The sequence below is a fragment of the Struthio camelus genome, chromosome 6 (assembly GCF_040807025.1).
Source record: "Struthio camelus isolate bStrCam1 chromosome 6, bStrCam1.hap1, whole genome shotgun sequence".
NCBI classification, from domain to species: domain Eukaryota; kingdom Metazoa; phylum Chordata; class Aves; order Struthioniformes; family Struthionidae; genus Struthio; species Struthio camelus.
Genome location: NC_090947.1, coordinates 47,918,656 through 48,058,684, shown reverse-complemented (window position 1 = coordinate 48,058,684; position 140,029 = coordinate 47,918,656).

The window sequence follows — 140,029 nt, the reverse complement described above, 5'->3', positions numbered from 1 at the left end:
CCCTCCCCAAACACTTTTTTACACCGTTTCTCCCCCTCGGGCGCCTTTTCCCGCCTCCCCCGCTCCTCTCCCCCTCACTTCCGGTTTCCGCCTCCCACTTCCGGGTTTCCGACTCCCACTTCCGGGTTCCAACAAATCCCCTCCCCGCCCTCCCCAAACACTTTTTTACACCCTTTCACCCCCTCGGGCGCCTTTTCCCGCCTCCCCCGCTCCTCTCCCCCTCACTTCCGGTTTCCGCCTCCCACTTCCGGGTTTCCGACTCCCACTTCCGGGTTCCAACAAATCCCCTCCCCGCCCTCCCCAAACACTTTTTTACGCCGTTTCACCCCCTCGCGCGCCTTTTCCCGCCTCCCCCGCTCCTCTCCCCCTCACTTCCGGTTTCCGCCTCCCACTTCCGGGTTTCCGACTCCCACTTCCGGGTTCCAACAAATCCCCTCCCCGCCCTCCCCAAACACTTTTTTACACCGTTTCTCCCCCTCGCACGCCTTTTCCCGCCTCCCCCGCTCCTCTCCCCCTCACTTCCGGTTTCCGCCTCCCACTTCCGGGTTTACGACTCCCACTTCCGGGTTCCAACAAATCCCCTCCCCGCCCTCCCCAAACACTTTTTTACACCGTTTCACCCCCTCGGGCGCCTTTTCCCGCCTCCCCCGCTCCTCTCCCCCTCACTTCCGGTTTCCGCCTCCCACTTCCGGGTTTCCGACTCCCACTTCCGGGTTCCAACAAATCCCCTCCCCGCCCTCCCCAAACACTTTTTTACACCCTTTCACCCCCTCGCGCGCCTTTTCCCGCCTCCCCCGCTCCTCTCCCCCTCACTTCCGGTTTCCGCCTCCCACTTCCGGGTTTCCGACTCCCACTTCCGGGTTCCAACAAATCCCCTCCCCGCCCTCCCCAAACACTTTTTTACACCCTTTCACCCCCTCGCACGCCTTTTCCCGCCTCCCCCGCTCCTCTCCCCCTCACTTCCGGTTTCCGCCTCCCACTTCCGGGTTTACGACTCCCACTTCCGGGTTCCAACAAATCCCCTCCCCGCCCTCCCCAAACACTTTTTTACACCCTTTCACCCCCTCGCACGCCTTTTCCCGCCTCCCCCGCTCCTCTCCCCCTCACTTCCGGTTTCCGCCTCCCACTTCCGGGTTTCCGCCTCCCACTTCCGGGTTCCAACAAATCCCCTCCCCGCCCTCCCCAAACACTTTTTTACACCGTTTCTCCCCCTCGGGCGCCTTTTCCCGCCTCCCCCGCTCCTCTCCCCCTCACTTCCGGTTTCCGCCTCCCACTTCCGGGTTTCCGACTCCCACTTCCGGGTTCCAACAAATCCCCTCCCCGCCCTCCCCAAACACTTTTTGACACCGTTTCTCCCCCTCGGACGCCTTTTCCCGCCTCCCCCGCTCCTCTCCCCCTCACTTCCGGTTTCCGCCTCCCACTTCCGGGTTTACGACTCCCACTTCCGGGTTCCAACAAATCCCCTCCCCGCCCTCCCCAAACACTTTTTTACACCCTTTCACCCCCTCGGACGCCTTTTCCCGCCTCCCCCGCTCCTCTCCCCCTCACTTCCGGTTTCCGCCTCCCACTTCCGGGTTTACGACTCCCACTTCCGGCTTCCAACAAATCCCCTCCCCGCCCTCCCCAAACACTTTTTTACACCGTTTCTCCCCCTCGGGCGCCTTTTCCCGCCTCCCCCGCTCCTCTCCCCCTCACTTCCGGTTTCCGCCTCCCACTTCCGGGTTTCCGACTCCCACTTCCGGGTTCCAACAAATCCCCTCCCCGCCCTCCCCAAACACTTTTTGACACCGTTTCTCCCCCTCGGACGCCTTTTCCCGCCTCCCCCGCTCCTCTCCCCCTCACTTCCGGTTTCCGCCTCCCACTTCCGGGTTTCCGACTCCCACTTCCGGGTTCCAACAAATCCCCTCCCCGCCCTCCCCAAACACTTTTTTACACCCTTTCACCCCCTCGGGCGCCTTTTCCCGCCTCCCCCGCTCCTCTCCCCCTCACTTCCGGTTTCCGCCTCCCACTTCCGGGTTTACGACTCCCACTTCCGGGTTCCAACAAATCCCCTCCCCGCCCTCCCCAAACACTTTTTTACACCCTTTCACCCCCTCGCGCGCCTTTTCCCGCCTCCCCCGCTCCTCTCCCCCTCACTTCCGGTTTCCGCCTCCCACTTCCGGGTTTCCGACTCCCACTTCCGGGTTCCAACAAATCCCCTCCCCGCCCTCCCCAAACACTTTTTTACGCCGTTTCACCCCCTCGCGCGCCTTTTCCCGCCTCCCCCGCTCCTCTCCCCCTCACTTCCGGTTTCCGCCTCCCACTTCCGGGTTTCCGACTCCCACTTCCGGGTTCCAACAAATCCCCTCCCCGCCCTCCCCAAACACTTTTTTACACCCTTTCACCCCCTCGCACGCCTTTTCCCGCCTCCCCCGCTCCTCTCCCCCTCACTTCCGGTTTCCGCCTCCCACTTCCGGGTTTCCGCCTCCCACTTCCGGGTTCCAACAAATCCCCTCCCCGCCCTCCCCAAACACTTTTTTACACCGTTTCACCCCCTCGCACGCCTTTTCCCGCCTCCCCCGCTCCTCTCCCCCTCACTTCCGGTTTCCGCCTCCCACTTCCGGGTTTCCGACTCCCACTTCCGGGTTCCAACAAATCCCCTCCCCCGCCCTCCCCAAACACTTTTTTACACCCTTTCACCCCCTCGCACGCCTTTTCCCGCCTCCCCCGCTCCTCTCCCCCTCACTTCCGGTTTCCGCCTCCCACTTCCGGGTTTACGACTCCCACTTCCGGGTTCCAACAAATCCCCTCCCCGCCCTCCCCAAACACTTTTTTACACCCTTTCACCCCCTCGCACGCCTTTTCCCGCCTCCCCCGCTCCTCTCCCCCTCACTTCCGGTTTCCGCCTCCCACTTCCGGGTTTACGACTCCCACTTCCGGGTTCCAACAAATCCCCTCCCCGCCCTCCCCAAACACTTTTTTACACCCTTTCACCCCCTCGCGCGCCTTTTCCCGCCTCCCCCGCTCCTCTCCCCCTCACTTCCGGTTTCCGCCTCCCACTTCCGGGTTTACGACTCCCACTTCCGGGTTCCAACAAATCCCCTCCCCGCCCTCCCAAAACACTTTTTTACACCCTTTCACCCCCTCGCGCGCCTTTTCCCGCCTCCCCCGCTCCTCTCCCCCTCACTTCCGGTTTCCGCCTCCCACTTCCGGGTTTCCGCCTCCCACTTCCGGGTTCCAACAAATCCCCTCCCCGCCCTCCCCAAACACTTTTTTACACCCTTTCACCCCCTCGGGCGCCTTTTCCCGCCTCCCCCGCTCCTCTCCCCCTCACTTCCGGTTTCCGCCTCCCACTTCCGGGTTTCCGACTCCCACTTCCGGGTTCCAACAAATCCCCTCCCCGCCCTCCCCAAACACTTTTTTACACCCTTTCACCCCCTCGGACGCCTTTTCCCGCCTCCCCCGCTCCTCTCCCCCTCACTTCCGGTTTCCGCCTCCCACTTCCGGGTTTCCGACTCCCACTTCCGGGTTCCAACAAATCCCCTCCCCGCCCTCCCCAAACACTTTTTTACACCCTTTCACCCCCTCGGGCGCCTTTTCCCGCCTCCCCCGCTCCTCTCCCCCTCACTTCCGGTTTCCGCCTCCCACTTCCGGGTTTACGACTCCCACTTCCGGGTTCCAACAAATCCCCTCCCCCGCCCTCCCCAAACACTTTTTTACACCGTTTCACCCCCTCGCACGCCTTTTCCCGCCTCCCTCGCTCCTCTCCCCCTCACTTCCGGTTTCCGCCTCCCACTTCCGGGTTTCCGACTCCCACTTCCGGGTTCCAACAAATCCCCTCCCCGCCCTCCCCAAACACTTTTTTACGCCGTTTCACCCCCTCGCGCGCCTTTTCCCGCCTCCCCCGCTCCTCTCCCCCTCACTTCCGGTTTCCGCCTCCCACTTCCGGGTTTCCGACTCCCACTTCCGGGTTCCAACAAATCCCCTCCCCGCCCTCCCCAAACACTTTTTTACGCCGTTTCACCCCCTCGCGCGCCTTTTCCCGCCTCCCCCGCTCCTCTCCCCCTCACTTCCGGTTTCCGCCTCCCACTTCCGGGTTTCCGACTCCCACTTCCGGGTTCCAACAAATCCCCTCCCCGCCCTCCCCAAACACTTTTTTACACCGTTTCACCCCCTCGCACGCCTTTTCCCGCCTCCCCCGCTCCTCTCCCCCTCACTTCCGGTTTCCGCCTCCCACTTCCGGGTTTCCGACTCCCACTTCCGGGTTCCAACAAATCCCCTCACTGCCCTCCCCAAACACTTTTTTACACCCTTTCACCCCCTCGGGCGCCTTTTCCCGCCTCCCCCGCTCCTCTCCCCCTCACTTCCGGTTTCCGCCTCCCACTTCCGGGTTTACGACTCCCACTTCCGGGTTCCAACAAATCCCCTCCCCGCCCTCCCCAAACACTTTTTTACACCCTTTCACCCCCTCGCACGCCTTTTCCCGCCTCCCCCGCTCCTCTCCCCCTCACTTCCGGTTTCCGCCTCCCACTTCCGGGTTTACGACTCCCACTTCCGGGTTCCAACAAATCCCCTCCCCGCCCTCCCCAAACACTTTTTTACACCGTTTCACCCCCTCGGGCGCCTTTTCCCGCCTCCCCCGCTCCTCTCCCCCTCACTTCCGGTTTCCGCCTCCCACTTCCGGGTTTACGACTCCCACTTCCGGGTTCCAACAAATCCCCTCCCCGCCCTCCCCAAACACTTTTTTACGCCGTTTCACCCCCTCGGGCGCCTTTTCCCGCCTCCCCCGCTCCTCTCCCCCTCACTTCCGGTTTCCGCCTCCCACTTCCGGGTTTACGACTCCCACTTCCGGGTTCCAACAAATCCCCTCCCCGCCCTCCCCAAACACTTTTTTACACCGTTTCTCCCCCTCGCACGCCTTTTCCCGCCTCCCCCGCTCCTCTCCCCCTCACTTCCGGTTTCCGCCTCCCACTTCCGGGTTTCCGACTCCCACTTCCGGGTTCCAACAAATCCCCTCCCCGCCCTCCCCAAACACTTTTTTACACCCTTTCACCCCCTCGCACGCCTTTTCCCGCCTCCCCCGCTCCTCTCCCCCTCACTTCCGGTTTCCGCCTCCCACTTCCGGGTTTCCGACTCCCACTTCCGGGTTCCAACAAATCCCCTCCCCGCCCTCCCCAAACACTTTTTTTCGCCGTTTCACCCCCTCGCGCGCCTTTTCCCGCCTCCCCCGCTCCTCTCCCCCTCACTTCCGGTTTCCGCCTCCCATTTCCGGGTTTCCGACTCCCACTTCCGGGTTCCAACAAATCCCCTCCCCGCCCTCCCCAAACACTTTTTTACACCCTTTCACCCCCTCGCGCGCCTTTTCCCGCCTCCCCCGCTCCTCTCCCCCTCACTTCCGGTTTCCGCCTCCCACTTCCGGGTTTCCGACTCCCACTTCCGGGTTCCAACAAATCCCCTCCCCGCCCTCCCCAAACACTTTTTTACACCGTTTCTCCCCCTCGCACGCCTTTTCCCGCCTCCCCCGCTCCTCTCCCCCTCACTTCCGGTTTCCGCCTCCCACTTCCGGGTTTCCGACTCCCACTTCCGGGTTCCAACAAATCCCCTCCCCCGCCCTCCCCAAACACTTTTTTACACCCTTTCACCCCCTCGCACGCCTTTTCCCGCCTCCCCCGCTCCTCTCCCCCTCACTTCCGGTTTCCGCCTCCCACTTCCGGGTTTCCGACTCCCACTTCCGGGTTCCAACAAATCCCCTCCCCCGCCCTCCCCAAACACTTTTTTACACCCTTTCACCCCCTCGCACGCCTTTTCCCGCCTCCCCCGCTCCTCTCCCCCTCACTTCCGGTTTCCGCCTCCCACTTCCGGGTTTACGACTCCCACTTCCGGGTTCCAACAAATCCCCTCCCCGCCCTCCCCAAACACTTTTTTACACCCTTTCACCCCCTCGCGCGCCTTTTCCCGCCTCCCCCGCTCCTCTCCCCCTCACTTCCGGTTTCCGCCTCCCACTTCCGGGTTTCCGCCTCCCACTTCCGGGTTCCAACAAATCCCCTCCCCGCCCTCCCCAAACACTTTTTTACACCCTTTCACCCCCTCGCACGCCTTTTCCCGCCTCCCCCGCTCCTCTCCCCCTCACTTCCGGTTTCCGCCTCCCACTTCCGGGTTTACGACTCCCACTTCCGGGTTCCAACAAATCCCCTCCCCGCCCTCCCCAAACACTTTTTTACACCGTTTCTCCCCCTCGGGCGCCTTTTCCCGCCTCCCCCGCTCCTCTCCCCCTCACTTCCGGTTTCCGCCTCCCACTTCCGGGTTTCCGACTCCCACTTCCGGGTTCCAACAAATCCCCTCCCCGCCCTCCCCAAACACTTTTTTACACCCTTTCACCCCCTCGCGCGCCTTTTCCCGCCTCCCCCGCTCCTCTCCCCCTCACTTCCGGTTTCCGCCTCCCACTTCCGGGTTTACGACTCCCACTTCCGGGTTCCAACAAATCCCCTCCCCGCCCTCCCCAAACACTTTTTTACACCCTTTCTCCCCCTCGGGCGCCTTTTCCCGCCTCCCCCGCTCCTCTCCCCCTCACTTCCGGTTTCCGCCTCCCACTTCCGGGTTTCCGCCTCCCACTTCCGGGTTCCAACAAATCCCCTCCCCGCCCTCCCCAAACACTTTTTTACACCCTTTCACCCCCTCGGACGCCTTTTCCCGCCTCCCCCGCTCCTCTCCCCCTCACTTCCGGTTTCCGCCTCCCACTTCCGGGTTTCCGACTCCCACTTCCGGGTTCCAACAAATCCCCTCCCCGCCCTCCCCAAACACTTTTTTACACCGTTTCTCCCCCTCGGGCGCCTTTTCCCGCCTCCCCCGCTCCTCTCCCCCTCACTTCCGGTTTCCGCCTCCCACTTCCGGGTTTCCGCCTCCCACTTCCGGGTTCCAACAAATCCCCTCCCCGCCCTCCCCAAACACTTTTTTACACCCTTTCACCCCCTCGCGCGCCTTTTCCCGCCTCCCCCGCTCCTCTCCCCCTCACTTCCGGTTTCCGACTCCCACTTCCGGGTTTACGACTCCCACTTCCGGGTTCCAACAAATCCCCTCCCCCGCCCTCCCCAAACACTTTTTTACACCCTTTCACCCCCTCGCACGCCTTTTCCCGCCTCCCCCGCTCCTCTCCCCCTCACTTCCGGTTTCCGCCTCCCACTTCCGGGTTCCAACAAATCCCCTCCCCGCCCTCCCCAAACACTTTTTTACACCCTTTCACCCCCTCGCGCGCCTTTTCCCGCCTCCCCCGCTCCTCTCCCCCTCACTTCCGGTTTCCGCCTCCCACTTCCGGGTTTCCGACTCCCACTTCCGGGTTCCAACAAATCCCCTCCCCGCCCTCCCCAAACACTTTTTTACACCCTTTCACCCCCTCGCACGCCTTTTCCCGCCTCCCCCGCTCCTCTCCCCCTCACTTCCGGTTTCCGCCTCCCACTTCCGGGTTTCCGACTCCCACTTCCGGGTTCCAACAAATCCCCTCCCCGCCCTCCCCAAACACTTTTTTACACCCTTTCACCCCCTCGCGCGCCTTTTCCCGCCTCCCCCGCTCCTCTCCCCCTCACTTCCGGTTTCCGCCTCCCACTTCCGGGTTTCCGACTCCCACTTCCGGGTTCCAACAAATCCCCTCCCCCGCCCTCCCCAAACACTTTTTTACACCCTTTCACCCCCTCGCACGCCTTTTCCCGCCTCCCCCGCTCCTCTCCCCCTCACTTCCGGTTTCCGCCTCCCACTTCCGGGTTTACGACTCCCACTTCCGGGTTCCAACAAATCCCCTCCCCCGCCCTCCCCAAACACTTTTTTACACCCTTTCACCCCCTCGCACGCCTTTTCCCGCCTCCCCCGCTCCTCTCCCCCTCACTTCCGGTTTCCGCCTCCCACTTCCGGGTTTACGACTCCCACTTCCGGGTTCCAACAAATCCCCTCCCCGCCCTCCCCAAACACTTTTTTACACCCTTTCACCCCCTCGCGCGCCTTTTCCCGCCTCCCCCGCTCCTCTCCCCCTCACTTCCGGTTTCCGCCTCCCACTTCCGGGTTTCCGCCTCCCACTTCCGGGTTCCAACAAATCCCCTCCCCGCCCTCCCCAAACACTTTTTTACACCCTTTCACCCCCTCGCACGCCTTTTCCCGCCTCCCCCGCTCCTCTCCCCCTCACTTCCGGTTTCCGCCTCCCACTTCCGGGTTTCCGACTCCCACTTCCGGGTTCCAACAAATCCCCTCCCCGCCCTCCCCAAACACTTTTTTACACCGTTTCTCCCCCTCGGGCGCCTTTTCCCGCCTCCCCCGCTCCTCTCCCCCTCACTTCCGGTTTCCGCCTCCCACTTCCGGGTTTCCGACTCCCACTTCCGGGTTCCAACAAATCCCCTCCCCGCCCTCCCCAAACACTTTTTTACGCCGTTTCACCCCCTCGCACGCCTTTTCCCGCCTCCCCCGCTCCTCTCCCCCTCACTTCCGGTTTCCGCCTCCCACTTCCGGGTTTACGACTCCCACTTCCGGGTTCCAACAAATCCCCTCCCCGCCCTCCCCAAACACTTTTTTACACCCTTTCACCCCCTCGGGCGCCTTTTCCCGCCTCCCCCGCTCCTCTCCCCCTCACTTCCGGTTTCCGCCTCCCACTTCCGGGTTTCCGACTCCCACTTCCGGGTTCCAACAAATCCCCTCCCCGCCCTCCCCAAACACTTTTTTACACCCTTTCACCCCCTCGCGCGCCTTTTCCCGCCTCCCCCGCTCCTCTCCCCCTCACTTCCGGTTTCCGCCTCCCACTTCCGGGTTTCCGACTCCCACTTCCGGGTTCCAACAAATCCCCTCCCCCGCCCTCCCCAAACACTTTTTTACACCCTTTCACCCCCTCGCACGCCTTTTCCCGCCTCCCCCGCTCCTCTCCCCCTCACTTCCGGTTTCCGCCTCCCACTTCCGGGTTTACGACTCCCACTTCCGGGTTCCAACAAATCCCCTCCCCGCCCTCCCCAAACACTTTTTTACACCCTTTCACCCCCTCGCACGCCTTTTCCCGCCTCCCCCGCTCCTCTCCCCCTCACTTCCGGTTTCCGCCTCCCACTTCCGGGTTTACGACTCCCACTTCCGGGTTCCAACAAATCCCCTCCCCGCCCTCCCCAAACACTTTTTTACACCCTTTCACCCCCTCGCGCGCCTTTTCCCGCCTCCCCCGCTCCTCTCCCCCTCACTTCCGGTTTCCGCCTCCCACTTCCGGGTTTACGACTCCCACTTCCGGGTTCCAACAAATCCCCTCCCCGCCCTCCCCAAACACTTTTTTACACCCTTTCACCCCCTCGCGCGCCTTTTCCCGCCTCCCCCGCTCCTCTCCCCCTCACTTCCGGTTTCCGCCTCCCACTTCCGGGTTTCCGCCTCCCACTTCCGGGTTCCAACAAATCCCCTCCCCGCCCTCCCCAAACACTTTTTTACACCCTTTCACCCCCTCGCACGCCTTTTCCCGCCTCCCCCGCTCCTCTCCCCCTCACTTCCGGTTTCCGCCTCCCACTTCCGGGTTTCCGACTCCCACTTCCGGGTTCCAACAAATCCCCTCCCCGCCCTCCCCAAACACTTTTTTACACCCTTTCACCCCCTCGCGCGCCTTTTCCCGCCTCCCCCGCTCCTCTCCCCCTCACTTCCGGTTTCCGACTCCCACTTCCGGGTTTACGACTCCCACTTCCGGGTTCCAACAAATCCCCTCCCCCGCCCTCCCCAAACACTTTTTTACACCCTTTCACCCCCTCGCACGCCTTTTCCCGCCTCCCCCGCTCCTCTCCCCCTCACTTCCGGTTTCCGCCTCCCACTTCCGGGTTCCAACAAATCCCCTCCCCGCCCTCCCCAAACACTTTTTTACACCCTTTCACCCCCTCGCGCGCCTTTTCCCGCCTCCCCCGCTCCTCTCCCCCTCACTTCCGGTTTCCGCCTCCCACTTCCGGGTTTCCGACTCCCACTTCCGGGTTCCAACAAATCCCCTCCCCGCCCTCCCCAAACACTTTTTTACACCGTTTCTCCCCCTCGGGCGCCTTTTCCCGCCTCCCCCGCTCCTCTCCCCCTCACTTCCGGTTTCCGCCTCCCACTTCCGGGTTTCCGACTCCCACTTCCGGGTTCCAACAAATCCCCTCCCCGCCCTCCCCAAACACTTTTTTACACCCTTTCACCCCCTCGCGCGCCTTTTCCCGCCTCCCCCGCTCCTCTCCCCCTCACTTCCGGTTTCCGCCTCCCACTTCCGGGTTTCCGCCTCCCACTTCCGGGTTCCAACAAATCCCCTCCCCCGCCCTCCCCAAACACTTTTTTACACCCTTTCACCCCCTCGCACGCCTTTTCCCGCCTCCCCCGCTCCTCTCCCCCTCACTTCCGGTTTCCGCCTCCCACTTCCGGGTTTACGACTCCCACTTCCGGGTTCCAACAAATCCCCTCCCCGCCCTCCCCAAACACTTTTTTACACCCTTTCACCCCCTCGCACGCCTTTTCCCGCCTCCCCCGCTCCTCTCCCCCTCACTTCCGGTTTCCGCCTCCCACTTCCGGGTTTACGACTCCCACTTCCGGGTTCCAACAAATCCCCTCCCCGCCCTCCCCAAACACTTTTTTACACCCTTTCACCCCCTCGCGCGCCTTTTCCCGCCTCCCCCGCTCCTCTCCCCCTCACTTCCGGTTTCCGCCTCCCACTTCCGGGTTTCCGCCTCCCACTTCCGGGTTCCAACAAATCCCCTCCCCGCCCTCCCCAAACACTTTTTTACACCCTTTCACCCCCTCGCACGCCTTTTCCCGCCTCCCCCGCTCCTCTCCCCCTCACTTCCGGTTTCCGCCTCCCACTTCCGGGTTTACGACTCCCACTTCCGGGTTCCAACAAATCCCCTCCCCGCCCTCCCCAAACACTTTTTTACACCGTTTCTCCCCCTCGGGCGCCTTTTCCCGCCTCCCCCGCTCCTCTCCCCCTCACTTCCGGTTTCCGCCTCCCACTTCCGGGTTTCCGACTCCCACTTCCGGGTTCCAACAAATCCCCTCCCCGCCCTCCCCAAACACTTTTTTACGCCGTTTCACCCCCTCGCACGCCTTTTCCCGCCTCCCCCGCTCCTCTCCCCCTCACTTCCGGTTTCCGCCTCCCACTTCCGGGTTTACGACTCCCACTTCCGGGTTCCAACAAATCCCCTCCCCGCCCTCCCCAAACACTTTTTTACACCCTTTCACCCCCTCGCGCGCCTTTTCCCGCCTCCCCCGCTCCTCTCCCCCTCACTTCCGGTTTCCGCCTCCCACTTCCGGGTTTACGACTCCCACTTCCGGGTTCCAACAAATCCCCTCCCCGCCCTCCCCAAACACTTTTTTACACCCTTTCACCCCCTCGCACGCCTTTTCCCGCCTCCCCCGCTCCTCTCCCCCTCACTTCCGGTTTCCGCCTCCCACTTCCGGGTTTACGACTCCCACTTCCGGGTTCCAACAAATCCCCTCCCCCGCCCTCCCCAAACACTTTTTTACACCCTTTCACCCCCTCGCACGCCTTTTCCCGCCTCCCCCGCTCCTCTCCCCCTCACTTCCGGTTTCCGCCTCCCACTTCCGGGTTTACGACTCCCACTTCCGGGTTCCAACAAATCCCCTCCCCGCCCTCCCCAAACACTTTTTTACACCCTTTCACCCCCTCGCACGCCTTTTCCCGCCTCCCCCGCTCCTCTCCCCCTCACTTCCGGTTTCCGCCTCCCACTTCCGGGTTTACGACTCCCACTTCCGGGTTCCAACAAATCCCCTCCCCGCCCTCCCCAAACACTTTTTTACACCCTTTCACCCCCTCGCGCGCCTTTTCCCGCCTCCCCCGCTCCTCTCCCCCTCACTTCCGGTTTCCGCCTCCCACTTCCGGGTTTCCGACTCCCACTTCCGGGTTCCAACAAATCCCCTCCCCGCCCTCCCCAAACACTTTTTTACACCCTTTCACCCCCTCGCGCGCCTTTTCCCGCCTCCCCCGCTCCTCTCCCCCTCACTTCCGGTTTCCGCCTCCCACTTCCGGGTTTCCGCCTCCCACTTCCGGGTTCCAACAAATCCCCTCCCCGCCCTCCCCAAACACTTTTTTACACCCTTTCACCCCCTCGCACGCCTTTTCCCGCCTCCCCCGCTCCTCTCCCCCTCACTTCCGGTTTCCGCCTCCCACTTCCGGGTTTCCGACTCCCACTTCCGGGTTCCAACAAATCCCCTCCCCGCCCTCCCCAAACACTTTTTTACACCCTTTCACCCCCTCGGACGCCTTTTCCCGCCTCCCCCGCTCCTCTCCCCCTCACTTCCGGTTTCCGCCTCCCACTTCCGGGTTTCCGACTCCCACTTCCGGGTTCCAACAAATCCCCTCCCCGCCCTCCCCAAACACTTTTTTACACCCTTTCACCCCCTCGGGCGCCTTTTCCCGCCTCCCCCGCTCCTCTCCCCCTCACTTCCGGTTTCCGCCTCCCACTTCCGGGTTTACGACTCCCACTTCCGGGTTCCAACAAATCCCCTCCCCCGCCCTCCCCAAACACTTTTTTACACCGTTTCACCCCCTCGCACGCCTTTTCCCGCCTCCCTCGCTCCTCTCCCCCTCACTTCCGGTTTCCGCCTCCCACTTCCGGGTTTCCGACTCCCACTTCCGGGTTCCAACAAATCCCCTCCCCGCCCTCCCCAAACACTTTTTTACGCCGTTTCACCCCCTCGCGCGCCTTTTCCCGCCTCCCCCGCTCCTCTCCCCCTCACTTCCGGTTTCCGCCTCCCACTTCCGGGTTTCCGACTCCCACTTCCGGGTTCCAACAAATCCCCTCCCCGCCCTCCCCAAACACTTTTTTACGCCGTTTCACCCCCTCGCGCGCCTTTTCCCGCCTCCCCCGCTCCTCTCCCCCTCACTTCCGGTTTCCGCCTCCCACTTCCGGGTTTCCGACTCCCACTTCCGGGTTCCAACAAATCCCCTCCCCGCCCTCCCCAAACACTTTTTTACACCCTTTCACCCCCTCGCACGCCTTTTCCCGCCTCCCCCGCTCCTCTCCCCCTCACTTCCGGTTTCCGCCTCCCACTTCCGGGTTTCCGCCTCCCACTTCCGGGTTCCAACAAATCCCCTCACTGCCCTCCCCAAACACTTTTTTACACCCTTTCACCCCCTCGGGCGCCTTTTCCCGCCTCCCCCGCTCCTCTCCCCCTCACTTCCGGTTTCCGCCTCCCACTTCCGGGTTTACGACTCCCACTTCCGGGTTCCAACAAATCCCCTCCCCGCCCTCCCCAAACACTTTTTTACACCGTTTCACCCCCTCGGGCGCCTTTTCCCGCCTCCCCCGCTCCTCTCCCCCTCACTTCCGGTTTCCGCCTCCCACTTCCGGGTTTCCGACTCCCACTTCCGGGTTCCAACAAATCCCCTCCCCGCCCTCCCCAAACACTTTTTTACACCGTTTCTCCCCCTCGCACGCCTTTTCCCGCCTCCCCCGCTCCTCTCCCCCTCACTTCCGGTTTCCGCCTCCCACTTCCGGGTTTCCGACTCCCACTTCCGGGTTCCAACAAATCCCCTCCCCGCCCTCCCCAAACACTTTTTTACGCCGTTTCACCCCCTCGCGCGCCTTTTCCCGCCTCCCCCGCTCCTCTCCCCCTCACTTCCGGTTTCCGCCTCCCACTTCCGGGTTTACGACTCCCACTTCCGGGTTCCAACAAATCCCCTCCCCGCCCTCCCCAAACACTTTTTTACACCGTTTCTCCCCCTCGCACGCCTTTTCCCGCCTCCCCCGCTCCTCTCCCCCTCACTTCCGGTTTCCGCCTCCCACTTCCGGGTTTCCGACTCCCACTTCCGGGTTCCAACAAATCCCCTCCCCGCCCTCCCCAAACACTTTTTTACACCCTTTCACCCCCTCGCACGCCTTTTCCCGCCTCCCCCGCTCCTCTCCCCCTCACTTCCGGTTTCCGCCTCCCACTTCCGGGTTTCCGACTCCCACTTCCGGGTTCCAACAAATCCCCTCCCCGCCCTCCCCAAACACTTTTTTTCGCCGTTTCACCCCCTCGCGCGCCTTTTCCCGCCTCCCCCGCTCCTCTCCCCCTCACTTCCGGTTTCCGCCTCCCATTTCCGGGTTTCCGACTCCCACTTCCGGGTTCCAACAAATCCCCTCCCCGCCCTCCCCAAACACTTTTTTACGCCGTTTCACCCCCTCGCGTGCCTTTTCCCGCCTACCCCGCTCCTCTCCCCCTCACTTCCGGTTTCCGCCTCCCACTTCCGGGTTTCCGACTCCCACTTCCGGGTTCCAACAAATCCCCTCCCCGCCCTCCCCAAACACTTTTTTACACCGTTTCTCCCCCTCGCACGCCTTTTCCCGCCTCCCCCGCTCCTCTCCCCCTCACTTCCGGTTTCCGCCTCCCACTTCCGGGTTTCCACCTCCCACTTCCGGGTTCCAACAAATCCCCTCCCCGCCCTCCCCAAACACTTTTTTACACCGTTTCTCCCCCTCGCACGCCTTTTCCCGCCTCCCCCGCTCCTCTCCCCCTCACTTCCGGTTTCCGCCTCCCACTTCCGGGTTTCCGCCTCCCACTTCCGGGTTCCAACAAATCCCCTCCCCCGCCCTCCCCAAACACTTTTTTACACCCTTTCACCCCCTCGGACGCCTTTTCCCGCCTCCCCCGCTCCTCTCCCCCTCACTTCCGGTTTCCGCCTCCCACTTCCGGGTTTACGACTCCCACTTCCGGCTTCCAACAAATCCCCTCCCCGCCCTCCCCAAACACTTTTTTACACCCTTTCACCCCCTCGGGCGCCTTTTCCCGCCTCCCCCGCTCCTCTCCCCCTCACTTCCGGTTTCCGCCTCCCACTTCCGGGTTTACGACTCCCACTTCCGGGTTCCAACAAATCCCCTCCCCGCCCTCCCCAAACACTTTTTTACACCCTTTCACCCCCTCGGGCGCCTTTTCCCGCCTCCCCCGCTCCTCTCCCCCTCACTTCCGGTTTCCGCCTCCCACTTCCGGGTTTACGACTCCCACTTCCGGGTTCCAACAAATCCCCTCCCCGCCCTCCCCAAACACTTTTTTACACCCTTTCTCCCCCTCGGACGCCTTTTCCCGCCTCCCCCGCTCCTCTCCCCCTCACTTCCGGTTTCCGCCTCCCACTTCCGGGTTTCCGACTCCCACTTCCGGGTTCCAACAAATCCCCTCCCCGCCCTCCCCAAACACTTTTTGACACCGTTTCTCCCCCTCGGACGCCTTTTCCCGCCTCCCCCGCTCCTCTCCCCCTCACTTCCGGTTTCCGCCTCCCACTTCCGGGTTTACGACTCCCACTTCCTGGTTCCAACAAATCCCCTCCCCGCCCTCCCCAAACACTTTTTTACACCCTTTCACCCCCTCGGACGCCTTTTCCCGCCTCCCCCGCTCCTCTCCCCCTCACTTCCGGTTTCCGCCTCCCACTTCCGGGTTTCCGACTCCCACTTCCGGGTTCCAACAAATCCCCTCCCCCGCCCTCCCCAAACACTTTTTTACACCGTTTCACCCCCTCGCGCGCCTTTTCCCGCCTCCCCCGCTCCTCTCCCCCTCACTTCCGGTTTCCGCCTCCCACTTCCGGGTTTACGACTCCCACTTCCGGGTTCCAACAAATCCCCTCCCCGCCCTCCCCAAACACTTTTTTACGCCGTTTCACCCCCTCGCGCGCCTTTTCCCGCCTCCCCCGCTCCTCTCCCCCTCACTTCCGGTTTCCGCCTCCCACTTCCGGGTTTCCGCCTCCCACTTCCGGGTTCCAACAAATCCCCTCCCCGCCCTCCCCAAACACTTTTTTACACCGTTTCACCCCCTCGCACGCCTTTTCCCGCCTCCCCCGCTCCTCTCCCCCTCACTTCCGGTTTCCGCCTCCCACTTCCGGGTTTCCGCCTCCCACTTCCGGGTTCCAACAAATCCCCTCCCCGCCCTCCCCAAACACTTTTTTACACCCTTTCACCCCCTCGGGCGCCTTTTCCCGCCTCCCCCGCTCCTCTCCCCCTCACTTCCGGTTTCCGCCTCCCACTTCCGGGTTTACGACTCCCACTTCCGGGTTCCAACAAATCCCCTCCCCGCCCTCCCCAAACACTTTTTGACACCGTTTCTCCCCCTCGGACGCCTTTTCCCGCCTCCCCCGCTCCTCTCCCCCTCACTTCCGGTTTCCGCCTCCCACTTCCGGGTTTCCGACTCCCACTTCCGGGTTCCAACAAATCCCCTCCCCGCCCTCCCCAAACACTTTTTTACACCGTTTCTCCCCCTCGGACGCCTTTTCCCGCCTCCCCCGCTCCTCTCCCCCTCACTTCCGGTTTCCGCCTCCCACTTCCGGGTTTCCGACTCCCACTTCCGGGTTCCAACAAATCCCCTCCCCGCCCTCCCCAAACACTTTTTTACACCCTTTCACCCCCTCGCACGCCTTTTCCCGCCTCCCCCGCTCCTCTCCCCCTCACTTCCGGTTTCCGCCTCCCACTTCCGGGTTTACGACTCCCACTTCCGGGTTCCAACAAATCCCCTCCCCGCCCTCCCCAAACACTTTTTTACACCCTTTCACCCCCTCGGACGCCTTTTCCCGCCTCCCCCGCTCCTCTCCCCCTCACTTCCGGTTTCCGCCTCCCACTTCCGGGTTTACGACTCCCACTTCCGGGTTCCAACAAATCCCCTCCCCGCCCTCCCCAAACACTTTTTGACACCGTTTCTCCCCCTCGGACGCCTTTTCCCGCCTCCCCCGCTCCTCTCCCCCTCACTTCCGGTTTCCGCCTCCCACTTCCGGGTTTCCGACTCCCACTTCCGGGTTCCAACAAATCCCCTCCCCGCCCTCCCCAAACACTTTTTTACACCCTTTCACCCCCTCGCGCGCCTTTTCCCGCCTCCCCCGCTCCTCTCCCCCTCACTTCCGGTTTCCGCCTCCCACTTCCGGGTTTACGACTCCCACTTCCGGGTTCCAACAAATCCCCTCCCCGCCCTCCCCAAACACTTTTTTACGCCGTTTCACCCCCTCGCGCGCCTTTTCCCGCCTCCCCCGCTCCTCTCCCCCTCACTTCCGGTTTCCGCCTCCCACTTCCGGGTTTCCGACTCCCACTTCCGGGTTCCAACAAATCCCCTCCCCGCCCTCCCCAAACACTTTTTTACACCGTTTCACCCCCTCGCACGCCTTTTCCCGCCTCCCCCGCTCCTCTCCCCCTCACTTCCGGTTTCCGCCTCCCACTTCCGGGTTTCCGACTCCCACTTCCGGGTTCCAACAAATCCCCTCCCCGCCCTCCCCAAACACTTTTTTACACCCTTTCACCCCCTCGGGCGCCTTTTCCCGCCTCCCCCGCTCCTCTCCCCCTCACTTCCGGTTTCCGCCTCCCACTTCCGGGTTTCCGACTCCCACTTCCGGGTTCCAACAAATCCCCTCCCCGCCCTCCCCAAACACTTTTTGACACCGTTTCTCCCCCTCGGACGCCTTTTCCCGCCTCCCCCGCTCCTCTCCCCCTCACTTCCGGTTTCCGCCTCCCACTTCCGGGTTTACGACTCCCACTTCCGGGTTCCAACAAATCCCCTCCCCGCCCTCCCCAAACACTTTTTTACACCCTTTCACCCCCTCGGACGCCTTTTCCCGCCTCCCCCGCTCCTCTCCCCCTCACTTCCGGTTTCCGCCTCCCACTTCCGGGTTTACGACTCCCACTTCCGGCTTCCAACAAATCCCCTCCCCGCCCTCCCCAAACACTTTTTTACACCCTTTCACCCCCTCGGGCGCCTTTTCCCGCCTCCCCCGCTCCTCTCCCCCTCACTTCCGGTTTCCGCCTCCCACTTCCGGGTTTCCGACTCCCACTTCCGGGTTCCAACAAATCCCCTCCCCGCCCTCCCCAAACACTTTTTTACACCCTTTCACCCCCTCGGGCGCCTTTTCCCGCCTCCCCCGCTCCTCTCCCCCTCACTTCCGGTTTCCGCCTCCCACTTCCGGGTTTACGACTCCCACTTCCGGGTTCCAACAAATCCCCTCCCCGCCCTCCCCAAACACTTTTTTACACCCTTTCTCCCCCTCGGACGCCTTTTCCCGCCTCCCCCGCTCCTCTCCCCCTCACTTCCGGTTTCCGCCTCCCACTTCCGGGTTTCCGACTCCCACTTCCGGGTTCCAACAAATCCCCTCCCCGCCCTCCCCAAACACTTTTTGACACCGTTTCTCCCCCTCGGACGCCTTTTCCCGCCTCCCCCGCTCCTCTCCCCCTCACTTCCGGTTTCCGCCTCCCACTTCCGGGTTTACGACTCCCACTTCCGGGTTCCAACAAATCCCCTCCCCGCCCTCCCCAAACACTTTTTTACACCCTTTCACCCCCTCGGACGCCTTTTCCCGCCTCCCCCGCTCCTCTCCCCCTCACTTCCGGTTTCCGCCTCCCACTTCCGGGTTTCCGACTCCCACTTCCGGGTTCCAACAAATCCCCTCCCCCGCCCTCCCCAAACACTTTTTTACACCGTTTCACCCCCTCGCGCGCCTTTTCCCGCCTCCCCCGCTCCTCTCCCCCTCACTTCCGGTTTCCGCCTCCCACTTCCGGGTTTACGACTCCCACTTCCGGGTTCCAACAAATCCCCTCCCCGCCCTCCCCAAACACTTTTTTACGCCGTTTCACCCCCTCGCGCGCCTTTTCCCGCCTCCCCCGCTCCTCTCCCCCTCACTTCCGGTTTCCGCCTCCCACTTCCGGGTTTCCGCCTCCCACTTCCGGGTTCCAACAAATCCCCTCCCCGCCCTCCCCAAACACTTTTTTACACCGTTTCACCCCCTCGCACGCCTTTTCCCGCCTCCCCCGCTCCTCTCCCCCTCACTTCCGGTTTCCGCCTCCCACTTCCGGGTTTCCGCCTCCCACTTCCGGGTTCCAACAAATCCCCTCCCCGCCCTCCCCAAACACTTTTTTACACCCTTTCACCCCCTCGGGCGCCTTTTCCCGCCTCCCCCGCTCCTCTCCCCCTCACTTCCGGTTTCCGCCTCCCACTTCCGGGTTTACGACTCCCACTTCCGGGTTCCAACAAATCCCCTCCCCGCCCTCCCCAAACACTTTTTGACACCGTTTCTCCCCCTCGCACGCCTTTTCCCGCCTCCCCCGCTCCTCTCCCCCTCACTTCCGGTTTCCGCCTCCCACTTCCGGGTTTCCGACTCCCACTTCCGGGTTCCAACAAATCCCCTCCCCGCCCTCCCCAAACACTTTTTTACACCGTTTCTCCCCCTCGGACGCCTTTTCCCGCCTCCCCCGCTCCTCTCCCCCTCACTTCCGGTTTCCGCCTCCCACTTCCGGGTTTCCGACTCCCACTTCCGGGTTCCAACAAATCCCCTCCCCGCCCTCCCCAAACACTTTTTTACACCCTTTCACCCCCTCGCACGCCTTTTCCCGCCTCCCCCGCTCCTCTCCCCCTCACTTCCGGTTTCCGCCTCCCACTTCCGGGTTTACGACTCCCACTTCCGGGTTCCAACAAATCCCCTCCCCGCCCTCCCCAAACACTTTTTTACACCCTTTCACCCCCTCGGACGCCTTTTCCCGCCTCCCCCGCTCCTCTCCCCCTCACTTCCGGTTTCCGCCTCCCACTTCCGGGTTTACGACTCCCACTTCCGGGTTCCAACAAATCCCCTCCCCGCCCTCCCCAAACACTTTTTGACACCGTTTCTCCCCCTCGGACGCCTTTTCCCGCCTCCCCCGCTCCTCTCCCCCTCACTTCCGGTTTCCGCCTCCCACTTCCGGGTTTCCGACTCCCACTTCCGGGTTCCAACAAATCCCCTCCCCGCCCTCCCCAAACACTTTTTTACACCCTTTCACCCCCTCGCGCGCCTTTTCCCGCCTCCCCCGCTCCTCTCCCCCTCACTTCCGGTTTCCGCCTCCCACTTCCGGGTTTACGACTCCCACTTCCGGGTTCCAACAAATCCCCTCCCCGCCCTCCCCAAACACTTTTTTACGCCGTTTCACCCCCTCGCGCGCCTTTTCCCGCCTCCCCCGCTCCTCTCCCCCTCACTTCCGGTTTCCGCCTCCCACTTCCGGGTTTCCGACTCCCACTTCCGGGTTCCAACAAATCCCCTCCCCGCCCTCCCCAAACACTTTTTTACACCGTTTCACCCCCTCGCACGCCTTTTCCCGCCTCCCCCGCTCCTCTCCCCCTCACTTCCGGTTTCCGCCTCCCACTTCCGGGTTTCCGACTCCCACTTCCGGGTTCCAACAAATCCCCTCCCCGCCCTCCCCAAACACTTTTTTACACCCTTTCACCCCCTCGGGCGCCTTTTCCCGCCTCCCCCGCTCCTCTCCCCCTCACTTCCGGTTTCCGCCTCCCACTTCCGGGTTTACGACTCCCACTTCCGGGTTCCAACAAATCCCCTCCCCGCCCTCCCCAAACACTTTTTGACACCGTTTCTCCCCCTCGGACGCCTTTTCCCGCCTCCCCCGCTCCTCTCCCCCTCACTTCCGGTTTCCGCCTCCCACTTCCGGGTTTACGACTCCCACTTCCGGGTTCCAACAAATCCCCTCCCCGCCCTCCCCAAACACTTTTTTACACCCTTTCACCCCCTCGGACGCCTTTTCCCGCCTCCCCCGCTCCTCTCCCCCTCACTTCCGGTTTCCGCCTCCCACTTCCGGGTTTACGACTCCCACTTCCGGCTTCCAACAAATCCCCTCCCCGCCCTCCCCAAACACTTTTTTACACCCTTTCACCCCCTCGGGCGCCTTTTCCCGCCTCCCCCGCTCCTCTCCCCCTCACTTCCGGTTTCCGCCTCCCACTTCCGGGTTTACGACTCCCACTTCCGGGTTCCAACAAATCCCCTCCCCGCCCTCCCCAAACACTTTTTTACACCCTTTCACCCCCTCGGGCGCCTTTTCCCGCCTCCCCCGCTCCTCTCCCCCTCACTTCCGGTTTCCGCCTCCCACTTCCGGGTTTACGACTCCCACTTCCGGGTTCCAACAAATCCCCTCCCCGCCCTCCCCAAACACTTTTTTACACCCTTTCACCCCCTCGGACGCCTTTTCCCGCCTCCCCCGCTCCTCTCCCCCTCACTTCCGGTTTCCGCCTCCCACTTCCGGGTTTCCGACTCCCACTTCCGGGTTCCAACAAATCCCCTCCCCGCCCTCCCCAAACACTTTTTGACACCGTTTCTCCCCCTCGGACGCCTTTTCCCGCCTCCCCCGCTCCTCTCCCCCTCACTTCCGGTTTCCGCCTCCCACTTCCGGGTTTACGACTCCCACTTCCGGGTTCCAACAAATCCCCTCCCCGCCCTCCCCAAACACTTTTTTACACCCTTTCACCCCCTCGGACGCCTTTTCCCGCCTCCCCCGCTCCTCTCCCCCTCACTTCCGGTTTCCGCCTCCCACTTCCGGGTTTCCGACTCCCACTTCCGGGTTCCAACAAATCCCCTCCCCCGCCCTCCCCAAACACTTTTTTACACCGTTTCACCCCCTCGCGCGCCTTTTCCCGCCTCCCCCGCTCCTCTCCCCCTCACTTCCGGTTTCCGCCTCCCACTTCCGGGTTTACGACTCCCACTTCCGGGTTCCAACAAATCCCCTCCCCGCCCTCCCCAAACACTTTTTTACGCCGTTTCACCCCCTCGCGCGCCTTTTCCCGCCTCCCCCGCTCCTCTCCCCCTCACTTCCGGTTTCCGCCTCCCACTTCCGGGTTTCCGCCTCCCACTTCCGGGTTCCAACAAATCCCCTCCCCGCCCTCCCCAAACACTTTTTTACACCGTTTCACCCCCTCGCACGCCTTTTCCCGCCTCCCCCGCTCCTCTCCCCCTCACTTCCGGTTTCCGCCTCCCACTTCCGGGTTTCCGCCTCCCACTTCCGGGTTCCAACAAATCCCCTCCCCGCCCTCCCCAAACACTTTTTTACACCCTTTCACCCCCTCGGGCGCCTTTTCCCGCCTCCCCCGCTCCTCTCCCCCTCACTTCCGGTTTCCGCCTCCCACTTCCGGGTTTACGACTCCCACTTCCGGGTTCCAACAAATCCCCTCCCCGCCCTCCCCAAACACTTTTTGACACCGTTTCTCCCCCTCGGACGCCTTTTCCCGCCTCCCCCGCTCCTCTCCCCCTCACTTCCGGTTTCCGCCTCCCACTTCCGGGTTTCCGACTCCCACTTCCGGGTTCCAACAAATCCCCTCCCCGCCCTCCCCAAACACTTTTTTACACCGTTTCTCCCCCTCGGACGCCTTTTCCCGCCTCCCCCGCTCCTCTCCCCCTCACTTCCGGTTTCCGCCTCCCACTTCCGGGTTTCCGACTCCCACTTCCGGGTTCCAACAAATCCCCTCCCCGCCCTCCCCAAACACTTTTTTACACCCTTTCACCCCCTCGCACGCCTTTTCCCGCCTCCCCCGCTCCTCTCCCCCTCACTTCCGGTTTCCGCCTCCCACTTCCGGGTTTACGACTCCCACTTCCGGGTTCCAACAAATCCCCTCCCCGCCCTCCCCAAACACTTTTTTACACCCTTTCACCCCCTCGGACGCCTTTTCCCGCCTCCCCCGCTCCTCTCCCCCTCACTTCCGGTTTCCGCCTCCCACTTCCGGGTTTACGACTCCCACTTCCGGGTTCCAACAAATCCCCTCCCCGCCCTCCCCAAACACTTTTTGACACCGTTTCTCCCCCTCGCACGCCTTTTCCCGCCTCCCCCGCTCCTCTCCCCCTCACTTCCGGTTTCCGCCTCCCACTTCCGGGTTTCCGACTCCCACTTCCGGGTTCCAACAAATCCCCTCCCCGCCCTCCCCAAACACTTTTTTACACCCTTTCACCCCCTCGCGCGCCTTTTCCCGCCTCCCCCGCTCCTCTCCCCCTCACTTCCGGTTTCCGCCTCCCACTTCCGGGTTTACGACTCCCACTTCCGGGTTCCAACAAATCCCCTCCCCGCCCTCCCCAAACACTTTTTTACGCCGTTTCACCCCCTCGCGCGCCTTTTCCCGCCTCCCCCGCTCCTCTCCCCCTCACTTCCGGTTTCCGCCTCCCACTTCCGGGTTTCCGACTCCCACTTCCGGGTTCCAACAAATCCCCTCCCCGCCCTCCCCAAACACTTTTTTACACCGTTTCACCCCCTCGCACGCCTTTTCCCGCCTCCCCCGCTCCTCTCCCCCTCACTTCCGGTTTCCGCCTCCCACTTCCGGGTTTCCGACTCCCACTTCCGGGTTCCAACAAATCCCCTCCCCGCCCTCCCCAAACACTTTTTTACACCCTTTCACCCCCTCGGGCGCCTTTTCCCGCCTCCCCCGCTCCTCTCCCCCTCACTTCCGGTTTCCGCCTCCCACTTCCGGGTTTCCGACTCCCACTTCCGGGTTCCAACAAATCCCCTCCCCGCCCTCCCCAAACACTTTTTGACACCGTTTCTCCCCCTCGGACGCCTTTTCCCGCCTCCCCCGCTCCTCTCCCCCTCACTTCCGGTTTCCGCCTCCCACTTCCGGGTTTACGACTCCCACTTCCGGGTTCCAACAAATCCCCTCCCCGCCCTCCCCAAACACTTTTTTACACCCTTTCACCCCCTCGGACGCCTTTTCCCGCCTCCCCCGCTCCTCTCCCCCTCACTTCCGGTTTCCGCCTCCCACTTCCGGGTTTACGACTCCCACTTCCGGCTTCCAACAAATCCCCTCCCCGCCCTCCCCAAACACTTTTTTACACCCTTTCACCCCCTCGGGCGCCTTTTCCCGCCTCCCCCGCTCCTCTCCCCCTCACTTCCGGTTTCCGCCTCCCACTTCCGGGTTTCCGACTCCCACTTCCGGGTTCCAACAAATCCCCTCCCCGCCCTCCCCAAACACTTTTTTACACCCTTTCACCCCCTCGCGCGCCTTTTCCCGCCTCCCCCGCTCCTCTCCCCCTCACTTCCGGTTTCCGCCTCCCACTTCCGGGTTTACGACTCCCACTTCCGGGTTCCAACAAATCCCCTCCCCGCCCTCCCCAAACACTTTTTTACGCCGTTTCACCCCCTCGCGCACCTTTTCCCGCCTCCCCCGCTCCTCTCCCCCTCACTTCCGGTTTCCGCCTCCCACTTCCGGGTTTCCGACTCCCACTTCCGGGTTCCAACAAATCCCCTCCCCGCCCTCCCCAAACACTTTTTTACGCCGTTTCACCCCCTCGCGCGCCTTTTCCCGCCTCCCCCGCTCCTCTCCCCCTCACTTCCGGTTTCCGCCTCCCACTTCCGGGTTTACGACTCCCACTTCCGGGTTCCAACAAATCCCCTCCCCGCCCTCCCCAAACACTTTTTTACACCCTTTCTCCCCCTCGGACGCCTTTTCCCGCCTCCCCCGCTCCTCTCCCCCTCACTTCCGGTTTCCGCCTCCCACTTCCGGGTTTCCGACTCCCACTTCCGGGTTCCAACAAATCCCCTCCCCGCCCTCCCCAAACACTTTTTGACACCGTTTCTCCCCCTCGGACGCCTTTTCCCGCCTCCCCCGCTCCTCTCCCCCTCACTTCCGGTTTCCGCCTCCCACTTCCGGGTTTACGACTCCCACTTCCGGGTTCCAACAAATCCCCTCCCCGCCCTCCCCAAACACTTTTTTACACCCTTTCACCCCCTCGGACGCCTTTTCCCGCCTCCCCCGCTCCTCTCCCCCTCACTTCCGGTTTCCGCCTCCCACTTCCGGGTTTCCGACTCCCACTTCCGGGTTCCAACAAATCCCCTCCCCCGCCCTCCCCAAACACTTTTTTACACCGTTTCACCCCCTCGCGCGCCTTTTCCCGCCTCCCCCGCTCCTCTCCCCCTCACTTCCGGTTTCCGCCTCCCACTTCCGGGTTTACGACTCCCACTTCCGGGTTCCAACAAATCCCCTCCCCGCCCTCCCCAAACACTTTTTTACGCCGTTTCACCCCCTCGCGCGCCTTTTCCCGCCTCCCCCGCTCCTCTCCCCCTCACTTCCGGTTTCCGCCTCCCACTTCCGGGTTTCCGCCTCCCACTTCCGGGTTCCAACAAATCCCCTCCCCGCCCTCCCCAAACACTTTTTTACACCGTTTCACCCCCTCGCACGCCTTTTCCCGCCTCCCCCGCTCCTCTCCCCCTCACTTCCGGTTTCCGCCTCCCACTTCCGGGTTTCCGCCTCCCACTTCCGGGTTCCAACAAATCCCCTCCCCGCCCTCCCCAAACACTTTTTTACACCCTTTCACCCCCTCGGGCGCCTTTTCCCGCCTCCCCCGCTCCTCTCCCCCTCACTTCCGGTTTCCGCCTCCCACTTCCGGGTTTACGACTCCCACTTCCGGGTTCCAACAAATCCCCTCCCCGCCCTCCCCAAACACTTTTTGACACCGTTTCTCCCCCTCGGACGCCTTTTCCCGCCTCCCCCGCTCCTCTCCCCCTCACTTCCGGTTTCCGCCTCCCACTTCCGGGTTTCCGACTCCCACTTCCGGGTTCCAACAAATCCCCTCCCCGCCCTCCCCAAACACTTTTTTACACCGTTTCTCCCCCTCGGACGCCTTTTCCCGCCTCCCCCGCTCCTCTCCCCCTCACTTCCGGTTTCCGCCTCCCACTTCCGGGTTTCCGACTCCCACTTCCGGGTTCCAACAAATCCCCTCCCCGCCCTCCCCAAACACTTTTTTACACCCTTTCACCCCCTCGCACGCCTTTTCCCGCCTCCCCCGCTCCTCTCCCCCTCACTTCCGGTTTCCGCCTCCCACTTCCGGGTTTACGACTCCCACTTCCGGCTTCCAACAAATCCCCTCCCCGCCCTCCCCAAACACTTTTTTACACCCTTTCACCCCCTCGGACGCCTTTTCCCGCCTCCCCCGCTCCTCTCCCCCTCACTTCCGGTTTCCGCCTCCCACTTCCGGGTTTACGACTCCCACTTCCGGGTTCCAACAAATCCCCTCCCCGCCCTCCCCAAACACTTTTTGACACCGTTTCTCCCCCTCGGGCGCCTTTTCCCGCCTCCCCCGCTCCTCTCCCCCTCACTTCCGGTTTCCGCCTCCCACTTCCGGGTTTCCGACTCCCACTTCCGGGTTCCAACAAATCCCCTCCCCGCCCTCCCCAAACACTTTTTTACACCCTTTCACCCCCTCGCGCGCCTTTTCCCGCCTCCCCCGCTCCTCTCCCCCTCACTTCCGGTTTCCGCCTCCCACTTCCGGGTTTACGACTCCCACTTCCGGGTTCCAACAAATCCCCTCCCCGCCCTCCCCAAACACTTTTTTACGCCGTTTCACCCCCTCGCGCGCCTTTTCCCGCCTCCCCCGCTCCTCTCCCCCTCACTTCCGGTTTCCGCCTCCCACTTCCGGGTTTCCGACTCCCACTTCCGGGTTCCAACAAATCCCCTCCCCGCCCTCCCCAAACACTTTTTTACACCCTTTCACCCCCTCGCGCGCCTTTTCCCGCCTCCCCCGCTCCTCTCCCCCTCACTTCCGGTTTCCGCCTCCCACTTCCGGGTTTCCGACTCCCACTTCCGGGTTCCAACAAATCCCCTCCCCGCCCTCCCCAAACACTTTTTTACACCCTTTCACCCCCTCGGGCGCCTTTTCCCGCCTCCCCCGCTCCTCTCCCCCTCACTTCCGGTTTCCGCCTCCCACTTCCGGGTTTCCGACTCCCACTTCCGGGTTCCAACAAATCCCCTCCCCGCCCTCCCCAAACACTTTTTGACACCGTTTCTCCCCCTCGGACGCCTTTTCCCGCCTCCCCCGCTCCTCTCCCCCTCACTTCCGGTTTCCGCCTCCCACTTCCGGGTTTACGACTCCCACTTCCGGGTTCCAACAAATCCCCTCCCCGCCCTCCCCAAACACTTTTTTACACCCTTTCACCCCCTCGGACGCCTTTTCCCGCCTCCCCCGCTCCTCTCCCCCTCACTTCCGGTTTCCGCCTCCCACTTCCGGGTTTACGACTCCCACTTCCGGCTTCCAACAAATCCCCTCCCCGCCCTCCCCAAACACTTTTTTACACCCTTTCACCCCCTCGGGCGCCTTTTCCCGCCTCCCCCGCTCCTCTCCCCCTCACTTCCGGTTTCCGCCTCCCACTTCCGGGTTTCCGACTCCCACTTCCGGGTTCCAACAAATCCCCTCCCCGCCCTCCCCAAACACTTTTTTACACCCTTTCACCCCCTCGGGCGCCTTTTCCCGCCTCCCCCGCTCCTCTCCCCCTCACTTCCGGTTTCCGCCTCCCACTTCCGGGTTTACGACTCCCACTTCCGGGTTCCAACAAATCCCCTCCCCGCCCTCCCCAAACACTTTTTTACACCCTTTCTCCCCCTCGGACGCCTTTTCCCGCCTCCCCCGCTCCTCTCCCCCTCACTTCCGGTTTCCGCCTCCCACTTCCGGGTTTCCGACTCCCACTTCCGGGTTCCAACAAATCCCCTCCCCGCCCTCCCCAAACACTTTTTGACACCGTTTCTCCCCCTCGGACGCCTTTTCCCGCCTCCCCCGCTCCTCTCCCCCTCACTTCCGGTTTCCGCCTCCCACTTCCGGGTTTACGACTCCCACTTCCGGGTTCCAACAAATCCCCTCCCCGCCCTCCCCAAACACTTTTTTACACCCTTTCACCCCCTCGGACGCCTTTTCCCGCCTCCCCCGCTCCTCTCCCCCTCACTTCCGGTTTCCGCCTCCCACTTCCGGGTTTCCGACTCCCACTTCCGGGTTCCAACAAATCCCCTCCCCCGCCCTCCCCAAACACTTTTTTACACCGTTTCACCCCCTCGCGCGCCTTTTCCCGCCTCCCCCGCTCCTCTCCCCCTCACTTCCGGTTTCCGCCTCCCACTTCCGGGTTTACGACTCCCACTTCCGGGTTCCAACAAATCCCCTCCCCGCCCTCCCCAAACACTTTTTTACGCCGTTTCACCCCCTCGCGCGCCTTTTCCCGCCTCCCCCGCTCCTCTCCCCCTCACTTCCGGTTTCCGCCTCCCACTTCCGGGTTTCCGCCTCCCACTTCCGGGTTCCAACAAATCCCCTCCCCGCCCTCCCCAAACACTTTTTTACACCGTTTCACCCCCTCGCACGCCTTTTCCCGCCTCCCCCGCTCCTCTCCCCCTCACTTCCGGTTTCCGCCTCCCACTTCCGGGTTTCCGCCTCCCACTTCCGGGTTCCAACAAATCCCCTCCCCGCCCTCCCCAAACACTTTTTTACACCCTTTCACCCCCTCGGGCGCCTTTTCCCGCCTCCCCCGCTCCTCTCCCCCTCACTTCCGGTTTCCGCCTCCCACTTCCGGGTTTACGACTCCCACTTCCGGGTTCCAACAAATCCCCTCCCCGCCCTCCCCAAACACTTTTTGACACCGTTTCTCCCCCTCGGACGCCTTTTCCCGCCTCCCCCGCTCCTCTCCCCCTCACTTCCGGTTTCCGCCTCCCACTTCCGGGTTTCCGACTCCCACTTCCGGGTTCCAACAAATCCCCTCCCCGCCCTCCCCAAACACTTTTTTACACCGTTTCTCCCCCTCGGACGCCTTTTCCCGCCTCCCCCGCTCCTCTCCCCCTCACTTCCGGTTTCCGCCTCCCACTTCCGGGTTTCCGACTCCCACTTCCGGGTTCCAACAAATCCCCTCCCCGCCCTCCCCAAACACTTTTTTACACCCTTTCACCCCCTCGCACGCCTTTTCCCGCCTCCCCCGCTCCTCTCCCCCTCACTTCCGGTTTCCGCCTCCCACTTCCGGGTTTACGACTCCCACTTCCGGGTTCCAACAAATCCCCTCCCCGCCCTCCCCAAACACTTTTTTACACCCTTTCACCCCCTCGGACGCCTTTTCCCGCCTCCCCCGCTCCTCTCCCCCTCACTTCCGGTTTCCGCCTCCCACTTCCGGGTTTACGACTCCCACTTCCGGGTTCCAACAAATCCCCTCCCCGCCCTCCCCAAACACTTTTTGACACCGTTTCTCCCCCTCGGACGCCTTTTCCCGCCTCCCCCGCTCCTCTCCCCCTCACTTCCGGTTTCCGCCTCCCACTTCCGGGTTTACGACTCCCACTTCCGGGTTCCAACAAATCCCCTCCCCGCCCTCCCCAAACACTTTTTTACACCCTTTCACCCCCTCGCGCGCCTTTTCCCGCCTCCCCCGCTCCTCTCCCCCTCACTTCCGGTTTCCGCCTCCCACTTCCGGGTTTACGACTCCCACTTCCGGGTTCCAACAAATCCCCTCCCCGCCCTCCCCAAACACTTTTTTACGCCGTTTCACCCCCTCGCGCGCCTTTTCCCGCCTCCCCCGCTCCTCTCCCCCTCACTTCCGGTTTCCGCCTCCCACTTCCGGGTTTCCGACTCCCACTTCCGGGTTCCAACAAATCCCCTCCCCGCCCTCCCCAAACACTTTTTTACACCGTTTCACCCCCTCGCACGCCTTTTCCCGCCTCCCCCGCTCCTCTCCCCCTCACTTCCGGTTTCCGCCTCCCACTTCCGGGTTTCCGACTCCCACTTCCGGGTTCCAACAAATCCCCTCCCCGCCCTCCCCAAACACTTTTTTACACCCTTTCACCCCCTCGGGCGCCTTTTCCCGCCTCCCCCGCTCCTCTCCCCCTCACTTCCGGTTTCCGCCTCCCACTTCCGGGTTTCCGACTCCCACTTCCGGGTTCCAACAAATCCCCTCCCCGCCCTCCCCAAACACTTTTTGACACCGTTTCTCCCCCTCGGACGCCTTTTCCCGCCTCCCCCGCTCCTCTCCCCCTCACTTCCGGTTTCCGCCTCCCACTTCCGGGTTTACGACTCCCACTTCCGGGTTCCAACAAATCCCCTCCCCGCCCTCCCCAAACACTTTTTTACACCCTTTCACCCCCTCGGACGCCTTTTCCCGCCTCCCCCGCTCCTCTCCCCCTCACTTCCGGTTTCCGCCTCCCACTTCCGGGTTTACGACTCCCACTTCCGGCTTCCAACAAATCCCCTCCCCGCCCTCCCCAAACACTTTTTTACACCCTTTCACCCCCTCGGGCGCCTTTTCCCGCCTCCCCCGCTCCTCTCCCCCTCACTTCCGGTTTCCGCCTCCCACTTCCGGGTTTCCGACTCCCACTTCCGGGTTCCAACAAATCCCCTCCCCGCCCTCCCCAAACACTTTTTTACACCCTTTCACCCCCTCGGGCGCCTTTTCCCGCCTCCCCCGCTCCTCTCCCCCTCACTTCCGGTTTCCGCCTCCCACTTCCGGGTTTACGACTCCCACTTCCGGGTTCCAACAAATCCCCTCCCCGCCCTCCCCAAACACTTTTTTACACCCTTTCTCCCCCTCGGACGCCTTTTCCCGCCTCCCCCGCTCCTCTCCCCCTCACTTCCGGTTTCCGCCTCCCACTTCCGGGTTTCCGACTCCCACTTCCGGGTTCCAACAAATCCCCTCCCCGCCCTCCCCAAACACTTTTTGACACCGTTTCTCCCCCTCGGACGCCTTTTCCCGCCTCCCCCGCTCCTCTCCCCCTCACTTCCGGTTTCCGCCTCCCACTTCCGGGTTTACGACTCCCACTTCCGGGTTCCAACAAATCCCCTCCCCGCCCTCCCCAAACACTTTTTTACACCCTTTCACCCCCTCGGACGCCTTTTCCCGCCTCCCCCGCTCCTCTCCCCCTCACTTCCGGTTTCCGCCTCCCACTTCCGGGTTTCCGACTCCCACTTCCGGGTTCCAACAAATCCCCTCCCCCGCCCTCCCCAAACACTTTTTTACACCGTTTCACCCCCTCGCGCGCCTTTTCCCGCCTCCCCCGCTCCTCTCCCCCTCACTTCCGGTTTCCGCCTCCCACTTCCGGGTTTACGACTCCCACTTCCGGGTTCCAACAAATCCCCTCCCCGCCCTCCCCAAACACTTTTTTACGCCGTTTCACCCCCTCGCGCGCCTTTTCCCGCCTCCCCCGCTCCTCTCCCCCTCACTTCCGGTTTCCGCCTCCCACTTCCGGGTTTCCGCCTCCCACTTCCGGGTTCCAACAAATCCCCTCCCCGCCCTCCCCAAACACTTTTTTACACCGTTTCACCCCCTCGCACGCCTTTTCCCGCCTCCCCCGCTCCTCTCCCCCTCACTTCCGGTTTCCGCCTCCCACTTCCGGGTTTCCGCCTCCCACTTCCGGGTTCCAACAAATCCCCTCCCCGCCCTCCCCAAACACTTTTTTACACCCTTTCACCCCCTCGGGCGCCTTTTCCCGCCTCCCCCGCTCCTCTCCCCCTCACTTCCGGTTTCCGCCTCCCACTTCCGGGTTTACGACTCCCACTTCCGGGTTCCAACAAATCCCCTCCCCGCCCTCCCCAAACACTTTTTGACACCGTTTCTCCCCCTCGGACGCCTTTTCCCGCCTCCCCCGCTCCTCTCCCCCTCACTTCCGGTTTCCGCCTCCCACTTCCGGGTTTCCGACTCCCACTTCCGGGTTCCAACAAATCCCCTCCCCGCCCTCCCCAAACACTTTTTTACACCGTTTCTCCCCCTCGGACGCCTTTTCCCGCCTCCCCCGCTCCTCTCCCCCTCACTTCCGGTTTCCGCCTCCCACTTCCGGGTTTCCGACTCCCACTTCCGGGTTCCAACAAATCCCCTCCCCGCCCTCCCCAAACACTTTTTTACACCCTTTCACCCCCTCGCACGCCTTTTCCCGCCTCCCCCGCTCCTCTCCCCCTCACTTCCGGTTTCCGCCTCCCACTTCCGGGTTTACGACTCCCACTTCCGGGTTCCAACAAATCCCCTCCCCGCCCTCCCCAAACACTTTTTTACACCCTTTCACCCCCTCGGACGCCTTTTCCCGCCTCCCCCGCTCCTCTCCCCCTCACTTCCGGTTTCCGCCTCCCACTTCCGGGTTTACGACTCCCACTTCCGGGTTCCAACAAATCCCCTCCCCGCCCTCCCCAAACACTTTTTGACACCGTTTCTCCCCCTCGGACGCCTTTTCCCGCCTCCCCCGCTCCTCTCCCCCTCACTTCCGGTTTCCGCCTCCCACTTCCGGGTTTCCGACTCCCACTTCCGGGTTCCAACAAATCCCCTCCCCGCCCTCCCCAAACACTTTTTTACACCCTTTCACCCCCTCGCGCGCCTTTTCCCGCCTCCCCCGCTCCTCTCCCCCTCACTTCCGGTTTCCGCCTCCCACTTCCGGGTTTACGACTCCCACTTCCGGGTTCCAACAAATCCCCTCCCCGCCCTCCCCAAACACTTTTTTACGCCGTTTCACCCCCTCGCGCGCCTTTTCCCGCCTCCCCCGCTCCTCTCCCCCTCACTTCCGGTTTCCGCCTCCCACTTCCGGGTTTCCGACTCCCACTTCCGGGTTCCAACAAATCCCCTCCCCGCCCTCCCCAAACACTTTTTTACACCGTTTCACCCCCTCGCACGCCTTTTCCCGCCTCCCCCGCTCCTCTCCCCCTCACTTCCGGTTTCCGCCTCCCACTTCCGGGTTTCCGACTCCCACTTCCGGGTTCCAACAAATCCCCTCCCCGCCCTCCCCAAACACTTTTTTACACCCTTTCACCCCCTCGGGCGCCTTTTCCCGCCTCCCCCGCTCCTCTCCCCCTCACTTCCGGTTTCCGCCTCCCACTTCCGGGTTTCCGACTCCCACTTCCGGGTTCCAACAAATCCCCTCCCCGCCCTCCCCAAACACTTTTTGACACCGTTTCTCCCCCTCGGACGCCTTTTCCCGCCTCCCCCGCTCCTCTCCCCCTCACTTCCGGTTTCCGCCTCCCACTTCCGGGTTTACGACTCCCACTTCCGGGTTCCAACAAATCCCCTCCCCGCCCTCCCCAAACACTTTTTTACACCCTTTCACCCCCTCGGACGCCTTTTCCCGCCTCCCCCGCTCCTCTCCCCCTCACTTCCGGTTTCCGCCTCCCACTTCCGGGTTTACGACTCCCACTTCCGGCTTCCAACAAATCCCCTCCCCGCCCTCCCCAAACACTTTTTTACACCCTTTCACCCCCTCGGGCGCCTTTTCCCGCCTCCCCCGCTCCTCTCCCCCTCACTTCCGGTTTCCGCCTCCCACTTCCGGGTTTCCGACTCCCACTTCCGGGTTCCAACAAATCCCCTCCCCGCCCTCCCCAAACACTTTTTTACACCCTTTCACCCCCTCGCGCGCCTTTTCCCGCCTCCCCCGCTCCTCTCCCCCTCACTTCCGGTTTCCGCCTCCCACTTCCGGGTTTACGACTCCCACTTCCGGGTTCCAACAAATCCCCTCCCCGCCCTCCCCAAACACTTTTTTACGCCGTTTCACCCCCTCGCGCACCTTTTCCCGCCTCCCCCGCTCCTCTCCCCCTCACTTCCGGTTTCCGCCTCCCACTTCCGGGTTTCCGACTCCCACTTCCGGGTTCCAACAAATCCCCTCCCCGCCCTCCCCAAACACTTTTTTACGCCGTTTCACCCCCTCGCGCGCCTTTTCCCGCCTCCCCCGCTCCTCTCCCCCTCACTTCCGGTTTCCGCCTCCCACTTCCGGGTTTCCGACTCCCACTTCCGGGTTCCAACAAATCCCCTCCCCGCCCTCCCCAAACACTTTTTTACACCGTTTCTCCCCCTCGCACGCCTTTTCCCGCCTCCCCCGCTCCTCTCCCCCTCACTTCCGGTTTCCGCCTCCCACTTCCGGGTTTACGCCTCCCACTTCCGGGTTCCAACAAATCCCCTCCCCGCCCTCCCCAAACACTTTTTTACACCCTTTCACCCCCTCGCACGCCTTTTCCCGCCTCCCCCGCTCCTCTCCCCCTCACTTCCGGTTTCCGCCTCCCACTTCCGGGTTTCCGCCTCCCACTTCCGGGTTCCAACAAATCCCCTCCCCGCCCTCCCCAAACACTTTTTTACACCCTTTCACCCCCTCGGGCGCCTTTTCCCGCCTCCCCCGCTCCTCTCCCCCTCACTTCCGGTTTCCGCCTCCCACTTCCGGGTTTACGACTCCCACTTCCGGGTTCCAACAAATCCCCTCCCCCGCCCTCCCCAAACACTTTTTTACACCCTTTCACCCCCTCGGACGCCTTTTCCCGCCTCCCCCGCTCCTCTCCCCCTCACTTCCGGTTTCCGCCTCCCACTTCCGGGTTTACGACTCCCACTTCCGGGTTCCAACAAATCCCCTCCCCGCCCTCCCCAAACACTTTTTTACACCGTTTCACCCCCTCGGACGCCTTTTCCCGCCTCCCCCGCTCCTCTCCCCCTCACTTCCGGTTTCCGCCTCCCACTTCCGGGTTTCCGACTCCCACTTCCGGGTTCCAACAAATCCCCTCCCCGCCCTCCCCAAACACTTTTTTACACCCTTTCACCCCCTCGCGCGCCTTTTCCCGCCTCCCCCGCTCCTCTCCCCCTCACTTCCGGTTTCCGCCTCCCACTTCCGGGTTTCCGACTCCCACTTCCGGGTTCCAACAAATCCCCTCCCCGCCCTCCCCAAACACTTTTTTACACCCTTTCACCCCCTCGGGCGCCTTTTCCCGCCTCCCCCGCTCCTCTCCCCCTCACTTCCGGTTTCCGCCTCCCACTTCCGGGTTTCCGACTCCCACTTCCGGGTTCCAACAAATCCCCTCCCCGCCCTCCCCAAACACTTTTTTACACCCTTTCACCCCCTCGCGCGCCTTTTCCCGCCTCCCCCGCTCCTCTCCCCCTCACTTCCGGTTTCCGCCTCCCACTTCCGGGTTTACGACTCCCACTTCCGGGTTCCAACAAATCCCCTCCCCGCCCTCCCCAAACACTTTTTTACGCCGTTTCACCCCCTCGCGCACCTTTTCCCGCCTCCCCCGCTCCTCTCCCCCTCACTTCCGGTTTCCGCCTCCCACTTCCGGGTTTCCGACTCCCACTTCCGGGTTCCAACAAATCCCCTCCCCGCCCTCCCCAAACACTTTTTTACGCCGTTTCACCCCCTCGCGCGCCTTTTCCCGCCTCCCCCGCTCCTCTCCCCCTCACTTCCGGTTTCCGCCTCCCACTTCCGGGTTTCCGACTCCCACTTCCGGGTTCCAACAAATCCCCTCCCCGCCCTCCCCAAACACTTTTTTACACCGTTTCTCCCCCTCGCACGCCTTTTCCCGCCTCCCCCGCTCCTCTCCCCCTCACTTCCGGTTTCCGCCTCCCACTTCCGGGTTTACGCCTCCCACTTCCGGGTTCCAACAAATCCCCTCCCCGCCCTCCCCAAACACTTTTTTACACCCTTTCACCCCCTCGCACGCCTTTTCCCGCCTCCCCCGCTCCTCTCCCCCTCACTTCCGGTTTCCGCCTCCCACTTCCGGGTTTCCGCCTCCCACTTCCGGGTTCCAACAAATCCCCTCCCCGCCCTCCCCAAACACTTTTTTACACCCTTTCACCCCCTCGGGCGCCTTTTCCCGCCTCCCCCGCTCCTCTCCCCCTCACTTCCGGTTTCCGCCTCCCACTTCCGGGTTTACGACTCCCACTTCCGGGTTCCAACAAATCCCCTCCCCCGCCCTCCCCAAACACTTTTTTACACCCTTTCACCCCCTCGGACGCCTTTTCCCGCCTCCCCCGCTCCTCTCCCCCTCACTTCCGGTTTCCGCCTCCCACTTCCGGGTTTACGACTCCCACTTCCGGGTTCCAACAAATCCCCTCCCCGCCCTCCCCAAACACTTTTTTACACCGTTTCACCCCCTCGGACGCCTTTTCCCGCCTCCCCCGCTCCTCTCCCCCTCACTTCCGGTTTCCGCCTCCCACTTCCGGGTTTCCGACTCCCACTTCCGGGTTCCAACAAATCCCCTCCCCGCCCTCCCCAAACACTTTTTTACACCCTTTCACCCCCTCGCGCGCCTTTTCCCGCCTCCCCCGCTCCTCTCCCCCTCACTTCCGGTTTCCGCCTCCCACTTCCGGGTTTCCGACTCCCACTTCCGGGTTCCAACAAATCCCCTCCCCGCCCTCCCCAAACACTTTTTTACACCCTTTCACCCCCTCGCACGCCTTTTCCCGCCTCCCCCGCTCCTCTCCCCCTCACTTCCGGTTTCCGCCTCCCACTTCCGGGTTTCCGCCTCCCACTTCCGGGTTCCAACAAATCCCCTCCCCGCCCTCCCCAAACACTTTTTTACACCCTTTCACCCCCTCGCACGCCTTTTCCCGCCTCCCCCGCTCCTCTCCCCCTCACTTCCGGTTTCCGCCTCCCACTTCCGGGTTTCCGCCTCCCACTTCCGGGTTCCAACAAATCCCCTCCCCGCCCTCCCCAAACACTTTTTTACACCGTTTCTCCCCCTCGGGCGCCTTTTCCCGCCTCCCCCGCTCCTCTCCCCCTCACTTCCGGTTTCCGCCTCCCACTTCCGGGTTTCCGACTCCCACTTCCGGGTTCCAACAAATCCCCTCCCCGCCCTCCCCAAACACTTTTTGACACCGTTTCTCCCCCTCGGACGCCTTTTCCCGCCTCCCCCGCTCCTCTCCCCCTCACTTCCGGTTTCCGCCTCCCACTTCCGGGTTTACGACTCCCACTTCCGGGTTCCAACAAATCCCCTCCCCGCCCTCCCCAAACACTTTTTTACACCCTTTCACCCCCTCGGACGCCTTTTCCCGCCTCCCCCGCTCCTCTCCCCCTCACTTCCGGTTTCCGCCTCCCACTTCCGGGTTTACGACTCCCACTTCCGGCTTCCAACAAATCCCCTCCCCGCCCTCCCCAAACACTTTTTTACACCGTTTCTCCCCCTCGGGCGCCTTTTCCCGCCTCCCCCGCTCCTCTCCCCCTCACTTCCGGTTTCCGCCTCCCACTTCCGGGTTTCCGACTCCCACTTCCGGGTTCCAACAAATCCCCTCCCCGCCCTCCCCAAACACTTTTTTACACCCTTTCACCCCCTCGGGCGCCTTTTCCCGCCTCCCCCGCTCCTCTCCCCCTCACTTCCGGTTTCCGCCTCCCACTTCCGGGTTTACGACTCCCACTTCCGGGTTCCAACAAATCCCCTCCCCGCCCTCCCCAAACACTTTTTTACACCCTTTCTCCCCCTCGGACGCCTTTTCCCGCCTCCCCCGCTCCTCTCCCCCTCACTTCCGGTTTCCGCCTCCCACTTCCGGGTTTCCGACTCCCACTTCCGGGTTCCAACAAATCCCCTCCCCGCCCTCCCCAAACACTTTTTGACACCGTTTCTCCCCCTCGGACGCCTTTTCCCGCCTCCCCCGCTCCTCTCCCCCTCACTTCCGGTTTCCGCCTCCCACTTCCTGGTTTACGACTCCCACTTCCGGGTTCCAACAAATCCCCTCCCCGCCCTCCCCAAACACTTTTTTACACCCTTTCACCCCCTCGCGCGCCTTTTCCCGCCTCCCCCGCTCCTCTCCCCCTCACTTCCGGTTTCCGCCTCCCACTTCCGGGTTTCCGACTCCCACTTCCGGGTTCCAACAAATCCCCTCCCCGCCCTCCCCAAACACTTTTTTACACCCTTTCACCCCCTCGCGCGCCTTTTCCCGCCTCCCCCGCTCCTCTCCCCCTCACTTCCGGTTTCCGCCTCCCACTTCCGGGTTTACGACTCCCACTTCCGGGTTCCAACAAATCCCCTCCCCGCCCTCCCCAAACACTTTTTTACGCCGTTTCACCCCCTCGCGCGCCTTTTCCCGCCTCCCCCGCTCCTCTCCCCCTCACTTCCGGTTTCCGCCTCCCACTTCCGGGTTTCCGACTCCCACTTCCGGGTTCCAACAAATCCCCTCCCCGCCCTCCCCAAACACTTTTTTACACCCTTTCACCCCCTCGCACGCCTTTTCCCGCCTCCCCCGCTCCTCTCCCCCTCACTTCCGGTTTCCGCCTCCCACTTCCGGGTTTACGACTCCCACTTCCGGGTTCCAACAAATCCCCTCCCCGCCCTCCCCAAACACTTTTTTACACCGTTTCACCCCCTCGGACGCCTTTTCCCGCCTCCCCCGCTCCTCTCCCCCTCACTTCCGGTTTCCGCCTCCCACTTCCGGGTTTCCGACTCCCACTTCCGGGTTCCAACAAATCCCCTCCCCGCCCTCCCCAAACACTTTTTGACACCCTTTCACCCCCTCGCGCGCCTTTTCCCGCCTCCCCCGCTCCTCTCCCCCTCACTTCCGGTTTCCGCCTCCCACTTCCGGGTTTACGACTCCCACTTCCGGGTTCCAACAAATCCCCTCCCCGCCCTCCCCAAACACTTTTTTACACCGTTTCACCCCCTCGGACGCCTTTTCCCGCCTCCCCCGCTCCTCTCCCCCTCACTTCCGGTTTCCGCCTCCCACTTCCGGGTTTCCGACTCCCACTTCCGGGTTCCAACAAATCCCCTCCCCGCCCTCCCCAAACACTTTTTTACACCGTTTCTCCCCCTCGGGCGCCTTTTCCCGCCTCCCCCGCTCCTCTCCCCCTCACTTCCGGTTTCCGCCTCCCACTTCCGGGTTTACGACTCCCACTTCCGGGTTCCAACAAATCCCCTCCCCGCCCTCCCCAAACACTTTTTGACACCGTTTCTCCCCCTCGGACGCCTTTTCCCGCCTCCCCCGCTCCTCTCCCCCTCACTTCCGGTTTCCGCCTCCCACTTCCGGGTTTCCGACTCCCACTTCCGGGTTCCAACAAATCCCCTCCCCGCCCTCCCCAAACACTTTTTTACACCCTTTCACCCCCTCGCGCGCCTTTTCCCGCCTCCCCCGCTCCTCTCCCCCTCACTTCCGGTTTCCGCCTCCCACTTCCGGGTTTACGACTCCCACTTCCGGGTTCCAACAAATCCCCTCCCCGCCCTCCCCAAACACTTTTTTACACCCTTTCACCCCCTCGCGCGCCTTTTCCCGCCTCCCCCGCTCCTCTCCCCCTCACTTCCGGTTTCCGCCTCCCACTTCCGGGTTTACGACTCCCACTTCCGGGTTCCAACAAATCCCCTCCCCGCCCTCCCCAAACACTTTTTTACACCGTTTCTCCCCCTCGCGCGCCTTTTCCCGCCTCCCCCGCTCCTCTCCCCCTCACTTCCGGTTTCCGCCTCCCACTTCCGGGTTTCCGACTCCCACTTCCGGGTTCCAACAAATCCCCTCCCCGCCCTCCCCAAACACTTTTTTACACCCTTTCACCCCCTCGCGCGCCTTTTCCCGCCTCCCCCGCTCCTCTCCCCCTCACTTCCGGTTTCCGCCTCCCACTTCCGGGTTTACGACTCCCACTTCCGGCTTCCAACAAATCCCCTCCCCGCCCTCCCCAAACACTTTTTTACACCGTTTCACCCCCTCGCACGCCTTTTCCCGCCTCCCCCGCTCCTCTCCCCCTCACTTCCGGTTTCCGCCTCCCACTTCCGGGTTTCCGCCTCCCACTTCCGGGTTCCAACAAATCCCCTCCCCCGCCCTCCCCAAACACTTTTTTACACCCTTTCACCCCCTCGGGCGCCTTTTCCCGCCTCCCCCGCTCCTCTCCCCCTCACTTCCGGTTTCCGCCTCCCACTTCCGGGTTTACGACTCCCACTTCCGGGTTCCACCCAATCCCCTCCCCCGCCCTCCCCAAACACTTTTTGACACCGTTCCACCCCCTCGGACGCCTTTTCCCGCCTCCCCCGCTCCTCTCCCCCTCACTTCCGGTTTCCGCCTCCCACTTCCGGGTTTACGACTCCCACTTCCGGGTTCCAACAAATCCCCTCCCCGCCCTCCCCAAACACTTTTTTACACCCTTTCACCCCCTCGCACGCCTTTTCCCGCCTCCCCCGCTCCTCTCCCCCTCACTTCCGGTTTCGGCCTCCCACTTCCGGGTTTCCGACTCCCACTTCCGGGTTCCAACAAATCCCCTCCCCGCCCTCCCCAAACACTTTTTTACACCCTTTCACCCCCTCGCACGCCTTTTTCCGCCTCCCCCGCTCCTCTCCCCCTCACTTCCGGTTTCCGCCTCCCACTTCCGGGTTTACGACTCCCACTTCCGGGTTCCAACAAATCCCCTCCCCGCCCTCCCCAAACACTTTTTTACACCGTTTCTCCCCCTCGCGCGCCTTTTCCCGCCTCCCCCGCTCCTCTCCCCCTCACTTCCGGTTTCCGCCTCCCACTTCCGGGTTTACGACTCCCACTTCCGGGTTCCAACAAATCCCCTCCCCGCCCTCCCCAAACACTTTTTTACACCGTTTCACCCCCTCGCACGCCTTTTCCCGCCTCCCCCGCTCCTCTCCCCCTCACTTCCGGTTTCCGCCTCCCACTTCCGGGTTTCCGCCTCCCACTTCCGGGTTCCAACAAATCCCCTCCCCCGCCCTCCCCAAACACTTTTTTACACCCTTTCACCCCCTCGGGCGCCTTTTCCCGCCTCCCCCGCTCCTCTCCCCCTCACTTCCGGTTTCCGCCTCCCACTTCCGGGTTTACGACTCCCACTTCCGGGTTCCACCCAATCCCCTCCCCCGCCCTCCCCAAACACTTTTTGACACCGTTCCACCCCCTCGGACGCCTTTTCCCGCCTCCCCCGCTCCTCTCCCCCTCACTTCCGGTTTCCGCCTCCCACTTCCGGGTTTACGACTCCCACTTCCGGGTTCCAACAAATCCCCTCCCCGCCCTCCCCAAACACTTTTTTACACCCTTTCACCCCCTCGCACGCCTTTTCCCGCCTCCCCCGCTCCTCTCCCCCTCACTTCCGGTTTCCGCCTCCCACTTCCGGGTTTCCGACTCCCACTTCCGGGTTCCAACAAATCCCCTCCCCGCCCTCCCCAAACACTTTTTTACACCCTTTCACCCCCTCGCACGCCTTTTTCCGCCTCCCCCGCTCCTCTCCCCCTCACTTCCGGTTTCCGCCTCCCACTTCCGGGTTTACGACTCCCACTTCCGGGTTCCAACAAATCCCCTCCCCGCCCTCCCCAAACACTTTTTTACACCGTTTCTCCCCCTCGCGCGCCTTTTCCCGCCTCCCCCGCTCCTCTCCCCCTCACTTCCGGTTTCCGCCTCCCACTTCCGGGTTTACGACTCCCACTTCCGGGTTCCAACAAATCCCCTCCCCGCCCTCCCCAAACACTTTTTTACACCGTTTCACCCCCTCGGACGCCTTTTCCCGCCTCCCCCGCTCCTCTCCCCCTCACTTCCGGTTTCCGCCTCCCACTTCCGGGTTTACGACTCCCACTTCCGGGTTCCAACAAATCCCCTCCCCGCCCTCCCCAAACACTTTTTTACACCGTTTCTCCCCCTCGCGCGCCTTTTCCCGCCTCCCTCGCTCCTCTCCCCCTCACTTCCGGTTTCCGCCTCCCACTTCCGGGTTTCCGACTCCCACTTCCGGGTTCCAACAAATCCCCTCCCCGCCCTCCCCAAACACTTTTTTACGCCGTTTCACCCCCTCGCGCGCCTTTTCCCGCCTCCCCCGCTCCTCTCCCCCTCACTTCCGGTTTCCGCCTCCCACTTCCGGGTTTCCGACTCCCACTTCCGGGTTCCAACAAATCCCCTCACTGCCCTCCCCAAACACTTTTTTATACCGTTTCCGCCCCTCGCACGCCTTTTCCCGCCTCCCCCGCTCCTCTCCCCCTCACTTCCGGTTTCCGCCTCCCACTTCCGGGTTTCCGACTCCCACTTCCGGGTTCCAACAAATCCCCTCCCCGCCCTCCCCAAACACTTTTTGACACCCTTTCTCCCCCTCGCACGCCTTTTCCCGCCTCCCCCGCTCCTCTCCCCCTCACTTCCGGTTTCCGCCTCCCACTTCCGGGTTTACGACTCCCACTTCCGGGTTCCAACAAATCCCCTCCCCGCCCTCCCCAAACACTTTTTTACGCCGTTTCACCCCCTCGGACGCCTTTTCCCGCCTCCCCCGCTCCTCTCCCCCTCACTTCCGGTTTCCGCCTCCCACTTCCGGGTTTCCGACTCCCACTTCCGGGTTCCAACAAATCCCCTCCCCGCCCTCCCCAAACACTTTTTTACGCCGTTTCACCCCCTCGCACGCCTTTTCCCGCCTCCCCCGCTCCTCTCCCCCTCACTTCCGGTTTCCGCCTCCCACTTCCGGGTTTCCGCCTCCCACTTCCGGGTTCCAACAAATCCCCTCCCCGCCCTCCCCAAACACTTTTTTACACCGTTTCACCCCCTCGCACGCCTTTTCCCGCCTCCCCCGCTCCTCTCCCCCTCACTTCCGGTTTCCGCCTCCCACTTCCGGGTTTACGACTCCCACTTCCGGGTTCCAACAAATCCCCTCCCCCGCCCTCCCCAAACACTTTTTTACACCGTTTCTCCCCCTCGCGCGCCTTTTCCCGCCTCCCCCGCTCCTCTCCCCCTCACTTCCGGTTTCCGCCTCCCACTTCCGGGTTTCCGACTCCCACTTCCGGGTTCCAACAAATCCCCTCCCCGCCCTCCCCAAACACTTTTTTACGCCGTTTCACCCCCTCGGGCGCCTTTTCCCGCCTCCCCCGCTCCTCTCCCCCTCACTTCCGGTTTCCGCCTCCCACTTCCGGGTTTCCGACTCCCACTTCCGGGTTCCAACAAATCCCCTCCCCGCCCTCCCCAAACACTTTTTTACACCGTTTCACCCCCTCGGGCGCCTTTTCCCGCCTCCCCCGCTCCTCTCCCCCTCACTTCCGGTTTCCGCCTCCCACTTCCGGGTTTACGACTCCCACTTCCGGGTTCCAACAAATCCCCTCCCCGCCCTCCCCAAACACTTTTTGACACCGTTTCTCCCCCTCGGACGCCTTTTCCCGCCTCCCCCGCTCCTCTCCCCCTCACTTCCGGTTTCCGCCTCCCACTTCCGGGTTTCCGCCTCCCACTTCCGGGTTCCAACAAATCCCCTCCCCGCCCTCCCCAAACACTTTTTTACACCCTTTCACCCCCTCGGGCGCCTTTTCCCGCCTCCCCCGCTCCTCTCCCCCTCACTTCCGGTTTCCGCCTCCCACTTCCGGGTTTACGACTCCCACTTCCGGGTTCCAACAAATCCCCTCCCCCGCCCTCCCCAAACACTTTTTTACACCCTTTCACCCCCTCGGACGCCTTTTCCCGCCTCCCCCGCTCCTCTCCCCCTCACTTCCGGTTTCCGCCTCCCACTTCCGGGTTTACGACTCCCACTTCCGGGTTCCAACAAATCCCCTCCCCGCCCTCCCCAAACACTTTTTTACACCGTTTCACCCCCTCGGACGCCTTTTCCCGCCTCCCCCGCTCCTCTCCCCCTCACTTCCGGTTTCCGCCTCCCACTTCCGGGTTTCCGACTCCCACTTCCGGGTTCCAACAAATCCCCTCCCCGCCCTCCCCAAACACTTTTTTACACCCTTTCACCCCCTCGCACGCCTTTTCCCGCCTCCCCCGCTCCTCTCCCCCTCACTTCCGGTTTCCGCCTCCCACTTCCGGGTTTACGACTCCCACTTCCGGGTTCCAACAAATCCCCTCCCCGCCCTCCCCAAACACTTTTTTACACCCTTTCACCCCCTCGGACGCCTTTTCCCGCCTCCCCCGCTCCTCTCCCCCTCACTTCCGGTTTCCGCCTCCCACTTCCGGGTTTACGACTCCCACTTCCGGGTTCCAACAAATCCCCTCCCCGCCCTCCCCAAACACTTTTTGACACCGTTTCTCCCCCTCGGACGCCTTTTCCCGCCTCCCCCGCTCCTCTCCCCCTCACTTCCGGTTTCCGCCTCCCACTTCCGGGTTTACGACTCCCACTTCCGGGTTCCAACAAATCCCCTCCCCCGCCCTCCCCAAACACTTTTTTACACCGTTTCACCCCCTCGGACGCCTTTTCCCGCCTCCCCCGCTCCTCTCCCCCTCACTTCCGGTTTCCGCCTCCCACTTCCGGGTTTCCGCCTCCCACTTCCGGGTTCCAACAAATCCCCTCCCCGCCCTCCCCAAACACTTTTTGACACCCTTTCACCCCCTCGCACGCCTTTTCCCGCCTCCCCCGCTCCTCTCCCCCTCACTTCCGGTTTCCGCCTCCCACTTCCGGGTTTCCGCCTCCCACTTCCGGGTTCCAACAAATCCCCTCCCCGCCCTCCCCAAACACTTTTTTACACCGTTTCACCCCCTCGGACGCCTTTTCCCGCCTCCCCCGCTCCTCTCCCCCTCACTTCCGGTTTCCGCCTCCCACTTCCGGGTTTCCGACTCCCACTTCCGGGTTCCAACAAATCCCCTCCCCGCCCTCCCCAAACACTTTTTTACACCGTTTCTCCCCCTCGGGCGCCTTTTCCCGCCTCCCCCGCTCCTCTCCCCCTCACTTCCGGTTTCCGCCTCCCACTTCCGGGTTTCCGCCTCCCACTTCCGGGTTCCAACAAATCCCCTCCCCGCCCTCCCCAAACACTTTTTGACACCGTTTCTCCCCCTCGCACGCCTTTTCCCGCCTCCCCCGCTCCTCTCCCCCTCACTTCCGGTTTCCGCCTCCCACTTCCGGGTTTCCGACTCCCACTTCCGGGTTCCAACAAATCCCCTCCCCGCCCTCCCCAAACACTTTTTTACACCCTTTCACCCCCTCGGGCGCCTTTTCCCGCCTCCCCCGCTCCTCTCCCCCTCACTTCCGGTTTCCGCCTCCCACTTCCGGGTTTACGACTCCCACTTCCGGGTTCCAACAAATCCCCTCCCCGCCCTCCCCAAACACTTTTTTACACCCTTTCTCCCCCTCGGACGCCTTTTCCCGCCTCCCCCGCTCCTCTCCCCCTCACTTCCGGTTTCCGCCTCCCACTTCCGGGTTTCCGACTCCCACTTCCGGGTTCCAACAAATCCCCTCCCCGCCCTCCCCAAACACTTTTTGACACCGTTTCTCCCCCTCGGACGCCTTTTCCCGCCTCCCCCGCTCCTCTCCCCCTCACTTCCGGTTTCCGCCTCCCACTTCCGGGTTTACGACTCCCACTTCCGGGTTCCAACAAATCCCCTCCCCGCCCTCCCCAAACACTTTTTTACACCCTTTCACCCCCTCGGACGCCTTTTCCCGCCTCCCCCGCTCCTCTCCCCCTCACTTCCGGTTTCCGCCTCCCACTTCCGGGTTTCCGACTCCCACTTCCGGGTTCCAACAAATCCCCTCCCCCGCCCTCCCCAAACACTTTTTTACACCGTTTCACCCCCTCGCGCGCCTTTTCCCGCCTCCCCCGCTCCTCTCCCCCTCACTTCCGGTTTCCGCCTCCCACTTCCGGGTTTACGACTCCCACTTCCGGGTTCCAACAAATCCCCTCCCCGCCCTCCCCAAACACTTTTTTACACCCTTTCACCCCCTCGCACGCCTTTTCCCGCCTCCCCCGCTCCTCTCCCCCTCACTTCCGGTTTCCGCCTCCCACTTCCGGGTTTACGACTCCCACTTCCGGGTTCCAACAAATCCCCTCCCCGCCCTCCCCAAACACTTTTTTACACCCTTTCACCCCCTCGGGCGCCTTTTCCCGCCTCCCCCGCTCCTCTCCCCCTCACTTCCGGTTTCCGCCTCCCACTTCCGGGTTTACGACTCCCACTTCCGGGTTCCAACAAATCCCCTCCCCGCCCTCCCCAAACACTTTTTGACACCCTTTCTCCCCCTCGGACGCCTTTTCCCGCCTCCCCCGCTCCTCTCCCCCTCACTTCCGGTTTCCGCCTCCCACTTCCGGGTTTCCGACTCCCACTTCCGGGTTCCAACAAATCCCCTCCCCGCCCTCCCCAAACACTTTTTGACACCGTTTCTCCCCCTCGGACGCCTTTTCCCGCCTCCCCCGCTCCTCTCCCCCTCACTTCCGGTTTCCGCCTCCCACTTCCGGGTTTACGACTCCCACTTCCGGGTTCCAACAAATCCCCTCCCCGCCCTCCCCAAACACTTTTTTACACCCTTTCACCCCCTCGGACGCCTTTTCCCGCCTCCCCCGCTCCTCTCCCCCTCACTTCCGGTTTCCGCCTCCCACTTCCGGGTTTCCGACTCCCACTTCCGGGTTCCAACAAATCCCCTCCCCCGCCCTCCCCAAACACTTTTTTACACCGTTTCACCCCCTCGCGCGCCTTTTCCCGCCTCCCCCGCTCCTCTCCCCCTCACTTCCGGTTTCCGCCTCCCACTTCCGGGTTTACGACTCCCACTTCCGGGTTCCAACAAATCCCCTCCCCGCCCTCCCCAAACACTTTTTTACGCCGTTTCACCCCCTCACGCGCCTTTTCCCGCCTCCCCCGCTCCTCTCCCCCTCACTTCCGGTTTCCGCCTCCCACTTCCGGGTTTCCGACTCCCACTTCCGGGTTCCAACAAATCCCCTCCCCGCCCTCCCCAAACACTTTTTTACGCCGTTTCACCCCCTCGCACGCCTTTTCCCGCCTCCCCCGCTCCTCTCCCCCTCACTTCCGGTTTCCGCCTCCCACTTCCGGGTTTCCGCCTCCCACTTCCGGGTTCCAACAAATCCCCTCCCCGCCCTCCCCAAACACTTTTTTACACCGTTTCACCCCCTCGCACGCCTTTTCCCGCCTCCCCCGCTCCTCTCCCCCTCACTTCCGGTTTCCGCCTCCCACTTCCGGGTTTCCGCCTCCCACTTCCGGGTTCCAACAAATCCCCTCCCCGCCCTCCCCAAACACTTTTTTACACCCTTTCACCCCCTCGGGCGCCTTTTCCCGCCTCCCCCGCTCCTCTCCCCCTCACTTCCGGTTTCCGCCTCCCACTTCCGGGTTTCCGACTCCCACTTCCGGGTTCCAACAAATCCCCTCCCCGCCCTCCCCAAACACTTTTTTACACCCTTTCACCCCCTCGCACGCCTTTTCCCGCCTCCCCCGCTCCTCTCCCCCTCACTTCCGGTTTCCGCCTCCCACTTCCGGGTTTCCGACTCCCACTTCCGGGTTCCAACAAATCCCCTCCCCGCCCTCCCCAAACACTTTTTTACACCGTTTCTCCCCCTCGCACGCCTTTTCCCGCCTCCCCCGCTCCTCTCCCCCTCACTTCCGGTTTCCGCCTCCCACTTCCGGGTTTACGACTCCCACTTCCGGGTTCCAACAAATCCCCTCCCCGCCCTCCCCAAACACTTTTTTACACCCTTTCACCCCCTCGCGCGCCTTTTCCCGCCTCCCCCGCTCCTCTCCCCCTCACTTCCGGTTTCCGCCTCCCACTTCCGGGTTTACGACTCCCACTTCCGGGTTCCAACAAATCCCCTCCCCGCCCTCCCCAAACACTTTTTGACACCGTTTCACCCCCTCGCGCACCTTTTCCCGCCTCCCCCGCTCCTCTCCCCCTCACTTCCGGTTTCCGCCTCCCACTTCCGGGTTTCCGACTCCCACTTCCGGGTTCCAACAAATCCCCTCCCCGCCCTCCCCAAACACTTTTTTACGCCGTTTCACCCCCTCGCGCGCCTTTTCCCGCCTCCCCCGCTCCTCTCCCCCTCACTTCCGGTTTCCGCCTCCCACTTCCGGGTTTCCGACTCCCACTTCCGGGTTCCAACAAATCCCCTCCCCGCCCTCCCCAAACACTTTTTTACACCCTTTCACCCCCTCGCGCGCCTTTTCCCGCCTCCCCCGCTCCTCTCCCCCTCACTTCCGGTTTCCGCCTCCCACTTCCGGGTTTCCGCCTCCCACTTCCGGGTTCCAACAAATCCCCTCCCCGCCCTCCCCAAACACTTTTTTACACCCTTTCACCCCCTCGCACGCCTTTTCCCGCCTCCCCCGCTCCTCTCCCCCTCACTTCCGGTTTCCGCCTCCCACTTCCGGGTTTCCGCCTCCCACTTCCGGGTTCCAACAAATCCCCTCCCCGCCCTCCCCAAACACTTTTTTACACCCTTTCACCCCCTCGGGCGCCTTTTCCCGCCTCCCCCGCTCCTCTCCCCCTCACTTCCGGTTTCCGCCTCCCACTTCCGGGTTTACGACTCCCACTTCCGGGTTCCAACAAATCCCCTCCCCCGCCCTCCCCAAACACTTTTTTACACCCTTTCACCCCCTCGCACGCCTTTTCCCGCCTCCCCCGCTCCTCTCCCCCTCACTTCCGGTTTCCGCCTCCCACTTCCGGGTTTACGACTCCCACTTCCGGGTTCCAACAAATCCCCTCCCCGCCCTCCCCAAACACTTTTTTACACCGTTTCACCCCCTCGGACGCCTTTTCCCGCCTCCCCCGCTCCTCTCCCCCTCACTTCCGGTTTCCGCCTCCCACTTCCGGGTTTCCGACTCCCACTTCCGGGTTCCAACAAATCCCCTCCCCGCCCTCCCCAAACACTTTTTTACACCCTTTCACCCCCTCGCGCGCCTTTTCCCGCCTCCCCCGCTCCTCTCCCCCTCACTTCCGGTTTCCGCCTCCCACTTCCGGGTTTCCGACTCCCACTTCCGGGTTCCAACAAATCCCCTCCCCGCCCTCCCCAAACACTTTTTTACACCCTTTCACCCCCTCGCACGCCTTTTCCCGCCTCCCCCGCTCCTCTCCCCCTCACTTCCGGTTTCCGCCTCCCACTTCCGGGTTTACGACTCCCACTTCCGGGTTCCAACAAATCCCCTCCCCGCCCTCCCCAAACACTTTTTTACACCCTTTCACCCCCTCGGGCGCCTTTTCCCGCCTCCCCCGCTCCTCTCCCCCTCACTTCCGGTTTCCGCCTCCCACTTCCGGGTTTCCGCCTCCCACTTCCGGGTTCCAACAAATCCCCTCCCCGCCCTCCCCAAACACTTTTTTACACCCTTTCTCCCCCTCGGGCGCCTTTTCCCGCCTCCCCCGCTCCTCTCCCCCTCACTTCCGGTTTCCGCCTCCCACTTCCGGGTTTCCGACTCCCACTTCCGGGTTCCAACAAATCCCCTCCCCGCCCTCCCCAAACACTTTTTGACACCGTTTCTCCCCCTCGGACGCCTTTTCCCGCCTCCCCCGCTCCTCTCCCCCTCACTTCCGGTTTCCGCCTCCCACTTCCGGGTTTACGACTCCCACTTCCGGGTTCCAACAAATCCCCTCCCCGCCCTCCCCAAACACTTTTTTACACCCTTTCACCCCCTCGGACGCCTTTTCCCGCCTCCCCCGCTCCTCTCCCCCTCACTTCCGGTTTCCGCCTCCCACTTCCGGGTTTACGACTCCCACTTCCGGCTTCCAACAAATCCCCTCCCCGCCCTCCCCAAACACTTTTTTACACCGTTTCTCCCCCTCGGGCGCCTTTTCCCGCCTCCCCCGCTCCTCTCCCCCTCACTTCCGGTTTCCGCCTCCCACTTCCGGGTTTCCGACTCCCACTTCCGGGTTCCAACAAATCCCCTCCCCGCCCTCCCCAAACACTTTTTTACACCCTTTCACCCCCTCGGGCGCCTTTTCCCGCCTCCCCCGCTCCTCTCCCCCTCACTTCCGGTTTCCGCCTCCCACTTCCGGGTTTACGACTCCCACTTCCGGGTTCCAACAAATCCCCTCCCCGCCCTCCCCAAACACTTTTTTACACCCTTTCTCCCCCTCGGACGCCTTTTCCCGCCTCCCCCGCTCCTCTCCCCCTCACTTCCGGTTTCCGCCTCCCACTTCCGGGTTTACGACTCCCACTTCCGGGTTCCAACAAATCCCCTCCCCGCCCTCCCCAAACACTTTTTTACACCGTTTCACCCCCTCGGACGCCTTTTCCCGCCTCCCCCGCTCCTCTCCCCCTCACTTCCGGTTTCCGCCTCCCACTTCCGGGTTTACGACTCCCACTTCCGGGTTCCAACAAATCCCCTCCCCGCCCTCCCCAAACACTTTTTTACACCCTTTCACCCCCTCGGACGCCTTTTCCCGCCTCCCCCGCTCCTCTCCCCCTCACTTCCGGTTTCCGCCTCCCACTTCCGGGTTTCCGACTCCCACTTCCGGGTTCCAACAAATCCCCTCCCCCGCCCTCCCCAAACACTTTTTTACACCGTTTCACCCCCTCGGGCGCCTTTTCCCGCCTCCCTCGCTCCTCTCCCCCTCACTTCCGGTTTCCGCCTCCCACTTCCGGGTTTCCGCCTCCCACTTCCGGGTTCCAACAAATCCCCTCCCCGCCCTCCCCAAACACTTTTTTACGCCGTTTCACCCCCTCGGACGCCTTTTCCCGCCTCCCCCGCTCCTCTCCCCCTCACTTCCGGTTTCCGCCTCCCACTTCCGGGTTTCCGACTCCCACTTCCGGGTTCCAACAAATCCCCTCCCCGCCCTCCCCAAACACTTTTTTACGCCGTTTCACCCCCTCGCGCGCCTTTTCCCGCCTCCCCCGCTCCTCTCCCCCTCACTTCCGGTTTCCGCCTCCCACTTCCGGGTTTCCGCCTCCCACTTCCGGGTTCCAACAAATCCCCTCCCCGCCCTCCCCAAACACTTTTTTACACCGTTTCACCCCCTCGCACGCCTTTTCCCGCCTCCCCCGCTCCTCTCCCCCTCACTTCCGGTTTCCGCCTCCCACTTCCGGGTTTCCGCCTCCCACTTCCGGGTTCCAACAAATCCCCTCCCCGCCCTCCCCAAACACTTTTTTACACCCTTTCACCCCCTCGGGCGCCTTTTCCCGCCTCCCCCGCTCCTCTCCCCCTCACTTCCGGTTTCCGCCTCCCACTTCCGGGTTTCCGACTCCCACTTCCGGGTTCCAACAAATCCCCTCCCCGCCCTCCCCAAACACTTTTTTACACCCTTTCACCCCCTCGCGCGCCTTTTCCCGCCTCCCCCGCTCCTCTCCCCCTCACTTCCGGTTTCCGCCTCCCACTTCCGGGTTTACGACTCCCACTTCCGGGTTCCAACAAATCCCCTCCCCGCCCTCCCCAAACACTTTTTGACACCGTTTCACCCCCTCGCGCACCTTTTCCCGCCTCCCCCGCTCCTCTCCCCCTCACTTCCGGTTTCCGCCTCCCACTTCCGGGTTTCCGACTCCCACTTCCGGGTTCCAACAAATCCCCTCCCCGCCCTCCCCAAACACTTTTTTACGCCGTTTCACCCCCTCGCGCGCCTTTTCCCGCCTCCCCCGCTCCTCTCCCCCTCACTTCCGGTTTCCGCCTCCCACTTCCGGGTTTCCGACTCCCACTTCCGGGTTCCAACAAATCCCCTCCCCGCCCTCCCCAAACACTTTTTTACACCCTTTCACCCCCTCGCGCGCCTTTTCCCGCCTCCCCCGCTCCTCTCCCCCTCACTTCCGGTTTCCGCCTCCCACTTCCGGGTTTCCGCCTCCCACTTCCGGGTTCCAACAAATCCCCTCCCCGCCCTCCCCAAACACTTTTTTACACCCTTTCACCCCCTCGCACGCCTTTTCCCGCCTCCCCCGCTCCTCTCCCCCTCACTTCCGGTTTCCGCCTCCCACTTCCGGGTTTCCGCCTCCCACTTCCGGGTTCCAACAAATCCCCTCCCCGCCCTCCCCAAACACTTTTTTACACCCTTTCACCCCCTCGGGCGCCTTTTCCCGCCTCCCCCGCTCCTCTCCCCCTCACTTCCGGTTTCCGCCTCCCACTTCCGGGTTTACGACTCCCACTTCCGGGTTCCAACAAATCCCCTCCCCCGCCCTCCCCAAACACTTTTTTACACCCTTTCACCCCCTCGCACGCCTTTTCCCGCCTCCCCCGCTCCTCTCCCCCTCACTTCCGGTTTCCGCCTCCCACTTCCGGGTTTACGACTCCCACTTCCGGGTTCCAACAAATCCCCTCCCCGCCCTCCCCAAACACTTTTTTACACCGTTTCACCCCCTCGGACGCCTTTTCCCGCCTCCCCCGCTCCTCTCCCCCTCACTTCCGGTTTCCGCCTCCCACTTCCGGGTTTCCGACTCCCACTTCCGGGTTCCAACAAATCCCCTCCCCGCCCTCCCCAAACACTTTTTTACACCCTTTCACCCCCTCGCGCGCCTTTTCCCGCCTCCCCCGCTCCTCTCCCCCTCACTTCCGGTTTCCGCCTCCCACTTCCGGGTTTCCGACTCCCACTTCCGGGTTCCAACAAATCCCCTCCCCGCCCTCCCCAAACACTTTTTTACACCCTTTCACCCCCTCGGGCGCCTTTTCCCGCCTCCCCCGCTCCTCTCCCCCTCACTTCCGGTTTCCGCCTCCCACTTCCGGGTTTCCGCCTCCCACTTCCGGGTTCCAACAAATCCCCTCCCCGCCCTCCCCAAACACTTTTTTACACCCTTTCTCCCCCTCGGGCGCCTTTTCCCGCCTCCCCCGCTCCTCTCCCCCTCACTTCCGGTTTCCGCCTCCCACTTCCGGGTTTCCGACTCCCACTTCCGGGTTCCAACAAATCCCCTCCCCGCCCTCCCCAAACACTTTTTGACACCGTTTCTCCCCCTCGGACGCCTTTTCCCGCCTCCCCCGCTCCTCTCCCCCTCACTTCCGGTTTCCGCCTCCCACTTCCGGGTTTACGACTCCCACTTCCGGGTTCCAACAAATCCCCTCCCCGCCCTCCCCAAACACTTTTTTACACCCTTTCACCCCCTCGGACGCCTTTTCCCGCCTCCCCCGCTCCTCTCCCCCTCACTTCCGGTTTCCGCCTCCCACTTCCGGGTTTACGACTCCCACTTCCGGCTTCCAACAAATCCCCTCCCCGCCCTCCCCAAACACTTTTTTACACCGTTTCTCCCCCTCGGGCGCCTTTTCCCGCCTCCCCCGCTCCTCTCCCCCTCACTTCCGGTTTCCGCCTCCCACTTCCGGGTTTCCGACTCCCACTTCCGGGTTCCAACAAATCCCCTCCCCGCCCTCCCCAAACACTTTTTTACACCCTTTCACCCCCTCGGGCGCCTTTTCCCGCCTCCCCCGCTCCTCTCCCCCTCACTTCCGGTTTCCGCCTCCCACTTCCGGGTTTACGACTCCCACTTCCGGGTTCCAACAAATCCCCTCCCCGCCCTCCCCAAACACTTTTTTACACCCTTTCTCCCCCTCGGACGCCTTTTCCCGCCTCCCCCGCTCCTCTCCCCCTCACTTCCGGTTTCCGCCTCCCACTTCCGGGTTTACGACTCCCACTTCCGGGTTCCAACAAATCCCCTCCCCGCCCTCCCCAAACACTTTTTTACACCGTTTCACCCCCTCGGACGCCTTTTCCCGCCTCCCCCGCTCCTCTCCCCCTCACTTCCGGTTTCCGCCTCCCACTTCCGGGTTTACGACTCCCACTTCCGGGTTCCAACAAATCCCCTCCCCGCCCTCCCCAAACACTTTTTTACACCCTTTCACCCCCTCGGACGCCTTTTCCCGCCTCCCCCGCTCCTCTCCCCCTCACTTCCGGTTTCCGCCTCCCACTTCCGGGTTTCCGACTCCCACTTCCGGGTTCCAACAAATCCCCTCCCCCGCCCTCCCCAAACACTTTTTTACACCGTTTCACCCCCTCGGGCGCCTTTTCCCGCCTCCCTCGCTCCTCTCCCCCTCACTTCCGGTTTCCGCCTCCCACTTCCGGGTTTCCGCCTCCCACTTCCGGGTTCCAACAAATCCCCTCCCCGCCCTCCCCAAACACTTTTTTACGCCGTTTCACCCCCTCGGACGCCTTTTCCCGCCTCCCCCGCTCCTCTCCCCCTCACTTCCGGTTTCCGCCTCCCACTTCCGGGTTTCCGACTCCCACTTCCGGGTTCCAACAAATCCCCTCCCCGCCCTCCCCAAACACTTTTTTACGCCGTTTCACCCCCTCGCGCGCCTTTTCCCGCCTCCCCCGCTCCTCTCCCCCTCACTTCCGGTTTCCGCCTCCCACTTCCGGGTTTCCGCCTCCCACTTCCGGGTTCCAACAAATCCCCTCCCCGCCCTCCCCAAACACTTTTTTACACCGTTTCACCCCCTCGCACGCCTTTTCCCGCCTCCCCCGCTCCTCTCCCCCTCACTTCCGGTTTCCGCCTCCCACTTCCGGGTTTCCGCCTCCCACTTCCGGGTTCCAACAAATCCCCTCCCCGCCCTCCCCAAACACTTTTTTACACCCTTTCACCCCCTCGGGCGCCTTTTCCCGCCTCCCCCGCTCCTCTCCCCCTCACTTCCGGTTTCCGCCTCCCACTTCCGGGTTTCCGACTCCCACTTCCGGGTTCCAACAAATCCCCTCCCCGCCCTCCCCAAACACTTTTTTACACCCTTTCACCCCCTCGGACGCCTTTTCCCGCCTCCCCCGCTCCTCTCCCCCTCACTTCCGGTTTCCGCCTCCCACTTCCGGGTTTCCGACTCCCACTTCCGGGTTCCAACAAATCCCCTCCCCGCCCTCCCCAAACACTTTTTTACACCGTTTCTCCCCCTCGGGCGCCTTTTCCCGCCTCCCCCGCTCCTCTCCCCCTCACTTCCGGTTTCCGCCTCCCACTTCCGGGTTTCCGACTCCCACTTCCGGGTTCCAACAAATCCCCTCCCCGCCCTCCCCAAACACTTTTTTACACCCTTTCACCCCCTCGCGCGCCTTTTCCCGCCTCCCCCGCTCCTCTCCCCCTCACTTCCGGTTTCCGCCTCCCACTTCCGGGTTTACGACTCCCACTTCCGGGTTCCAACAAATCCCCTCCCCGCCCTCCCCAAACACTTTTTGACACCGTTTCACCCCCTCGCGCACCTTTTCCCGCCTCCCCCGCTCCTCTCCCCCTCACTTCCGGTTTCCGCCTCCCACTTCCGGGTTTCCGCCTCCCACTTCCGGGTTCCAACAAATCCCCTCCCCGCCCTCCCCAAACACTTTTTTACACCCTTTCACCCCCTCGCACGCCTTTTCCCGCCTCCCCCGCTCCTCTCCCCCTCACTTCCGGTTTCCGCCTCCCACTTCCGGGTTTACGACTCCCACTTCCGGGTTCCAACAAATCCCCTCCCCGCCCTCCCCAAACACTTTTTTACACCCTTTCACCCCCTCGGGCGCCTTTTCCCGCCTCCCCCGCTCCTCTCCCCCTCACTTCCGGTTTCCGCCTCCCACTTCCGGGTTTACGACTCCCACTTCCGGGTTCCAACAAATCCCCTCCCCCGCCCTCCCCAAACACTTTTTTACACCCTTTCACCCCCTCGCACGCCTTTTCCCGCCTCCCCCGCTCCTCTCCCCCTCACTTCCGGTTTCCGCCTCCCACTTCCGGGTTTCCGCCTCCCACTTCCGGGTTCCAACAAATCCCCTCCCCGCCCTCCCCAAACACTTTTTTACACCCTTTCACCCCCTCGCGCGCCTTTTCCCGCCTCCCCCGCTCCTCTCCCCCTCACTTCCGGTTTCCGCCTCCCACTTCCGGGTTTACGACTCCCACTTCCGGGTTCCAACAAATCCCCTCCCCCGCCCTCCCCAAACACTTTTTTACACCCTTTCACCCCCTCGCACGCCTTTTCCCGCCTCCCCCGCTCCTCTCCCCCTCACTTCCGGTTTCCGCCTCCCACTTCCGGGTTTACGACTCCCACTTCCGGGTTCCAACAAATCCCCTCCCCCGCCCTCCCCAAACACTTTTTTACACCGTTTCACCCCCTCGGACGCCTTTTCCCGCCTCCCCCGCTCCTCTCCCCCTCACTTCCGGTTTCCGCCTCCCACTTCCGGGTTTCCGACTCCCACTTCCGGGTTCCAACAAATCCCCTCCCCGCCCTCCCCAAACACTTTTTTACACCGTTTCTCCCCCTCGCGCGCCTTTTCCCGCCTCCCCCGCTCCTCTCCCCCTCACTTCCGGTTTCCGCCTCCCACTTCCGGGTTTCCGACTCCCACTTCCGGGTTCCAACAAATCCCCTCCCCGCCCTCCCCAAACACTTTTTTACACCCTTTCACCCCCTCGGACGCCTTTTCCCGCCTCCCCCGCTCCTCTCCCCCTCACTTCCGGTTTCCGCCTCCCACTTCCGGGTTTCCGACTCCCACTTCCGGGTTCCAACAAATCCCCTCCCCGCCCTCCCCAAACACTTTTTTACACCCTTTCACCCCCTCGCACGCCTTTTCCCGCCTCCCCCGCTCCTCTCCCCCTCACTTCCGGTTTCCGCCTCCCACTTCCGGGTTTCCGCCTCCCACTTCCGGGTTCCAACAAATCCCCTCCCCGCCCTCCCCAAACACTTTTTTACACCGTTTCTCCCCCTCGGGCGCCTTTTCCCGCCTCCCCCGCTCCTCTCCCCCTCACTTCCGGTTTCCGCCTCCCACTTCCGGGTTTCCGACTCCCACTTCCGGGTTCCAACAAATCCCCTCCCCGCCCTCCCCAAACACTTTTTTACACCCTTTCACCCCCTCGGGCGCCTTTTCCCGCCTCCCCCGCTCCTCTCCCCCTCACTTCCGGTTTCCGCCTCCCACTTCCGGGTTTACGACTCCCACTTCCGGGTTCCAACAAATCCCCTCCCCGCCCTCCCCAAACACTTTTTGACACCGTTTCTCCCCCTCGGACGCCTTTTCCCGCCTCCCCCGCTCCTCTCCCCCTCACTTCCGGTTTCCGCCTCCCACTTCCGGGTTTCCGACTCCCACTTCCGGGTTCCAACAAATCCCCTCCCCGCCCTCCCCAAACACTTTTTTACACCCTTTCACCCCCTCGCACGCCTTTTCCCGCCTCCCCCGCTCCTCTCCCCCTCACTTCCGGTTTCCGCCTCCCACTTCCGGGTTTCCGACTCCCACTTCCGGGTTCCAACAAATCCCCTCCCCGCCCTCCCCAAACACTTTTTTACACCCTTTCACCCCCTCGGACGCCTTTTCCCGCCTCCCCCGCTCCTCTCCCCCTCACTTCCGGTTTCCGCCTCCCACTTCCGGGTTTACGACTCCCACTTCCGGGTTCCAACAAATCCCCTCCCCGCCCTCCCCAAACACTTTTTGACACCGTTTCTCCCCCTCGGACGCCTTTTCCCGCCTCCCCCGCTCCTCTCCCCCTCACTTCCGGTTTCCGCCTCCCACTTCCGGGTTTCCGACTCCCACTTCCGGGTTCCAACAAATCCCCTCCCCCGCCCTCCCCAAACACTTTTTTACACCGTTTCACCCCCTCGGACGCCTTTTCCCGCCTCCCCCGCTCCTCTCCCCCTCACTTCCGGTTTCCGCCTCCCACTTCCGGGTTTCCGCCTCCCACTTCCGGGTTCCAACAAATCCCCTCCCCGCCCTCCCCAAACACTTTTTGACACCCTTTCACCCCCTCGCACGCCTTTTCCCGCCTCCCCCGCTCCTCTCCCCCTCACTTCCGGTTTCCGCCTCCCACTTCCGGGTTTCCGCCTCCCACTTCCGGGTTCCAACAAATCCCCTCCCCGCCCTCCCCAAACACTTTTTTACACCCTTTCTCCCCCCCTCGGACGCCTTTTCCCGCCTCCCCCGCTCCTCTCCCCCTCACTTCCGGTTTCCGCCTCCCACTTCCGGGTTTCCGACTCCCACTTCCGGGTTCCAACAAATCCCCTCCCCGCCCTCCCCAAACACTTTTTTACACCGTTTCTCCCCCTCGGGCGCCTTTTCCCGCCTCCCCCGCTCCTCTCCCCCTCACTTCCGGTTTCCGCCTCCCACTTCCGGGTTTCCGCCTCCCACTTCCGGGTTCCAACAAATCCCCTCCCCGCCCTCCCCAAACACTTTTTGACACCGTTTCTCCCCCTCGCACGCCTTTTCCCGCCTCCCCCGCTCCTCTCCCCCTCACTTCCGGTTTCCGCCTCCCACTTCCGGGTTTCCGACTCCCACTTCCGGGTTCCAACAAATCCCCTCCCCGCCCTCCCCAAACACTTTTTTACACCCTTTCACCCCCTCGGGCGCCTTTTCCCGCCTCCCCCGCTCCTCTCCCCCTCACTTCCGGTTTCCGCCTCCCACTTCCGGGTTTACGACTCCCACTTCCGGGTTCCAACAAATCCCCTCCCCGCCCTCCCCAAACACTTTTTTACACCCTTTCTCCCCCTCGGACGCCTTTTCCCGCCTCCCCCGCTCCTCTCCCCCTCACTTCCGGTTTCCGCCTCCCACTTCCGGGTTTCCGACTCCCACTTCCGGGTTCCAACAAATCCCCTCCCCGCCCTCCCCAAACACTTTTTGACACCGTTTCTCCCCCTCGGACGCCTTTTCCCGCCTCCCCCGCTCCTCTCCCCCTCACTTCCGGTTTCCGCCTCCCACTTCCGGGTTTACGACTCCCACTTCCGGGTTCCAACAAATCCCCTCCCCGCCCTCCCCAAACACTTTTTTACACCCTTTCACCCCCTCGGACGCCTTTTCCCGCCTCCCCCGCTCCTCTCCCCCTCACTTCCGGTTTCCGCCTCCCACTTCCGGGTTTCCGACTCCCACTTCCGGGTTCCAACAAATCCCCTCCCCCGCCCTCCCCAAACACTTTTTTACACCGTTTCACCCCCTCGCGCGCCTTTTCCCGCCTCCCCCGCTCCTCTCCCCCTCACTTCCGGTTTCCGCCTCCCACTTCCGGGTTTACGACTCCCACTTCCGGGTTCCAACAAATCCCCTCCCCGCCCTCCCCAAACACTTTTTTACGCCGTTTCACCCCCTCACGCGCCTTTTCCCGCCTCCCCCGCTCCTCTCCCCCTCACTTCCGGTTTCCGCCTCCCACTTCCGGGTTTCCGACTCCCACTTCCGGGTTCCAACAAATCCCCTCCCCGCCCTCCCCAAACACTTTTTTACACCCTTTCACCCCCTCGGGCGCCTTTTCCCGCCTCCCCCGCTCCTCTCCCCCTCACTTCCGGTTTCCGCCTCCCACTTCCGGGTTTACGACTCCCACTTCCGGGTTCCAACAAATCCCCTCCCCGCCCTCCCCAAACACTTTTTTACACCCTTTCTCCCCCTCGGACGCCTTTTCCCGCCTCCCCCGCTCCTCTCCCCCTCACTTCCGGTTTCCGCCTCCCACTTCCGGGTTTCCGACTCCCACTTCCGGGTTCCAACAAATCCCCTCCCCGCCCTCCCCAAACACTTTTTTACACCCTTTCACCCCCTCGCACGCCTTTTCCCGCCTCCCCCGCTCCTCTCCCCCTCACTTCCGGTTTCCGCCTCCCACTTCCGGGTTTCCGCCTCCCACTTCCGGGTTCCAACAAATCCCCTCCCCGCCCTCCCCAAACACTTTTTTACACCCTTTCACCCCCTCGGACGCCTTTTCCCGCCTCCCCCGCTCCTCTCCCCCTCACTTCCGGTTTCCGCCTCCCACTTCCGGGTTTCCGACTCCCACTTCCGGGTTCCAACAAATCCCCTCCCCGCCCTCCCCAAACACTTTTTTACACCGTTTCTCCCCCTCGGGCGCCTTTTCCCGCCTCCCCCGCTCCTCTCCCCCTCACTTCCGGTTTCCGCCTCCCACTTCCGGGTTTCCGCCTCCCACTTCCGGGTTCCAACAAATCCCCTCCCCGCCCTCCCCAAACACTTTTTGACACCGTTTCTCCCCCTCGCACGCCTTTTCCCGCCTCCCCCGCTCCTCTCCCCCTCACTTCCGGTTTCCGCCTCCCACTTCCGGGTTTCCGACTCCCACTTCCGGGTTCCAACAAATCCCCTCCCCGCCCTCCCCAAACACTTTTTTACACCCTTTCACCCCCTCGGGCGCCTTTTCCCGCCTCCCCCGCTCCTCTCCCCCTCACTTCCGGTTTCCGCCTCCCACTTCCGGGTTTCCGCCTCCCACTTCCGGGTTCCAACAAATCCCCTCCCCGCCCTCCCCAAACACTTTTTTACACCGTTTCACCCCCTCGCACGCCTTTTCCCGCCTCCCCCGCTCCTCTCCCCCTCACTTCCGGTTTCCGCCTCCCACTTCCGGGTTTCCGCCTCCCACTTCCGGGTTCCAACAAATCCCCTCCCCGCCCTCCCCAAACACTTTTTTACACCCTTTCACCCCCTCGGGCGCCTTTTCCCGCCTCCCCCGCTCCTCTCCCCCTCACTTCCGGTTTCCGCCTCCCACTTCCGGGTTTCCGACTCCCACTTCCGGGTTCCAACAAATCCCCTCCCCGCCCTCCCCAAACACTTTTTTACACCCTTTCACCCCCTCGCACGCCTTTTCCCGCCTCCCCCGCTCCTCTCCCCCTCACTTCCGGTTTCCGCCTCCCACTTCCGGGTTTCCGACTCCCACTTCCGGGTTCCAACAAATCCCCTCCCCGCCCTCCCCAAACACTTTTTTACACCGTTTCTCCCCCTCGCACGCCTTTTCCCGCCTCCCCCGCTCCTCTCCCCCTCACTTCCGGTTTCCGCCTCCCACTTCCGGGTTTACGACTCCCACTTCCGGGTTCCAACAAATCCCCTCCCCGCCCTCCCCAAACACTTTTTTACACCCTTTCACCCCCTCGCGCGCCTTTTCCCGCCTCCCCCGCTCCTCTCCCCCTCACTTCCGGTTTCCGCCTCCCACTTCCGGGTTTACGACTCCCACTTCCGGGTTCCAACAAATCCCCTCCCCGCCCTCCCCAAACACTTTTTGACACCGTTTCACCCCCTCGCGCACCTTTTCCCGCCTCCCCCGCTCCTCTCCCCCTCACTTCCGGTTTCCGCCTCCCACTTCCGGGTTTCCGACTCCCACTTCCGGGTTCCAACAAATCCCCTCCCCGCCCTCCCCAAACACTTTTTTACGCCGTTTCACCCCCTCGCGCGCCTTTTCCCGCCTCCCCCGCTCCTCTCCCCCTCACTTCCGGTTTCCGCCTCCCACTTCCGGGTTTCCGACTCCCACTTCCGGGTTCCAACAAATCCCCTCCCCGCCCTCCCCAAACACTTTTTTACACCCTTTCACCCCCTCGGGCGCCTTTTCCCGCCTCCCCCGCTCCTCTCCCCCTCACTTCCGGTTTCCGCCTCCCACTTCCGGGTTTCCGCCTCCCACTTCCGGGTTCCAACAAATCCCCTCCCCGCCCTCCCCAAACACTTTTTTACACCCTTTCACCCCCTCGGGCGCCTTTTCCCGCCTCCCCCGCTCCTCTCCCCCTCACTTCCGGTTTCCGCCTCCCACTTCCGGGTTTCCGCCTCCCACTTCCGGGTTCCAACAAATCCCCTCCCCGCCCTCCCCAAACACTTTTTTACACCCTTTCACCCCCTCGGGCGCCTTTTCCCGCCTCCCCCGCTCCTCTCCCCCTCACTTCCGGTTTCCGCCTCCCACTTCCGGGTTTCCGACTCCCACTTCCGGGTTCCAACAAATCCCCTCCCCCGCCCTCCCCAAACACTTTTTTACACCCTTTCACCCCCTCGCACGCCTTTTCCCGCCTCCCCCGCTCCTCTCCCCCTCACTTCCGGTTTCCGCCTCCCACTTCCGGGTTTACGACTCCCACTTCCGGGTTCCAACAAATCCCCTCCCCGCCCTCCCCAAACACTTTTTTACACCGTTTCACCCCCTCGCACGCCTTTTCCCGCCTCCCCCGCTCCTCTCCCCCTCACTTCCGGTTTCCGCCTCCCACTTCCGGGTTTCCGACTCCCACTTCCGGGTTCCAACAAATCCCCTCCCCGCCCTCCCCAAACACTTTTTGACACCGTTTCACCCCCTCGGGCGCCTTTTCCCGCCTCCCCCGCTCCTCTCCCCCTCACTTCCGGTTTCCGCCTCCCACTTCCGGGTTTACGACTCCCACTTCCGGGTTCCAACAAATCCCCTCCCCGCCCTCCCCAAACACTTTTTTACGCCGTTTCACCCCCTCGCGCGCCTTTTCCCGCCTCCCCCGCTCCTCTCCCCCTCACTTCCGGTTTCCGCCTCCCACTTCCGGGTTTCCGACTCCCACTTCCGGGTTCCAACAAATCCCCTCCCCGCCCTCCCCAAACACTTTTTTACACCCTTTCACCCCCTCGGACGCCTTTTCCCGCCTCCCCCGCTCCTCTCCCCCTCACTTCCGGTTTCCGCCTCCCACTTCCGGGTTTACGACTCCCACTTCCGGCTTCCAACAAATCCCCTCCCCGCCCTCCCCAAACACTTTTTTACACCCTTTCACCCCCTCGGGCGCCTTTTCCCGCCTCCCCCGCTCCTCTCCCCCTCACTTCCGGTTTCCGCCTCCCACTTCCGGGTTTCCGACTCCCACTTCCGGGTTCCAACAAATCCCCTCCCCGCCCTCCCCAAACACTTTTTTACACCCTTTCACCCCCTCGGGCGCCTTTTCCCGCCTCCCCCGCTCCTCTCCCCCTCACTTCCGGTTTCCGCCTCCCACTTCCGGGTTTACGACTCCCACTTCCGGGTTCCAACAAATCCCCTCCCCGCCCTCCCCAAACACTTTTTTACACCCTTTCTCCCCCTCGGACGCCTTTTCCCGCCTCCCCCGCTCCTCTCCCCCTCACTTCCGGTTTCCGCCTCCCACTTCCGGGTTTCCGACTCCCACTTCCGGGTTCCAACAAATCCCCTCCCCGCCCTCCCCAAACACTTTTTTACACCGTTTCTCCCCCTCGCACGCCTTTTCCCGCCTCCCCCGCTCCTCTCCCCCTCACTTCCGGTTTCCGCCTCCCACTTCCGGGTTTCCGCCTCCCACTTCCGGGTTCCAACAAATCCCCTCCCCGCCCTCCCCAAACACTTTTTTACACCCTTTCACCCCCTCGCACGCCTTTTCCCGCCTCCCCCGCTCCTCTCCCCCTCACTTCCGGTTTCCGCCTCCCACTTCCGGGTTTCCGACTCCCACTTCCGGGTTCCAACAAATCCCCTCCCCCGCCCTCCCCAAACACTTTTTTACACCGTTTCACCCCCTCGCGCGCCTTTTCCCGCCTCCCCCGCTCCTCTCCCCCTCACTTCCGGTTTCCGCCTCCCACTTCCGGGTTTACGACTCCCACTTCCGGGTTCCAACAAATCCCCTCCCCGCCCTCCCCAAACACTTTTTTACGCCGTTTCACCCCCTCGCGCGCCTTTTCCCGCCTCCCCCGCTCCTCTCCCCCTCACTTCCGGTTTCCGCCTCCCACTTCCGGGTTTCCGACTCCCACTTCCGGGTTCCAACAAATCCCCTCCCCGCCCTCCCCAAACACTTTTTTACGCCGTTTCACCCCCTCGCGCGCCTTTTCCCGCCTCCCCCGCTCCTCTCCCCCTCACTTCCGGTTTCCGCCTCCCACTTCCGGGTTTCCGCCTCCCACTTCCGGGTTCCAACAAATCCCCTCCCCGCCCTCCCCAAACACTTTTTTACACCGTTTCACCCCCTCGCACGCCTTTTCCCGCCTCCCCCGCTCCTCTCCCCCTCACTTCCGGTTTCCGCCTCCCACTTCCGGGTTTCCGCCTCCCACTTCCGGGTTCCAACAAATCCCCTCCCCGCCCTCCCCAAACACTTTTTTACACCCTTTCACCCCCTCGGGCGCCTTTTCCCGCCTCCCCCGCTCCTCTCCCCCTCACTTCCGGTTTCCGCCTCCCACTTCCGGGTTTCCGACTCCCACTTCCGGGTTCCAACAAATCCCCTCCCCGCCCTCCCCAAACACTTTTTTACACCCTTTCACCCCCTCGCGCGCCTTTTCCCGCCTCCCCCGCTCCTCTCCCCCTCACTTCCGGTTTCCGCCTCCCACTTCCGGGTTTACGACTCCCACTTCCGGGTTCCAACAAATCCCCTCCCCGCCCTCCCCAAACACTTTTTGACACCGTTTCACCCCCTCGCGCACCTTTTCCCGCCTCCCCCGCTCCTCTCCCCCTCACTTCCGGTTTCCGCCTCCCACTTCCGGGTTTCCGACTCCCACTTCCGGGTTCCAACAAATCCCCTCCCCGCCCTCCCCAAACACTTTTTTACGCCGTTTCACCCCCTCGCGCGCCTTTTCCCGCCTCCCCCGCTCCTCTCCCCCTCACTTCCGGTTTCCGCCTCCCACTTCCGGGTTTCCGACTCCCACTTCCGGGTTCCAACAAATCCCCTCCCCGCCCTCCCCAAACACTTTTTTACACCGTTTCTCCCCCTCGCACGCCTTTTCCCGCCTCCCCCGCTCCTCTCCCCCTCACTTCCGGTTTCCGCCTCCCACTTCCGGGTTTACGCCTCCCACTTCCGGGTTCCAACAAATCCCCTCCCCGCCCTCCCCAAACACTTTTTTACACCCTTTCACCCCCTCGCACGCCTTTTCCCGCCTCCCCCGCTCCTCTCCCCCTCACTTCCGGTTTCCGCCTCCCACTTCCGGGTTTCCGCCTCCCACTTCCGGGTTCCAACAAATCCCCTCCCCGCCCTCCCCAAACACTTTTTTACACCCTTTCACCCCCTCGGGCGCCTTTTCCCGCCTCCCCCGCTCCTCTCCCCCTCACTTCCGGTTTCCGCCTCCCACTTCCGGGTTTACGACTCCCACTTCCGGGTTCCAACAAATCCCCTCCCCCGCCCTCCCCAAACACTTTTTTACACCCTTTCACCCCCTCGGACGCCTTTTCCCGCCTCCCCCGCTCCTCTCCCCCTCACTTCCGGTTTCCGCCTCCCACTTCCGGGTTTACGACTCCCACTTCCGGGTTCCAACAAATCCCCTCCCCGCCCTCCCCAAACACTTTTTTACACCGTTTCACCCCCTCGGGCGCCTTTTCCCGCCTCCCCCGCTCCTCTCCCCCTCACTTCCGGTTTCCGCCTCCCACTTCCGGGTTTCCGACTCCCACTTCCGGGTTCCAACAAATCCCCTCCCCGCCCTCCCCAAACACTTTTTTACACCCTTTCACCCCCTCGCGCGCCTTTTCCCGCCTCCCCCGCTCCTCTCCCCCTCACTTCCGGTTTCCGCCTCCCACTTCCGGGTTTCCGACTCCCACTTCCGGGTTCCAACAAATCCCCTCCCCGCCCTCCCCAAACACTTTTTTACACCCTTTCACCCCCTCGCACGCCTTTTCCCGCCTCCCCCGCTCCTCTCCCCCTCACTTCCGGTTTCCGCCTCCCACTTCCGGGTTTACGACTCCCACTTCCGGGTTCCAACAAATCCCCTCCCCGCCCTCCCCAAACACTTTTTTACACCCTTTCACCCCCTCGCACGCCTTTTCCCGCCTCCCCCGCTCCTCTCCCCCTCACTTCCGGTTTCCGCCTCCCACTTCCGGGTTTCCGCCTCCCACTTCCGGGTTCCAACAAATCCCCTCCCCGCCCTCCCCAAACACTTTTTTACACCGTTTCTCCCCCTCGGGCGCCTTTTCCCGCCTCCCCCGCTCCTCTCCCCCTCACTTCCGGTTTCCGCCTCCCACTTCCGGGTTTCCGACTCCCACTTCCGGGTTCCAACAAATCCCCTCCCCGCCCTCCCCAAACACTTTTTGACACCGTTTCTCCCCCTCGGACGCCTTTTCCCGCCTCCCCCGCTCCTCTCCCCCTCACTTCCGGTTTCCGCCTCCCACTTCCGGGTTTACGACTCCCACTTCCGGGTTCCAACAAATCCCCTCCCCGCCCTCCCCAAACACTTTTTTACACCCTTTCACCCCCTCGGACGCCTTTTCCCGCCTCCCCCGCTCCTCTCCCCCTCACTTCCGGTTTCCGCCTCCCACTTCCGGGTTTACGACTCCCACTTCCGGCTTCCAACAAATCCCCTCCCCGCCCTCCCCAAACACTTTTTTACACCGTTTCTCCCCCTCGGGCGCCTTTTCCCGCCTCCCCCGCTCCTCTCCCCCTCACTTCCGGTTTCCGCCTCCCACTTCCGGGTTTCCGACTCCCACTTCCGGGTTCCAACAAATCCCCTCCCCGCCCTCCCCAAACACTTTTTTACACCCTTTCACCCCCTCGGGCGCCTTTTCCCGCCTCCCCCGCTCCTCTCCCCCTCACTTCCGGTTTCCGCCTCCCACTTCCGGGTTTACGACTCCCACTTCCGGGTTCCAACAAATCCCCTCCCCGCCCTCCCCAAACACTTTTTTACGCCGTTTCACCCCCTCGCGCGCCTTTTCCCGCCTCCCCCGCTCCTCTCCCCCTCACTTCCGGTTTCCGCCTCCCACTTCCGGGTTTCCGACTCCCACTTCCGGGTTCCAACAAATCCCCTCCCCGCCCTCCCCAAACACTTTTTTACACCGTTTCACCCCCTCGGGCGCCTTTTCCCGCCTCCCCCGCTCCTCTCCCCCTCACTTCCGGTTTCCGCCTCCCACTTCCGGGTTTCCGACTCCCACTTCCGGGTTCCAACAAATCCCCTCCCCGCCCTCCCCAAACACTTTTTTACACCCTTTCACCCCCTCGCGCGCCTTTTCCCGCCTCCCCCGCTCCTCTCCCCCTCACTTCCGGTTTCCGCCTCCCACTTCCGGGTTTCCGACTCCCACTTCCGGGTTCCAACAAATCCCCTCCCCGCCCTCCCCAAACACTTTTTTACACCCTTTCACCCCCTCGCACGCCTTTTCCCGCCTCCCCCGCTCCTCTCCCCCTCACTTCCGGTTTCCGCCTCCCACTTCCGGGTTTACGACTCCCACTTCCGGGTTCCAACAAATCCCCTCCCCGCCCTCCCCAAACACTTTTTTACACCCTTTCACCCCCTCGCACGCCTTTTCCCGCCTCCCCCGCTCCTCTCCCCCTCACTTCCGGTTTCCGCCTCCCACTTCCGGGTTTCCGCCTCCCACTTCCGGGTTCCAACAAATCCCCTCCCCGCCCTCCCCAAACACTTTTTTACACCGTTTCTCCCCCTCGGGCGCCTTTTCCCGCCTCCCCCGCTCCTCTCCCCCTCACTTCCGGTTTCCGCCTCCCACTTCCGGGTTTCCGACTCCCACTTCCGGGTTCCAACAAATCCCCTCCCCGCCCTCCCCAAACACTTTTTGACACCGTTTCTCCCCCTCGGACGCCTTTTCCCGCCTCCCCCGCTCCTCTCCCCCTCACTTCCGGTTTCCGCCTCCCACTTCCGGGTTTACGACTCCCACTTCCGGGTTCCAACAAATCCCCTCCCCGCCCTCCCCAAACACTTTTTTACACCCTTTCACCCCCTCGGACGCCTTTTCCCGCCTCCCCCGCTCCTCTCCCCCTCACTTCCGGTTTCCGCCTCCCACTTCCGGGTTTACGACTCCCACTTCCGGCTTCCAACAAATCCCCTCCCCGCCCTCCCCAAACACTTTTTTACACCGTTTCTCCCCCTCGGGCGCCTTTTCCCGCCTCCCCCGCTCCTCTCCCCCTCACTTCCGGTTTCCGCCTCCCACTTCCGGGTTTCCGACTCCCACTTCCGGGTTCCAACAAATCCCCTCCCCGCCCTCCCCAAACACTTTTTTACACCCTTTCACCCCCTCGGGCGCCTTTTCCCGCCTCCCCCGCTCCTCTCCCCCTCACTTCCGGTTTCCGCCTCCCACTTCCGGGTTTCCGACTCCCACTTCCGGGTTCCAACAAATCCCCTCCCCGCCCTCCCCAAACACTTTTTTACGCCGTTTCACCCCCTCGCGCGCCTTTTCCCGCCTCCCCCGCTCCTCTCCCCCTCACTTCCGGTTTCCGCCTCCCACTTCCGGGTTTCCGACTCCCACTTCCGGGTTCCAACAAATCCCCTCCCCGCCCTCCCCAAACACTTTTTTACACCGTTTCTCCCCCTCGCACGCCTTTTCCCGCCTCCCCCGCTCCTCTCCCCCTCACTTCCGGTTTCCGCCTCCCACTTCCGGGTTTACGACTCCCACTTCCGGGTTCCAACAAATCCCCTCCCCGCCCTCCCCAAACACTTTTTTACACCGTTTCACCCCCTCGGGCGCCTTTTCCCGCCTCCCCCGCTCCTCTCCCCCTCACTTCCGGTTTCCGCCTCCCACTTCCGGGTTTCCGACTCCCACTTCCGGGTTCCAACAAATCCCCTCCCCGCCCTCCCCAAACACTTTTTTACACCCTTTCACCCCCTCGCGCGCCTTTTCCCGCCTCCCCCGCTCCTCTCCCCCTCACTTCCGGTTTCCGCCTCCCACTTCCGGGTTTCCGACTCCCACTTCCGGGTTCCAACAAATCCCCTCCCCGCCCTCCCCAAACACTTTTTTACACCCTTTCACCCCCTCGCACGCCTTTTCCCGCCTCCCCCGCTCCTCTCCCCCTCACTTCCGGTTTCCGCCTCCCACTTCCGGGTTTACGACTCCCACTTCCGGGTTCCAACAAATCCCCTCCCCGCCCTCCCCAAACACTTTTTTACACCCTTTCACCCCCTCGCACGCCTTTTCCCGCCTCCCCCGCTCCTCTCCCCCTCACTTCCGGTTTCCGCCTCCCACTTCCGGGTTTCCGCCTCCCACTTCCGGGTTCCAACAAATCCCCTCCCCGCCCTCCCCAAACACTTTTTTACACCGTTTCTCCCCCTCGGGCGCCTTTTCCCGCCTCCCCCGCTCCTCTCCCCCTCACTTCCGGTTTCCGCCTCCCACTTCCGGGTTTCCGACTCCCACTTCCGGGTTCCAACAAATCCCCTCCCCGCCCTCCCCAAACACTTTTTGACACCGTTTCTCCCCCTCGGACGCCTTTTCCCGCCTCCCCCGCTCCTCTCCCCCTCACTTCCGGTTTCCGCCTCCCACTTCCGGGTTTACGACTCCCACTTCCGGGTTCCAACAAATCCCCTCCCCGCCCTCCCCAAACACTTTTTTACACCCTTTCACCCCCTCGGACGCCTTTTCCCGCCTCCCCCGCTCCTCTCCCCCTCACTTCCGGTTTCCGCCTCCCACTTCCGGGTTTACGACTCCCACTTCCGGCTTCCAACAAATCCCCTCCCCGCCCTCCCCAAACACTTTTTTACACCGTTTCTCCCCCTCGGGCGCCTTTTCCCGCCTCCCCCGCTCCTCTCCCCCTCACTTCCGGTTTCCGCCTCCCACTTCCGGGTTTCCGACTCCCACTTCCGGGTTCCAACAAATCCCCTCCCCGCCCTCCCCAAACACTTTTTGACACCGTTTCTCCCCCTCGGACGCCTTTTCCCGCCTCCCCCGCTCCTCTCCCCCTCACTTCCGGTTTCCGCCTCCCACTTCCGGGTTTCCGACTCCCACTTCCGGGTTCCAACAAATCCCCTCCCCGCCCTCCCCAAACACTTTTTTACACCCTTTCACCCCCTCGGGCGCCTTTTCCCGCCTCCCCCGCTCCTCTCCCCCTCACTTCCGGTTTCCGCCTCCCACTTCCGGGTTTACGACTCCCACTTCCGGGTTCCAACAAATCCCCTCCCCGCCCTCCCCAAACACTTTTTTACACCCTTTCACCCCCTCGCGCGCCTTTTCCCGCCTCCCCCGCTCCTCTCCCCCTCACTTCCGGTTTCCGCCTCCCACTTCCGGGTTTCCGACTCCCACTTCCGGGTTCCAACAAATCCCCTCCCCGCCCTCCCCAAACACTTTTTTACGCCGTTTCACCCCCTCGCGCGCCTTTTCCCGCCTCCCCCGCTCCTCTCCCCCTCACTTCCGGTTTCCGCCTCCCACTTCCGGGTTTCCGACTCCCACTTCCGGGTTCCAACAAATCCCCTCCCCGCCCTCCCCAAACACTTTTTTACACCCTTTCACCCCCTCGCACGCCTTTTCCCGCCTCCCCCGCTCCTCTCCCCCTCACTTCCGGTTTCCGCCTCCCACTTCCGGGTTTCCGCCTCCCACTTCCGGGTTCCAACAAATCCCCTCCCCGCCCTCCCCAAACACTTTTTTACACCGTTTCACCCCCTCGCACGCCTTTTCCCGCCTCCCCCGCTCCTCTCCCCCTCACTTCCGGTTTCCGCCTCCCACTTCCGGGTTTCCGACTCCCACTTCCGGGTTCCAACAAATCCCCTCCCCCGCCCTCCCCAAACACTTTTTTACACCCTTTCACCCCCTCGCACGCCTTTTCCCGCCTCCCCCGCTCCTCTCCCCCTCACTTCCGGTTTCCGCCTCCCACTTCCGGGTTTACGACTCCCACTTCCGGGTTCCAACAAATCCCCTCCCCGCCCTCCCCAAACACTTTTTTACACCCTTTCACCCCCTCGCACGCCTTTTCCCGCCTCCCCCGCTCCTCTCCCCCTCACTTCCGGTTTCCGCCTCCCACTTCCGGGTTTACGACTCCCACTTCCGGGTTCCAACAAATCCCCTCCCCGCCCTCCCCAAACACTTTTTTACACCCTTTCACCCCCTCGCGCGCCTTTTCCCGCCTCCCCCGCTCCTCTCCCCCTCACTTCCGGTTTCCGCCTCCCACTTCCGGGTTTACGACTCCCACTTCCGGGTTCCAACAAATCCCCTCCCCGCCCTCCCAAAACACTTTTTTACACCCTTTCACCCCCTCGCGCGCCTTTTCCCGCCTCCCCCGCTCCTCTCCCCCTCACTTCCGGTTTCCGCCTCCCACTTCCGGGTTTCCGCCTCCCACTTCCGGGTTCCAACAAATCCCCTCCCCGCCCTCCCCAAACACTTTTTTACACCCTTTCACCCCCTCGCACGCCTTTTCCCGCCTCCCCCGCTCCTCTCCCCCTCACTTCCGGTTTCCGCCTCCCACTTCCGGGTTTACGACTCCCACTTCCGGGTTCCAACAAATCCCCTCCCCGCCCTCCCCAAACACTTTTTTACACCCTTTCACCCCCTCGGACGCCTTTTCCCGCCTCCCCCGCTCCTCTCCCCCTCACTTCCGGTTTCCGCCTCCCACTTCCGGGTTTCCGACTCCCACTTCCGGGTTCCAACAAATCCCCTCCCCGCCCTCCCCAAACACTTTTTTACACCCTTTCACCCCCTCGGGCGCCTTTTCCCGCCTCCCCCGCTCCTCTCCCCCTCACTTCCGGTTTCCGCCTCCCACTTCCGGGTTTACGACTCCCACTTCCGGGTTCCAACAAATCCCCTCCCCCGCCCTCCCCAAACACTTTTTTACACCGTTTCACCCCCTCGCACGCCTTTTCCCGCCTCCCTCGCTCCTCTCCCCCTCACTTCCGGTTTCCGCCTCCCACTTCCGGGTTTCCGACTCCCACTTCCGGGTTCCAACAAATCCCCTCCCCGCCCTCCCCAAACACTTTTTTACGCCGTTTCACCCCCTCGCGCGCCTTTTCCCGCCTCCCCCGCTCCTCTCCCCCTCACTTCCGGTTTCCGCCTCCCACTTCCGGGTTTACGACTCCCACTTCCGGGTTCCAACAAATCCCCTCCCCGCCCTCCCCAAACACTTTTTTACGCCGTTTCACCCCCTCGCGCGCCTTTTCCCGCCTCCCCCGCTCCTCTCCCCCTCACTTCCGGTTTCCGCCTCCCACTTCCGGGTTTCCGACTCCCACTTCCGGGTTCCAACAAATCCCCTCCCCGCCCTCCCCAAACACTTTTTTACACCGTTTCACCCCCTCGCACGCCTTTTCCCGCCTCCCCCGCTCCTCTCCCCCTCACTTCCGGTTTCCGCCTCCCACTTCCGGGTTTCCGACTCCCACTTCCGGGTTCCAACAAATCCCCTCACTGCCCTCCCCAAACACTTTTTTACACCCTTTCACCCCCTCGGGCGCCTTTTCCCGCCTCCCCCGCTCCTCTCCCCCTCACTTCCGGTTTCCGCCTCCCACTTCCGGGTTTACGACTCCCACTTCCGGGTTCCAACAAATCCCCTCCCCGCCCTCCCCAAACACTTTTTTACACCCTTTCACCCCCTCGCACGCCTTTTCCCGCCTCCCCCGCTCCTCTCCCCCTCACTTCCGGTTTCCGCCTCCCACTTCCGGGTTTACGACTCCCACTTCCGGGTTCCAACAAATCCCCTCCCCGCCCTCCCCAAACACTTTTTTACACCCTTTCACCCCCTCGCGCGCCTTTTCCCGCCTCCCCCGCTCCTCTCCCCCTCACTTCCGGTTTCCGCCTCCCACTTCCGGGTTTCCGACTCCCACTTCCGGGTTCCAACAAATCCCCTCCCCGCCCTCCCCAAACACTTTTTTACGCCGTTTCACCCCCTCGGGCGCCTTTTCCCGCCTCCCCCGCTCCTCTCCCCCTCACTTCCGGTTTCCGCCTCCCACTTCCGGGTTTACGACTCCCACTTCCGGGTTCCAACAAATCCCCTCCCCGCCCTCCCCAAACACTTTTTTACACCGTTTCTCCCCCTCGCACGCCTTTTCCCGCCTCCCCCGCTCCTCTCCCCCTCACTTCCGGTTTCCGCCTCCCACTTCCGGGTTTCCGACTCCCACTTCCGGGTTCCAACAAATCCCCTCCCCGCCCTCCCCAAACACTTTTTTACACCCTTTCACCCCCTCGCACGCCTTTTCCCGCCTCCCCCGCTCCTCTCCCCCTCACTTCCGGTTTCCGCCTCCCACTTCCGGGTTTCCGACTCCCACTTCCGGGTTCCAACAAATCCCCTCCCCGCCCTCCCCAAACACTTTTTTTCGCCGTTTCACCCCCTCGCGCGCCTTTTCCCGCCTCCCCCGCTCCTCTCCCCCTCACTTCCGGTTTCCGCCTCCCACTTCCGGGTTTCCGACTCCCACTTCCGGGTTCCAACAAATCCCCTCCCCGCCCTCCCCAAACACTTTTTTACACCCTTTCACCCCCTCGGACGCCTTTTCCCGCCTCCCCCGCTCCTCTCCCCCTCACTTCCGGTTTCCGCCTCCCACTTCCGGGTTTCCGACTCCCACTTCCGGGTTCCAACAAATCCCCTCCCCGCCCTCCCCAAACACTTTTTTACACCGTTTCTCCCCCTCGCACGCCTTTTCCCGCCTCCCCCGCTCCTCTCCCCCTCACTTCCGGTTTCCGCCTCCCACTTCCGGGTTTCCGACTCCCACTTCCGGGTTCCAACAAATCCCCTCCCCGCCCTCCCCAAACACTTTTTTACACCCTTTCACCCCCTCGCACGCCTTTTCCCGCCTCCCCCGCTCCTCTCCCCCTCACTTCCGGTTTCCGCCTCCCACTTCCGGGTTTCCGCCTCCCACTTCCGGGTTCCAACAAATCCCCTCCCCCGCCCTCCCCAAACACTTTTTTACACCCTTTCACCCCCTCGCACGCCTTTTCCCGCCTCCCCCGCTCCTCTCCCCCTCACTTCCGGTTTCCGCCTCCCACTTCCGGGTTTCCGACTCCCACTTCCGGGTTCCAACAAATCCCCTCCCCCGCCCTCCCCAAACACTTTTTTACACCCTTTCACCCCCTCGCACGCCTTTTCCCGCCTCCCCCGCTCCTCTCCCCCTCACTTCCGGTTTCCGCCTCCCACTTCCGGGTTTACGACTCCCACTTCCGGGTTCCAACAAATCCCCTCCCCGCCCTCCCCAAACACTTTTTTACACCCTTTCACCCCCTCGCGCGCCTTTTCCCGCCTCCCCCGCTCCTCTCCCCCTCACTTCCGGTTTCCGCCTCCCACTTCCGGGTTTCCGCCTCCCACTTCCGGGTTCCAACAAATCCCCTCCCCGCCCTCCCCAAACACTTTTTTACACCCTTTCACCCCCTCGCACGCCTTTTCCCGCCTCCCCCGCTCCTCTCCCCCTCACTTCCGGTTTCCGCCTCCCACTTCCGGGTTTACGACTCCCACTTCCGGGTTCCAACAAATCCCCTCCCCGCCCTCCCCAAACACTTTTTTACACCGTTTCTCCCCCTCGGGCGCCTTTTCCCGCCTCCCCCGCTCCTCTCCCCCTCACTTCCGGTTTCCGCCTCCCACTTCCGGGTTTCCGACTCCCACTTCCGGGTTCCAACAAATCCCCTCCCCGCCCTCCCCAAACACTTTTTTACACCCTTTCACCCCCTCGCGCGCCTTTTCCCGCCTCCCCCGCTCCTCTCCCCCTCACTTCCGGTTTCCGCCTCCCACTTCCGGGTTTACGACTCCCACTTCCGGGTTCCAACAAATCCCCTCCCCGCCCTCCCCAAACACTTTTTTACACCCTTTCACCCCCTCGCACGCCTTTTCCCGCCTCCCCCGCTCCTCTCCCCCTCACTTCCGGTTTCCGCCTCCCACTTCCGGGTTTCCGCCTCCCACTTCCGGGTTCCAACAAATCCCCTCCCCCGCCCTCCCCAAACACTTTTTTACACCCTTTCACCCCCTCGCACGCCTTTTCCCGCCTCCCCCGCTCCTCTCCCCCTCACTTCCGGTTTCCGCCTCCCACTTCCGGGTTTCCGACTCCCACTTCCGGGTTCCAACAAATCCCCTCCCCGCCCTCCCCAAACACTTTTTTACACCGTTTCTCCCCCTCGGGCGCCTTTTCCCGCCTCCCCCGCTCCTCTCCCCCTCACTTCCGGTTTCCGCCTCCCACTTCCGGGTTTCCGCCTCCCACTTCCGGGTTCCAACAAATCCCCTCCCCGCCCTCCCCAAACACTTTTTTACACCCTTTCACCCCCTCGCGCGCCTTTTCCCGCCTCCCCCGCTCCTCTCCCCCTCACTTCCGGTTTCCGACTCCCACTTCCGGGTTTACGACTCCCACTTCCGGGTTCCAACAAATCCCCTCCCCCGCCCTCCCCAAACACTTTTTTACACCCTTTCACCCCCTCGCACGCCTTTTCCCGCCTCCCCCGCTCCTCTCCCCCTCACTTCCGGTTTCCGCCTCCCACTTCCGGGTTCCAACAAATCCCCTCCCCGCCCTCCCCAAACACTTTTTTACACCCTTTCACCCCCTCGCGCGCCTTTTCCCGCCTCCCCCGCTCCTCTCCCCCTCACTTCCGGTTTCCGCCTCCCACTTCCGGGTTTCCGACTCCCACTTCCGGGTTCCAACAAATCCCCTCCCCGCCCTCCCCAAACACTTTTTTACACCGTTTCTCCCCCTCGGGCGCCTTTTCCCGCCTCCCCCGCTCCTCTCCCCCTCACTTCCGGTTTCCGCCTCCCACTTCCGGGTTTCCGACTCCCACTTCCGGGTTCCAACAAATCCCCTCCCCGCCCTCCCCAAACACTTTTTTACACCCTTTCACCCCCTCGCGCGCCTTTTCCCGCCTCCCCCGCTCCTCTCCCCCTCACTTCCGGTTTCCGCCTCCCACTTCCGGGTTTCCGCCTCCCACTTCCGGGTTCCAACAAATCCCCTCCCCCGCCCTCCCCAAACACTTTTTTACACCCTTTCACCCCCTCGCACGCCTTTTCCCGCCTCCCCCGCTCCTCTCCCCCTCACTTCCGGTTTCCGCCTCCCACTTCCGGGTTTACGACTCCCACTTCCGGGTTCCAACAAATCCCCTCCCCGCCCTCCCCAAACACTTTTTTACACCCTTTCACCCCCTCGCACGCCTTTTCCCGCCTCCCCCGCTCCTCTCCCCCTCACTTCCGGTTTCCGCCTCCCACTTCCGGGTTTACGACTCCCACTTCCGGGTTCCAACAAATCCCCTCCCCGCCCTCCCCAAACACTTTTTTACACCCTTTCACCCCCTCGCGCGCCTTTTCCCGCCTCCCCCGCTCCTCTCCCCCTCACTTCCGGTTTCCGCCTCCCACTTCCGGGTTTCCGCCTCCCACTTCCGGGTTCCAACAAATCCCCTCCCCGCCCTCCCCAAACACTTTTTTACACCCTTTCACCCCCTCGCACGCCTTTTCCCGCCTCCCCCGCTCCTCTCCCCCTCACTTCCGGTTTCCGCCTCCCACTTCCGGGTTTCCGACTCCCACTTCCGGGTTCCAACAAATCCCCTCCCCGCCCTCCCCAAACACTTTTTTACACCGTTTCTCCCCCTCGGGCGCCTTTTCCCGCCTCCCCCGCTCCTCTCCCCCTCACTTCCGGTTTCCGCCTCCCACTTCCGGGTTTCCGACTCCCACTTCCGGGTTCCAACAAATCCCCTCCCCGCCCTCCCCAAACACTTTTTTACGCCGTTTCACCCCCTCGCACGCCTTTTCCCGCCTCCCCCGCTCCTCTCCCCCTCACTTCCGGTTTCCGCCTCCCACTTCCGGGTTTACGACTCCCACTTCCGGGTTCCAACAAATCCCCTCCCCGCCCTCCCCAAACACTTTTTTACACCCTTTCACCCCCTCGGGCGCCTTTTCCCGCCTCCCCCGCTCCTCTCCCCCTCACTTCCGGTTTCCGCCTCCCACTTCCGGGTTTCCGACTCCCACTTCCGGGTTCCAACAAATCCCCTCCCCGCCCTCCCCAAACACTTTTTTACACCCTTTCACCCCCTCGCGCGCCTTTTCCCGCCTCCCCCGCTCCTCTCCCCCTCACTTCCGGTTTCCGCCTCCCACTTCCGGGTTTACGACTCCCACTTCCGGGTTCCAACAAATCCCCTCCCCCGCCCTCCCCAAACACTTTTTTACACCCTTTCACCCCCTCGCACGCCTTTTCCCGCCTCCCCCGCTCCTCTCCCCCTCACTTCCGGTTTCCGCCTCCCACTTCCGGGTTTACGACTCCCACTTCCGGGTTCCAACAAATCCCCTCCCCGCCCTCCCCAAACACTTTTTTACACCCTTTCACCCCCTCGCACGCCTTTTCCCGCCTCCCCCGCTCCTCTCCCCCTCACTTCCGGTTTCCGCCTCCCACTTCCGGGTTTACGACTCCCACTTCCGGGTTCCAACAAATCCCCTCCCCGCCCTCCCCAAACACTTTTTTACACCCTTTCTCCCCCTCGGGCGCCTTTTCCCGCCTCCCCCGCTCCTCTCCCCCTCACTTCCGGTTTCCGCCTCCCACTTCCGGGTTTCCGACTCCCACTTCCGGGTTCCAACAAATCCCCTCCCCGCCCTCCCCAAACACTTTTTTACACCCTTTCACCCCCTCGCGCGCCTTTTCCCGCCTCCCCCGCTCCTCTCCCCCTCACTTCCGGTTTCCGCCTCCCACTTCCGGGTTTCCGCCTCCCACTTCCGGGTTCCAACAAATCCCCTCCCCCGCCCTCCCCAAACACTTTTTTACACCCTTTCACCCCCTCGCACGCCTTTTCCCGCCTCCCCCGCTCCTCTCCCCCTCACTTCCGGTTTCCGCCTCCCACTTCCGGGTTTACGACTCCCACTTCCGGGTTCCAACAAATCCCCTCCCCGCCCTCCCCAAACACTTTTTTACACCCTTTCACCCCCTCGCACGCCTTTTCCCGCCTCCCCCGCTCCTCTCCCCCTCACTTCCGGTTTCCGCCTCCCACTTCCGGGTTTACGACTCCCACTTCCGGGTTCCAACAAATCCCCTCCCCGCCCTCCCCAAACACTTTTTTACACCCTTTCACCCCCTCGCGCGCCTTTTCCCGCCTCCCCCGCTCCTCTCCCCCTCACTTCCGGTTTCCGCCTCCCACTTCCGGGTTTCCGCCTCCCACTTCCGGGTTCCAACAAATCCCCTCCCCGCCCTCCCCAAACACTTTTTTACACCCTTTCACCCCCTCGCACGCCTTTTCCCGCCTCCCCCGCTCCTCTCCCCCTCACTTCCGGTTTCCGCCTCCCACTTCCGGGTTTACGACTCCCACTTCCGGGTTCCAACAAATCCCCTCCCCGCCCTCCCCAAACACTTTTTTACACCGTTTCTCCCCCTCGGGCGCCTTTTCCCGCCTCCCCCGCTCCTCTCCCCCTCACTTCCGGTTTCCGCCTCCCACTTCCGGGTTTCCGACTCCCACTTCCGGGTTCCAACAAATCCCCTCCCCGCCCTCCCCAAACACTTTTTTACGCCGTTTCACCCCCTCGCACGCCTTTTCCCGCCTCCCCCGCTCCTCTCCCCCTCACTTCCGGTTTCCGCCTCCCACTTCCGGGTTTACGACTCCCACTTCCGGGTTCCAACAAATCCCCTCCCCGCCCTCCCCAAACACTTTTTTACACCCTTTCACCCCCTCGCGCGCCTTTTCCCGCCTCCCCCGCTCCTCTCCCCCTCACTTCCGGTTTCCGCCTCCCACTTCCGGGTTTACGACTCCCACTTCCGGGTTCCAACAAATCCCCTCCCCGCCCTCCCCAAACACTTTTTTACACCCTTTCACCCCCTCGCATGCCTTTTCCCGCCTCCCCCGCTCCTCTCCCCCTCACTTCCGGTTTCCGCCTCCCACTTCCGGGTTTACGACTCCCACTTCCGGGTTCCAACAAATCCCCTCCCCCGCCCTCCCCAAACACTTTTTTACACCCTTTCACCCCCTCGCACGCCTTTTCCCGCCTCCCCCGCTCCTCTCCCCCTCACTTCCGGTTTCCGCCTCCCACTTCCGGGTTTACGACTCCCACTTCCGGGTTCCAACAAATCCCCTCCCCGCCCTCCCCAAACACTTTTTTACACCCTTTCACCCCCTCGCACGCCTTTTCCCGCCTCCCCCGCTCCTCTCCCCCTCACTTCCGGTTTCCGCCTCCCACTTCCGGGTTTACGACTCCCACTTCCGGGTTCCAACAAATCCCCTCCCCGCCCTCCCCAAACACTTTTTTACACCCTTTCACCCCCTCGCGCGCCTTTTCCCGCCTCCCCCGCTCCTCTCCCCCTCACTTCCGGTTTCCGCCTCCCACTTCCGGGTTTCCGACTCCCACTTCCGGGTTCCAACAAATCCCCTCCCCGCCCTCCCCAAACACTTTTTTACACCCTTTCACCCCCTCGCGCGCCTTTTCCCGCCTCCCCCGCTCCTCTCCCCCTCACTTCCGGTTTCCGCCTCCCACTTCCGGGTTTCCGCCTCCCACTTCCGGGTTCCAACAAATCCCCTCCCCGCCCTCCCCAAACACTTTTTTACACCCTTTCACCCCCTCGCACGCCTTTTCCCGCCTCCCCCGCTCCTCTCCCCCTCACTTCCGGTTTCCGCCTCCCACTTCCGGGTTTCCGACTCCCACTTCCGGGTTCCAACAAATCCCCTCCCCGCCCTCCCCAAACACTTTTTTACACCCTTTCACCCCCTCGGACGCCTTTTCCCGCCTCCCCCGCTCCTCTCCCCCTCACTTCCGGTTTCCGCCTCCCACTTCCGGGTTTCCGACTCCCACTTCCGGGTTCCAACAAATCCCCTCCCCGCCCTCCCCAAACACTTTTTTACACCCTTTCACCCCCTCGGGCGCCTTTTCCCGCCTCCCCCGCTCCTCTCCCCCTCACTTCCGGTTTCCGCCTCCCACTTCCGGGTTTACGACTCCCACTTCCGGGTTCCAACAAATCCCCTCCCCCGCCCTCCCCAAACACTTTTTTACACCGTTTCACCCCCTCGCACGCCTTTTCCCGCCTCCCTCGCTCCTCTCCCCCTCACTTCCGGTTTCCGCCTCCCACTTCCGGGTTTCCGACTCCCACTTCCGGGTTCCAACAAATCCCCTCCCCGCCCTCCCCAAACACTTTTTTACGCCGTTTCACCCCCTCGCGCGCCTTTTCCCGCCTCCCCCGCTCCTCTCCCCCTCACTTCCGGTTTCCGCCTCCCACTTCCGGGTTTCCGACTCCCACTTCCGGGTTCCAACAAATCCCCTCCCCGCCCTCCCCAAACACTTTTTTACGCCGTTTCACCCCCTCGCGCGCCTTTTCCCGCCTCCCCCGCTCCTCTCCCCCTCACTTCCGGTTTCCGCCTCCCACTTCCGGGTTTCCGACTCCCACTTCCGGGTTCCAACAAATCCCCTCCCCGCCCTCCCCAAACACTTTTTTACACCCTTTCACCCCCTCGCACGCCTTTTCCCGCCTCCCCCGCTCCTCTCCCCCTCACTTCCGGTTTCCGCCTCCCACTTCCGGGTTTCCGCCTCCCACTTCCGGGTTCCAACAAATCCCCTCACTGCCCTCCCCAAACACTTTTTTACACCCTTTCACCCCCTCGGGCGCCTTTTCCCGCCTCCCCCGCTCCTCTCCCCCTCACTTCCGGTTTCCGCCTCCCACTTCCGGGTTTACGACTCCCACTTCCGGGTTCCAACAAATCCCCTCCCCGCCCTCCCCAAACACTTTTTTACACCGTTTCACCCCCTCGGGCGCCTTTTCCCGCCTCCCCCGCTCCTCTCCCCCTCACTTCCGGTTTCCGCCTCCCACTTCCGGGTTTCCGACTCCCACTTCCGGGTTCCAACAAATCCCCTCCCCGCCCTCCCCAAACACTTTTTTACACCGTTTCTCCCCCTCGCACGCCTTTTCCCGCCTCCCCCGCTCCTCTCCCCCTCACTTCCGGTTTCCGCCTCCCACTTCCGGGTTTCCGACTCCCACTTCCGGGTTCCAACAAATCCCCTCCCCGCCCTCCCCAAACACTTTTTTACGCCGTTTCACCCCCTCGGGCGCCTTTTCCCGCCTCCCCCGCTCCTCTCCCCCTCACTTCCGGTTTCCGCCTCCCACTTCCGGGTTTACGACTCCCACTTCCGGGTTCCAACAAATCCCCTCCCCGCCCTCCCCAAACACTTTTTTACACCGTTTCTCCCCCTCGCACGCCTTTTCCCGCCTCCCCCGCTCCTCTCCCCCTCACTTCCGGTTTCCGCCTCCCACTTCCGGGTTTCCGACTCCCACTTCCGGGTTCCAACAAATCCCCTCCCCGCCCTCCCCAAACACTTTTTTACACCCTTTCACCCCCTCGCACGCCTTTTCCCGCCTCCCCCGCTCCTCTCCCCCTCACTTCCGGTTTCCGCCTCCCACTTCCGGGTTTCCGACTCCCACTTCCGGGTTCCAACAAATCCCCTCCCCGCCCTCCCCAAACACTTTTTTTCGCCGTTTCACCCCCTCGCGCGCCTTTTCCCGCCTCCCCCGCTCCTCTCCCCCTCACTTCCGGTTTCCGCCTCCCATTTCCGGGTTTCCGACTCCCACTTCCGGGTTCCAACAAATCCCCTCCCCGCCCTCCCCAAACACTTTTTTACGCCGTTTCACCCCCTCGCGTGCCTTTTCCCGCCTACCCCGCTCCTCTCCCCCTCACTTCCGGTTTCCGCCTCCCACTTCCGGGTTTCCGACTCCCACTTCCGGGTTCCAACAAATCCCCTCCCCGCCCTCCCCAAACACTTTTTTACACCCTTTCTCCCCCTCGCACGCCTTTTCCCGCCTCCCCCGCTCCTCTCCCCCTCACTTCCGGTTTCCGCCTCCCACTTCCGGGTTTCCACCTCCCACTTCCGGGTTCCAACAAATCCCCTCCCCGCCCTCCCCAAACACTTTTTTACACCGTTTCTCCCCCTCGCACGCCTTTTCCCGCCTCCCCCGCTCCTCTCCCCCTCACTTCCGGTTTCCGCCTCCCACTTCCGGGTTTCCGCCTCCCACTTCCGGGTTCCAACAAATCCCCTCCCCCGCCCTCCCCAAACACTTTTTTACACCCTTTCACCCCCTCGCACGCCTTTTCCCGCCTCCCCCGCTCCTCTCCCCCTCACTTCCGGTTTCCGCCTCCCACTTCCGGGTTTACGACTCCCACTTCCGGGTTCCAACAAATCCCCTCCCCCGCCCTCCCCAAACACTTTTTTACACCCTTTCACCCCCTCGCACGCCTTTTCCCGCCTCCCCCGCTCCTCTCCCCCTCACTTCCGGTTTCCGCCTCCCACTTCCGGGTTTACGACTCCCACTTCCGGGTTCCAACAAATCCCCTCCCCGCCCTCCCCAAACACTTTTTTACACCCTTTCACCCCCTCGGGCGCCTTTTCCCGCCTCCCCCGCTCCTCTCCCCCTCACTTCCGGTTTCCGCCTCCCACTTCCGGGTTTCCGCCTCCCACTTCCGGGTTCCAACAAATCCCCTCCCCGCCCTCCCCAAACACTTTTTTACACCCTTTCACCCCCTCGCACGCCTTTTCCCGCCTCCCCCGCTCCTCTCCCCCTCACTTCCGGTTTCCGCCTCCCACTTCCGGGTTTACGACTCCCACTTCCGGGTTCCAACAAATCCCCTCCCCGCCCTCCCCAAACACTTTTTTACACCGTTTCTCCCCCTCGGGCGCCTTTTCCCGCCTCCCCCGCTCCTCTCCCCCTCACTTCCGGTTTCCGCCTCCCACTTCCGGGTTTCCGACTCCCACTTCCGGGTTCCAACAAATCCCCTCCCCGCCCTCCCCAAACACTTTTTTACACCCTTTCACCCCCTCGCACGCCTTTTCCCGCCTCCCCCGCTCCTCTCCCCCTCACTTCCGGTTTCCGCCTCCCACTTCCGGGTTTACGACTCCCACTTCCGGGTTCCAACAAATCCCCTCCCCGCCCTCCCCAAACACTTTTTTACACCCTTTCACCCCCTCGGGCGCCTTTTCCCGCCTCCCCCGCTCCTCTCCCCCTCACTTCCGGTTTCCGCCTCCCACTTCCGGGTTTACGACTCCCACTTCCGGGTTCCAACAAATCCCCTCCCCGCCCTCCCCAAACACTTTTTTACACCCTTTCACCCCCTCGCACGCCTTTTCCCGCCTCCCCCGCTCCTCTCCCCCTCACTTCCGGTTTCCGCCTCCCACTTCCGGGTTTCCGACTCCCACTTCCGGGTTCCAACAAATCCCCTCCCCGCCCTCCCCAAACACTTTTTTACACCCTTTCACCCCCTCGGGCGCCTTTTCCCGCCTCCCCCGCTCCTCTCCCCCTCACTTCCGGTTTCCGCCTCCCACTTCCGGGTTTACGACTCCCACTTCCGGGTTCCAACAAATCCCCTCCCCGCCCTCCCCAAACACTTTTTTACACCGTTTCACCCCCTCGCACGCCTTTTCCCGCCTCCCCCGCTCCTCTCCCCCTCACTTCCGGTTTCCGCCTCCCACTTCCGGGTTTACGACTCCCACTTCCGGGTTCCAACAAATCCCCTCCCCCGCCCTCCCCAAACACTTTTTTACACCGTTTCACCCCCTCGGACGCCTTTTCCCGCCTCCCCCGCTCCTCTCCCCCTCACTTCCGGTTTCCGCCTCCCACTTCCGGGTTTCCGACTCCCACTTCCGGGTTCCAACAAATCCCCTCCCCGCCCTCCCCAAACACTTTTTTACACCCTTTCACCCCCTCGGACGCCTTTTCCCGCCTCCCCCGCTCCTCTCCCCCTCACTTCCGGTTTCCGCCTCCCACTTCCGGGTTTACGACTCCCACTTCCGGGTTCCAACAAATCCCCTCCCCCGCCCTCCCCAAACACTTTTTTACACCCTTTCACCCCCTCGCACGCCTTTTCCCGCCTCCCTCGCTCCTCTCCCCCTCACTTCCGGTTTCCGCCTCCCACTTCCGGGTTTCCGCCTCCCACTTCCGGGTTCCAACAAATCCCCTCCCCGCCCTCCCCAAACACTTTTTTACGCCGTTTCACCCCCTCGCGCGCCTTTTCCCGCCTCCCCCGCTCCTCTCCCCCTCACTTCCGGTTTCCGCCTCCCACTTCCGGGTTTCCGACTCCCACTTCCGGGTTCCAACAAATCCCCTCCCCGCCCTCCCCAAACACTTTTTTACACCGTTTCTCCCCCTCGGACGCCTTTTCCCGCCTCCCCCCGCTCCTCTCCCCCTCACTTCCGGTTTCCGCCTCCCACTTCCGGGTTTCCGACTCCCACTTCCGGGTTCCAACAAATCCCCTCCCCGCCCTCCCCCAAACACTTTTTTACACCCTTTCACCCCCTCGCACGCCTTTTCCCGCCTCCCCCGCTCCTCTCCCCCTCACTTCCGGTTTCCGCCTCCCACTTCCGGGTTTACGACTCCCACTTCCGGGTTCCAACAAATCCCCTCCCCGCCCTCCCCAAACACTTTTTTACACCCTTTCACCCCCTCGGGCGCCTTTTCCCGCCTCCCCCGCTCCTCTCCCCCTCACTTCCGGTTTCCGCCTCCCACTTCCGGGTTTACGACTCCCACTTCCGGGTTCCAACAAATCCCCTCCCCGCCCTCCCCAAACACTTTTTTACACCGTTTCTCCCCCTCGCACGCCTTTTCTCGCCTCCCCCGCTCCTCTCCCCCTCACTTCCGGTTTCCGCCTCCCACTTCCGGGTTTCCGACTCCCACTTCCGGGTTCCAACAAATCCCCTCCCCGCCCTCCCCAAACACTTTTTTACACCCTTTCACCCCCTCGCGCGCCTTTTCCCGCCTCCCCCGCTCCTCTCCCCCTCACTTCCGGTTTCCGCCTCCCACTTCCGGGTTTCCGACTCCCACTTCCGGGTTCCAACAAATCCCCTCCCCGCCCTCCCCAAACACTTTTTTACACCCTTTCACCCCCTCGCACGCCTTTTCCCGCCTCCCCCGCTCCTCTCCCCCTCACTTCCGGTTTCCGCCTCCCACTTCCGGGTTTCCGACTCCCACTTCCGGGTTCCAACAAATCCCCTCCCCGCCCTCCCCAAACACTTTTTTACACCCTTTCACCCCCTCGGGCGCCTTTTCCCGCCTCCCCCGCTCCTCTCCCCCTCACTTCCGGTTTCCGCCTCCCACTTCCGGGTTTACGACTCCCACTTCCGGGTTCCAACAAATCCCCTCCCCGCCCTCCCCAAACACTTTTTTTCGCCGTTTCACCCCCTCGCGCGCCTTTTCCCGCCTCCCCCGCTCCTCTCCCCCTCACTTCCGGTTTCCGCCTCCCACTTCCGGGTTTCCGACTCCCACTTCCGGGTTCCAACAAATCCCCTCCCCGCCCTCCCCAAACACTTTTTTACACCCTTTCACCCCCTCGCGCGCCTTTTCCCGCCTCCCCCGCTCCTCTCCCCCTCACTTCCGGTTTCCGCCTCCCACTTCCGGGTTTACGACTCCCACTTCCGGGTTCCAACAAATCCCCTCCCCGCCCTCCCCAAACACTTTTTTACACCCTTTCACCCCCTCGCACGCCTTTTCCCGCCTCCCCCGCTCCTCTCCCCCTCACTTCCGGTTTCCGCCTCCCACTTCCGGGTTTACGACTCCCACTTCCGGGTTCCAACAAATCCCCTCCCCCGCCCTCCCCAAACACTTTTTTTCGCCGTTTCACCCCCTCGCGCGCCTTTTCCCGCCTCCCCCGCTCCTCTCCCCCTCACTTCCGGTTTCCGCCTCCCACTTCCGGGTTTCCGACTCCCACTTCCGGGTTCCAACAAATCCCCTCCCCGCCCTCCCCAAACACTTTTTTACGCCGTTTCACCCCCTCGCGCGCCTTTTCCCGCCTCCCCCGCTCCTCTCCCCCTCACTTCCGGTTTCCGCCTCCCACTTCCGGGTTTACGACTCCCACTTCCGGGTTCCAACAAATCCCCTCCCCGCCCTCCCCAAACACTTTTTTACACCGTTTCTCCCCCTCGCACGCCTTTTCCCGCCTCCCCCGCTCCTCTCCCCCTCACTTCCGATTTCCGCCTCCCACTTCCGGGTTTCCGCCTCCCACTTCCGGGTTCCAACAAATCCCCTCCCCGCCCTCCCCAAACACTTTTTTACACCCTTTCACCCCCTCGCACGCCTTTTCCCGCCTCCCCCGCTCCTCTCCCCCTCACTTCCGGTTTCCGCCTCCCACTTCCGGGTTTACGACTCCCACTTCCGGGTTCCAACAAATCCCCTCCCCCGACCTCCCCAAACACTTTTTTACACCCTTTCACCCCCTCGCACGCCTTTTCCCGCCTCCCCCGCTCCTCTCCCCCTCACTTCCGGTTTCCGCCTCCCACTTCCGGGTTTACGACTCCCACTTCCGGGTTCCAACAAATCCCCTCCCCCGCCCTCCCCAAACACTTTTTTACACCCTTTCACCCCCTCGCACGCCTTTTCCCGCCTCCCCCGCTCCTCTCCCCCTCACTTCCGGTTTCCGCCTCCCACTTCCGGGTTTACGACTCCCACTTCCGGGTTCCAACAAATCCCCTCCCCGCCCTCCCCAAACACTTTTTTACACCCTTTCACCCCCTCGCGCGCCTTTTCCCGCCTCCCCCGCTCCTCTCCCCCTCACTTCCGGTTTCCGCCTCCCACTTCCGGGTTTCCGCCTCCCACTTCCGGGTTCCAACAAATCCCCTCCCCGCCCTCCCCAAACACTTTTTTACACCCTTTCACCCCCTCGCACGCCTTTTCCCGCCTCCCCCGCTCCTCTCCCCCTCACTTCCGGTTTCCGCCTCCCACTTCCGGGTTTACGACTCCCACTTCCGGGTTCCAACAAATCCCCTCCCCGCCCTCCCCAAACACTTTTTTACACCGTTTCTCCCCCTCGGGCGCCTTTTCCCGCCTCCCCCGCTCCTCTCCCCCTCACTTCCGGTTTCCGCCTCCCACTTCCGGGTTTCCGCCTCCCACTTCCGGGTTCCAACAAATCCCCTCCCCGCCCTCCCCAAACACTTTTTTACACCCTTTCACCCCCTCGGGCGCCTTTTCCCGCCTCCCCCGCTCCTCTCCCCCTCACTTCCGGTTTCCGCCTCCCACTTCCGGGTTTCCGACTCCCACTTCCGGGTTCCAACAAATCCCCTCCCCGCCCTCCCCAAACACTTTTTTACACCGTTTCACCCCCTCGGGCGCCTTTTCCCGCCTCCCCCGCTCCTCTCCCCCTCACTTCCGGTTTCCGCCTCCCACTTCCGGGTTTCCGCCTCCCACTTCCGGGTTCCAACAAATCCCCTCCCCCGCCCTCCCCAAACACTTTTTTACGCCGTTTCACCCCCTCGGACGCCTTTTCCCGCCTCCCCCGCTCCTCTCCCCCTCACTTCCGGTTTCCGCCTCCCACTTCCGGGTTTCCGCCTCCCACTTCCGGGTTCCAACAAATCCCCTCCCCGCCCTCCCCAAACACTTTTTTACACCCTTTCACCCCCTCGCGCGCCTTTTCCCGCCTCCCCCGCTCCTCTCCCCCTCACTTCCGGTTTCCGCCTCCCACTTCCGGGTTTACGACTCCCACTTCCGGGTTCCAACAAATCCCCTCCCCGCCCTCCCCAAACACTTTTTTACACCCTTTCACCCCCTCGCACGCCTTTTCCCGCCTCCCCCGCTCCTCTCCCCCTCACTTCCGGTTTCCGCCTCCCACTTCCGGGTTTACGACTCCCACTTCCGGGTTCCAACAAATCCCCTCCCCGCCCTCCCCAAACACTTTTTTACACCGTTTCTCCCCCTCGGGCGCTTTTTCCCGCCTCCCCCGCTCCTCTCCCCCTCACTTCCGGTTTCCGCCTCCCACTTCCGGGTTTACGACTCCCACTTCCGGGTTCCAACAAATCCCCTCCCCGCCCTCCCCAAACACTTTTTTACACCCTTTCACCCCCTCGCGCGCCTTTTCCCGCCTCCCCCGCTCCTCTCCCCCTCACTTCCGGTTTCCGCCTCCCACTCCCGGGTTTCCGACTCCCACTTCCGGGTTCCAACAAATCCCCTCCCCGCCCTCCCCAAACACTTTTTTACACCGTTTCACCCCCTCGGGCGCCTTTTCCCGCCTCCCCCGCTCCTCTCCCCCTCACTTCCGGTTTCCGCCTCCCACTTCCGGGTTTCCGCCTCCCACTTCCGGGTTCCAACAAATCCCCTCCCCGCCCTCCCCAAACACTTTTTTACGCCGTTTCACCCCCTCGGACGCCTTTTCCCGCCTCCCCCGCTCCTCTCCCCCTCACTTCCGGTTTCCGCCTCCCACTTCCGGGTTTACGACTCCCACTTCCGGGTTCCAACAAATCCCCTCCCCGCCCTCCCCAAACACTTTTTTACACCGTTTCTCCCCCTCGCACGCCTTTTCCCGCCTCCCCCGCTCCTCTCCCCCTCACTTCCGGTTTCCGCCTCCCACTTCCGGGTTTCCGACTCCCACTTCCGGGTTCCAACAAATCCCCTCCCCGCCCTCCCCAAACACTTTTTTACACCCTTTCACCCCCTCGGGCGCCTTTTCCCGCCTCCCCCGCTCCTCTCCCCCTCACTTCCGGTTTCCGCCTCCCACTTCCGGGTTTACGACTCCCACTTCCGGGTTCCAACAAATCCCCTCCCCGCCCTCCCCAAACACTTTTTTTCGCCGTTTCACCCCCTCGGACGCCTTTTCCCGCCTCCCCCGCTCCTCTCCCCCTCACTTCCGGTTTCCGCCTCCCACTTCCGGGTTTCCGACTCCCACTTCCGGGTTCCAACAAATCCCCTCCCCGCCCTCCCCAAACACTTTTTTACACCCTTTCACCCCCTCGGGCGCCTTTTCCCGCCTCCCCCGCTCCTCTCCCCCTCACTTCCGGTTTCCGCCTCCCACTTCCGGGTTTACGACTCCCACTTCCGGGTTCCAACAAATCCCCTCCCCGCCCTCCCCAAACACTTTTTTACACCCTTTCACCCCCTCGGGCGCCTTTTCCCGCCTCCCCCGCTCCTCTCCCCCTCACTTCCGGTTTCCGCCTCCCACTTCCGGGTTTCCGCCTCCCACTTCCGGGTTCCAACAAATCCCCTCCCCGCCCTCCCCAAACACTTTTTTACGCCGTTTCACCCCCTCGGGCGCCTTTTCCCGCCTCCCCCGCTCCTCTCCCCCTCACTTCCGGTTTCCGCCTCCCACTTCCGGGTTTCCGACTCCCACTTCCGGGTTCCAACAAATCCCCTCCCCGCCCTCCCCAAACACTTTTTTACACCGTTTCTCCCCCTCGCACGCCTTTTCCCGCCTCCCCCGCTCCTCTCCCCCTCACTTCCGGTTTCCGCCTCCCACTTCCGGGTTTACGACTCCCACTTCCGGGTTCCAACAAATCCCCTCCCCGCCCTCCCCAAACACTTTTTTACACCCTTTCACCCCCTCGGGCGCCTTTTCCCGCCTCCCCCGCTCCTCTCCCCCTCACTTCCGGTTTCCGCCTCCCACTTCCGGGTTTACGACTCCCACTTCCGGGTTCCAACAAATCCCCTCCCCCGCCCTCCCCAAACACTTTTTTTCGCCGTTTCACCCCCTCGCGCGCCTTTTCCCGCCTCCCCCGCTCCTCTCCCCCTCACTTCCGGTTTCCGCCTCCCACTTCCGGGTTTCCGACTCCCACTTCCGGGTTCCAACAAATCCCCTCCCCGCCCTCCCCAAACACTTTTTTACACCGTTTCTCCCCCTCGGACGCCTTTTCCCGCCTCCCCCGCTCCTCTCCCCCTCACTTCCGGTTTCCGCCTCCCACTTCCGGGTTTCCGACTCCCACTTCCGGGTTCCAACAAATCCCCTCCCCGCCCTCCCCAAACACTTTTTTACACCCTTTCACCCCCTCGCACGCCTTTTCCCGCCTCCCCCGCTCCTCTCCCCCTCACTTCCGGTTTCCGCCTCCCACTTCCGGGTTTACGACTCCCACTTCCGGGTTCCAACAAATCCCCTCCCCGCCCTCCCCAAACACTTTTTTACACCCTTTCACCCCCTCGGGCGCCTTTTCCCGCCTCCCCCGCTCCTCTCCCCCTCACTTCCGGTTTCCGCCTCCCACTTCCGGGTTTCCGACTCCCACTTCCGGGTTCCAACAAATCCCCTCCCCGCCCTCCCCAAACACTTTTTTACACCGTTTCTCCCCCTCGCACGCCTTTTCTCGCCTCCCCCGCTCCTCTCCCCCTCACTTCCGGTTTCCGCCTCCCACTTCCGGGTTTCCGACTCCCACTTCCGGGTTCCAACAAATCCCCTCCCCGCCCTCCCCAAACACTTTTTTACACCCTTTCACCCCCTCGCGCGCCTTTTCCCGCCTCCCCCGCTCCTCTCCCCCTCACTTCCGGTTTCCGCCTCCCACTTCCGGGTTTCCGACTCCCACTTCCGGGTTCCAACAAATCCCCTCCCCGCCCTCCCCAAACACTTTTTTACACCCTTTCACCCCCTCGCACGCCTTTTCCCGCCTCCCCCGCTCCTCTCCCCCTCACTTCCGGTTTCCGCCTCCCACTTCCGGGTTTCCGACTCCCACTTCCGGGTTCCAACAAATCCCCTCCCCGCCCTCCCCAAACACTTTTTTACACCCTTTCACCCCCTCGGGCGCCTTTTCCCGCCTCCCCCGCTCCTCTCCCCCTCACTTCCGGTTTCCGCCTCCCACTTCCGGGTTTACGACTCCCACTTCCGGGTTCCAACAAATCCCCTCCCCGCCCTCCCCAAACACTTTTTTTCGCCGTTTCACCCCCTCGCGCGCCTTTTCCCGCCTCCCCCGCTCCTCTCCCCCTCACTTCCGGTTTCCGCCTCCCACTTCCGGGTTTCCGACTCCCACTTCCGGGTTCCAACAAATCCCCTCCCCGCCCTCCCCAAACACTTTTTTACGCCGTTTCACCCCCTCGCGCGCCTTTTCCCGCCTCCCCCGCTCCTCTCCCCCTCACTTCCGGTTTCCGCCTCCCACTTCCGGGTTTACGACTCCCACTTCCGGGTTCCAACAAATCCCCTCCCCGCCCTCCCCAAACACTTTTTTACACCGTTTCTCCCCCTCGCACGCCTTTTCCCGCCTCCCCCGCTCCTCTCCCCCTCACTTCCGATTTCCGCCTCCCACTTCCGGGTTTCCGCCTCCCACTTCCGGGTTCCAACAAATCCCCTCCCCGCCCTCCCCAAACACTTTTTTACACCCTTTCACCCCCTCGCACGCCTTTTCCCGCCTCCCCCGCTCCTCTCCCCCTCACTTCCGGTTTCCGCCTCCCACTTCCGGGTTTACGACTCCCACTTCCGGGTTCCAACAAATCCCCTCCCCCGCCCTCCCCAAACACTTTTTTACACCCTTTCACCCCCTCGCACGCCTTTTCCCGCCTCCCCCGCTCCTCTCCCCCTCACTTCCGGTTTCCGCCTCCCACTTCCGGGTTTACGACTCCCACTTCCGGGTTCCAACAAATCCCCTCCCCCGCCCTCCCCAAACACTTTTTTACACCCTTTCACCCCCTCGCACGCCTTTTCCCGCCTCCCCCGCTCCTCTCCCCCTCACTTCCGGTTTCCGCCTCCCACTTCCGGGTTTACGACTCCCACTTCCGGGTTCCAACAAATCCCCTCCCCGCCCTCCCCAAACACTTTTTTACACCCTTTCACCCCCTCGCGCGCCTTTTCCCGCCTCCCCCGCTCCTCTCCCCCTCACTTCCGGTTTCCGCCTCCCACTTCCGGGTTTCCGCCTCCCACTTCCGGGTTCCAACAAATCCCCTCCCCGCCCTCCCCAAACACTTTTTTACACCCTTTCACCCCCTCGCACGCCTTTTCCCGCCTCCCCCGCTCCTCTCCCCCTCACTTCCGGTTTCCGCCTCCCACTTCCGGGTTTACGACTCCCACTTCCGGGTTCCAACAAATCCCCTCCCCGCCCTCCCCAAACACTTTTTTACACCGTTTCTCCCCCTCGGGCGCCTTTTCCCGCCTCCCCCGCTCCTCTCCCCCTCACTTCCGGTTTCCGCCTCCCACTTCCGGGTTTCCGCCTCCCACTTCCGGGTTCCAACAAATCCCCTCCCCGCCCTCCCCAAACACTTTTTTACACCCTTTCACCCCCTCGGGCGCCTTTTCCCGCCTCCCCCGCTCCTCTCCCCCTCACTTCCGGTTTCCGCCTCCCACTTCCGGGTTTCCGACTCCCACTTCCGGGTTCCAACAAATCCCCTCCCCGCCCTCCCCAAACACTTTTTTACACCGTTTCACCCCCTCGGGCGCCTTTTCCCGCCTCCCCCGCTCCTCTCCCCCTCACTTCCGGTTTCCGCCTCCCACTTCCGGGTTTCCGCCTCCCACTTCCGGGTTCCAACAAATCCCCTCCCCCGCCCTCCCCAAACACTTTTTTACGCCGTTTCACCCCCTCGGACGCCTTTTCCCGCCTCCCCCGCTCCTCTCCCCCTCACTTCCGGTTTCCGCCTCCCACTTCCGGGTTTCCGCCTTCCACTTCCGGGTTCCAACAAATCCCCTCCCCGCCCTCCCCAAACACTTTTTTACACCCTTTCACCCCCTCGCGCGCCTTTTCCCGCCTCCCCCGCTCCTCTCCCCCTCACTTCCGGTTTCCGCCTCCCACTTCCGGGTTTACGACTCCCACTTCCGGGTTCCAACAAATCCCCTCCCCGCCCTCCCCAAACACTTTTTTACACCCTTTCACCCCCTCGCACGCCTTTTCCCGCCTCCCCCGCTCCTCTCCCCCTCACTTCCGGTTTCCGCCTCCCACTTCCGGGTTTACGACTCCCACTTCCGGGTTCCAACAAATCCCCTCCCCGCCCTCCCCAAACACTTTTTTACACCGTTTCTCCCCCTCGGGCGCTTTTTCCCGCCTCCCCCGCTCCTCTCCCCCTCACTTCCGGTTTCCGCCTCCCACTTCCGGGTTTACGACTCCCACTTCCGGGTTCCAACAAATCCCCTCCCCGCCCTCCCCAAACACTTTTTTACACCCTTTCACCCCCTCGCGCGCCTTTTCCCGCCTCCCCCGCTCCTCTCCCCCTCACTTCCGGTTTCCGCCTCCCACTCCCGGGTTTCCGACTCCCACTTCCGGGTTCCAACAAATCCCCTCCCCGCCCTCCCCAAACACTTTTTTACACCGTTTCACCCCCTCGGGCGCCTTTTCCCGCCTCCCCCGCTCCTCTCCCCCTCACTTCCGGTTTCCGCCTCCCACTTCCGGGTTTCCGCCTCCCACTTCCGGGTTCCAACAAATCCCCTCCCCGCCCTCCCCAAACACTTTTTTACGCCGTTTCACCCCCTCGGACGCCTTTTCCCGCCTCCCCCGCTCCTCTCCCCCTCACTTCCGGTTTCCGCCTCCCACTTCCGGGTTTACGACTCCCACTTCCGGGTTCCAACAAATCCCCTCCCCGCCCTCCCCAAACACTTTTTTACACCGTTTCTCCCCCTCGCACGCCTTTTCCCGCCTCCCCCGCTCCTCTCCCCCTCACTTCCGGTTTCCGCCTCCCACTTCCGGGTTTCCGACTCCCACTTCCGGGTTCCAACAAATCCCCTCCCCGCCCTCCCCAAACACTTTTTTACACCCTTTCACCCCCTCGGGCGCCTTTTCCCGCCTCCCCCGCTCCTCTCCCCCTCACTTCCGGTTTCCGCCTCCCACTTCCGGGTTTACGACTCCCACTTCCGGGTTCCAACAAATCCCCTCCCCGCCCTCCCCAAACACTTTTTTTCGCCGTTTCACCCCCTCGCGCGCCTTTTCCCGCCTCCCCCGCTCCTCTCCCCCTCACTTCCGGTTTCCGCCTCCCACTTCCGGGTTTCCGACTCCCACTTCCGGGTTCCAACAAATCCCCTCCCCGCCCTCCCCAAACACTTTTTTACACCCTTTCACCCCCTCGGGCGCCTTTTCCCGCCTCCCCTGCTCCTCTCCCCCTCACTTCCGGTTTCCGCCTCCCACTTCCGGGTTTACGACTCCCACTTCCGGGTTCCAACAAATCCCCTCCCCGCCCTCCCCAAACACTTTTTTACACCCTTTCACCCCCTCGGGCGCCTTTTCCCGCCTCCCCCGCTCCTCTCCCCCTCACTTCCGGTTTCCGCCTCCCACTTCCGGGTTTCCGCCTCCCACTTCCGGGTTCCAACAAATCCCCTCCCCGCCCTCCCCAAACACTTTTTTACGCCGTTTCACCCCCTCGGGCGCCTTTTCCCGCCTCCCCCGCTCCTCTCCCCCTCACTTCCGGTTTCCGCCTCCCACTTCCGGGTTTCCGACTCCCACTTCCGGGTTCCAACAAATCCCCTCCCCGCCCTCCCCAAACACTTTTTTACACCGTTTCTCCCCCTCGCACGCCTTTTCCCGCCTCCCCCGCTCCTCTCCCCCTCACTTCCGGTTTCCGCCTCCCACTTCCGGGTTTACGACTCCCACTTCCGGGTTCCAACAAATCCCCTCCCCGCCCTCCCCAAACACTTTTTTACACCCTTTCACCCCCTCGGGCGCCTTTTCCCGCCTCCCCCGCTCCTCTCCCCCTCACTTCCGGTTTCCGCCTCCCACTTCCGGGTTTACGACTCCCACTTCCGGGTTCCAACAAATCCCCTCCCCCGCCCTCCCCAAACACTTTTTTTCGCCGTTTCACCCCCTCGCGCGCCTTTTCCCGCCTCCCCCGCTCCTCTCCCCCTCACTTCCGGTTTCCGCCTCCCACTTCCGGGTTTCCGACTCCCACTTCCGGGTTCCAACAAATCCCCTCCCCGCCCTCCCCAAACACTTTTTTACGCCGTTTCACCCCCTCGCGCGCCTTTTCCCGCCTCCCCCGCTCCTCTCCCCCTCACTTCCGGTTTCCGCCTCCCACTTCCGGGTTTCCGACTCCCACTTCCGGGTTCCAACAAATCCCCTCCCCGCCCTCCCCAAACACTTTTTTACACCCTTTCACCCCCTCGCACGCCTTTTCCCGCCTCCCCCGCTCCTCTCCCCCTCACTTCCGGTTTCCGCCTCCCACTTCCGGGTTTCCGCCTCCCACTTCCGGGTTCCAACAAATCCCCTCCCCGCCCTCCCCAAACACTTTTTTACACCCTTTCACCCCCTCGCACGCCTTTTCCCGCCTCCCCCGCTCCTCTCCCCCTCACTTCCGGTTTCCGCCTCCCACTTCCGGGTTTCCGACTCCCACTTCCGGGTTCCAACAAATCCCCTCCCCCGCCCTCCCCAAACACTTTTTTACACCCTTTCACCCCCTCGCACGCCTTTTCCCGCCTCCCCCGCTCCTCTCCCCCTCACTTCCGGTTCCCGCCTCCCACTTCCGGGTTTACGACTCCCACTTCCGGGTTCCAACAAATCCCCTCCCCGCCCTCCCCAAACACTTTTTTACACCCTTTCACCCCCTCGCACGCCTTTTCCCGCCTCCCCCGCTCCTCTCCCCCTCACTTCCGGTTTCCGACTCCCACTTCCGGGTTTACGACTCCCACTTCCGGGTTCCAACAAATCCCCTCCCCGCCCTCCCCAAACACTTTTTTACACCCTTTCACCCCCTCGCGCGCCTTTTCCCGCCTCCCCCGCTCCTCTCCCCCTCACTTCCGGTTTCCGCCTCCCACTTCCGGGTTTACGACTCCCACTTCCGGGTTCCAACAAATCCCCTCCCCGCCCTCCCCAAACACTTTTTTACACCCTTTCACCCCCTCGCGCGCCTTTTCCCGCCTCCCCCGCTCCTCTCCCCCTCACTTCCGGTTTCCGCCTCCCACTTCCGGGTTTCCGCCTCCCACTTCCGGGTTCCAACAAATCCCCTCCCCGCCCTCCCCAAACACTTTTTTACACCCTTTCACCCCCTCGCACGCCTTTTCCCGCCTCCCCCGCTCCTCTCCCCCTCACTTCCGGTTTCGGCCTCCCACTTCCGGGTTTCCGACTCCCACTTCCGGGTTCCAACAAATCCCCTCCCCGCCCTCCCCAAACACTTTTTTACACCGTTTCACCCCCTCGGACGCCTTTTCCCGCCTCCCCCGCTCCTCTCCCCCTCACTTCCGGTTTCCGCCTCCCACTTCCGGGTTTCCGACTCCCACTTCCGGGTTCCAACAAATCCCCTCCCCGCCCTCCCCAAACACTTTTTTACACCCTTTCACCCCCTCGGGCGCCTTTTCCCGCCTCCCCCGCTCCTCTCCCCCTCACTTCCGGTTTCCGCCTCCCACTTCCGGGTTTACGACTCCCACTTCCGGGTTCCAACAAATCCCCTCCCCCGCCCTCCCCAAACACTTTTTTACACCGTTTCACCCCCTCGCACGCCTTTTCCCGCCTCCCTCGCTCCTCTCCCCCTCACTTCCGGTTTCCGCCTCCCACTTCCGGGTTTCCGACTCCCACTTCCGGGTTCCAACAAATCCCCTCCCCGCCCTCCCCAAACACTTTTTTACGCCGTTTCACCCCCTCGCGCGCCTTTTCCCGCCTCCCCCGCTCCTCTCCCCCTCACTTCCGGTTTCCGCCTCCCACTTCCGGGTTTCCGACTCCCACTTCCGGGTTCCAACAAATCCCCTCCCCGCCCTCCCCAAACACTTTTTTACGCCGTTTCACCCCCTCGCGCGCCTTTTCCCGCCTCCCCCGCTCCTCTCCCCCTCACTTCCGGTTTCCGCCTCCCACTTCCGGGTTTCCGACTCCCACTTCCGGGTTCCAACAAATCCCCTCCCCGCCCTCCCCAAACACTTTTTTACACCGTTTCACCCCCTCGCACGCCTTTTCCCGCCTCCCCCGCTCCTCTCCCCCTCACTTCCGGTTTCCGCCTCCCACTTCCGGGTTTCCGCCTCCCACTTCCGGGTTCCAACAAATCCCCTCACTGCCCTCCCCAAACACTTTTTTACACCCTTTCACCCCCTCGGGCGCCTTTTCCCGCCTCCCCCGCTCCTCTCCCCCTCACTTCCGGTTTCCGCCTCCCACTTCCGGGTTTACGACTCCCACTTCCGGGTTCCAACAAATCCCCTCCCCGCCCTCCCCAAACACTTTTTTACACCGTTTCACCCCCTCGGGCGCCTTTTCCCGCCTCCCCCGCTCCTCTCCCCCTCACTTCCGGTTTCCGCCTCCCACTTCCGGGTTTCCGACTCCCACTTCCGGGTTCCAACAAATCCCCTCCCCGCCCTCCCCAAACACTTTTTTACACCGTTTCTCCCCCTCGCACGCCTTTTCCCGCCTCCCCCGCTCCTCTCCCCCTCACTTCCGGTTTCCGCCTCCCACTTCCGGGTTTCCGACTCCCACTTCCGGGTTCCAACAAATCCCCTCCCCGCCCTCCCCAAACACTTTTTTACACCGTTTCTCCCCCTCGCACGCCTTTTCCCGCCTCCCCCGCTCCTCTCCCCCTCACTTCCGGTTTCCGCCTCCCACTTCCGGGTTTACGACTCCCACTTCCGGGTTCCAACAAATCCCCTCCCCGCCCTCCCCAAACACTTTTTTACACCCTTTCACCCCCTCGGGCGCCTTTTCCCGCCTCCCCCGCTCCTCTCCCCCTCACTTCCGGTTTCCGCCTCCCACTTCCGGGTTTACGACTCCCACTTCCGGGTTCCAACAAATCCCCTCCCCCGCCCTCCCCAAACACTTTTTTTCGCCGTTTCACCCCCTCGCGCGCCTTTTCCCGCCTCCCCCGCTCCTCTCCCCCTCACTTCCGGTTTCCGCCTCCCACTTCCGGGTTTCCGACTCCCACTTCCGGGTTCCAACAAATCCCCTCCCCGCCCTCCCCAAACACTTTTTTACGCCGTTTCACCCCCTCGCGCGCCTTTTCCCGCCTCCCCCGCTCCTCTCCCCCTCACTTCCGGTTTCCGCCTCCCACTTCCGGGTTTCCGACTCCCACTTCCGGGTTCCAACAAATCCCCTCCCCGCCCTCCCCAAACACTTTTTTACACCCTTTCACCCCCTCGCACGCCTTTTCCCGCCTCCCCCGCTCCTCTCCCCCTCACTTCCGGTTTCCGCCTCCCACTTCCGGGTTTCCGCCTCCCACTTCCGGGTTCCAACAAATCCCCTCCCCGCCCTCCCCAAACACTTTTTTACACCGTTTCACCCCCTCGCACGCCTTTTCCCGCCTCCCCCGCTCCTCTCCCCCTCACTTCCGGTTTCCGCCTCCCACTTCCGGGTTTCCGACTCCCACTTCCGGGTTCCAACAAATCCCCTCCCCCGCCCTCCCCAAACACTTTTTTACACCCTTTCACCCCCTCGCACGCCTTTTCCCGCCTCCCCCGCTCCTCTCCCCCTCACTTCCGGTTTCCGCCTCCCACTTCCGGGTTTACGACTCCCACTTCCGGGTTCCAACAAATCCCCTCCCCGCCCTCCCCAAACACTTTTTTACACCCTTTCACCCCCTCGCACGCCTTTTCCCGCCTCCCCCGCTCCTCTCCCCCTCACTTCCGGTTTCCGCCTCCCACTTCCGGGTTTACGACTCCCACTTCCGGGTTCCAACAAATCCCCTCCCCGCCCTCCCCAAACACTTTTTTACACCCTTTCACCCCCTCGCGCGCCTTTTCCCGCCTCCCCCGCTCCTCTCCCCCTCACTTCCGGTTTCCGCCTCCCACTTCCGGGTTTACGACTCCCACTTCCGGGTTCCAACAAATCCCCTCCCCGCCCTCCCAAAACACTTTTTTACACCCTTTCACCCCCTCGCGCGCCTTTTCCCGCCTCCCCCGCTCCTCTCCCCCTCACTTCCGGTTTCCGCCTCCCACTTCCGGGTTTCCGCCTCCCACTTCCGGGTTCCAACAAATCCCCTCCCCGCCCTCCCCAAACACTTTTTTACACCCTTTCACCCCCTCGCACGCCTTTTCCCGCCTCCCCCGCTCCTCTCCCCCTCACTTCCGGTTTCCGCCTCCCACTTCCGGGTTTCCGACTCCCACTTCCGGGTTCCAACAAATCCCCTCCCCGCCCTCCCCAAACACTTTTTTACACCCTTTCACCCCCTCGGACGCCTTTTCCCGCCTCCCCCGCTCCTCTCCCCCTCACTTCCGGTTTCCGCCTCCCACTTCCGGGTTTCCGACTCCCACTTCCGGGTTCCAACAAATCCCCTCCCCGCCCTCCCCAAACACTTTTTTACACCCTTTCACCCCCTCGGGCGCCTTTTCCCGCCTCCCCCGCTCCTCTCCCCCTCACTTCCGGTTTCCGCCTCCCACTTCCGGGTTTACGACTCCCACTTCCGGGTTCCAACAAATCCCCTCCCCCGCCCTCCCCAAACACTTTTTTACACCGTTTCACCCCCTCGCACGCCTTTTCCCGCCTCCCTCGCTCCTCTCCCCCTCACTTCCGGTTTCCGCCTCCCACTTCCGGGTTTCCGACTCCCACTTCCGGGTTCCAACAAATCCCCTCCCCGCCCTCCCCAAACACTTTTTTACGCCGTTTCACCCCCTCGCGCGCCTTTTCCCGCCTCCCCCGCTCCTCTCCCCCTCACTTCCGGTTTCCGCCTCCCACTTCCGGGTTTACGACTCCCACTTCCGGGTTCCAACAAATCCCCTCCCCGCCCTCCCCAAACACTTTTTTACGCCGTTTCACCCCCTCGCGCGCCTTTTCCCGCCTCCCCCGCTCCTCTCCCCCTCACTTCCGGTTTCCGCCTCCCACTTCCGGGTTTCCGACTCCCACTTCCGGGTTCCAACAAATCCCCTCCCCGCCCTCCCCAAACACTTTTTTACACCGTTTCACCCCCTCGCACGCCTTTTCCCGCCTCCCCCGCTCCTCTCCCCCTCACTTCCGGTTTCCGCCTCCCACTTCCGGGTTTCCGCCTCCCACTTCCGGGTTCCAACAAATCCCCTCACTGCCCTCCCCAAACACTTTTTTACACCCTTTCACCCCCTCGCGCGCCTTTTCCCGCCTCCCCCGCTCCTCTCCCCCTCACTTCCGGTTTCCGCCTCCCACTTCCGGGTTTACGACTCCCACTTCCGGGTTCCAACAAATCCCCTCCCCGCCCTCCCCAAACACTTTTTTACACCGTTTCACCCCCTCGGGCGCCTTTTCCCGCCTCCCCCGCTCCTCTCCCCCTCACTTCCGGTTTCCGCCTCCCACTTCCGGGTTTCCGACTCCCACTTCCGGGTTCCAACAAATCCCCTCCCCGCCCTCCCCAAACACTTTTTTACACCGTTTCTCCCCCTCGCACGCCTTTTCCCGCCTCCCCCGCTCCTCTCCCCCTCACTTCCGGTTTCCGCCTCCCACTTCCGGGTTTCCGACTCCCACTTCCGGGTTCCAACAAATCCCCTCCCCGCCCTCCCCAAACACTTTTTTACGCCGTTTCACCCCCTCGGGCGCCTTTTCCCGCCTCCCCCGCTCCTCTCCCCCTCACTTCCGGTTTCCGCCTCCCACTTCCGGGTTTACGACTCCCACTTCCGGGTTCCAACAAATCCCCTCCCCGCCCTCCCCAAACACTTTTTTACACCGTTTCTCCCCCTCGCACGCCTTTTCCCGCCTCCCCCGCTCCTCTCCCCCTCACTTCCGGTTTCCGCCTCCCACTTCCGGGTTTCCGACTCCCACTTCCGGGTTCCAACAAATCCCCTCCCCGCCCTCCCCAAACACTTTTTTACACCCTTTCACCCCCTCGCACGCCTTTTCCCGCCTCCCCCGCTCCTCTCCCCCTCACTTCCGGTTTCCGCCTCCCACTTCCGGGTTTCCGACTCCCACTTCCGGGTTCCAACAAATCCCCTCCCCGCCCTCCCCAAACACTTTTTTTCGCCGTTTCACCCCCTCGCGCGCCTTTTCCCGCCTCCCCCGCTCCTCTCCCCCTCACTTCCGGTTTCCGCCTCCCACTTCCGGGTTTACGACTCCCACTTCCGGGTTCCAACAAATCCCCTCCCCGCCCTCCCCAAACACTTTTTTACGCCGTTTCACCCCCTCGCGCGCCTTTTCCCGCCTCCCCCGCTCCTCTCCCCCTCACTTCCGGTTTCCGCCTCCCACTTCCGGGTTTCCGACTCCCACTTCCGGGTTCCAACAAATCCCCTCCCCGCCCTCCCCAAACACTTTTTTACACCGTTTCTCCCCCTCGCACGCCTTTTCCCGCCTCCCCCGCTCCTCTCCCCCTCACTTCCGGTTTCCGCCTCCCACTTCCGGGTTTCCACCTCCCACTTCCGGGTTCCAACAAATCCCCTCCCCGCCCTCCCCAAACACTTTTTTACACCGTTTCACCCCCTCGCACGCCTTTTCCCGCCTCCCCCGCTCCTCTCCCCCTCACTTCCGGTTTCCGCCTCCCACTTCCGGGTTTCCGCCTCCCACTTCCGGGTTCCAACAAATCCCCTCCCCCGCCCTCCCCAAACACTTTTTTACACCCTTTCACCCCCTCGCACGCCTTTTCCCGCCTCCCCCGCTCCTCTCCCCCTCACTTCCGGTTTCCGCCTCCCACTTCCGGGTTTACGACTCCCACTTCCGGGTTCCAACAAATCCCCTCCCCCGCCCTCCCCAAACACTTTTTTACACCCTTTCACCCCCTCGCACGCCTTTTCCCGCCTCCCCCGCTCCTCTCCCCCTCACTTCCGGTTTCCGCCTCCCACTTCCGGGTTTACGACTCCCACTTCCGGGTTCCAACAAATCCCCTCCCCGCCCTCCCCAAACACTTTTTTACACCCTTTCACCCCCTCGCGCGCCTTTTCCCGCCTCCCCCGCTCCTCTCCCCCTCACTTCCGGTTTCCGCCTCCCACTTCCGGGTTTCCGCCTCCCACTTCCGGGTTCCAACAAATCCCCTCCCCGCCCTCCCCAAACACTTTTTTACACCCTTTCACCCCCTCGCACGCCTTTTCCCGCCTCCCCCGCTCCTCTCCCCCTCACTTCCGGTTTCCGCCTCCCACTTCCGGGTTTACGACTCCCACTTCCGGGTTCCAACAAATCCCCTCCCCGCCCTCCCCAAACACTTTTTTACACCCTTTCTCCCCCTCGGGCGCCTTTTCCCGCCTCCCCCGCTCCTCTCCCCCTCACTTCCGGTTTCCGCCTCCCACTTCCGGGTTTCCGACTCCCACTTCCGGGTTCCAACAAATCCCCTCCCCCGCCCTCCCCAAACACTTTTTTACGCCGTTTCACCCCCTCGGACGCCTTTTCCCGCCTCCCCCGCTCCTCTCCCCCTCACTTCCGGTTTCCGCCTCCCACTTCCGGGTTTACGACTCCCACTTCCGGGTTCCAACAAATCCCCTCCCCGCCCTCCCCAAACACTTTTTTACACCCTTTCACCCCCTCGCACGCCTTTTCCCGCCTCCCCCGCTCCTCTCCCCCTCACTTCCGGTTTCCGCCTCCCACTTCCGGGTTTCCGCCTCCCACTTCCGGGTTCCAACAAATCCCCTCCCCGCCCTCCCCAAACACTTTTTTACACCCTTTCACCCCCTCGCACGCCTTTTCCCGCCTCCCCCGCTCCTCTCCCCCTCACTTCCGGTTTCCGCCTCCCACTTCCGGGTTTCCGCCTCCCACTTCCGGGTTCCAACAAATCCCCTCCCCGCCCTCCCCAAACACTTTTTTACACCCTTTCACCCCCTCGGGCGCCTTTTCCCGCCTCCCCCGCTCCTCTCCCCCTCACTTCCGGTTTCCGCCTCCCACTTCCGGGTTTCCGACTCCCACTTCCGGGTTCCAACAAATCCCCTCCCCCGCCCTCCCCAAACACTTTTTTACACCCTTTCACCCCCTCGGGCGCCTTTTCCCGCCTCCCCCGCTCCTCTCCCCCTCACTTCCGGTTTCCGCCTCCCACTTCCGGGTTTCCGCCTCCCACTTCCGGGTTCCAACAAATCCCCTCCCCGCCCTCCCCAAACACTTTTTTACACCCTTTCACCCCCTCGCGCGCCTTTTCCCGCCTCCCCCGCTCCTCTCCCCCTCACTTCCGGTTTCCGCCTCCCACTTCCGGGTTTCCGACTCCCACTTCCGGGTTCCAACAAATCCCCTACCCCGCCCTCCCCAAACACTTTTTTACACCCTTTCACCCCCTCGGGCGCCTTTTCCCGCCTCCCCCGCTCCTCTCCCCCTCACTTCCGGTTTCCGCCTCCCACTTCCGGGTTTCCGACTCCCACTTCCGGGTTCCAACAAATCCCCTCCCCGCCCTCCCCAAACACTTTTTTACACCCTTTCACCCCCTCGCGCGCCTTTTCCCGCCTCCCCCGCTCCTCTCCCCCTCACTTCCGGTTTCCGACTCCCACTTCCGGGTTTACGACTCCCACTTCCGGGTTCCAACAAATCCCCTCCCCCGCCCTCCCCAAACACTTTTTTACACCCTTTCACCCCCTCGCACGCCTTTTCCCGCCTCCCCCGCTCCTCTCCCCCTCACTTCCGGTTTCCGCCTCCCACTTCCGGGTTCCAACAAATCCCCTCCCCGCCCTCCCCAAACACTTTTTTACACCCTTTCACCCCCTCGCGCGCCTTTTCCCGCCTCCCCCGCTCCTCTCCCCCTCACTTCCGGTTTCCGCCTCCCACTTCCGGGTTTCCGACTCCCACTTCCGGGTTCCAACAAATCCCCTCCCCGCCCTCCCCAAACACTTTTTTACACCGTTTCTCCCCCTCGGGCGCCTTTTCCCGCCTCCCCCGCTCCTCTCCCCCTCACTTCCGGTTTCCGCCTCCCACTTCCGGGTTTCCGACTCCCACTTCCGGGTTCCAACAAATCCCCTCCCCGCCCTCCCCAAACACTTTTTTACACCCTTTCACCCCCTCGCGCGCCTTTTCCCGCCTCCCCCGCTCCTCTCCCCCTCACTTCCGGTTTCCGCCTCCCACTTCCGGGTTTCCGACTCCCACTTCCGGGTTCCAACAAATCCCCTCCCCCGCCCTCCCCAAACACTTTTTTACACCCTTTCACCCCCTCGCACGCCTTTTCCCGCCTCCCCCGCTCCTCTCCCCCTCACTTCCGGTTTCCGCCTCCCACTTCCGGGTTTACGACTCCCACTTCCGGGTTCCAACAAATCCCCTCCCCGCCCTCCCCAAACACTTTTTTACACCCTTTCACCCCCTCGCACGCCTTTTCCCGCCTCCCCCGCTCCTCTCCCCCTCACTTCCGGTTTCCGCCTCCCACTTCCGGGTTTACGACTCCCACTTCCGGGTTCCAACAAATCCCCTCCCCGCCCTCCCCAAACACTTTTTTACACCCTTTCACCCCCTCGCACGCCTTTTCCCGCCTCCCCCGCTCCTCTCCCCCTCACTTCCGGTTTCCGCCTCCCACTTCCGGGTTTCCGACTCCCACTTCCGGGTTCCAACAAATCCCCTCCCCGCCCTCCCCAAACACTTTTTTACACCGTTTCTCCCCCTCGCACGCCTTTTCCCGCCTCCCCCGCTCCTCTCCCCCTCACTTCCGGTTTCCGCCTCCCACTTCCGGGTTTCCGACTCCCACTTCCGGGTTCCAACAAATCCCCTCCCCGCCCTCCCCAAACACTTTTTTACGCCGTTTCACCCCCTCGGGCGCCTTTTCCCGCCTCCCCCGCTCCTCTCCCCCTCACTTCCGGTTTCCGCCTCCCACTTCCGGGTTTACGACTCCCACTTCCGGGTTCCAACAAATCCCCTCCCCGCCCTCCCCAAACACTTTTTTACACCGTTTCTCCCCCTCGGGCGCCTTTTCCCGCCTCCCCCGCTCCTCTCCCCCTCACTTCCGGTTTCCGCCTCCCACTTCCGGGTTTCCGACTCCCACTTCCGGGTTCCAACAAATCCCCTCCCCGCCCTCCCCAAACACTTTTTTACACCCTTTCACCCCCTCGCACGCCTTTTCCCGCCTCCCCCGCTCCTCTCCCCCTCACTTCCGGTTTCCGCCTCCCACTTCCGGGTTTCCGACTCCCACTTCCGGGTTCCAACAAATCCCCTCCCCGCCCTCCCCAAACACTTTTTTTCGCCGTTTCACCCCCTCGCGCGCCTTTTCCCGCCTCCCCCGCTCCTCTCCCCCTCACTTCCGGTTTCCGCCTCCCACTTCCGGGTTTACGACTCCCACTTCCGGGTTCCAACAAATCCCCTCCCCGCCCTCCCCAAACACTTTTTTACGCCGTTTCACCCCCTCGCGCGCCTTTTCCCGCCTCCCCCGCTCCTCTCCCCCTCACTTCCGGTTTCCGCCTCCCACTTCCGGGTTTCCGACTCCCACTTCCGGGTTCCAACAAATCCCCTCCCCGCCCTCCCCAAACACTTTTTTACACCGTTTCTCCCCCTCGCACGCCTTTTCCCGCCTCCCCCGCTCCTCTCCCCCTCACTTCCGGTTTCCGCCTCCCACTTCCGGGTTTCCACCTCCCACTTCCGGGTTCCAACAAATCCCCTCCCCGCCCTCCCCAAACACTTTTTTACACCGTTTCACCCCCTCGCACGCCTTTTCCCGCCTCCCCCGCTCCTCTCCCCCTCACTTCCGGTTTCCGCCTCCCACTTCCGGGTTTCCGCCTCCCACTTCCGGGTTCCAACAAATCCCCTCCCCCGCCCTCCCCAAACACTTTTTTACACCCTTTCACCCCCTCGCACGCCTTTTCCCGCCTCCCCCGCTCCTCTCCCCCTCACTTCCGGTTTCCGCCTCCCACTTCCGGGTTTACGACTCCCACTTCCGGGTTCCAACAAATCCCCTCCCCCGCCCTCCCCAAACACTTTTTTACACCCTTTCACCCCCTCGCACGCCTTTTCCCGCCTCCCCCGCTCCTCTCCCCCTCACTTCCGGTTTCCGCCTCCCACTTCCGGGTTTACGACTCCCACTTCCGGGTTCCAACAAATCCCCTCCCCGCCCTCCCCAAACACTTTTTTACACCCTTTCACCCCCTCGCGCGCCTTTTCCCGCCTCCCCCGCTCCTCTCCCCCTCACTTCCGGTTTCCGCCTCCCACTTCCGGGTTTACGACTCCCACTTCCGGGTTCCAACAAATCCCCTCCCCGCCCTCCCCAAACACTTTTTTACACCCTTTCACCCCCTCGCACGCCTTTTCCCGCCTCCCCCGCTCCTCTCCCCCTCACTTCCGGTTTCCGCCTCCCACTTCCGGGTTTACGACTCCCACTTCCGGGTTCCAACAAATCCCCTCCCCGCCCTCCCCAAACACTTTTTTACACCCTTTCACCCCCTCGGGCGCCTTTTCCCGCCTCCCCCGCTCCTCTCCCCCTCACTTCCGGTTTCCGCCTCCCACTTCCGGGTTTCCGACTCCCACTTCCGGGTTCCAACAAATCCCCTCCCCCGCCCTCCCCAAACACTTTTTTACGCCGTTTCACCCCCTCGGACGCCTTTTCCCGCCTCCCCCGCTCCTCTCCCCCTCACTTCCGGTTTCCGCCTCCCACTTCCGGGTTTACGACTCCCACTTCCGGGTTCCAACAAATCCCCTCCCCGCCCTCCCCAAACACTTTTTTACACCGTTTCTCCCCCTCGCACGCCTTTTCCCGCCTCCCCCGCTCCTCTCCCCCTCACTTCCGGTTTCCGCCTCCCACTTCCGGGTTTCCGCCTCCCACTTCCGGGTTCCAACAAATCCCCTCCCCGCCCTCCCCAAACACTTTTTTACACCCTTTCACCCCCTCGCACGCCTTTTCCCGCCTCCCCCGCTCCTCTCCCCCTCACTTCCGGTTTCCGCCTCCCACTTCCGGGTTTACGACTCCCACTTCCGGGTTCCAACAAATCCCCTCCCCGCCCTCCCCAAACACTTTTTTACACCGTTTCTCCCCCTCGGGCGCCTTTTCCCGCCTCCCCCGCTCCTCTCCCCCTCACTTCCGGTTTCCGCCTCCCACTTCCGGGTTTCCGACTCCCACTTCCGGGTTCCAACAAATCCCCTCCCCCGCCCTCCCCAAACACTTTTTTACACCCTTTCACCCCCTCGGGCGCCTTTTCCCGCCTCCCCCGCTCCTCTCCCCCTCACTTCCGGTTTCCGCCTCCCACTTCCGGGTTTCCGCCTCCCACTTCCGGGTTCCAACAAATCCCCTCCCCGCCCTCCCCAAACACTTTTTTACACCCTTTCACCCCCTCGCGCGCCTTTTCCCGCCTCCCCCGCTCCTCTCCCCCTCACTTCCGGTTTCCGCCTCCCACTTCCGGGTTTCCGACTCCCACTTCCGGGTTCCAACAAATCCCCTCCCCGCCCTCCCCAAACACTTTTTTACACCGTTTCTCCCCCTCGGGCGCCTTTTCCCGCCTCCCCCGCTCCTCTCCCCCTCACTTCCGGTTTCCGCCTCCCACTTCCGGGTTTCCGCCTCCCACTTCCGGGTTCCAACAAATCCCCTCCCCGCCCTCCCCAAACACTTTTTTACACCCTTTCACCCCCTCGCGCGCCTTTTCCCGCCTCCCCCGCTCCTCTCCCCCTCACTTCCGGTTTCCGACTCCCACTTCCGGGTTTACGACTCCCACTTCCGGGTTCCAACAAATCCCCTCCCCCGCCCTCCCCAAACACTTTTTTACACCCTTTCACCCCCTCGCACGCCTTTTCCCGCCTCCCCCGCTCCTCTCCCCCTCACTTCCGGTTTCCGCCTCCCACTTCCGGGTTCCAACAAATCCCCTCCCCGCCCTCCCCAAACACTTTTTTACACCCTTTCACCCCCTCGCGCGCCTTTTCCCGCCTCCCCCGCTCCTCTCCCCCTCACTTCCGGTTTCCGCCTCCCACTTCCGGGTTTCCGACTCCCACTTCCGGGTTCCAACAAATCCCCTCCCCGCCCTCCCCAAACACTTTTTTACACCGTTTCTCCCCCTCGGGCGCCTTTTCCCGCCTCCCCCGCTCCTCTCCCCCTCACTTCCGGTTTCCGCCTCCCACTTCCGGGTTTCCGCCTCCCACTTCCGGGTTCCAACAAATCCCCTCCCCGCCCTCCCCAAACACTTTTTTACACCCTTTCACCCCCTCGCGCGCCTTTTCCCGCCTCCCCCGCTCCTCTCCCCCTCACTTCCGGTTTCCGACTCCCACTTCCGGGTTTACGACTCCCACTTCCGGGTTCCAACAAATCCCCTCCCCCGCCCTCCCCAAACACTTTTTTACACCCTTTCACCCCCTCGCACGCCTTTTCCCGCCTCCCCCGCTCCTCTCCCCCTCACTTCCGGTTTCCGCCTCCCACTTCCGGGTTTACGACTCCCACTTCCGGGTTCCAACAAATCCCCTCCCCGCCCTCCCCAAACACTTTTTTACACCCTTTCACCCCCTCGCACGCCTTTTCCCGCCTCCCCCGCTCCTCTCCCCCTCACTTCCGGTTTCCGCCTCCCACTTCCGGGTTTACGACTCCCACTTCCGGGTTCCAACAAATCCCCTCCCCGCCCTCCCCAAACACTTTTTTACACCCTTTCACCCCCTCGCGCGCCTTTTCCCGCCTCCCCCGCTCCTCTCCCCCTCACTTCCGGTTTCCGCCTCCCACTTCCGGGTTTCCGCCTCCCACTTCCGGGTTCCAACAAATCCCCTCCCCGCCCTCCCCAAACACTTTTTTACACCCTTTCACCCCCTCGGGCGCCTTTTCCCGCCTCCCCCGCTCCTCTCCCCCTCACTTCCGGTTTCCGCCTCCCACTTCCGGGTTTCCGACTCCCACTTCCGGGTTCCAACAAATCCCCTCCCCGCCCTCCCCAAACACTTTTTTACGCCGTTTCACCCCCTCGCACGCCTTTTCCCGCCTCCCCCGCTCCTCTCCCCCTCACTTCCGGTTTCCGCCTACCACTTCCGGGTTTCCGCCTCCCACTTCCGGGTTCCAACAAATCCCCTCCCCGCCCTCCCCAAACACTTTTTTACACCCTTTCACCCCCTCGCGCGCCTTTTCCCGCCTCCCCCGCTCCTCTCCCCCTCACTTCCGGTTTCCGCCTCCCACTTCCGGGTTTACGACTCCCACTTCCGGGTTCCAACAAATCCCCTCCCCGCCCTCCCCAAACACTTTTTTACACCCTTTCACCCCCTCGCACGCCTTTTCCCGCCTCCCCCGCTCCTCTCCCCCTCACTTCCGGTTTCCGCCTCCCACTTCCGGGTTTACGACTCCCACTTCCGGGTTCCAACAAATCCCCTCCCCGCCCTCCCCAAACACTTTTTTACACCCTTTCACCCCCTCGCGCGCCTTTTCCCGCCTCCCCCGCTCCTCTCCCCCTCACTTCCGGTTTCCGCCTCCCACTTCCGGGTTTCCGCCTCCCACTTCCGGGTTCCAACAAATCCCCTCCCCGCCCTCCCCAAACACTTTTTTACACCCTTTCACCCCCTCGCGCGCCTTTTCCCGCCTCCCCCGCTCCTCTCCCCCTCACTTCCGGTTTCCGCCTCCCACTTCCGGGTTTCCGACTCCCACTTCCGGGTTCCAACAAATCCCCTCCCCGCCCTCCCCAAACACTTTTTTACGCCGTTTCACCCCCTCGCACGCCTTTTCCCGCCTCCCCCGCTCCTCTCCCCCTCACTTCCGGTTTCCGCCTACCACTTCCGGGTTTCCGCCTCCCACTTCCGGGTTCCAACAAATCCCCTCCCCGCCCTCCCCAAACACTTTTTTACACCCTTTCACCCCCTCGCGCGCCTTTTCCCGCCTCCCCCGCTCCTCTCCCCCTCACTTCCGGTTTCCGCCTCCCACTTCCGGGTTTACGACTCCCACTTCCGGGTTCCAACAAATCCCCTCCCCGCCCTCCCCAAACACTTTTTTACACCCTTTCACCCCCTCGCACGCCTTTTCCCGCCTCCCCCGCTCCTCTCCCCCTCACTTCCGGTTTCCGCCTCCCACTTCCGGGTTTACGACTCCCACTTCCGGGTTCCAACAAATCCCCTCCCCCGCCCTCCCCAAACACTTTTTTACACCCTTTCACCCCCTCGCACGCCTTTTCCCGCCTCCCCCGCTCCTCTCCCCCTCACTTCCGGTTTCCGCCTCCCACTTCCGGGTTTACGACTCCCACTTCCGGGTTCCAACAAATCCCCTCCCCGCCCTCCCCAAACACTTTTTTACACCCTTTCACCCCCTCGCACGCCTTTTCCCGCCTCCCCCGCTCCTCTCCCCCTCACTTCCGGTTTCCGCCTCCCACTTCCGGGTTTACGACTCCCACTTCCGGGTTCCAACAAATCCCCTCCCCGCCCTCCCCAAACACTTTTTTACACCCTTTCACCCCCTCGCGCGCCTTTTCCCGCCTCCCCCGCTCCTCTCCCCCTCACTTCCGGTTTCCGCCTCCCACTTCCGGGTTTACGACTCCCACTTCCGGGTTCCAACAAATCCCCTCCCCGCCCTCCCCAAACACTTTTTTACACCCTTTCACCCCCTCGCACGCCTTTTCCCGCCTCCCCCGCTCCTCTCCCCCTCACTTCCGGTTTCCGCCTCCCACTTCCGGGTTTACGACTCCCACTTCCGGGTTCCAACAAATCCCCTCCCCGCCCTCCCCAAACACTTTTTTACACCCTTTCACCCCCTCGCGCGCCTTTTCCCGCCTCCCCCGCTCCTCTCCCCCTCACTTCCGGTTTCCGCCTCCCACTTCCGGGTTTCCGCCTCCCACTTCCGGGTTCCAACAAATCCCCTCCCCGCCCTCCCCAAACACTTTTTTACACCCTTTCACCCCCTCGCACGCCTTTTCCCGCCTCCCCCGCTCCTCTCCCCCTCACTTCCGGTTTCCGCCTCCCACTTCCGGGTTTACGACTCCCACTTCCGGGTTCCAACAAATCCCCTCCCCCGCCCTCCCCAAACACTTTTTTACACCCTTTCACCCCCTCGGGCGCCTTTTCCCGCCTCCCCCGCTCCTCTCCCCCTCACTTCCGGTTTCCGCCTCCCACTTCCGGGTTTCCGACTCCCACTTCCGGGTTCCAACAAATCCCCTCCCCGCCCTCCCCAAACACTTTTTTACACCCTTTCACCCCCTCGCACGCCTTTTCCCGCCTCCCCCGCTCCTCTCCCCCTCACTTCCGGTTTCCGCCTCCCACTTCCGGGTTTACGACTCCCACTTCCGGGTTCCAACAAATCCCCTCCCCGCCCTCCCCAAACACTTTTTTACACCCTTTCACCCCCTCGCGCGCCTTTTCCCGCCTCCCCCGCTCCTCTCCCCCTCACTTCCGGTTTCCGCCTCCCACTTCCGGGTTTCCGACTCCCACTTCCGGGTTCCAACAAATCCCCTCCCCGCCCTCCCCAAACACTTTTTTACACCCTTTCACCCCCTCGCACGCCTTTTCCCGCCTCCCCCGCTCCTCTCCCCCTCACTTCCGGTTTCCGCCTCCCACTTCCGGGTTTCCGACTCCCACTTCCGGGTTCCAACAAATCCCCTCCCCGCCCTCCCCAAACACTTTTTTACGCCGTTTCACCCCCTCGCACGCCTTTTCCCGCCTCCCCCGCTCCTCTCCCCCTCACTTCCGGTTTCCGCCTCCCACTTCCGGGTTTCCGCCTCCCACTTCCGGGTTCCAACAAATCCCCTCCCCGCCCTCCCCAAACACTTTTTTACACCCTTTCACCCCCTCGCGCGCCTTTTCCCGCCTCCCCCGCTCCTCTCCCCCTCACTTCCGGTTTCCGCCTCCCACTTCCGGGTTTACGACTCCCACTTCCGGGTTCCAACAAATCCCCTCCCCGCCCTCCCCAAACACTTTTTTACACCCTTTCACCCCCTCGCACGCCTTTTCCCGCCTCCCCCGCTCCTCTCCCCCTCACTTCCGGTTTCCGCCTCCCACTTCCGGGTTTACGACTCCCACTTCCGGGTTCCAACAAATCCCCTCCCCCGCCCTCCCCAAACACTTTTTTACACCCTTTCACCCCCTCGCACGCCTTTTCCCGCCTCCCCCGCTCCTCTCCCCCTCACTTCCGGTTTCCGCCTCCCACTTCCGGGTTTACGACTCCCACTTCCGGGTTCCAACAAATCCCCTCCCCGCCCTCCCCAAACACTTTTTTACACCGTTTCTCCCCCTCGGGCGCCTTTTCCCGCCTCCCCCGCTCCTCTCCCCCTCACTTCCGGTTTCCGCCTCCCACTTCCGGGTTTCCGACTCCCACTTCCGGGTTCCAACAAATCCCCTCCCCGCCCTCCCCAAACACTTTTTTACGCCGTTTCACCCCCTCGCACGCCTTTTCCCGCCTCCCCCGCTCCTCTCCCCCTCACTTCCGGTTTCCGCCTACCACTTCCGGGTTTCCGCCTCCCACTTCCGGGTTCCAACAAATCCCCTCCCCGCCCTCCCCAAACACTTTTTTACACCCTTTCACCCCCTCGCGCGCCTTTTCCCGCCTCCCCCGCTCCTCTCCCCCTCACTTCCGGTTTCCGCCTCCCACTTCCGGGTTTCCGACTCCCACTTCCGGGTTCCAACAAATCCCCTCCCCGCCCTCCCCAAACACTTTTTTACACCCTTTCACCCCCTCGCACGCCTTTTCCCGCCTCCCCCGCTCCTCTCCCCCTCACTTCCGGTTTCCGCCTCCCACTTCCGGGTTTACGACTCCCACTTCCGGGTTCCAACAAATCCCCTCCCCCGCCCTCCCCAAACACTTTTTTACACCCTTTCACCCCCTCGCACGCCTTTTCCCGCCTCCCCCGCTCCTCTCCCCCTCACTTCCGGTTTCCGCCTCCCACTTCCGGGTTTACGACTCCCACTTCCGGGTTCCAACAAATCCCCTCCCCGCCCTCCCCAAACACTTTTTTACACCCTTTCACCCCCTCGCACGCCTTTTCCCGCCTCCCCCGCTCCTCTCCCCCTCACTTCCGGTTTCCGCCTCCCACTTCCGGGTTTACGACTCCCACTTCCGGGTTCCAACAAATCCCCTCCCCGCCCTCCCCAAACACTTTTTTACACCCTTTCACCCCCTCGCGCGCCTTTTCCCGCCTCCCCCGCTCCTCTCCCCCTCACTTCCGGTTTCCGCCTCCCACTTCCGGGTTTACGACTCCCACTTCCGGGTTCCAACAAATCCCCTCCCCGCCCTCCCCAAACACTTTTTTACACCCTTTCACCCCCTCGCGCGCCTTTTCCCGCCTCCCCCGCTCCTCTCCCCCTCACTTCCGGTTTCCGCCTCCCACTTCCGGGTTTCCGCCTCCCACTTCCGGGTTCCAACAAATCCCCTCCCCGCCCTCCCCAAACACTTTTTTACACCCTTTCACCCCCTCGCACGCCTTTTCCCGCCTCCCCCGCTCCTCTCCCCCTCACTTCCGGTTTCCGCCTCCCACTTCCGGGTTTCCGACTCCCACTTCCGGGTTCCAACAAATCCCCTCCCCGCCCTCCCCAAACACTTTTTTACACCCTTTCACCCCCTCGGACGCCTTTTCCCGCCTCCCCCGCTCCTCTCCCCCTCACTTCCGGTTTCCGCCTCCCACTTCCGGGTTTCCGACTCCCACTTCCGGGTTCCAACAAATCCCCTCCCCGCCCTCCCCAAACACTTTTTTACACCCTTTCACCCCCTCGGGCGCCTTTTCCCGCCTCCCCCGCTCCTCTCCCCCTCACTTCCGGTTTCCGCCTCCCACTTCCGGGTTTACGACTCCCACTTCCGGGTTCCAACAAATCCCCTCCCCCGCCCTCCCCAAACACTTTTTTACACCCTTTCACCCCCTCGCACGCCTTTTCCCGCCTCCCTCGCTCCTCTCCCCCTCACTTCCGGTTTCCGCCTCCCACTTCCGGGTTTCCGCCTCCCACTTCCGGGTTCCAACAAATCCCCTCCCCGCCCTCCCCAAACACTTTTTTACGCCGTTTCACCCCCTCGCGCGCCTTTTCCCGCCTCCCCCGCTCCTCTCCCCCTCACTTCCGGTTTCCGCCTCCCACTTCCGGGTTTCCGACTCCCACTTCCGGGTTCCAACAAATCCCCTCCCCGCCCTCCCCAAACACTTTTTTACGCCGTTTCACCCCCTCGCGCGCCTTTTCCCGCCTCCCCCGCTCCTCTCCCCCTCACTTCCGGTTTCCGCCTCCCACTTCCGGGTTTCCGACTCCCACTTCCGGGTTCCAACAAATCCCCTCCCCGCCCTCCCCAAACACTTTTTTACACCGTTTCACCCCCTCGCACGCCTTTTCCCGCCTCCCCCGCTCCTCTCCCCCTCACTTCCGGTTTCCGCCTCCCACTTCCGGGTTTCCGCCTCCCACTTCCGGGTTCCAACAAATCCCCTCACTGCCCTCCCCAAACACTTTTTTACACCCTTTCACCCCCTCGGGCGCCTTTTCCCGCCTCCCCCGCTCCTCTCCCCCTCACTTCCGGTTTCCGCCTCCCACTTCCGGGTTTACGACTCCCACTTCCGGGTTCCAACAAATCCCCTCCCCGCCCTCCCCAAACACTTTTTTACACCGTTTCACCCCCTCGGGCGCCTTTTCCCGCCTCCCCCGCTCCTCTCCCCCTCACTTCCGGTTTCCGCCTCCCACTTCCGGGTTTCCGACTCCCACTTCCGGGTTCCAACAAATCCCCTCCCCGCCCTCCCCAAACACTTTTTTACACCGTTTCTCCCCCTCGCACGCCTTTTCCCGCCTCCCCCGCTCCTCTCCCCCTCACTTCCGGTTTCCGCCTCCCACTTCCGGGTTTCCGACTCCCACTTCCGGGTTCCAACAAATCCCCTCCCCGCCCTCCCCAAACACTTTTTTACGCCGTTTCACCCCCTCGGGCGCCTTTTCCCGCCTCCCCCGCTCCTCTCCCCCTCACTTCCGGTTTCCGCCTCCCACTTCCGGGTTTACGACTCCCACTTCCGGGTTCCAACAAATCCCCTCCCCGCCCTCCCCAAACACTTTTTTACACCCTTTCACCCCCTCGCACGCCTTTTCCCGCCTCCCCCGCTCCTCTCCCCCTCACTTCCGGTTTCCGCCTCCCACTTCCGGGTTTACGACTCCCACTTCCGGGTTCCAACAAATCCCCTCCCCGCCCTCCCCAAACACTTTTTTACACCCTTTCACCCCCTCGCACGCCTTTTCCCGCCTCCCCCGCTCCTCTCCCCCTCACTTCCGGTTTCCGCCTCCCACTTCCGGGTTTCCGCCTCCCACTTCCGGGTTCCAACAAATCCCCTCCCCGCCCTCCCCAAACACTTTTTTACACCCTTTCACCCCCTCGCACGCCTTTTCCCGCCTCCCCCGCTCCTCTCCCCCTCACTTCCGGTTTCCGCCTCCCACTTCCGGGTTTACGACTCCCACTTCCGGGTTCCAACAAATCCCCTCCCCGCCCTCCCCAAACACTTTTTTACACCGTTTCTCCCCCTCGGGCGCCTTTTCCCGCCTCCCCCGCTCCTCTCCCCCTCACTTCCGGTTTCCGCCTCCCACTTCCGGGTTTCCGACTCCCACTTCCGGGTTCCAACAAATCCCCTCCCCCGCCCTCCCCAAACACTTTTTTACACCCTTTCACCCCCTCGGGCGCCTTTTCCCGCCTCCCCCGCTCCTCTCCCCCTCACTTCCGGTTTCCGCCTCCCACTTCCGGGTTTCCGCCTCCCACTTCCGGGTTCCAACAAATCCCCTCCCCGCCCTCCCCAAACACTTTTTTACACCCTTTCACCCCCTCGCGCGCCTTTTCCCGCCTCCCCCGCTCCTCTCCCCCTCACTTCCGGTTTCCGCCTCCCACTTCCGGGTTTCCGACTCCCACTTCCGGGTTCCAACAAATCCCCTCCCCGCCCTCCCCAAACACTTTTTTACACCGTTTCTCCCCCTCGGGCGCCTTTTCCCGCCTCCCCCGCTCCTCTCCCCCTCACTTCCGGTTTCCGCCTCCCACTTCCGGGTTTACGACTCCCACTTCCGGGTTCCAACAAATCCCCTCCCCGCCCTCCCCAAACACTTTTTTACACCCTTTCACCCCCTCGCGCGCCTTTTCCCGCCTCCCCCGCTCCTCTCCCCCTCACTTCCGGTTTCCGCCTCCCACTTCCGGGTTTACGACTCCCACTTCCGGGTTCCAACAAATCCCCTCCCCGCCCTCCCCAAACACTTTTTTACACCCTTTCACCCCCTCGCGCGCCTTTTCCCGCCTCCCCCGCTCCTCTCCCCCTCACTTCCGGTTTCCGCCTCCCACTTCCGGGTTTCCGCCTCCCACTTCCGGGTTCCAACAAATCCCCTCCCCGCCCTCCCCAAACACTTTTTTACACCCTTTCACCCCCTCGGGCGCCTTTTCCCGCCTCCCCCGCTCCTCTCCCCCTCACTTCCGGTTTCCGCCTCCCACTTCCGGGTTTCCGACTCCCACTTCCGGGTTCCAACAAATCCCCTCCCCGCCCTCCCCAAACACTTTTTTACACCCTTTCACCCCCTCGGACGCCTTTTCCCGCCTCCCCCGCTCCTCTCCCCCTCACTTCCGGTTTCCGCCTCCCACTTCCGGGTTTCCGACTCCCACTTCCGGGTTCCAACAAATCCCCTCCCCGCCCTCCCCAAACACTTTTTTACACCGTTTCTCCCCCTCGGGCGCCTTTTCCCGCCTCCCCCGCTCCTCTCCCCCTCACTTCCGGTTTCCGCCTCCCACTTCCGGGTTTCCGCCTCCCACTTCCGGGTTCCAACAAATCCCCTCCCCGCCCTCCCCAAACACTTTTTTACACCCTTTCACCCCCTCGCGCGCCTTTTCCCGCCTCCCCCGCTCCTCTCCCCCTCACTTCCGGTTTCCGACTCCCACTTCCGGGTTTACGACTCCCACTTCCGGGTTCCAACAAATCCCCTCCCCCGCCCTCCCCAAACACTTTTTTACACCCTTTCACCCCCTCGCACGCCTTTTCCCGCCTCCCTCGCTCCTCTCCCCCTCACTTCCGGTTTCCGCCTCCCACTTCCGGGTTTCCGACTCCCACTTCCGGGTTCCAACAAATCCCCTCCCCGCCCTCCCCAAACACTTTTTTACGCCGTTTCACCCCCTCGCGCGCCTTTTCCCGCCTCCCCCGCTCCTCTCCCCCTCACTTCCGGTTTCCGCCTCCCACTTCCGGGTTTACGACTCCCACTTCCGGGTTCCAACAAATCCCCTCCCCGCCCTCCCCAAACACTTTTTTACACCGTTTCTCCCCCTCGGGCGCCTTTTCCCGCCTCCCCCGCTCCTCTCCCCCTCACTTCCGGTTTCCGCCTCCCACTTCCGGGTTTCCGACTCCCACTTCCGGGTTCCAACAAATCCCCTCCCCGCCCTCCCCAAACACTTTTTTACACCCTTTCACCCCCTCGCGCGCCTTTTCCCGCCTCCCCCGCTCCTCTCCCCCTCACTTCCGGTTTCCGCCTCCCACTTCCGGGTTTACGACTCCCACTTCCGGGTTCCAACAAATCCCCTCCCCGCCCTCCCCAAACACTTTTTTACACCGTTTCACCCCCTCGGGCGCCTTTTCCCGCCTCCCCCGCTCCTCTCCCCCTCACTTCCGGTTTCCGCCTCCCACTTCCGGGTTTCCGACTCCCACTTCCGGGTTCCAACAAATCCCCTCCCCGCCCTCCCCAAACACTTTTTTACACCCTTTCACCCCCTCGCACGCCTTTTCCCGCCTCCCCCGCTCCTCTCCCCCTCACTTCCGGTTTCCGCCTCCCACTTCCGGGTTTACGACTCCCACTTCCGGGTTCCAACAAATCCCCTCCCCGCCCTCCCCAAACACTTTTTTACACCCTTTCACCCCCTCGGGCGCCTTTTCCCGCCTCCCCCGCTCCTCTCCCCCTCACTTCCGGTTTCCGCCTCCCACTTCCGGGTTTCCGACTCCCACTTCCGGGTTCCAACAAATCCCCTCCCCCGCCCTCCCCAAACACTTTTTTACGCCGTTTCACCCCCTCGGACGCCTTTTCCCGCCTCCCCCGCTCCTCTCCCCCTCACTTCCGGTTTCCGCCTCCCACTTCCGGGTTTACGACTCCCACTTCCGGGTTCCAACAAATCCCCTCCCCGCCCTCCCCAAACACTTTTTTACACCGTTTCTCCCCCTCGCACGCCTTTTCCCGCCTCCCCCGCTCCTCTCCCCCTCACTTCCGGTTTCCGCCTCCCACTTCCGGGTTTCCGCCTCCCACTTCCGGGTTCCAACAAATCCCCTCCCCGCCCTCCCCAAACACTTTTTTACACCCTTTCACCCCCTCGCACGCCTTTTCCCGCCTCCCCCGCTCCTCTCCCCCTCACTTCCGGTTTCCGCCTCCCACTTCCGGGTTTACGACTCCCACTTCCGGGTTCCAACAAATCCCCTCCCCGCCCTCCCCAAACACTTTTTTACACCGTTTCTCCCCCTCGGGCGCCTTTTCCCGCCTCCCCCGCTCCTCTCCCCCTCACTTCCGGTTTCCGCCTCCCACTTCCGGGTTTCCGACTCCCACTTCCGGGTTCCAACAAATCCCCTCCCCCGCCCTCCCCAAACACTTTTTTACACCCTTTCACCCCCTCGGGCGCCTTTTCCCGCCTCCCCCGCTCCTCTCCCCCTCACTTCCGGTTTCCGCCTCCCACTTCCGGGTTTCCGCCTCCCACTTCCGGGTTCCAACAAATCCCCTCCCCGCCCTCCCCAAACACTTTTTTACACCCTTTCACCCCCTCGCGCGCCTTTTCCCGCCTCCCCCGCTCCTCTCCCCCTCACTTCCGGTTTCCGCCTCCCACTTCCGGGTTTCCGACTCCCACTTCCGGGTTCCAACAAATCCCCTCCCCGCCCTCCCCAAACACTTTTTTACACCGTTTCTCCCCCTCGCGCGCCTTTTCCCGCCTCCCCCGCTCCTCTCCCCCTCACTTCCGGTTTCCGCCTCCCACTTCCGGGTTTCCGCCTCCCACTTCCGGGTTCCAACAAATCCCCTCCCCGCCCTCCCCAAACACTTTTTTACACCCTTTCACCCCCTCGCGCGCCTTTTCCCGCCTCCCCCGCTCCTCTCCCCCTCACTTCCGGTTTCCGACTCCCACTTCCGGGTTTACGACTCCCACTTCCGGGTTCCAACAAATCCCCTCCCCCGCCCTCCCCAAACACTTTTTTACACCCTTTCACCCCCTCGCACGCCTTTTCCCGCCTCCCCCGCTCCTCTCCCCCTCACTTCCGGTTTCCGCCTCCCACTTCCGGGTTCCAACAAATCCCCTCCCCGCCCTCCCCAAACACTTTTTTACACCCTTTCACCCCCTCGCGCGCCTTTTCCCGCCTCCCCCGCTCCTCTCCCCCTCACTTCCGGTTTCCGCCTCCCACTTCCGGGTTTCCGACTCCCACTTCCGGGTTCCAACAAATCCCCTCCCCGCCCTCCCCAAACACTTTTTTACACCGTTTCTCCCCCTCGGGCGCCTTTTCCCGCCTCCCCCGCTCCTCTCCCCCTCACTTCCGGTTTCCGCCTCCCACTTCCGGGTTTCCGCCTCCCACTTCCGGGTTCCAACAAATCCCCTCCCCGCCCTCCCCAAACACTTTTTTACACCCTTTCACCCCCTCGCGCGCCTTTTCCCGCCTCCCCCGCTCCTCTCCCCCTCACTTCCGGTTTCCGACTCCCACTTCCGGGTTTACGACTCCCACTTCCGGGTTCCAACAAATCCCCTCCCCCGCCCTCCCCAAACACTTTTTTACACCCTTTCACCCCCTCGCACGCCTTTTCCCGCCTCCCCCGCTCCTCTCCCCCTCACTTCCGGTTTCCGCCTCCCACTTCCGGGTTTACGACTCCCACTTCCGGGTTCCAACAAATCCCCTCCCCGCCCTCCCCAAACACTTTTTTACACCCTTTCACCCCCTCGCACGCCTTTTCCCGCCTCCCCCGCTCCTCTCCCCCTCACTTCCGGTTTCCGCCTCCCACTTCCGGGTTTACGACTCCCACTTCCGGGTTCCAACAAATCCCCTCCCCGCCCTCCCCAAACACTTTTTTACACCCTTTCACCCCCTCGCGCGCCTTTTCCCGCCTCCCCCGCTCCTCTCCCCCTCACTTCCGGTTTCCGCCTCCCACTTCCGGGTTTCCGCCTCCCACTTCCGGGTTCCAACAAATCCCCTCCCCGCCCTCCCCAAACACTTTTTTACACCCTTTCACCCCCTCGGGCGCCTTTTCCCGCCTCCCCCGCTCCTCTCCCCCTCACTTCCGGTTTCCGCCTCCCACTTCCGGGTTTCCGACTCCCACTTCCGGGTTCCAACAAATCCCCTCCCCGCCCTCCCCAAACACTTTTTTACGCCGTTTCACCCCCTCGCACGCCTTTTCCCGCCTCCCCCGCTCCTCTCCCCCTCACTTCCGGTTTCCGCCTACCACTTCCGGGTTTCCGCCTCCCACTTCCGGGTTCCAACAAATCCCCTCCCCGCCCTCCCCAAACACTTTTTTACACCCTTTCACCCCCTCGCGCGCCTTTTCCCGCCTCCCCCGCTCCTCTCCCCCTCACTTCCGGTTTCCGCCTCCCACTTCCGGGTTTACGACTCCCACTTCCGGGTTCCAACAAATCCCCTCCCCGCCCTCCCCAAACACTTTTTTACACCCTTTCACCCCCTCGCACGCCTTTTCCCGCCTCCCCCGCTCCTCTCCCCCTCACTTCCGGTTTCCGCCTCCCACTTCCGGGTTTACGACTCCCACTTCCGGGTTCCAACAAATCCCCTCCCCGCCCTCCCCAAACACTTTTTTACACCCTTTCACCCCCTCGCGCGCCTTTTCCCGCCTCCCCCGCTCCTCTCCCCCTCACTTCCGGTTTCCGCCTCCCACTTCCGGGTTTCCGCCTCCCACTTCCGGGTTCCAACAAATCCCCTCCCCGCCCTCCCCAAACACTTTTTTACACCCTTTCACCCCCTCGCGCGCCTTTTCCCGCCTCCCCCGCTCCTCTCCCCCTCACTTCCGGTTTCCGCCTCCCACTTCCGGGTTTCCGACTCCCACTTCCGGGTTCCAACAAATCCCCTCCCCGCCCTCCCCAAACACTTTTTTACGCCGTTTCACCCCCTCGCACGCCTTTTCCCGCCTCCCCCGCTCCTCTCCCCCTCACTTCCGGTTTCCGCCTACCACTTCCGGGTTTCCGCCTCCCACTTCCGGGTTCCAACAAATCCCCTCCCCGCCCTCCCCAAACACTTTTTTACACCCTTTCACCCCCTCGGGCGCCTTTTCCCGCCTCCCCCGCTCCTCTCCCCCTCACTTCCGGTTTCCGCCTCCCACTTCCGGGTTTACGACTCCCACTTCCGGGTTCCAACAAATCCCCTCCCCGCCCTCCCCAAACACTTTTTTACACCCTTTCACCCCCTCGCACGCCTTTTCCCGCCTCCCCCGCTCCTCTCCCCCTCACTTCCGGTTTCCGCCTCCCACTTCCGGGTTTACGACTCCCACTTCCGGGTTCCAACAAATCCCCTCCCCCGCCCTCCCCAAACACTTTTTTACACCCTTTCACCCCCTCGCACGCCTTTTCCCGCCTCCCCCGCTCCTCTCCCCCTCACTTCCGGTTTCCGCCTCCCACTTCCGGGTTTACGACTCCCACTTCCGGGTTCCAACAAATCCCCTCCCCGCCCTCCCCAAACACTTTTTTACACCCTTTCACCCCCTCGCACGCCTTTTCCCGCCTCCCCCGCTCCTCTCCCCCTCACTTCCGGTTTCCGCCTCCCACTTCCGGGTTTACGACTCCCACTTCCGGGTTCCAACAAATCCCCTCCCCGCCCTCCCCAAACACTTTTTTACACCCTTTCACCCCCTCGCGCGCCTTTTCCCGCCTCCCCCGCTCCTCTCCCCCTCACTTCCGGTTTCCGCCTCCCACTTCCGGGTTTACGACTCCCACTTCCGGGTTCCAACAAATCCCCTCCCCGCCCTCCCCAAACACTTTTTTACACCCTTTCACCCCCTCGCACGCCTTTTCCCGCCTCCCCCGCTCCTCTCCCCCTCACTTCCGGTTTCCGCCTCCCACTTCCGGGTTTACGACTCCCACTTCCGGGTTCCAACAAATCCCCTCCCCGCCCTCCCCAAACACTTTTTTACACCCTTTCACCCCCTCGCGCGCCTTTTCCCGCCTCCCCCGCTCCTCTCCCCCTCACTTCCGGTTTCCGCCTCCCACTTCCGGGTTTACGACTCCCACTTCCGGGTTCCAACAAATCCCCTCCCCGCCCTCCCCAAACACTTTTTTACACCCTTTCACCCCCTCGCACGCCTTTTCCCGCCTCCCCCGCTCCTCTCCCCCTCACTTCCGGTTTCCGCCTCCCACTTCCGGGTTTACGACTCCCACTTCCGGGTTCCAACAAATCCCCTCCCCCGCCCTCCCCAAACACTTTTTTACACCCTTTCACCCCCTCGGGCGCCTTTTCCCGCCTCCCCCGCTCCTCTCCCCCTCACTTCCGGTTTCCGCCTCCCACTTCCGGGTTTCCGACTCCCACTTCCGGGTTCCAACAAATCCCCTCCCCGCCCTCCCCAAACACTTTTTTACACCCTTTCACCCCCTCGCACGCCTTTTCCCGCCTCCCCCGCTCCTCTCCCCCTCACTTCCGGTTTCCGCCTCCCACTTCCGGGTTTACGACTCCCACTTCCGGGTTCCAACAAATCCCCTCCCCGCCCTCCCCAAACACTTTTTTACACCCTTTCACCCCCTCGCGCGCCTTTTCCCGCCTCCCCCGCTCCTCTCCCCCTCACTTCCGGTTTCCGCCTCCCACTTCCGGGTTTCCGCCTCCCACTTCCGGGTTCCAACAAATCCCCTCCCCGCCCTCCCCAAACACTTTTTTACACCCTTTCACCCCCTCGCACGCCTTTTCCCGCCTCCCCCGCTCCTCTCCCCCTCACTTCCGGTTTCCGCCTCCCACTTCCGGGTTTCCGACTCCCACTTCCGGGTTCCAACAAATCCCCTCCCCGCCCTCCCCAAACACTTTTTTACGCCGTTTCACCCCCTCGCACGCCTTTTCCCGCCTCCCCCGCTCCTCTCCCCCTCACTTCCGGTTTCCGCCTCCCACTTCCGGGTTTCCGCCTCCCACTTCCGGGTTCCAACAAATCCCCTCCCCGCCCTCCCCAAACACTTTTTTACACCCTTTCACCCCCTCGCGCGCCTTTTCCCGCCTCCCCCGCTCCTCTCCCCCTCACTTCCGGTTTCCGCCTCCCACTTCCGGGTTTACGACTCCCACTTCCGGGTTCCAACAAATCCCCTCCCCGCCCTCCCCAAACACTTTTTTACACCCTTTCACCCCCTCGCACGCCTTTTCCCGCCTCCCCCGCTCCTCTCCCCCTCACTTCCGGTTTCCGCCTCCCACTTCCGGGTTTACGACTCCCACTTCCGGGTTCCAACAAATCCCCTCCCCCGCCCTCCCCAAACACTTTTTTACACCCTTTCACCCCCTCGCACGCCTTTTCCCGCCTCCCCCGCTCCTCTCCCCCTCACTTCCGGTTTCCGCCTCCCACTTCCGGGTTTACGACTCCCACTTCCGGGTTCCAACAAATCCCCTCCCCGCCCTCCCCAAACACTTTTTTACACCGTTTCTCCCCCTCGGGCGCCTTTTCCCGCCTCCCCCGCTCCTCTCCCCCTCACTTCCGGTTTCCGCCTCCCACTTCCGGGTTTCCGACTCCCACTTCCGGGTTCCAACAAATCCCCTCCCCGCCCTCCCCAAACACTTTTTTACGCCGTTTCACCCCCTCGCACGCCTTTTCCCGCCTCCCCCGCTCCTCTCCCCCTCACTTCCGGTTTCCGCCTACCACTTCCGGGTTTCCGCCTCCCACTTCCGGGTTCCAACAAATCCCCTCCCCGCCCTCCCCAAACACTTTTTTACACCCTTTCACCCCCTCGCGCGCCTTTTCCCGCCTCCCCCGCTCCTCTCCCCCTCACTTCCGGTTTCCGCCTCCCACTTCCGGGTTTCCGACTCCCACTTCCGGGTTCCAACAAATCCCCTCCCCGCCCTCCCCAAACACTTTTTTACACCCTTTCACCCCCTCGCACGCCTTTTCCCGCCTCCCCCGCTCCTCTCCCCCTCACTTCCGGTTTCCGCCTCCCACTTCCGGGTTTACGACTCCCACTTCCGGGTTCCAACAAATCCCCTCCCCCGCCCTCCCCAAACACTTTTTTACACCCTTTCACCCCCTCGCACGCCTTTTCCCGCCTCCCCCGCTCCTCTCCCCCTCACTTCCGGTTTCCGCCTCCCACTTCCGGGTTTACGACTCCCACTTCCGGGTTCCAACAAATCCCCTCCCCGCCCTCCCCAAACACTTTTTTACACCCTTTCACCCCCTCGCACGCCTTTTCCCGCCTCCCCCGCTCCTCTCCCCCTCACTTCCGGTTTCCGCCTCCCACTTCCGGGTTTACGACTCCCACTTCCGGGTTCCAACAAATCCCCTCCCCGCCCTCCCCAAACACTTTTTTACACCCTTTCACCCCCTCGCGCGCCTTTTCCCGCCTCCCCCGCTCCTCTCCCCCTCACTTCCGGTTTCCGCCTCCCACTTCCGGGTTTACGACTCCCACTTCCGGGTTCCAACAAATCCCCTCCCCGCCCTCCCCAAACACTTTTTTACACCCTTTCACCCCCTCGCGCGCCTTTTCCCGCCTCCCCCGCTCCTCTCCCCCTCACTTCCGGTTTCCGCCTCCCACTTCCGGGTTTCCGCCTCCCACTTCCGGGTTCCAACAAATCCCCTCCCCGCCCTCCCCAAACACTTTTTTACACCCTTTCACCCCCTCGCACGCCTTTTCCCGCCTCCCCCGCTCCTCTCCCCCTCACTTCCGGTTTCCGCCTCCCACTTCCGGGTTTCCGACTCCCACTTCCGGGTTCCAACAAATCCCCTCCCCGCCCTCCCCAAACACTTTTTTACACCCTTTCACCCCCTCGGACGCCTTTTCCCGCCTCCCCCGCTCCTCTCCCCCTCACTTCCGGTTTCCGCCTCCCACTTCCGGGTTTCCGACTCCCACTTCCGGGTTCCAACAAATCCCCTCCCCGCCCTCCCCAAACACTTTTTTACACCCTTTCACCCCCTCGGGCGCCTTTTCCCGCCTCCCCCGCTCCTCTCCCCCTCACTTCCGGTTTCCGCCTCCCACTTCCGGGTTTACGACTCCCACTTCCGGGTTCCAACAAATCCCCTCCCCCGCCCTCCCCAAACACTTTTTTACACCCTTTCACCCCCTCGCACGCCTTTTCCCGCCTCCCTCGCTCCTCTCCCCCTCACTTCCGGTTTCCGCCTCCCACTTCCGGGTTTCCGACTCCCACTTCCGGGTTCCAACAAATCCCCTCCCCGCCCTCCCCAAACACTTTTTTACGCCGTTTCACCCCCTCGCGCGCCTTTTCCCGCCTCCCCCGCTCCTCTCCCCCTCACTTCCGGTTTCCGCCTCCCACTTCCGGGTTTCCGACTCCCACTTCCGGGTTCCAACAAATCCCCTCCCCGCCCTCCCCAAACACTTTTTTACGCCGTTTCACCCCCTCGCGCGCCTTTTCCCGCCTCCCCCGCTCCTCTCCCCCTCACTTCCGGTTTCCGCCTCCCACTTCCGGGTTTCCGACTCCCACTTCCGGGTTCCAACAAATCCCCTCCCCGCCCTCCCCAAACACTTTTTTACACCGTTTCACCCCCTCGCGCGCCTTTTCCCGCCTCCCCCGCTCCTCTCCCCCTCACTTCCGGTTTCCGCCTCCCACTTCCGGGATTCCGCCTCCCACTTCCGGGTTCCAACAAATCCCCTCCCCCGCCCTCCCCAAACACTTTTTTACACCGTTTCACCCCCTCGGGCGCCTTTTCCCGCCTCCCCCGCTCCTCTCCCCCTCACTTCCGGTTTCCGCCTCCCACTTCCGGGTTTACGACTCCCACTTCCGGGTTCCAACAAATCCCCTCCCCGCCCTCCCCAAACACTTTTTTACACCGTTTCACCCCCTCGGGCGCCTTTTCCCGCCTCCCCCGCTCCTCTCCCCCTCACTTCCGGTTTCCGCCTCCCACTTCCGGGTTTCCGACTCCCACTTCCGGGTTCCAACAAATCCCCTCCCCGCCCTCCCCAAACACTTTTTTACACCGTTTCTCCCCCTCGCACGCCTTTTCCCGCCTCCCCCGCTCCTCTCCCCCTCACTTCCGGTTTCCGCCTCCCACTTCCGGGTTTCCGACTCCCACTTCCGGGTTCCAACAAATCCCCTCCCCGCCCTCCCCAAACACTTTTTTACGCCGTTTCACCCCCTCGGGCGCCTTTTCCCGCCTCCCCCGCTCCTCTCCCCCTCACTTCCGGTTTCCGCCTCCCACTTCCGGGTTTACGACTCCCACTTCCGGGTTCCAACAAATCCCCTCCCCGCCCTCCCCAAACACTTTTTTACACCCTTTCACCCCCTCGCACGCCTTTTCCCGCCTCCCCCGCTCCTCTCCCCCTCACTTCCGGTTTCCGCCTCCCACTTCCGGGTTTCCGACTCCCACTTCCGGGTTCCAACAAATCCCCTCCCCGCCCTCCCCAAACACTTTTTTACACCCTTTCACCCCCTCGCACGCCTTTTCCCGCCTCCCCCGCTCCTCTCCCCCTCACTTCCGGTTTCCGCCTCCCACTTCCGGGTTTCCGACTCCCACTTCCGGGTTCCAACAAATCCCCTCCCCGCCCTCCCCAAACACTTTTTTTCGCCGTTTCACCCCCTCGCGCGCCTTTTCCCGCCTCCCCCGCTCCTCTCCCCCTCACTTCCGGTTTCCGCCTCCCATTTCCGGGTTTCCGACTCCCACTTCCGGGTTCCAACAAATCCCCTCCCCGCCCTCCCCAAACACTTTTTTACACCCTTTCACCCCCTCGCGCGCCTTTTCCCGCCTCCCCCGCTCCTCTCCCCCTCACTTCCGGTTTCCGCCTCCCACTTCCGGGTTTCCGACTCCCACTTCCGGGTTCCAACAAATCCCCTCCCCGCCCTCCCCAAACACTTTTTTACACCCTTTCACCCCCTCGCACGCCTTTTCCCGCCTCCCCCGCTCCTCTCCCCCTCACTTCCGGTTTCCGCCTCCCACTTCCGGGTTTCCGACTCCCACTTCCGGGTTCCAACAAATCCCCTCCCCGCCCTCCCCAAACACTTTTTTTCGCCGTTTCACCCCCTCGCGCGCCTTTTCCCGCCTCCCCCGCTCCTCTCCCCCTCACTTCCGGTTTCCGCCTCCCATTTCCGGGTTTCCGACTCCCACTTCCGGGTTCCAACAAATCCCCTCCCCGCCCTCCCCAAACACTTTTTTACGCCGTTTCACCCCCTCGCGCGCCTTTTCCCGCCTCCCCCGCTCCTCTCCCCCTCACTTCCGGTTTCCGCCTCCCACTTCCGGGTTTCCGACTCCCACTTCCGGGTTCCAACAAATCCCCTCCCCGCCCTCCCCAAACACTTTTTTACACCGTTTCTCCCCCTCGCACGCCTTTTCCCGCCTCCCCCGCTCCTCTCCCCCTCACTTCCGGTTTCCGCCTCCCACTTCCGGGTTTCCGCCTCCCACTTCCGGGTTCCAACAAATCCCCTCCCCGCCCTCCCCAAACACTTTTTTACACCGTTTCACCCCCTCGCGCGCCTTTTCCCGCCTCCCCCGCTCCTCTCCCCCTCACTTCCGGTTTCCGCCTCCCACTTCCGGGTTTCCGACTCCCACTTCCGGGTTCCAACAAATCCCCTCCCCGCCCTCCCCAAACACTTTTTTACACCCTTTCACCCCCTCGCACGCCTTTTCCCGCCTCCCCCGCTCCTCTCCCCCTCACTTCCGGTTTCCGCCTCCCACTTCCGGGTTTACGACTCCCACTTCCGGGTTCCAACAAATCCCCTCCCCCGCCCTCCCCAAACACTTTTTTACACCCTTTCACCCCCTCGCACGCCTTTTCCCGCCTCCCCCGCTCCTCTCCCCCTCACTTCCGGTTTCCGCCTCCCACTTCCGGGTTTCCGCCTCCCACTTCCGGGTTCCAACAAATCCCCTCCCCGCCCTCCCCAAACACTTTTTTACACCCTTTCACCCCCTCGCAAGCCTTTTCCCGCCTCCCCCGCTCCTCTCCCCCTCACTTCCGGTTTCCGCCTCCCACTTCCGGGTTTCCGCCTCCCACTTCCGGGTTCCAACAAATCCCCTCCCCGCCCTCCCCAAACACTTTTTTACACCCTTTCACCCCCTCGCACGCCTTTTCCCGCCTCCCCCGCTCCTCTCCCCCTCACTTCCGGTTTCCGCCTCCCACTTCCGGGTTTACGACTCCCACTTCCGGGTTCCAACAAATCCCCTCCCCGCCCTCCCCAAACACTTTTTTACACCGTTTCTCCCCCTCGGGCGCCTTTTCCCGCCTCCCCCGCTCCTCTCCCCCTCACTTCCGGTTTCCGCCTCCCACTTCCGGGTTTCCGACTCCCACTTCCGGGTTCCAACAAATCCCCTCCCCCGCCCTCCCCAAACACTTTTTTACGCCGTTTCACCCCCTCGGACGCCTTTTCCCGCCTCCCCCGCTCCTCTCCCCCTCACTTCCGGTTTCCGCCTCCCACTTCCGGGTTTACGACTCCCACTTCCGGGTTCCAACAAATCCCCTCCCCGCCCTCCCCAAACACTTTTTTACACCCTTTCACCCCCTCGCGCGCCTTTTCCCGCCTCCCCCGCTCCTCTCCCCCTCACTTCCGGTTTCCGCCTCCCACTTCCGGGTTTACGACTCCCACTTCCGGGTTCCAACAAATCCCCTCCCCGCCCTCCCCAAACACTTTTTTACACCCTTTCACCCCCTCGCACGCCTTTTCCCGCCTCCCCCGCTCCTCTCCCCCTCACTTCCGGTTTCCGCCTCCCACTTCCGGGTTTACGACTCCCACTTCCGGGTTCCAACAAATCCCCTCCCCGCCCTCCCCAAACACTTTTTTACACCCTTTCACCCCCTCGCACGCCTTTTCCCGCCTCCCCCGCTCCTCTCCCCCTCACTTCCGGTTTCCGCCTCCCACTTCCGGGTTTCCGACTCCCACTTCCGGGTTCCAACAAATCCCCTCCCCGCCCTCCCCAAACACTTTTTTACACCCTTTCACCCCCTCGGGCGCCTTTTCCCGCCTCCCCCGCTCCTCTCCCCCTCACTTCCGGTTTCCGCCTCCCACTTCCGGGTTTCCGCCTCCCACTTCCGGGTTCCAACAAATCCCCTCCCCGCCCTCCCCAAACACTTTTTTACACCCTTTCACCCCCTCGCGCGCCTTTCCCCGCCTCCCCCGCTCCTCTCCCCCTCACTTCCGGTTTCCGCCTCCCACTTCCGGGTTTCCGACTCCCACTTCCGGGTTCCAACAAATCCCCTCCCCGCCCTCCCCAAACACTTTTTTACACCGTTTCTCCCCCTCGGGCGCCTTTTCCCGCCTCCCCCGCTCCTCTCCCCCTCACTTCCGGTTTCCGCCTCCCACTTCCGGGTTTCCGCCTCCCACTTCCGGGTTCCAACAAATCCCCTCCCCGCCCTCCCCAAACACTTTTTTACACCCTTTCACCCCCTCGCGCGCCTTTTCCCGCCTCCCCCGCTCCTCTCCCCCTCACTTCCGGTTTCCGACTCCCACTTCCGGGTTTACGACTCCCACTTCCGGGTTCCAACAAATCCCCTCCCCCGCCCTCCCCAAACACTTTTTTACACCCTTTCACCCCCTCGCACGCCTTTTCCCGCCTCCCCCGCTCCTCTCCCCCTCACTTCCGGTTTCCGCCTCCCACTTCCGGGTTCCAACAAATCCCCTCCCCGCCCTCCCCAAACACTTTTTTACACCCTTTCACCCCCTCGCGCGCCTTTTCCCGCCTCCCCCGCTCCTCTCCCCCTCACTTCCGGTTTCCGCCTCCCACTTCCGGGTTTCCGACTCCCACTTCCGGGTTCCAACAAATCCCCTCCCCGCCCTCCCCAAACACTTTTTTACACCGTTTCTCCCCCTCGGGCGCCTTTTCCCGCCTCCCCCGCTCCTCTCCCCCTCACTTCCGGTTTCCGCCTCCCACTTCCGGGTTTACGACTCCCACTTCCGGGTTCCAACAAATCCCCTCCCCGCCCTCCCCAAACACTTTTTTACACCCTTTCACCCCCTCGCGCGCCTTTTCCCGCCTCCCCCGCTCCTCTCCCCCTCACTTCCGGTTTCCGCCTCCCACTTCCGGGTTTCCGCCTCCCACTTCCGGGTTCCAACAAATCCCCTCCCCCGCCCTCCCCAAACACTTTTTTACACCCTTTCACCCCCTCGCACGCCTTTTCCCGCCTCCCCCGCTCCTCTCCCCCTCACTTCCGGTTTCCGCCTCCCACTTCCGGGTTTACGACTCCCACTTCCGGGTTCCAACAAATCCCCTCCCCGCCCTCCCCAAACACTTTTTTACACCCTTTCACCCCCTCGCACGCCTTTTCCCGCCTCCCCCGCTCCTCTCCCCCTCACTTCCGGTTTCCGCCTCCCACTTCCGGGTTTCCGCCTCCCACTTCCGGGTTCCAACAAATCCCCTCCCCCGCCCTCCCCAAACACTTTTTTACACCCTTTCACCCCCTCGCACGCCTTTTCCCGCCTCCCCCGCTCCTCTCCCCCTCACTTCCGGTTTCCGCCTCCCACTTCCGGGTTTACGACTCCCACTTCCGGGTTCCAACAAATCCCCTCCCCGCCCTCCCCAAACACTTTTTTACACCCTTTCACCCCCTCGCGCGCCTTTTCCCGCCTCCCCCGCTCCTCTCCCCCTCACTTCCGGTTTCCGCCTCCCACTTCCGGGTTTCCGACTCCCACTTCCGGGTTCCAACAAATCCCCTCCCCGCCCTCCCCAAACACTTTTTTACACCCTTTCTCCCCCTCGGGCGCCTTTTCCCGCCTCCCCCGCTCCTCTCCCCCTCACTTCCGGTTTCCGCCTCCCACTTCCGGGTTTCCGACTCCCACTTCCGGGTTCCAACAAATCCCCTCCCCGCCCTCCCCAAACACTTTTTTACACCCTTTCACCCCCTCGCGCGCCTTTTCCCGCCTCCCCCGCTCCTCTCCCCCTCACTTCCGGTTTCCGCCTCCCACTTCCGGGTTTACGACTCCCACTTCCGGGTTCCAACAAATCCCCTCCCCGCCCTCCCCAAACACTTTTTTACACCCTTTCACCCCCTCGCACGCCTTTTCCCGCCTCCCCCGCTCCTCTCCCCCTCACTTCCGGTTTCCGCCTCCCACTTCCGGGTTTACGACTCCCACTTCCGGGTTCCAACAAATCCCCTCCCCGCCCTCCCCAAACACTTTTTTACACCCTTTCACCCCCTCGCACGCCTTTTCCCGCCTCCCCCGCTCCTCTCCCCCTCACTTCCGGTTTCCGCCTCCCACTTCCGGGTTTCCGACTCCCACTTCCGGGTTCCAACAAATCCCCTCCCCGCCCTCCCCAAACACTTTTTTACACCCTTTCACCCCCTCGGGCGCCTTTTCCCGCCTCCCCCGCTCCTCTCCCCCTCACTTCCGGTTTCCGCCTCCCACTTCCGGGTTTCCGCCTCCCACTTCCGGGTTCCAACAAATCCCCTCCCCGCCCTCCCCAAACACTTTTTTACACCCTTTCACCCCCTCGCGCGCCTTTCCCCGCCTCCCCCGCTCCTCTCCCCCTCACTTCCGGTTTCCGCCTCCCACTTCCGGGTTTCCGACTCCCACTTCCGGGTTCCAACAAATCCCCTCCCCGCCCTCCCCAAACACTTTTTTACACCGTTTCTCCCCCTCGGGCGCCTTTTCCCGCCTCCCCCGCTCCTCTCCCCCTCACTTCCGGTTTCCGCCTCCCACTTCCGGGTTTCCGCCTCCCACTTCCGGGTTCCAACAAATCCCCTCCCCGCCCTCCCCAAACACTTTTTTACACCCTTTCACCCCCTCGCGCGCCTTTTCCCGCCTCCCCCGCTCCTCTCCCCCTCACTTCCGGTTTCCGACTCCCACTTCCGGGTTTACGACTCCCACTTCCGGGTTCCAACAAATCCCCTCCCCCGCCCTCCCCAAACACTTTTTTACACCCTTTCACCCCCTCGCACGCCTTTTCCCGCCTCCCCCGCTCCTCTCCCCCTCACTTCCGGTTTCCGCCTCCCACTTCCGGGTTCCAACAAATCCCCTCCCCGCCCTCCCCAAACACTTTTTTACACCCTTTCACCCCCTCGCGCGCCTTTTCCCGCCTCCCCCGCTCCTCTCCCCCTCACTTCCGGTTTCCGCCTCCCACTTCCGGGTTTCCGACTCCCACTTCCGGGTTCCAACAAATCCCCTCCCCGCCCTCCCCAAACACTTTTTTACACCGTTTCTCCCCCTCGGGCGCCTTTTCCCGCCTCCCCCGCTCCTCTCCCCCTCACTTCCGGTTTCCGCCTCCCACTTCCGGGTTTACGACTCCCACTTCCGGGTTCCAACAAATCCCCTCCCCGCCCTCCCCAAACACTTTTTTACACCCTTTCACCCCCTCGCGCGCCTTTTCCCGCCTCCCCCGCTCCTCTCCCCCTCACTTCCGGTTTCCGCCTCCCACTTCCGGGTTTCCGCCTCCCACTTCCGGGTTCCAACAAATCCCCTCCCCCGCCCTCCCCAAACACTTTTTTACACCCTTTCACCCCCTCGCACGCCTTTTCCCGCCTCCCCCGCTCCTCTCCCCCTCACTTCCGGTTTCCGCCTCCCACTTCCGGGTTTACGACTCCCACTTCCGGGTTCCAACAAATCCCCTCCCCGCCCTCCCCAAACACTTTTTTACACCCTTTCACCCCCTCGCACGCCTTTTCCCGCCTCCCCCGCTCCTCTCCCCCTCACTTCCGGTTTCCGCCTCCCACTTCCGGGTTTCCGCCTCCCACTTCCGGGTTCCAACAAATCCCCTCCCCCGCCCTCCCCAAACACTTTTTTACACCCTTTCACCCCCTCGCACGCCTTTTCCCGCCTCCCCCGCTCCTCTCCCCCTCACTTCCGGTTTCCGCCTCCCACTTCCGGGTTTACGACTCCCACTTCCGGGTTCCAACAAATCCCCTCCCCGCCCTCCCCAAACACTTTTTTACACCCTTTCACCCCCTCGCGCGCCTTTTCCCGCCTCCCCCGCTCCTCTCCCCCTCACTTCCGGTTTCCGCCTCCCACTTCCGGGTTTCCGACTCCCACTTCCGGGTTCCAACAAATCCCCTCCCCGCCCTCCCCAAACACTTTTTTACACCCTTTCTCCCCCTCGGGCGCCTTTTCCCGCCTCCCCCGCTCCTCTCCCCCTCACTTCCGGTTTCCGCCTCCCACTTCCGGGTTTCCGACTCCCACTTCCGGGTTCCAACAAATCCCCTCCCCGCCCTCCCCAAACACTTTTTTACACCCTTTCACCCCCTCGCGCGCCTTTTCCCGCCTCCCCCGCTCCTCTCCCCCTCACTTCCGGTTTCCGCCTCCCACTTCCGGGTTTCCGCCTCCCACTTCCGGGTTCCAACAAATCCCCTCCCCCGCCCTCCCCAAACACTTTTTTACACCCTTTCACCCCCTCGCACGCCTTTTCCCGCCTCCCCCGCTCCTCTCCCCCTCACTTCCGGTTTCCGCCTCCCACTTCCGGGTTTACGACTCCCACTTCCGGGTTCCAACAAATCCCCTCCCCGCCCTCCCCAAACACTTTTTTACACCCTTTCACCCCCTCGCACGCCTTTTCCCGCCTCCCCCGCTCCTCTCCCCCTCACTTCCGGTTTCCGCCTCCCACTTCCGGGTTTCCGCCTCCCACTTCCGGGTTCCAACAAATCCCCTCCCCCGCCCTCCCCAAACACTTTTTTACACCCTTTCACCCCCTCGCACGCCTTTTCCCGCCTCCCCCGCTCCTCTCCCCCTCACTTCCGGTTTCCGCCTCCCACTTCCGGGTTTACGACTCCCACTTCCGGGTTCCAACAAATCCCCTCCCCGCCCTCCCCAAACACTTTTTTACACCCTTTCACCCCCTCGCGCGCCTTTTCCCGCCTCCCCCGCTCCTCTCCCCCTCACTTCCGGTTTCCGCCTCCCACTTCCGGGTTTCCGCCTCCCACTTCCGGGTTCCAACAAATCCCCTCCCCGCCCTCCCCAAACACTTTTTTACACCCTTTCACCCCCTCGCACGCCTTTTCCCGCCTCCCCCGCTCCTCTCCCCCTCACTTCCGGTTTCCGCCTCCCACTTCCGGGTTTACGACTCCCACTTCCGGGTTCCAACAAATCCCCTCCCCGCCCTCCCCAAACACTTTTTTACACCCTTTCACCCCCTCGCACGCCTTTTCCCGCCTCCCCCGCTCCTCTCCCCCTCACTTCCGGTTTCCGCCTCCCACTTCCGGGTTTCCGACTCCCACTTCCGGGTTCCAACAAATCCCCTCCCCGCCCTCCCCAAACACTTTTTTACACCCTTTCACCCCCTCGGGCGCCTTTTCCCGCCTCCCCCGCTCCTCTCCCCCTCACTTCCGGTTTCCGCCTCCCACTTCCGGGTTTCCGCCTCCCACTTCCGGGTTCCAACAAATCCCCTCCCCGCCCTCCCCAAACACTTTTTTACACCCTTTCACCCCCTCGCGCGCCTTTTCCCGCCTCCCCCGCTCCTCTCCCCCTCACTTCCGGTTTCCGCCTCCCACTTCCGGGTTTCCGACTCCCACTTCCGGGTTCCAACAAATCCCCTCCCCGCCCTCCCCAAACACTTTTTTACACCGTTTCTCCCCCTCGGGCGCCTTTTCCCGCCTCCCCCGCTCCTCTCCCCCTCACTTCCGGTTTCCGCCTCCCACTTCCGGGTTTCCGACTCCCACTTCCGGGTTCCAACAAATCCCCTCCCCGCCCTCCCCAAACACTTTTTTACACCCTTTCACCCCCTCGCGCGCCTTTTCCCGCCTCCCCCGCTCCTCTCCCCCTCACTTCCGGTTTCCGCCTCCCACTTCCGGGTTTCCGCCTCCCACTTCCGGGTTCCAACAAATCCCCTCCCCGCCCTCCCCAAACACTTTTTTACACCCTTTCACCCCCTCGCACGCCTTTTCCCGCCTCCCCCGCTCCTCTCCCCCTCACTTCCGGTTTCCGCCTCCCACTTCCGGGTTTACGACTCCCACTTCCGGGTTCCAACAAATCCCCTCCCCGCCCTCCCCAAACACTTTTTTACACCCTTTCACCCCCTCGCACGCCTTTTCCCGCCTCCCCCGCTCCTCTCCCCCTCACTTCCGGTTTCCGCCTCCCACTTCCGGGTTTCCGACTCCCACTTCCGGGTTCCAACAAATCCCCTCCCCGCCCTCCCCAAACACTTTTTTACACCCTTTCACCCCCTCGCACGCCTTTTCCCGCCTCCCCCGCTCCTCTCCCCCTCACTTCCGGTTTCCGCCTCCCACTTCCGGGTTTCCGCCTCCCACTTCCGGGTTCCAACAAATCCCCTCCCCGCCCTCCCCAAACACTTTTTTACACCCTTTCACCCCCTCGCGCGCCTTTTCCCGCCTCCCCCGCTCCTCTCCCCCTCACTTCCGGTTTCCGCCTCCCACTTCCGGGTTTCCGACTCCCACTTCCGGGTTCCAACAAATCCCCTCCCCGCCCTCCCCAAACACTTTTTTACACCGTTTCTCCCCCTCGGGCGCCTTTTCCCGCCTCCCCCGCTCCTCTCCCCCTCACTTCCGGTTTCCGCCTCCCACTTCCGGGTTTCCGACTCCCACTTCCGGGTTCCAACAAATCCCCTCCCCGCCCTCCCCAAACACTTTTTTACACCCTTTCACCCCCTCGCGCGCCTTTTCCCGCCTCCCCCGCTCCTCTCCCCCTCACTTCCGGTTTCCGCCTCCCACTTCCGGGTTTCCGACTCCCACTTCCGGGTTCCAACAAATCCCCTCCCCCGCCCTCCCCAAACACTTTTTTACGCCGTTTCATCCCCTCGCGCGCCTTTTCCCGCCTCCCCCGCTCCTCTCCCCCTCACTTCCGGTTTCCGCCTCCCACTTCCGGGTTTCCGACTCCCACTTCCGGGTTCCAACAAATCCCCTCCCCGCCCTCCCCAAACACTTTTTTACACCCTTTCACCCCCTCGGACGCCTTTTCCCGCCTCCCCCGCTCCTCTCCCCCTCACTTCCGGTTTCCGCATCCCACTTCCGGGTTTCCGCCTCCCACTTCCGGGTTCCAACAAATCCCCTCCCCCGCCCTCCCCAAACACTTTTTTACACCCTTTCACCCCCTCGCACGCCTTTTCCCGCCTCCCCCGCTCCTCTCCCCCTCACTTCCGGTTTCCGCCTCCCACTTCCGGGTTTACGACTCCCACTTCCGGGTTCCAACAAATCCCCTCCCCGCCCTCCCCAAACACTTTTTTACACCCTTTCACCCCCTCGGACGCCTTTTCCCGCCTCCCCCGCTCCTCTCCCCCTCACTTCCGGTTTCCGCCTCCCACTTCCGGGTTTCCGCCTCCCACTTCCGGGTTCCAACAAATCCCCTCCCCGCCCTCCCCAAACACTTTTTTACACCCTTTCACCCCCTCGCACGCCTTTTCCCGCCTCCCCCGCTCCTCTCCCCCTCACTTCCGGTTTCCGCCTCCCACTTCCGGGTTTACGACTCCCACTTCCGGGTTCCAACAAATCCCCTCCCCGCCCTCCCCAAACACTTTTTTACACCCTTTCACCCCCTCGCACGCCTTTTCCCGCCTCCCCCGCTCCTCTCCCCCTCACTTCCGGTTTCCGCCTCCCACTTCCGGGTTTCCGACTCCCACTTCCGGGTTCCAACAAATCCCCTCCCCGCCCTCCCCAAACACTTTTTTACACCCTTTCACCCCCTCGGGCGCCTTTTCCCGCCTCCCCCGCTCCTCTCCCCCTCACTTCCGGTTTCCGCCTCCCACTTCCGGGTTTCCGCCTCCCACTTCCGGGTTCCAACAAATCCCCTCCCCGCCCTCCCCAAACACTTTTTTACACCCTTTCACCCCCTCGCGCGCCTTTTCCCGCCTCCCCCGCTCCTCTCCCCCTCACTTCCGGTTTCCGCCTCCCACTTCCGGGTTTCCGCCTCCCACTTCCGGGTTCCAACAAATCCCCTCCCCGCCCTCCCCAAACACTTTTTTACACCGTTTCTCCCCCTCGGGCGCCTTTTCCCGCCTCCCCCGCTCCTCTCCCCCTCACTTCCGGTTTCCGCCTCCCACTTCCGGGTTTCCGCCTCCCACTTCCGGGTTCCAACAAATCCCCTCCCCGCCCTCCCCAAACACTTTTTTACACCCTTTCACCCCCTCGCACGCCTTTTCCCGCCTCCCCCGCTCCTCTCCCCCTCACTTCCGGTTTCCGCCTCCCACTTCCGGGTTTCCGCCTCCCACTTCCGGGTTCCAACAAATCCCCTCCCCGCCCTCCCCAAACACTTTTTTACACCCTTTCACCCCCTCGGGCGCCTTTTCCCGCCTCCCCCGCTCCTCTCCCCCTCACTTCCGGTTTCCGCCTCCCACTTCCGGGTTTCCGACTCCCACTTCCGGGTTCCAACAAATCCCCTCCCCGCCCTCCCCAAACACTTTTTTACACCCTTTCACCCCCTCGCGCGCCTTTTCCCGCCTCCCCCGCTCCTCTCCCCCTCACTTCCGGTTTCCGCCTCCCACTTCCGGGTTTACGACTCCCACTTCCGGGTTCCAACAAATCCCCTCCCCGCCCTCCCCAAACACTTTTTTACACCCTTTCACCCCCTCGCACGCCTTTTCCCGCCTCCCCCGCTCCTCTCCCCCTCACTTCCGGTTTCCGCCTCCCACTTCCGGGTTTACGACTCCCACTTCCGGGTTCCAACAAATCCCCTCCCCGCCCTCCCCAAACACTTTTTTACACCCTTTCACCCCCTCGCGCGCCTTTTCCCGCCTCCCCCGCTCCTCTCCCCCTCACTTCCGGTTTCCGCCTCCCACTTCCGGGTTTCCGCCTCCCACTTCCGGGTTCCAACAAATCCCCTCCCCCGCCCTCCCCAAACACTTTTTTACACCCTTTCACCCCCTCGGGCGCCTTTTCCCGCCTCCCCCGCTCCTCTCCCCCTCACTTCCGGTTTCCGCCTCCCACTTCCGGGTTTACGACTCCCACTTCCGGGTTCCAACAAATCCCCTCCCCGCCCTCCCCAAACACTTTTTTACACCCTTTCACCCCCTCGCGCGCCTTTTCCCGCCTCCCCCGCTCCTCTCCCCCTCACTTCCGGTTTCCGCCTCCCACTTCCGGGTTTCCGCCTCCCACTTCCGGGTTCCAACAAATCCCCTCCCCGCCCTCCCCAAACACTTTTTTACACCCTTTCACCCCCTCGCACGCCTTTTCCCGCCTCCCCCGCTCCTCTCCCCCTCACTTCCGGTTTCCGCCTCCCACTTCCGGGTTTCCGACTCCCACTTCCGGGTTCCAACAAATCCCCTCCCCGCCCTCCCCAAACACTTTTTGACACCCTTTCACCCCCTCGGACGCCTTTTCCCGCCTCCCCCGCTCCTCTCCCCCTCACTTCCGGTTTCCGCCTCCCACTTCCGGGTTTCCGACTCCCACTTCCGGGTTCCAACAAATCCCCTCCCCGCCCTCCCCAAACACTTTTTTACACCCTTTCACCCCCTCGGGCGCCTTTTCCCGCCTCCCCCGCTCCTCTCCCCCTCACTTCCGGTTTCCGCCTCCCACTTCCGGGTTTCCGCCTCCCACTTCCGGGTTCCAACAAATCCCCTCCCCGCCCTCCCCAAACACTTTTTTACACCCTTTCACCCCCTCGCGCGCCTTTTCCCGCCTCCCCCGCTCCTCTCCCCCTCACTTCCGGTTTCCGCCTCCCACTTCCGGGTTTCCGACTCCCACTTCCGGGTTCCAACAAATCCCCTCCCCGCCCTCCCCAAACACTTTTTTACACCGTTTCTCCCCCTCGGGCGCCTTTTCCCGCCTCCCCCGCTCCTCTCCCCCTCACTTCCGGTTTCCGCCTCCCACTTCCGGGTTTCCGACTCCCACTTCCGGGTTCCAACAAATCCCCTCCCCGCCCTCCCCAAACACTTTTTTACACCCTTTCACCCCCTCGCGCGCCTTTTCCCGCCTCCCCCGCTCCTCTCCCCCTCACTTCCGGTTTCCGCCTCCCACTTCCGGGTTTCCGACTCCCACTTCCGGGTTCCAACAAATCCCCTCCCCGCCCTCCCCAAACACTTTTTTACACCCTTTCACCCCCTCGCACGCCTTTTCCCGCCTCCCCCGCTCCTCTCCCCCTCACTTCCGGTTTCCGCCTCCCACTTCCGGGTTTCCGACTCCCACTTCCGGGTTCCAACAAATCCCCTCCCCGCCCTCCCCAAACACTTTTTTACACCCTTTCACCCCCTCGCACGCCTTTTCCCGCCTCCCCCGCTCCTCTCCCCCTCACTTCCGGTTTCCGCCTCCCACTTCCGGGTTTACGACTCCCACTTCCGGGTTCCAACAAATCCCCTCCCCGCCCTCCCCAAACACTTTTTTACACCCTTTCACCCCCTCGCACGCCTTTTCCCGCCTCCCCCGCTCCTCTCCCCCTCACTTCCGGTTTCCGCCTCCCACTTCCGGGTTTCCGACTCCCACTTCCGGGTTCCAACAAATCCCCTCCCCGCCCTCCCCAAACACTTTTTTACACCCTTTCACCCCCTCGGGCGCCTTTTCCCGCCTCCCCCGCTCCTCTCCCCCTCACTTCCGGTTTCCGCCTCCCACTTCCGGGTTTCCGCCTCCCACTTCCGGGTTCCAACAAATCCCCTCCCCGCCCTCCCCAAACACTTTTTTACACCCTTTCACCCCCTCGCGCGCCTTTTCCCGCCTCCCCCGCTCCTCTCCCCCTCACTTCCGGTTTCCGCCTCCCACTTCCGGGTTTACGACTCCCACTTCCGGGTTCCAACAAATCCCCTCCCCGCCCTCCCCAAACACTTTTTTACACCGTTTCTCCCCCTCGCGCGCCTTTTCCCGCCTCCCCCGCTCCTCTCCCCCTCACTTCCGGTTTCCGCCTCCCACTTCCGGGTTTCCGACTCCCACTTCCGGGTTCCAACAAATCCCCTCCCCGCCCTCCCCAAACACTTTTTTACACCCTTTCACCCCCTCGCGCGCCTTTTCCCGCCTCCCCCGCTCCTCTCCCCCTCACTTCCGGTTTCCGCCTCCCACTTCCGGGTTTCCGCCTCCCACTTCCGGGTTCCAACAAATCCCCTCCCCCGCCCTCCCCAAACACTTTTTTACACCCTTTCACCCCCTCGGACGCCTTTTCCCGCCTCCCCCGCTCCTCTCCCCCTCACTTCCGGTTTCCGCCTCCCACTTCCGGGTTTCCGACTCCCACTTCCGGGTTCCAACAAATCCCCTCCCCCGCCCTCCCCAAACACTTTTTTACACCCTTTCACCCCCTCGCACGCCTTTTCCCGCCTCCCCCGCTCCTCTCCCCCTCACTTCCGGTTTCCGCCTCCCACTTCCGGGTTTCCGCCTCCCACTTCCGGGTTCCAACAAATCCCCTCCCCCGCCCTCCCCAAACACTTTTTTACACCCTTTCACCCCCTCGCACGCCTTTTCCCGCCTCCCCCGCTCCTCTCCCCCTCACTTCCGGTTTCCGCCTCCCACTTCCGGGTTTACGACTCCCACTTCCGGGTTCCAACAAATCCCCTCCCCGCCCTCCCCAAACACTTTTTTACACCCTTTCACCCCCTCGCGCGCCTTTTCCCGCCTCCCCCGCTCCTCTCCCCCTCACTTCCGGTTTCCGCCTCCCACTTCCGGGTTTCCGCCTCCCACTTCCGGGTTCCAACAAATCCCCTCCCCGCCCTCCCCAAACACTTTTTTACACCCTTTCACCCCCTCGCACGCCTTTTCCCGCCTCCCCCGCTCCTCTCCCCCTCACTTCCGGTTTCCGCCTCCCACTTCCGGGTTTACGACTCCCACTTCCGGGTTCCAACAAATCCCCTCCCCGCCCTCCCCAAACACTTTTTTACACCCTTTCACCCCCTCGCACGCCTTTTCCCGCCTCCCCCGCTCCTCTCCCCCTCACTTCCGGTTTCCGCCTCCCACTTCCGGGTTTCCGACTCCCACTTCCGGGTTCCAACAAATCCCCTCCCCGCCCTCCCCAAACACTTTTTTACACCCTTTCACCCCCTCGGGCGCCTTTTCCCGCCTCCCCCGCTCCTCTCCCCCTCACTTCCGGTTTCCGCCTCCCACTTCCGGGTTTCCGCCTCCCACTTCCGGGTTCCAACAAATCCCCTCCCCGCCCTCCCCAAACACTTTTTTACACCCTTTCACCCCCTCGGGCGCCTTTTCCCGCCTCCCCCGCTCCTCTCCCCCTCACTTCCGGTTTCCGCCTCCCACTTCCGGGTTTCCGACTCCCACTTCCGGGTTCCAACAAATCCCCTCCCCGCCCTCCCCAAACACTTTTTTACACCCTTTCACCCCCTCGCGCGCCTTTTCCCGCCTCCCCCGCTCCTCTCCCCCTCACTTCCGGTTTCCGCCTCCCACTTCCGGGTTTCCGCCTCCCACTTCCGGGTTCCAACAAATCCCCTCCCCGCCCTCCCCAAACACTTTTTTACACCCTTTCACCCCCTCGGGCGCCTTTTCCCGCCTCCCCCGCTCCTCTCCCCCTCACTTCCGGTTTCCGCCTCCCACTTCCGGGTTTCCGACTCCCACTTCCGGGTTCCAACAAATCCCCTCCCCGCCCTCCCCAAACACTTTTTTACACCCTTTCACCCCCTCGGGCGCCTTTTCCCGCCTCCCCCGCTCCTCTCCCCCTCACTTCCGGTTTCCGCCTCCCACTTCCGGGTTTACGACTCCCACTTCCGGGTTCCAACAAATCCCCTCCCCCGCCCTCCCCAAACACTTTTTTACACCCTTTCACCCCCTCGGACGCCTTTTCCCGCCTCCCCCGCTCCTCTCCCCCTCACTTCCGGTTTCCGCCTCCCACTTCCGGGTTTCCGACTCCCACTTCCGGGTTCCAACAAATCCCCTCCCCGCCCTCCCCAAACACTTTTTTACACCCTTTCACCCCCTCGCGCGCCTTTTCCCGCCTCCCCCGCTCCTCTCCCCCTCACTTCCGGTTTCCGCCTCCCACTTCCGGGTTTCCGCCTCCCACTTCCGGGTTCCAACAAATCCCCTCCCCCGCCCTCCCCAAACACTTTTTTACACCGTTTCACCCCCTCGGACGCCTTTTCCCGCCTCCCCCGCTCCTCTCCCCCTCACTTCCGGTTTCCGCCTCCCACTTCCGGGTTTACGACTCCCACTTCCGGGTTCCAACAAATCCCCTCCCCGCCCTCCCCAAACACTTTTATACACCCTTTCACCCCCTCGCACGCCTTTTCCCGCCTCCCCCGCTCCTCTCCCCCTCACTTCCGGTTTCCGCCTCCCACTTCCGGGTTTCCGACTCCCACTTCCGGGTTCCAACAAATCCCCTCCCCGCCCTCCCCAAACACTTTTTTACACCCTTTCACCCCCTCGGACGCCTTTTCCCGCCTCCCCCGCTCCTCTCCCCCTCACTTCCGGTTTCCGCCTCCCACTTCCGGGTTTCCGACTCCCACTTCCGGGTTCCAACAAATCCCCTCCCCGCCCTCCCCAAACACTTTTTTACACCGTTTCTCCCCCTCGCACGCCTTTTCCCGCCTCCCCCGCTCCTCTCCCCCTCACTTCCGGTTTCCGCCTCCCACTTCCGGGTTTCCGACTCCCACTTCCGGGTTCCAACAAATCCCCTCCCCGCCCTCCCCAAACACTTTTTTACACCCTTTCACCCCCTCGGGCGCCTTTTCCCGCCTCCCCCGCTCCTCTCCCCCTCACTTCCGGTTTCCGCCTCCCACTTCCGGGTTTCCGCCTCCCACTTCCGGGTTCCAACAAATCCCCTCCCCGCCCTCCCCAAACACTTTTATACACCCTTTCACCCCCTCGCGCGCCTTTTCCCGCCTCCCCCGCTCCTCTCCCCCTCACTTCCGGTTTCCGCCTCCCACTTCCGGGTTTCCGACTCCCACTTCCGGGTTCCAACAAATCCCCTCCCCGCCCTCCCCAAACACTTTTTTACACCCTTTCACCCCCTCGCATGCCTTTTCCCGCCTCCCCCGCTCCTCTCCCCCTCACTTCCGGTTTCCGCCTCCCACTTCCGGGTTTCCGACTCCCACTTCCGGGTTCCAACAAATCCCCTCCCCGCCCTCCCCAAACACTTTTTTACACCCTTTCACCCCCTCGCGCGCCTTTTCCCGCCTCCCCCGCTCCTCTCCCCCTCACTTCCGGTTTCCGCCTCCCACTTCCGGGTTTACGACTCCCACTTCCGGGTTCC